The 144,179-nt window shown below is 41.3% G+C and overlaps 8 protein-coding genes across 14 annotated transcripts; 5 read left to right on the forward strand and 3 right to left on the reverse strand.

The window, feature by feature from the left end:
• Positions 1-2,903: 2,903 nt before the first annotated feature.
• epn3b (epsin 3b) lies at positions 2,904-19,160 on the reverse strand. 3 transcript variants are annotated; one of them, XM_035165364.2, is made up of 12 exons: positions 18,702-19,160; positions 12,935-12,990; positions 12,007-12,165; positions 11,667-11,750; positions 11,010-11,307; positions 10,663-10,781; positions 9,686-9,772; positions 7,020-7,143; positions 6,701-6,868; positions 6,460-6,555; positions 4,719-5,012; positions 2,904-4,623 (listed from the first exon to the last, which is right to left on the reverse strand). In XM_035165364.2, exons 1-12 carry the CDS (start codon positions 18,718-18,720, stop codon positions 4,325-4,327), a joined length of 1,803 nt encoding a protein of 600 aa, XP_035021255.1. In that variant the 5' UTR covers positions 18,721-19,160; the 3' UTR covers positions 2,904-4,324. The 3 variants fall into 3 exon arrangements, with proteins under 3 accessions (XP_035021255.1, XP_035021247.1, XP_035021264.1); XM_035165356.2 differs by having other exon boundaries at positions 6,701-6,871; positions 18,702-19,158; XM_035165373.2 differs by lacking the exon at positions 11,667-11,750 and having other exon boundaries at positions 6,701-6,871; positions 18,702-19,158.
• A 130-nt stretch (positions 19,161-19,290) lies between these two features.
• LOC118115680 (mycbp associated protein) lies at positions 19,291-36,191 on the reverse strand. 2 transcript variants are annotated; one of them, XM_035167019.2, is made up of 19 exons: positions 36,071-36,191; positions 33,380-33,471; positions 33,167-33,278; positions 32,927-33,033; positions 32,665-32,848; positions 32,380-32,495; positions 32,091-32,241; positions 31,417-31,535; positions 26,476-26,603; positions 26,178-26,286; positions 25,245-25,437; positions 24,917-25,104; positions 24,662-24,808; positions 23,635-23,733; positions 22,669-22,805; positions 22,442-22,569; positions 22,241-22,371; positions 20,255-20,428; positions 19,291-19,446 (listed from the first exon to the last, which is right to left on the reverse strand). In XM_035167019.2, the coding sequence occupies exons 2-19, from the start codon at positions 33,410-33,412 to the stop codon at positions 19,378-19,380; spliced, it is 2,325 nt and encodes a 774-aa protein (XP_035022910.2). In that variant the 5' UTR covers positions 33,413-33,471; positions 36,071-36,191; the 3' UTR covers positions 19,291-19,377. The 2 variants fall into 2 exon arrangements, with proteins under 2 accessions (XP_035022910.2, XP_035022900.2); XM_035167009.2 differs by lacking the exon at positions 36,071-36,191 and adding an exon at positions 34,635-34,875.
• Positions 35,339-36,994, forward strand: si:dkey-27j5.5 (dexamethasone-induced Ras-related protein 1). The gene is made up of 2 exons (XM_035167040.2): positions 35,339-36,140; positions 36,337-36,994. Exons 1-2 carry the CDS (start codon positions 35,522-35,524, stop codon positions 36,879-36,881), a joined length of 1,164 nt encoding a protein of 387 aa, XP_035022931.1. The 5' UTR covers positions 35,339-35,521; the 3' UTR covers positions 36,882-36,994.
• Positions 36,995-42,138: 5,144 nt separating this feature from the next.
• On the forward strand, positions 42,139-45,916 carry LOC118114897 (GTPase IMAP family member 7). 2 transcript variants are annotated; one of them, XM_035165648.2, is made up of 3 exons: positions 42,139-42,450; positions 42,644-42,715; positions 44,133-45,916. In XM_035165648.2, the coding sequence occupies exons 1-3, from the start codon at positions 42,441-42,443 to the stop codon at positions 45,062-45,064; spliced, it is 1,014 nt and encodes a 337-aa protein (XP_035021539.1). In that variant the 5' UTR covers positions 42,139-42,440; the 3' UTR covers positions 45,065-45,916. The 2 variants fall into 2 exon arrangements, with proteins under 2 accessions (XP_035021539.1, XP_035021547.1); XM_035165656.2 differs by lacking the exon at positions 42,644-42,715.
• Positions 45,917-47,629: 1,713 nt separating this feature from the next.
• LOC118121351 (GTPase IMAP family member 9) lies at positions 47,630-48,761 on the reverse strand. Its single transcript, XM_035177176.2, has 2 exons — positions 48,601-48,761; positions 47,630-48,501 (listed from the first exon to the last, which is right to left on the reverse strand). The coding sequence occupies exons 1-2, from the start codon at positions 48,623-48,625 to the stop codon at positions 47,684-47,686; spliced, it is 843 nt and encodes a 280-aa protein (XP_035033067.1). The 5' UTR covers positions 48,626-48,761; the 3' UTR covers positions 47,630-47,683.
• Positions 48,762-50,550: 1,789 nt separating this feature from the next.
• On the forward strand, positions 50,551-52,696 carry LOC118100476 (claudin-9). 2 transcript variants are annotated; one of them, XM_035145650.2, is made up of 2 exons: positions 50,551-50,678; positions 50,937-52,696. In XM_035145650.2, the coding sequence occupies exon 2, from the start codon at positions 51,116-51,118 to the stop codon at positions 51,782-51,784; it is 669 nt and encodes a 222-aa protein (XP_035001541.1). In that variant the 5' UTR covers positions 50,551-50,678; positions 50,937-51,115; the 3' UTR covers positions 51,785-52,696. The 2 variants fall into 2 exon arrangements, with proteins under 2 accessions (XP_035001541.1, XP_035001550.1); XM_035145659.2 differs by having other exon boundaries at positions 50,579-50,678; positions 51,047-52,696.
• A 5,901-nt stretch (positions 52,697-58,597) lies between these two features.
• slc25a10b (solute carrier family 25 member 10b) lies at positions 58,598-73,430 on the forward strand. The gene is made up of 11 exons (XM_035179978.2): positions 58,598-59,129; positions 64,677-64,796; positions 65,638-65,752; positions 68,023-68,071; positions 68,217-68,258; positions 68,346-68,389; positions 68,470-68,540; positions 69,896-69,988; positions 70,093-70,170; positions 70,292-70,348; positions 71,414-73,430. The coding sequence occupies exons 1-11, from the start codon at positions 59,040-59,042 to the stop codon at positions 71,513-71,515; spliced, it is 861 nt and encodes a 286-aa protein (XP_035035869.1). The 5' UTR covers positions 58,598-59,039; the 3' UTR covers positions 71,516-73,430.
• An 11,043-nt stretch (positions 73,431-84,473) lies between these two features.
• On the forward strand, positions 84,474-133,869 carry gcgrb (glucagon receptor b). Of its 2 annotated transcripts, none has more exons than XM_035178600.2 (14): positions 84,474-86,203; positions 119,985-120,115; positions 120,255-120,351; positions 120,475-120,582; positions 123,239-123,327; positions 123,585-123,691; positions 124,644-124,788; positions 126,099-126,258; positions 127,016-127,076; positions 127,231-127,300; positions 129,570-129,658; positions 130,155-130,299; positions 131,389-131,430; positions 131,798-133,869. In XM_035178600.2, exons 2-14 carry the CDS (start codon positions 120,062-120,064, stop codon positions 132,197-132,199), a joined length of 1,569 nt encoding a protein of 522 aa, XP_035034491.1. In that variant the 5' UTR covers positions 84,474-86,203; positions 119,985-120,061; the 3' UTR covers positions 132,200-133,869. The 2 variants fall into 2 exon arrangements, with proteins under 2 accessions (XP_035034491.1, XP_035034500.1); XM_035178609.2 differs by having other exon boundaries at positions 84,474-86,196.
• Positions 133,870-144,179: the final 10,310 nt, after the last annotated feature.

Below are 144,179 nucleotides of genomic sequence, written 5' to 3' on the forward strand. Positions count from 1 at the left end.
AGAGCCACACATGTAGACACATAGTCAGAAGACATCCATCTAGCAACATGTTCTCTGTGTAAGGACTGTGTTGACTGTGATGTCGTGTTCAGGGAAAACTTTTGTTCCTTTCCATGAACATCATGAAGACATTGGGTGGCTTCCTGATGTAAGCTCCGCACTCAACAGAGAATTATGCCCAAAACTGTGACTCTATGTATGTCAATTACATATTAAATGTCCATGTAACTTTTGTACACAAGTTGAATGTAAAGGGTCACATTTAATGAAGTGTTTTCTGTCATGTTGAGTTTGTGTGAATACATCAAATAAGAGAGTAATTTGATTCAATAAATGTTTAATGTTTATAGTTAGGCTTAACTTTATTTAATCAAATCACCCTCAACTTCTTTTTTGGATTCATTTACACTAACTCAACATATTAGAAAACACTTCATTAAATCTGACCCTTAACATTCAACTTATGTAAGTTACATAGAAATGTCAAATCCATTTTTTGGAGTATATGAGAGAACAGTTTAAAAAAAGGTCTTCCAGTTGTTCCCCACTGCCACAGATCACAAGTTCAGTCAGGTTCTACTTTGACATGGAGTTGTTCTGTAAACTGTGAAGGAGCAATCTGCTGGAAGCTCATAACACATCTCTCCATAATCAGACACATGCATCAGATAACAGAAAAAGAGCGTCTGGAAATACAAACACTCTTTTGTGTTTGTTTGCATTTATGTTCCTCACACTTCTCAAACAGGAGCCAGGTTCACCTCCAGGCCTCGAGGTGGCCTCACCACTGCCAATGAATATACTGGAGACACACAGACAACAGGTGATGAGACAAACTGGATCGTCTGTCCACCAGGTGTCAGGGTTTCCTCTCGCTTAAAGTTTCAAAGACTGTGTAAAGGAGCTGCAAAGGAGAACAAATCTGCATAGTCTGTGACACACAAGTAAATAACCATCACACAGCAGTGTGTAATAATAGTGTGTTAATGTTTGAGCACAGGGTCTAGTAGTCGGGAGATCAGACCAAATTAGAAAATTCTTGACAAACCTCATTGATTCCTTCATGCAGCGTTTAAATGTAATCTGCAATGTATTTTTTTTATAACATATTGTGTTTACTATCACTTCCAAAATACCAACAATAGTAGATAAGGTTAAATGGATAGATAGATAGATAGATAGATAGATAGATAGATAGATAGATAGATAGATAGATAGATAGATAGATAGATAGATAGATAGATAGATAGATAGATGCTCCAGGAAGGTGACTGGAGGTGTGACCCTGTTGCTGAAGTTAACCTTGGCCTGGCCACTGCTGAGGGTCTGAGACACATGTCTGTGGCTCCCCCTTCAGGACACACAGAGGAAAGACGTAAGGGTGAGACAGATAAGTTACTCTCTGTTAAAATAGAAGGATTTAATATCATGAAATGTAAAAACTGAGGTGAGGTTATGAAGAGTAGTGACAGGTTACATAAACATATGATGCAGCATGAGCCAGCAAAAGCTGAATAAATAACTGAATAAACATTTTCCTTTGAGCACAGATTGCATTTTATGAAGTGAAATGACAGGTTATTTAATTTAAGCAGGATTTTTCTATTCCTACAATAACACTGTTACTCAGAAGTCAAGCATTGACAGATTTGAAAAAGATTTCAAGCCTGCAGTTCAATAGCAGGTGCAAACAAAATAGTCAAGGTGAAGCAAAAAGAAAACATGACTACAGTCAGGGGAAACATGTAATGGATTCCTGAGGTCACTGTCTTACCATCCCAAACTAAATCCCCAGAAAAAAACGTAAACTCTTGTTTTAATGCTTTAGTTTTAACACACAGCAAAACAACTGACCAATGCTTTGCAATAACGCATGACACAAATGTCATGACTGTTAGAGATTACATTTTGTTTCCAGGGAGATTGTCTGATTGATTGGTGAAATGTTTCATTGACTGGCCGCATTTTTCAAAGAGAATATAATACTAAATCCAATGCATCTGTTTACAAGCGAGAGGCCCTTACTTTAAGATAATCTTAATATTCAGTGTATTGTAATATACTGGGGGTTGTGGATGCATGGGATAAATTGACTATTTATTTTGAAAGAATAAATTATCGCAGGATGTCACAGTAGCATGGGAGACGGGGCTCGGTGAAAAATGTCAGAGACTAATAAATTCTTTAGGACAGACTTTTTAATGTATTTGTTGTGGCCTGAAGTTACGTCAAAGAAGAAAAATAAAGCTATCCTGTGGATCAAATAACATAATCATGAGCCCTCAGGCATCCAGAGTTGAATCAGGTAAATAAACTAAGGTGAAGGTATATTTTCCAAAGTTTGTCTGAGGGGAGGCCAGTCTCTGGTGTACGGCCTTCATCATGACCTGATGCTCATTCAGCCTCAACTCAAACATCATTGTAGTTTCCACCCCCGCCATACTCAGTATAGAGACATTACTGCAGCATAAGCGATGCACAGTGATCCAGAGACACTGGCTGTTTGTTGTGTCGATCAGCACCTTGTCAGCATTCAGAGATACGCTCTAGAAACAGTGAACTGTTTCTAAGGAAACACTAGATAAGATTCAAGGTTGTGATGATGGTAGAAAATTCTACAGATGTAGAAATATTCTGAGCATGAGTGAAAAACATTTTGTGCACATGTGTAAAGTTTGTTGTAGCTGTAGAAATCTGTTCTGTAGATATACTTAAGTTTGTGAAGGAAAGTTTTCAACAGTAATATTTCTCCATGTCTGAGGGAGGGACACAAATTTCTCATGTGAAGTTATAAGGACCAAATTTGACCCTGTATTCATATTTTTTATTATTCTGTAGACTAAATCATCTATTTCAACAACCAGCAGTGATGAAATGAATGAATGATACATGGACTGCATGAAGAGAGGAAATTATAATGCAAACACCATTCATTTATTGGTATAATATTTCATAATACTTTATAGGTTTCATTCTATTAAATACATATGTACTAAGCCTGTGTGTATATAGGCAGGCATTTCACATTCAGGTCCAGTTTCAGTGCAGTGACGACCAAACAGATTCACTTGTTCCTAAAACAGAAGTGAACGAGGAGCCGCTGCTCAACACATCATTTTATCATCTGTAATCACTTCACATGTTTTTATATGCATCTTTCATTTACCCCTCCCTCCTCCTTTATACGCTCACATCTGAAATATCCATTCACCTCCCTGTGTGTTTTTTGTGTGTATATAAATGCCTCTCGATTCAGTGAGGTCGAATCTCTTTGGAGGAGGGACAGAGCGGTCTCCCTGAGGTCCTCCTCGACGGCGCCAATGTGAACCAGCCGGGAATGCATTGTGGGTCAGCTGTAGAGGCAGGCACGTGGGTCCAAGAGGCTACAATCAGTGATCAGTTTCGGTCCAGATTGAGATAGTGAGGTGTAGCTTAGGCTGGTTTAGTCCCGTTTTAAATCCACCTGAATCCTTTTGGATCCACTCGCCTTTAAAAGGACAAATAATTTACCTACAATAGGGATGTGGAATAGATGCAATAGATGCTGTTGAGTTGGCATGGTAACAAGGCAAAATGCAAAATAGGTATCGTCGTGTCGGAAGGACCACCTGAGTCAATTAGTCCTTGAACAGTGCTGCATGTTTTTCTAAATTCTTACAGAAACACACTTTGGGGTCATCTCCACTGATTCTCAATTGTGCCAAGAAATCTCAAGATGCTATTTGACTCATCAGGAAAAAAAACAAGGATTTATTTGAAGAACTCATCTCAGGTGCTCAGCAGGATAGAGTAGTTTGGACTCCCTTGGGGGGGTAGGTGGGGGTGGTGGGATGCATTCATGCTTTCGTCGGTGAAGCAGCAGCGGTGAGGATCCTGGGGAATCTCCGTGGACAATCAGTGCGTGTGGCTTCATCCGAGTCTCTGTGTTGTGTGGAGAGAAGGGTGCTCGGAGTTGCTGAAGGGGAAAAAGACATATCAGGGACTTTTGAGATGCACCCTGTTAAGTCTTAGGTGTGTATGTGTCTGTGCATAAAGTTGGTGTGTGTGCACCCTGATGTGCGCCTGAGTGCAAGTTTGAGTGTGTATGTGTGTGTGTGTGTGTGTGCGTGTGAGTTAGCTTTTCTTCAAGAGTTCAGGTTATATAGCAGCTGACGTGTCTCGAGACAGACACAAGTACATCCAGTTCGTGTTTCTATCCGCTTCAAGTTTGCACGATGACATCAGACCACGATCCAGTTCAGGCTCATTTGAATTGCAGTCATTGTAGTCAGCACAGACCGATCTAAAAAAGAGTCCATAGCGTCGCTAGAAGGGTGCAGCAGTCTCAGAGGAAGGGGTTGTGGCTGTGTGTCTGCGTCTGGGACTGACTGCGGGCTGCCGGTCGCGGAGACAGGGGGAGCAGGGGCTGGGGGAGGTTGGAGGGGAGGTCCAGGAGTCCGGCAGGAGGCTGTGTGAGAGAGGAGGGGAGGACGGGCTGCTGGTGGTGGAGAGGGAGAGGCAGCGATGGGCTGTAGGAGAGCATGTGAGGGGGCAGCGGGGAGGTGGAGGATGGTCTCATTTGGTTGAGGGTGAGGCGAGGCTGGTCGCAGTGGAAGGGGTTGGTGGGAGACGGAGCACTCAGACCTGAGGGGAAAAAACAGGTTTTATTAGTTGGAAAACATTTTAAATATTATATCAGTGAGACCTTTGTAAGCTGTACTTCTTGAATGATTTGTTACCTAAGAGGAAGGGGTTGTTGTGCATTTTGCTAAGAGGGTTGGTGGGTATCAGAGCATCTAAGTTGACCAGCGAGGCCCCCGTAGGTCCCAGAAAGGTCTCTGGGGTCCGACACACACGTGTAGGCGGTGCGCTGAGTGGAGCTGCGAGCCGGGACAGGTCGAACATCTCTGGGCTGTCGGACTCTCGTCCATTTACCAGAGGTTTCGCAGGAGGATCAGCCCCAAATGCATCGGTTTTGGAATCCGCCGCAGAAAACGGGTCAGAGTCGGGTTTTACCCCAAACAGCTCTTCATCTGCATCAGGACGAGAAAAGACAATGAAAATGATGGGGTACATTTTACATTTTTAAACATTGAACCATGCTACGATTTCTATTTCTGATATTTACTGTGTTAGAATAATATTGTGATAGTTTACGACAAGTGATAGTGTCGTAAAAGAGTTCAGTGGACATGAGCATAAGAACAAGAAAAACATGGGAGTCATAAGAAGTCAGCGGAGGTGTGGATTGACAAAAGTATGTAATGTGTAATAAAATGATGTAATGGATGCATGCGCCATAGAAGATAATTAAGAACATCATGTCAGTAATGGACGGAGCAAAGATGTAAGTTGGTTCACCTGCTGTGTGATGCTGTAATTAATATTTGATAAATCATAATTTAAGTTCCCCCGCATCGTCTAAGTGTGGATACATAGGTTTTCACAAGAAGGAATGAAACGCAAGTCAGAAGAAGACAAGATTCTCTGCAGACTAACTGGCCTAACTTGGATTATGGTATAATATAGTATATATATGGTATCGTCTCATTCGTGTTTAGAGTCATCTTCTCTATTACTACGAGATCACTGTGTCAATTTTGAAGTTTTTGGCCTTTGTGTTAAAAGTGCCTTTGAGGTATGCGCCCTAACCATTTGGTTCCTGGTTTGGGAAAAGCTCCTGCACTCACATGCTGATGAAGAGACTTGTTTCCATGGTTATCATAAGATTTCTACGAATATATACATTCCATATAAAGATTGATTATTAGATCAGTTTGTGAAAAGCTCAAATAAAATGAAATATCCACTGTCAAAATATCCTGTGGTTTACTTTCAGAAGGTGAATAAACCAAACCAGAGGCCACAGAACGGACTGAGAGCTGCTTCTTTAAACAGCCTCTGTCTGGTCCTTCCATTTTTTCCCCCTAATACCTCAAACTAATCCTACCAACCACGCAAATGCATCCGATTACTTGAACCAGCAGGTTTAGTTAAGTGATGTTATCTCTCATCTGCTGATTCAATGAGCACTATCACTCTAAAATCTCATCTTACTTTAGGTTGTTTGACTAATTTCTTTCTTCCTTCCTCACGTCTTTTAGGTAAAGGACAAAAACTGTTCCTTTGTCTATAAAATGCGCTAAATGAACTCTGCCTTGTCATTTTCTGTTTTATGATAATCATTTGTGGAGGTCTAAAAATTGAAAGATATGAAGTTATTCATTAAAAAAACATGAAGTGGTGTTTTTTTCCTTATTTTGTTCCACTATATTAATGTTATCAGCAAACAAAAACCTATGTTTATGTCGTGTTATAAGTCTAAAAGTTTTACCAACGCTATTCTATTTTTCGGTTAGAGTTAGGGGCTCATGCTAAGTATATTTTTCCAACTGCTGTCTGCAAGAGACTTAAAGCATCTGTAGAGTCCAAATGTGCTGTAAAAACCAGTACAGTACTGGCTGTCTTGTACTACAATACCTGTGGGACTAGAAGGTTGAGGTGAGGACACTTGAGGAGCCTCCTGTTTAGGCTTCTCCTCTTCCTGCGCAGCAAACGGATCTGTCCCATCGACATCTGCACAGGAAATTGAAAACTGATGCAAACAGTACAACCATAGGCTGAGACCAGTGCTTCACGTTTTTGGACAAACATTGTCAAGCACAATCAGTGTGTCTGTTCACTGTGAGGAGATCTGGTCTCGCGGATCAGTGTCCTGTACCTCCGTCTGTTGGGTTGTCCCATGCATGATTTACAGGACTGGAGGAGGTCGGCGCTTCTTCCCAGGGGTCTGTGCTTGGGTCGGCACACGGGGCCCAAGGATTGGATGCGTTGGAGGAGGAGGGAGGGGCTGTCCAAGGGCTACCAATCACAGGAGTGCTGCAGTGAACTGCTGTGAGGACAAATCGACAAAAGACACCAAACCCAGTAAATACACAACCTCACAGAATTTGAGAAGACATACTGGGATGGTAGGTCTTGTGTCATATTGACCTGACGTGCGAGTGGATGTGTTGGTGTGTCTGCGATTAGCCACGCACCTACAGAGTCCCAGGGGTCTGAGGTGACATCATGGGCGGGCTGAGCTGAGTTCCAAGGGTCACTGGGGGGGGGCGGGTGCTCAGATGATGCGCCAAATATGTCCACCAGGTCCAACATGGCTGACTGCAGAGGAAGCAACAAGTGTTACATTCAAACACTTTCTTATGTGCTTCCAGTTTCGTGTGAATGAACAGCAGGACTCTTGATGAAAGCCAGAGGAAATTCATCCAACCCTGATGAGAAGGGAACTGTAACTACATAGTATGACTGTGTAATAGATAAATTAAAAACACTATTAAACCGTATTTAGACATTGAGCCTGACACACTTTACTAAAGGGAAGTTGATTCAGAGTAAGTGATGTAAATGCAAATGAATAAAGCAGAATTGGAAACGATTATGGACTGTTATACTAACACTGTTTCCCTGAAAACTTTTTCTTTCAGATTACAATATTTTTTATTGGCTTTATTGTGTATTTATTTTATTAAGTTTTCATACTGCTTAAGATTTAAAAAAAATTATTAAATCCAAATGACAAAATAATCATTTTCACAAAGCAGTTGATGACAAGACAAGTTAAACAAAATAAGCTAAACTAAGCTACGCTAAGACAGGACGAGACCAGACAAGTTAACCTAAGTTAAGACAAGATAAGACAACACAAAACAAGAAAAGAATTTAATACTGAAAGCCAGCGATTGCAGATGTCTTGGTGCTGTATATAATGTGTGTGTTGATTTGTTATCGGTGCACATGTTGGCAGTGAGAACACATTACGTGACGCAGTGAGAGTGAAAAGTGCCTGAGGTAAGTCAGAAACAGGGTCATCATTTCATAAATTTGTCAGGCAGCATCTGGAGGAGCAGAGCTTCCACAGCAGCAGACTGCAGTGCAGCATGTGGAGAGCAGTTGGTTCTAAACTACAGTAACCTGCACAGTCGGTGTCTTTGTAACAACACGGATCCTTCCTTTGTGTGAATACAGTTTGCACAGCATAAAAAGTAATAAACAATTTCATACCGCAGCAGCTGTCATTGATGGATTATCATAGAGCCCGATCGATATAGAAATTTGGGGGCTGATACTGATATTAGCAAGTTAAATATCTGAGGCCGAGATATCAACTGTTACATATAAATAAATAAAAAATTGACAATTATTCCCAAAGATGTCCTTAGAGAAATGTAATTGAGGCTTGATATTTTCCACCCGTTCATCCATCCATTATCTACAACGCTTATCCCAGCTGATATTGGGCGAGAGCCTAAACAGGTCATCAGTGTATTTCAGGGCCAACATACAGAGACAAACAACCGTTCACACTCCCATTCACACCTACAGGCAATTTAAAGTCTCCTAGTAACCTAACCACAATCTGCATGTCTTTGGACTGCAGGGGGAGAGCCAGTGTACCCAGAGAAAACCCACACATTGTTTAATTCTGTAAAATAAAACCTTTCATATTGGCGCATATTGGCAAACAGAATATTTCAGCCAACCGTTAACTCATTCGGGCTCACATTGCAGAATACCATTATGTCTATATTTGCCAACCAAAAAATTGGTCGGACTCTATTTCAAATAAACAACATTGTCAATGTTATGATCATAACAAAGCAAGATAAATCTGCACAAATCGGTGCTGACATCAAAGGAAACAACGGTGCAGGATCAAACTTTTTAACACGATTTCCTGGGTCGGAAGTTCAATGTGGAAGTTTGAAGTTAACAACATGGGTAATCTCTCTTAGGTCTCAATCATTAAAACTAAACTTTTAGCTTATCCTGATCTTTGTATGCAGGATTTGACTTTAACAGACGCTCACTCATAGTCACATGAAGTCCAATCGTGGTCCAATATGCACACACTCATATACAAAGGTGTGATGTGGAAACTTGGACCAGCTGGTTCACTCAGAGCAGAAGTTCAGTGGTCAAACTTGAATATTTGCATATTTCCCATTTTTCAATGCAGGAGTTGATGTAAGTTAAATAACTGATTTATTTGTTAATTGATCAAACAAAAACTATTATTCAAATTACAGTGTTTTTATAGGTCTTAAAACATGCACCCACTGTAAATTGCACTAAATTCAATGAGCTATGTATCTGACCTTGTGAATATGTCAGGTATTACGTTGGTTAGAGGAGCATTTTGGAGCTCTCTTGTATTATTTTCCCCCCTGATCCTAATGTCCATTTTATTTTTCTGAGAATAAGGATAATGAGAATATGACCAATTACAAGCCATGGGAACATTAACGTCAGATGACCTGTGATCCTGAATGGCTTGTTGACAGGCCAATGAGGGAGGGAGCTGGTGTGCTACGAGATAAGGAGTGTGGGCTTTTAGGCAAATGTCATGCTGAGCTCAAGGTTAGACAAGACAAAGTCATTATCATTCAGCAGGCACCTTTCTCCTCCCCCCCGCTCACCCCTTTCCCTCTCAAACCCTCCCTCATTATGCTGATCCATGTTTTCCCTCCCTATCACGACACACCATAAACTCCACTTCATTCTCTAAATTCCTGCCAACAGCCACCTACAAATGCACCCACCCACCCACCTCACCATGCAAATACGAATACTGTACAGCGTGCACACGCACACACACTCACAAACACACAAACACACAAACACACAAACACATTTTTAAACTCACCTCCTGAGTCCCTGAATGGCTCTCTCTCCGGCTCTCATCCAGGGCCTTCTGTAACAGAGACTCGTCTCCTTGGCGACAGCGCTGCTCCTGCAGGGGCGGCATCGTGACATCATCAACATTAACGCGACGCCAATGAGCGTGGAAGTACACACACACACACACACACACACACACGCTGACGTTAGTGAAACAGTGTTTGGCTTAGTCCATCCGAATGAAGGCGGCACCAGTGCTGCTGAAATATTTAGTGGACAAAGAGCATAGGGCAGTTTAGTTAAGCAGAGAGAAAAAGTGCAGAGAAAATCTTCCAAAACCACTTAGACGTTTAAACACAAATTGTGTGTGAGAGGACACATAAAAACTGGATTATTAATGAGGCTGGTGGGAGATACAGCCGAGGTACTGGGAAGCAGAAGGAGGAGAGGCTGCCAATGAGGGATGTAGGGAAGGAAAAAGTTTAGTTTAGTTTCAGAGCCATATCATGAAATACAGAGACGCACAACTAGAGTTTTAAAAACGTTAACAAAGAGCTGTATGGAGTGAGGTGTGTGTGTGTGTGTGTGTGTGTGTGTGTGTGTGTGTGTGTGTGTGTGTGTGTGTGTGTGTGTGTGTGTGTGTGTGTGTGTGTGTGTGTGTGTGCATGTCTATCTATAGTTATGAGGGCCCATTTAGGTTCTATACCATCATTGTGAGGACATTTTAACATTGTGAGGGCACTTTGGCTGGTCCTCACACATTAAATTGGCTTTTTGAGGGTTAAGACTTGGTTTTAGGGATAGGGTTTGAATTAGGTTAGGGTAAGGGTTAGGGTTAGGCATTTAGTTGTGATGGTTGAGGTTAGGGTAAGAGGCTAGGGAATGCATTATGTCAATGAGTGTCCTCACAACTATAGCGACGCCAAGAGTGTGTGTGTGTAGCTAAGGGGAGGATGCTGGCAATCACACATTATCATAATATGTGTGTGTATGCTGTTTTACCTTCTGACTCTCCTCCCTGCTCATGGCTAAGGCGAGCTGGAGCTGCAGCTCCTCCTCCCCGCTGGTCTGAGGCCGGGCCTGCTCCAGGTCAGAGGCGGCGCGAGGAGACGACGACGAGGCTGCAGAGAGTTTGAGGAAGGAGTGAGAGTGAGAGTGTGTGTGTGCGGTGGTCTGTGTGGCTGATTTGAACATTCTCAGGCCTACGCTGCAGTATTGATAATCCATCGGGGGCTGGACTACGGTGCAAATTGCATTTCATTAGGGATGTGGTGTGAATACAAGTGTGTATTTTAAACTCTTAATCTATTTATTCACAAATTTCCAACACACTATCTTTAAAAACTCACAGTTGAAGGAGGACGGAGAGCCTCTGGAGCGGCTGAACTCATCGCCGTACAGCACAGCCATGCTGGGCTGGCTCGTTCGCCTACCCGGGTGATAAGACGGGGGGATGCCTCCGTACACACCCCCGCCTCCTCCGCTGCCCCCCCCAGCCATTCGCTCCTTGGTCTTCAGGGCTTGACTCCTCTCCTGGCGGAGCCGCTCCTCGTCCCGCAGGAGACACACCAGCTGGCGAGCTTTTTCCCTCACGTTAGCCCCCTGGTCTCTGCCGTCACGGTCCATGTACTGGAAGTCACGCAGTGTCTGAGCCCACACAAGCAATCAAAGCACATTTTGTAATCAACAGGAACTTTTCAAACAATGTACAGATCGAGTTGTGATAACGATGCAAGAGAATCTCAACAATCTGATCTGCAGGAGTGTAATGATATTGTTATTAGTTATTTGATATGAAATTAGTTTGTTAGTGATTTAGTTTGTTCTGAGTTCAAAGGTGGTTTCTGTCTTCTGTAGCGTAACGTTTGCTGATTATACTGTGTTCCTGTAAATATAGACCCAAGGAAGAGTAGTAGTTGCCAAGGTAACAACTACTGATGTTCCAAACGAACATTATTCCTGAGGCGTTCAGATTACCAAGGTTCTCCTCCAGTTACAGGCGGTACCTGAATCGTGAATGCGTTCTCACGACACTGCTGAGCCACTCTCTCTGATCCTGTCTTCAGCAGGTAATCCAACAGAGTCAGGGCCTGTGAGCAAATACTGATTACCACACTGATGCTCTGTGCTACACACTCACCGACAGCTTTGAGTAGAGCTTTAGTAACGAGGAGGAAGAAACATGAATGTTACTAAAGGAAACTACTGGTGGTGGTGGGAGGTCAGCTGGTCGGTCGAGCATTTAACAGTTGAAGCAGAACGAAAGAGAAACAGGCAGAGATTACTTACTGATTAGAAATCACAGTTAAATCTCACTAGTTAAATTGCTCTCTTCACTGAGGTCACCTTGTAGACATGTCTCCAGTTCTTGCCGCTGTCGTTGAGGCGTTTCCAAACCATGCCCATGACCTCTGCAAACGCCACCACATTGAAGGTCAAGTCCGCGATCTCGGACATGAGAGATGAGGATGGGCCCCATGGATCGTTCGAGGTGGCCTCGCGAACCTGCACGTCACCAGCAGAGGAAGCAAAACATCTATTTCATCCCATATTTACATTACATGCACCTCATTTTCTAACTCATCTTGAATAATATGGGTTTTTCTCCTATATTTATTCAAGAGCATGGTCTTTGAGTGTGAGAGTAGGTCTAATTGATTTCACATTCAGCTTTTGTAATACTCTCTCTAAAAACCCTGAACTAGATTTGTTCTGCTTGAGTCTTTTAAAATTCCCAAACCCATAGAATGCCAGGTGTAGTGTTGATAAAGTCATGCCTTCGTTGTGGGTGCGTTAGCTTAATTGCCAATGGGAAGCCTGTGAACAGCCGTGGCGGGAGGGAGAACATGAACCCATTTTTAAAAAAGGGTCGGACAGGACTCTCAAAGAAGTAAAGCTGACACAGATGAAAAACATCAACAATAGCAGAGGAGAAATCTAAGAACAGATGTTACAAGGAGAAAAGCTAAAGCTAGAACGCAGGAAGTATGTCCAAGTTCCAAAATATCTAAGTGCAAGTGCAAATTTTGAGCACAAGCTGGGGCTGTTTGAGTGCAAGCATGAATCTGAAAATGAAATCAATAAGTGCTGCTCTCAATACCACGCTTTCAAATAAAGATAGAAGAAAAAACCCATAGAGTAACAGCAACATCAGCAGTATCCAAGACAAGAAGTAAGAGGCAACAGACAACTTATCCTCAAAGTGTAACACATAAAAAACGAATGCACATCAATAGCATTTAAAGAGAACACTGCACAATAATATTTGTAATACCTTGATCTCTGCTTCTGAATAGTTGTGCACAATGTTCTTCACCTGCCGGCGCAGGGCTGAGGTTGTCATGGTGATAGGTGATGGAGGATGTGGAGGGAGAGAAAGTGAAGAGTAAATGCTCAACAGGTATACGTGGAACTGGAGAGGTAGCTAAAGCAAAGAAGACCCCTCCTCTCTGTCAGGAGTTAAAAGGAGCTCCTGTAGGAAACATAAAAAGCCAACACGTGAGGATAAATGAAATCTAATGATGCCTTTGTCTTTTAAGGTTGATCTGATTCACCATAAATTCCTAGTTTGACACCTTGGACCCTTCATCACACCAAAACAACCATGGATTTAATGAGTAATGCTGTTTTTCAGGGCCTAAGCACTGACTGGTGTGAGGACCCTATAATAATATTATTATTATTATTATAATTATAATTATTATTATTATTATTATTATTATTATTATTATTATTAATATTAATAATAATAATAATAAATATTACCAGACCTCAATTTTACTAGCTGCCAATGAAGAGAGAGGAACTGGAGAGATTTGGGCCCTATACACTTTGTGTTGGTTAAAATACGAACAACAGCATTCTGCAATGAAGCCGAGACACTGAAGATTAACTGGTACATGTAAATAGTGCATTGCAGTGGTCCAGCCACGAGAAGACAAAGGTGTGAGTAAGCTTTCCTGGGTCAGGAGAAGAAAGAGATTCTTTTATTTTGGCTTTATTTCCTTAGTGAAATAACAAAATTCAATAAGGTTATTGACATGAGCTTCTAAGTTGTGTGATAGCGAGGTTTCTGGCTGTGGATTTGATATTGCTTGCCAGTGGATAAACAAACGGTTGTAGTTTGTCTGCTCGGTGGTCAGGCCCAAAGATAATTACTACACTCTTTTCTGAGTTTGGTTGAAGGCTACAAGACATAGGCTCATGTAACAGGCCAATTTTTTATTTAATTAAGCTTATATTTGTTTACATTTTGCGAAACTGGCTCCATTAAAGGTTTGCTATACTCAGCTTTTCACAGTTAAAAATATTCAACCTGCCCAATATGAAGAAAACTTAATAACATCACGATTCTCTTGTAAGCATACCTTTTCTTTGTTTTTCTCATTATTCTTTGCTTTTTACATTAACATGAATTCAACGAGCCATACAAACAGTGACTGATGACAGCGACTGAGTGGTTCCTCACAATCTGTGCCCCCTCAGAAGGAAGTAGGTCAGATAAAAGCTCTGGCACTCAGGTGTCTCATGAAGCTTCTTGATGGCTTATTTTATTCAGGCCAACACAGACACAGACACACACACACATGCAACCATCTGTGCGCGCACACACTTGCAACCCATTTCTCGCTGCCAAATTCATATTTCAGAGAGGACACAAGGGAATCGATCATTAAGAGTTCATGTGATACTTCTCTCTCTGCCTGCGACTATAAGCGTTCACAGACATGGAGCATAATTAACCCACTAAACCAAAGCTGAACGAGGGTGACCTCACTAAACTAAACCTCTTCTCGTCAGTCATCGCCTCAGTTTAACCATCAGGCTGTCAAAGGCATTGATCAAACCAGCCATTCATCTGTGGGCTTGTTGATATTTGGTGGAAGATGAAATATGTTCCATTTCTTTAGATTTTCTTCACCTGTATGCTTCAAAGCAGCGACTACAGCTTGTAAAACCAGTAAATACCCACTCCTACATTGTAAAAAGTCATACCTGTTCTTACTTACATTACATAAGTGTTCTTTACTTATTTCTCACTGTCCAGTTGATTCTACTTATATGATTTTTTATATATATTTTAAGGAATTACTTTGCTTAAAACATGTATTAAACTACATTCACTTGAGTAAACTGGACTGGAGCTCAGCAGTACACATGTGCAGTAAACAGGAGCCATCTTGCATCATTAGTGGAGCATGTTGGAGGATGTTGGATTAAGTTGTGTTCTAACACCTCATAGATGTTTCTAGGCACGAGGACGTAGATTTCAGTTCTTTTATTTTATATTTGTTAGGGTCGCTGAAGTTGCTGCATTAAAGGATGTATTTTGATACCACGAGTGAAGCTTTGTGCACAGTTAGTAAAAAGCAGAATAGGTGTGTATAGCAAAACCATTTGTTTCTACCATGAGCAATTCTCATAGAACCACTAATCAGCAATCATTTCAGTTAGTTTGAATGAAATGATAAGCTGGCATACCTGTCTGTCACTAACCGACCTGCCTGCCTGCACTCTGCCTGTGCTCTCACTGCACATGACAACAGTCGTCAGCAGGAGCGACTTAAACACGGCTGAAGCAGAGACGATAGTCAGAGGTTAGTCGGCTTCTAGCAGTTGTCAGTCAGTGTACATTCATTTGTTTTGGAGGCGTAGCTTTGATGGGGTGGGATGTATCGGTTGCATTTTTTGAAGTGTAGCCTGCTCTAGCTAGTGTGTCCAGGATTACCAACCCTAGCTTTAAGACTAATAGCTATTTACTTACCTTTTTCAAGGCAGTCGGTTTACTAGATGTTTTTTAAGTATGATCAACTGACACGCCAACAAATTTTACAGTGTAAACAAGAATATTAATGGCAGTCACTGCATGCAGCTCCAGCTCATGAGCCCCAAGGTCAATCAGATCCTTGAGCTTGTGTCCAGCAGACCTGATCACAAACCCATCCACTGCATTTGGCTCAGAATGTAACAACCTTATTAATGGGCTATTACTGCTATGATCCTTCCTATAACTACACCTAATTAGTCTTTCTGTTCACTGCTGCTTCACAGCAGTTGAAAGAGGATGTCACAGTGGAACAAGTCACAGGATGCCCTGTCCTGCGGAAACGCTGACATCAGCAGAGGCACAGAAGACCTGAGACACTCCCAGCTGGGACACGGACAGAAACTCAGACAGGGACACAAGTCTCATAGTGTTTGTGTATATGCAAGAGAGACAGAGAGGGGGAGCCAGAGAGATAGTGAAGGACATAAAGAAGAAAGTGAAGCTCAGCAACCTGAAGCAGTATCACCTTTCTGCACAATCATCTTCAGCTCGGACACAGAAACACAAAGGTTATTGAAGGCTGGTGCTGTCTACTATGTGAGCTGTTTGAAACTATTGTCTCTGGAGCTGACCCCCACACCACAACTGATTATTCACACTGTGGGAGTAATATAAACTCTGTGCGTGTATGACAACTCTCATACAGACAGAGGGGAGTCAGGAATCCTGAGGTAATGGCAGCAGCTGAAAATGTGTATGGATGACAGATTGATGAGTGGCAACTTCAATGTAACAATGGAATTTCCCCGTTTCTGTATTATTGTGATGTCTGGACCAAGCATGTGCTGCACGCTCCACCAGTCTCATTCTGACTGGTACTGTCTGCTGCACAAACTCTCATCCTCCTCCATCCGTCCTGACAGGAATATAACCAGTGAAGGCCACATCCCATCAGGTAGAGACAACACAAAATTTAACCTTGATCACTATTTGAAGTGCCTACAGCCTACTAAGAATAGTCCAGATGTCTGAGACAACAACAAACACGTTTGAATCCAGAGACACTTACACGTGTTCTTGTGTTCCTGACGTTTAACATTTATCAAGATGTTTTATGTGTGTGCCCTTTCAAAACGAAAACTTGAAATTGCACGGCTTACTATGATTTAAAAATAAAGTGCGCAAAGAGTATTTTGAATGGCTTTGTAAACTTAGCAAAGTATTTAACTTTATTACGTTTTATATGTAAAGTTACCCTCAATACTAGGTGGCTATAAAACGTTTAAAAAGTTTTGATCAGAGTGAAAGCCGGGCCAGCTAAAAACGGGGCCTACAAATCAAATCTCCAGGTTTCTTTTTTATTAGGAAGAGTAGTGTTTAATTCGTGGCTTCTGATCCACAGACTGTTAATACAAATGGACGACATGTCAGTTCCCAAAAGTGAAGCCAAAACATCTCAATTGCCACCTGGTGGCTGGCTGCAGTAAAAATAAATAAAAAGTCCCTCCTCTGCTATGTTATTTGATGGACATGGACCAAACTTAAAAGTCTAAATACATGTCAAATATTTTTTTTTAGATGGTTTCAGTGATTTTAGGTAGTTCTTGTCACACGGATGGTCGCTCAAGTGTTCATTTCTTCCCGGTAAGTTTGTTTTTATTAGTTATTTGATGTTATAAAAACGGGGTGAAACGTCATAATTGACAGCTGAAATTGACGCACCATTGTTTGAGCATGTTTATCTGCGGGACCTTGTTAATGCAGCGCCGCCTTCATACACCGACTGCACAGAGTCTGGCTGCAAATGCGCAAGATGGCAGCGTTCGTTTACGTCCAGGATATTTTGGCTTCATTTCCAGATAGTGGGAGGAAGTGACTAAGTCTATGGACTCAGCGCTGTGCAAGTGTTCAAAAGGACTAGAAATTTGCTAAACAAATACAGCCCATTGCTATGGTGGATGAGACGTCTCACACAAATGCTTTATGGAAAAACACGAATGCAAAAGCCACAAAAAGGAAACACAACCATGACGGAAGTTGACAGTGAAATGTTTTCATGTTTGTGAAAACCTTGAAAAAATTTGTCAGCATCATGACACGCTTGTCTACTTTTCGGTTGCTCCAAGCGCCTGTACAGCAAAATGTATCTCTGATGCTAATTTCATTGTCAACATCCAATGTCACTCCCTTCCATTCCATTGTGGCTGTGTTTCTGCTGTGTGTAGTTGTGTTGTGGCTGTTGTAGTAGTGTTGTAACTTTCGATTTGGGTTGTGGCTCTTACATTCGGGTTGTTCTTTAATTTGTCTTCTATGCACTTGTGTGAGACGTCTCTGCCACCGTATATTTACCATTCACATTTAAAATTGAATTTGGTTTGTGGTGACTGACCAATCTTTATGTCGACATAAACGTTTTACCGGTAAGAATTGTTAGTATTCAGAACTCAAAATTAAAACAAAGGATAATTAGTTGATACCATGTTAATATTCTTTAAAAATCTAGTGCAGTAAGTTGCCTTGAAATGTAGAGTTTCTGAACCTTTTCATTGTTGCAGAGTTTGCATGTGAAGGTCTCAGAACAGCACAGATAGACAGAGACTGGTGGTGGTGGTGAAGTCATCTGGGGACAAACTGTGGGGCTGACGAACACAACAACGCCTCAAACACAATGACAGCCCCCACTGGGATTTTACTGGGACATGATGGGGTCATTTCTTCTGATAACCAGCTGTAAACTTTACCTTTACAAATGAAACCAATTCAAACTAATTCCCTCTGAGACCTGGAGTCAGACTCTAAATCTGTTTTCATTTGAGCATTTTAAGTTGAGATACTTGAACCTCTGTTGCGCTAATAGATTCAAGTTTCCTTACATAAACCGGCCTGATGCGTCAAAATTCCTCCAACGCGTACGTCATCCCGTCAGTCACGTTTGCAGATGCGCATGCGTGCTGCGGAAGCAGGTGTACCGTACATTCCAGGTGGTGATGGAGAGGAGAGATGTGCCCACGGTGGGTCTGCATAATGTATTACCCCCAGCCTCCATACCGCACATCCACACACACACACACTCACACCTCCTCCTGCTGCGGTGGATCCTCTGTGCGGGGGTCTCCTCCATGTGCGGCACATTCCTGCGCAAGGCCACCAACTGCTGGAGCCTCTTCCATGTAGGTCGGCAACATGTCTAAATACACCGCGGCTCACATGTGCAACAACGCAGAGGTGGTGTTGGCTGGAACAACTAAAAGTGCAGGAACATGCAGCTTCTCACCTTGTCCATTGCTCATCATCGCCTCTCCGCTGTCCTCCTCCTCCTCCTCTCCAAATCCTCAGCGTCGGTAATATCCCCTGCGCTGGGATCTGCTAAGCAGGGCAACCACGATGATCCAACCCGCACCTATGATCTGTAAACGTGGGAGCAGATCCGAGCACTAGGGGGGGTTAGAGATCCCTGGATGAGGGGGTGTCAGCGCCTAAATCCAGGCCTCTACCCGGGATGATGCGAGCGGCTCGGGCGACCAGTCGGCGGTGAAATCCGCATAGGACGAGGATCATCCACAGCGCGCGGCTCACTCGCTCCCTCTCTCACTCAGGCTGCCCGCTGTCACACACGCGTACAGCGGCACCGGCACACCGGGCGCGCACAACACAGCAGCGTAAAGAGCGAGGCGGGGACAGGGGGGCGCGTCATCTGCAGAGTCAGCGGCACTGACAACAACCTACTATCATCTCGCTGATGTGAGTGTGAAGCAGTGAATGAGACAGAGTGAGTGTTACACATCTCCACTGAGCCAGGATTATAAAAAAAAAACTTTATTGATTTCACAACAGATTAAAGTGTGGAGAGAGAGAGAGAGAGAGAGAGAGAGAGAGAGAGAGAGAGAGAGATTTGGGAATCACATATGACATATGTAATCACAACGGGTTGATTATATTCAGTAGAGCTCCTATGATTCATTGCCCTCATCCATCAGGTCGCACATGGTGTCCACCAGGTCTTCCATCAGGGCATAAACCTGCCAGGTAGATAGATTTATACATGAGATACGTTGGAGTATGGAAAACACTGGTCCTTCTGTGAATTAGAGTTTCACTGGCATAAAGATGGGGGACGACTCACTTGAGGCATTTAGAAAAAATGTCAGAAGTGAAAACATTCCAACTGCTAATCCTAGTATGGCTAAAGCTCCAAACACAGGCTCCTACATTTCCCATAATGCAACTGCGTTTGACTCACTGGACAATGAAAAATTGGTTCCACCTCCCAAAACAAAGAACCCTACTTTTCCCACAATGTCTTCCATTAAATAAACGAAGAAGGGTCAATATTACAGCAGATCCTGACTTTTAATTCATAGTGTTGGCTGAGCTGCTACCCAACCTCCTAAATACCCAGACAAGACAAAAATAGCAAGTGGTGAAAAGTATTAGCTTAGCTGGACACGTTGTCACTGGGGAACAGGCTCAGGAATACAGGTGCTGCTACAAGGAGGCCGTAACCAATTTGATGTGAGTGACTGTGTATGTAACATGTGTGTTTAATCCCGAGTGAGGGGTCTGCTTGTGGGACATATGTTAACGTTTCCAGATTTGGCTTTGAGATAATTGTGGGTTATGGGTCCGGTACGGAGCTTTGCAGATGCAGGCGAGTTTGGAAAAATGTACCTATATGTGGGACTCTCAGCCAGGGGATCTGTTTAAAACTTCAGAGCAGCAGTTGAGTCCTTATGATGATTAAACTGGATTTAACTGTGTAAATTGGTTGGAGTGCCCCTTTAGAATATTATTATTAGATAATGAATTCACAAATGATGAAGGACTGACCTTTTTGTGCAAGAGCCTTGTGTAAATCTTCATCATCTTCGGGTCCACTTCATCAGGAAGCTCCTGAATGTTGCTTTCTGGACTGGTTTCCGGCAGTGGGACAGACTCCTTCCCTTGCTTTTCCTTGCTGCGCTTTCCCCCTTCATCTCTTCTTTTCCCCTTCTTTTTGCTCTCCTTTGCACACAACATAGACAGACAGGGGACATGTAGTTTACTGGAGAATGATCATGACGTTTTGTATTGAGCGTGCAGGATGACCAAATGACCAAAGTGAGTGGGTTGCTGAGTGTTTGTGTGCATCTTGCGTGATGAAAAACTACCTCCCACATATTTGATGGCGTGTGATATACTGCATGTACTGTAGTGTATGAGTTAATATATAGCGAGGTGTGTGTGGGGGGAGGGACAGATGGCTGGGACCAGTCCAGGTCCTATTAATTCACACCCTGGGCGCACATTTGGAGAGCAGGTGCACATTTTCACACCGTGTTCTGTTATGATGGTGCTCTGTGAGTAATAGGCTGTACCTGACCTATGATTCAACGTTCAAGCGACACACGGAGGAGAAAATCCCTCAGCAAACTACACAGAAAGGATTGTGATATATTTTGAATTGCTCACAGTTCAGAAATGAACCATTATAAGAGAGATTTAGGGGCGGATCCTGGCCCCAGCTGAAATCTGATTGGCCCCTGCCCTGTCAGTATTCTTTCTTTTAATAAAATGGCCACTTCATCCTTTATTAGTCCCACAATAGGGAAAGTAGACAATATGCTTGAACAAGGAACAATTTACTAAATATATTCAATGATGTGCGGCTTTGTTCAAAGCTATAAAGCTAACAGTAAACAAGGAATGGCTTAAATGTGCACTTTACTGAATCAGTAATTGGATATGTACATGGGCCCTATGTGTAAAATGTAGATCCGCCACTGGGTCGTCCATGGCCAGATTCTCACCCAGACTATTATTTATGTGGGAACCAACTGGGCTACAGGACCCAATATCTCATCATCAATGTCTGAGCAACACAGGCAAGCATCCGTGTTGACGTTCTCAGTCTCTGTTCTGACAAAAGTTATTCAATTTCATATTTGTGAACAGAATGATGCAAACTAGCTGGGTATAATGAGGAAGGGTGCATGGTGACTGCGGGAAAACAATCATCTGGATTAAAATGAATTGGTTGCTAAGTGGCAGCTGGTTGCTTGTTGTCTCATCTGACCAGTCACATTGCAAAAAGACAAATATAGCAACTATAATGACTTCTCTGGGGGAAAAACACTGGATTAGAGAGCCTCTTGGATATTCTCGTACATTTAGTGGAATGACTGAATGACAAATGGCTGCTTTTAATACTGCAAATCAAATGGTGCGCATATAGCCTACAGAATACGTAATAATATTGCAGATCTTTGGGTGGACGAGTTGTGTGAAGGCAGCAGATAAATGAACGACGAACCAACAACATGTTTGAAGTGGTGCAGGTGAGTCGTGGTTGGATCAGATGAGAGGCAGCTCAAGTTGTCATGTCTTCATACTTCACGCATACTACTAATTAAAATGAATTAAAGTGAATCTGCTGCCACTCAGTGGAAAACATCTCTGTGTTGATGAAGATAAGATAAGATAAGATAAACTTTATTGATCCCATGCTGGGGAAATTCACAGCAGCAGATAGTCAGAGGAAGGTAGATATGCAAACATGTGAAAGTATAAAATATAATAAAATAGGCAATAAAATAAAACGTCAATAATAAAATTAAGTGGCACAGAAGGATTGTATGAGGATGTATGCTGCATTGATTCATTATGTATGCCTATGTAATTATGTCATAGGTATATAGGCAGGTATGTACAATCACAGTAGTAAACTATATATATATATATATATATATATATATATATGTTTTGATCATGTCTTATAACTATATAAAGATGAAGGCTAGGCAGCTGGACATACACACATAAATGTTTTCCCCTCACCTCCACTGATTTTTCAGATGTTGGTGACTTGGTGCCTTCATTTACTCTGGATCTCGGGTCTCTCCTCTTCTCCTTCGCAGCTGCTCCTCCCTTTTTCTCACTCTTCCCATCTTTGCTCATATCATCAGCATCTGTGATGGAGTAACAGTAATAAACTGCATGAATTCACTATATGTCTGAGTGAAAGTGTGCGAGTCTCACCAGCATCAGAGAGGAGCAATTCCTCCTGTTTATCCTCCAATGTTTGGGTCTTGATGAGGCCCAGCTGGTTTTTGAGCCACATGGCCTCATCTGCCATCGAGTCCAAGAGTCTCCTCCACAGCTGCTGTCTACAGGGGGCACCACACACCACCATAATACATGATACTGTACCAGTGTGGGATGCCATGAAAGAGATGCTTCATGACTCACATGTGTTTATTCCTCACCCTATTGCTGCTGCTGTTAGAAGGCGGTGATTCAGTTCAGTGGGTTCAGAAAGCTGCAGAAGCAGAGAGTTAAGCTGTGCCAAGTTTTTTTCTCTGGTGTCCTGAGATGACTCTTGTTCAGGCAGAGACAGCACCGCCTTAAGTATGGGATCAAATGAACGGATTTATGGTTATAGATGGAGTTCATATTTTTGTGGTGTTATAGTGGACAGAAAACTTACTTGGAAACCACATATAGAATAAATAAAGAGGAAAGTGAGCTAAGAAGTAAAGGATATTTCGTTTAATGCACTAAGGTGTGGGGCAACACATATAAAACGAATATGAGACACTAGTATGTATTACAGAAAAGAGCAATAAGACAACTAAACAGGGTCGATGTACGAGAACACACCAAACAGGCTTTTATCAAGACATACGTGTTGAAACTTAAAGAATTAGTTGGACTTAAAATATTATTGGTTGTGTGTAAAGCCAGAAATGGACTGCCCGGAAATCTACAGAAGCTGTTTGTATCAATATCAAATGACAAGGTTCATAGAAGGAAGTATAATTTTAAAAGTCCATATGCATGCACTACATTAGAGCAGCTGTGCATTTCTCTATATGGATCAAAACTGCAGAATTCTCTGGGCAATGATTTAAAATGTTGCTCAAATTATTCAATTAAAGAACATTTATAGAGAAAAGAATTATGTAACAGTATGAACTTATTGGGTAATATTTATGTTATGATGATGGCTATTGATGAATGTATAATTGATTAATGTGTTTTGTAAAAAGAGAGGAAATCAACAAAGGGATGGCCTTCAGTATTCATATTATTTATGTTATGTTATGTCTTGCTAAATTTTCTATTATAGAATGTGTACATATTGTTTTGATGTGTTAAATATTAATTTCAGCATATCGGTATGACATTGTATGACGTTATATCCTTGAATCAACTTGCTATTTTGTCTCTACCTGTCGAAGAGCATCAACAGAGAGATCCCAGCTGTGTCCTGGATTGACTTCTTCCCACAGTCTCTTTAGGTCCTCCACTGGCTGATGATGGTACTGCAACTAAAACCATGAATAGAGTGTACATGTGAATACAAGACTCCCATGAGCAGACAGTACTGTCATGCTACAAGAGTTGATGATGATGAGAAAGAGATTGTATTTAAATATCCTGTGTGGTTACACTTTCCAATGTTTCCAATCATTAGCTCCCATGTCTGCAGGAAATTAGCTTCAGGAAATAAAGATGTTGCTTTCACCCCTGTATGTTTGTTTGTTGGTTTGCATGTTTATTTGTTTGTGGTAAGCAACGATAGACAAAAACAACTGAACATAATTCCCACCAGTTAGTGCTGCTCAGTTCTCCTTGTTTGTTGTTGTGAGTTTAGTTCTGCTTGTTGGCTTCTGTTTAGCATTTTTTAATTTCCTTTGCTTTTTGTTCCTAAAAATTATAATTTTGTTTCAAGAAACCACTTATGTCTCTTTGCTCTGCTCGGTTTGTGACGTACTGCCATGTCAAAATAACCTAATTTAAGGTATTAGCAGTTAGACTCTATGATTAGTGAATGAACTACCAAGAATTACTCGGTTAAAAATATTATTGTGATGTGGTAAATGGATGGGGACAAAAAGATAATTCAGGTTATAAAGGGAAGAGAAAATGGGCTTATCATACTTTTCTACAGACAGTAAAATGTCAAAGAGAACAACGGGACAAAAGGCTCCATTAACTGATTATCTATAACCAACAAAAAAAAGCTGTACTGAGAAAAACGTTTGATGTATCACTGGCACATGAAATTGAGCTGACTAATGCATGATGAGCAATGTGTCTACAGCTATATATAAACTACAGGAACAGCCATTACAGAATCATTCTTATGAGCACTGCTGAGGCCCTCAAGAGGATGTGTATGGCAAAAAATACAACAGAACTCCACTGATCAAGACCAATTCTTGATGGATATTGTGTCTGTACTGTAGGATTTACCTTTGGGTTTCTGTGTAGGAACCTTTGCTCTTCAGTGATGTAGAGCTCTGCAGGAGAGCTGGGTCTCTCTGGGGTTCGGACCTCACTCACCATCTTGCACGCCATGGACCGACACATTTTCACCATGACGGTATTTTCCAACTTTGTCTGCACATGAACACACAACAGACCGACATTTGTTTCTGTTACAGAACACCTTTGTGCCATTTATCTTTCTTTTTAACTTTCAGAAACACAGTTTATTTGTAAAACTACCTCGATGAAATTCCTCTGGTCTGTCGTTTTGTCCTGGTAAAGAGCCACTCCCCTTAATGTGACCTGCATGGAGGCTCCTTGAAGCAGCACAGGGTGAGTGTTGAGCTGCCATACTTCCGTATCGATTCCTGGCTTTTCTGACTTGAATATAAACTCTACACGCTGGGTGTCACCTGGAAGAATCACACCTGGATAGGAGGGGAAGCAAATGGAAAGCAGAAAGACAGACTCAGCACTGGGTGGATGTCATGACAAGCTGATACATTGGCAAACAATGTATGACGTAAGGGTGGTGGCAGCAGGTGTCTGAATTTGTTTGTGTGTGTACCGGAGGAAGAATTGAAGTAGAAGTGCCGGCTCTTTGTTTGTGTTCGCAGGTTAGGAAAGCTGTTCTGCCTGGGAAGCTGCTGCCAGCTGTAGAAAATGGCCGTGGTGCCCTCATTGTGCATCTTCAGATGAGAAGAGGGTCTTTCTCCAGTCAGGGCCTCAAACATTATTGTGGTACTGATTCCTACTTCTCCCTGATCAATGAGTGTTGGAGAATACAAGTTGACTAAAGACAGACCTCAAAGAAAAAGCTCCACAGCAGAGTCAGAAACGATATTTTCAAAGTTCTTTAACTTGTACAGTGTCAGTTTTAGATCTGTTGTAGATACGTTGATGTTTCCCAGCCGCCGCTGCTACAGAGCTGGTCACCTGTTCAAAGTTTATTTATATTGAACATGTCATGTGTCCAAATCATACCAAATTCGACACTGCACTTTCCAAGTTTGAAGAAGATAAGGTGAAAGGTTCTCGAAATATGCGAGCAAAATATAGACAGACAGAGATTTCTGAAAATTATTAGACAGAAACAATAGATACGATCAATCTCAGTTGCGTCTTCCTTGACATGCTCCTGATCGATGTTAAGATCCTGTCAAGAAAACCTATAACATTCCCAATGTCTTCTTTGTTTCACAGTCAAAGCCTAAAGGGAAGGCTGCAGGGATTTGTAATCATTAGTGCTGAGTTGTAGACATGGTGGCTTTACATTGTTGCAGGAAACAGGAAAAGTAGATCTGGGGGAATTTATCAAGGAAAAAGATAAATATGGAGAAATTGTTAAGTTTGCAAATAAAAAAATGAAATAAAAGCCTGGTTCTCTCTGCCACCAAAGTAAATAAAGGCCCCAACCGCTACTGGAGGGATCACAGTAGTCGTGGTTTGGACTGAAATATATACACACAGACCCGCTCACTGTGCAAAGACCAGTCTGTACCTGGTTATTGGCAGAGTTTCCAGTCCAGATTGCAAGCTGGCCACAGAACCTCAAGGCAGGACCGAGCAGAACCTCGGACCGAGCCTCATCACTCTGTGCCAGTGGTTCACTGTTAAAGACATGGAGACAACAAGCAATTGATCGAGCAGTTAACTCAATTGATAAGTAGATTGCAACATCAAATAATTGACATCATTAATACTGATTGTGTTTCTTAGTGTCTTTGAAATAATGACGGCTTTGTAAGCTTGATCTGATCATATCATATCATCAGAAAAGGGTAGGTTCTTTTTCTTACAGGTTCTCCTTCTTCTCCTCCTTGTGCTCCTTGTCCTTCTCTCCTTCCCTCTCCAGTGAGGGACTTTGACACACCGTGACGGATCGGAATGGCTCGCCAAAGCCGATCACCTCCAGTCCGCTGAGGTCCTGTAATCAAAGTGACACAGAGGGGTTGGTTTTCCAGGTCAAGGTCAGCTGCATGCTTCCTTTCAACATTGTGGCTGCTATTATGGAAAGGTAATAGCCGACATCCTCTTCAGTCCGGTCTCAATAGATAAATGTTCTGTCCCCTCACACAGAAAGTACAGAGGGACACTGCAAAATTAGGCGGCTGATAAGAGGATGAGGAGTAGTGGAACACACTGTCCACTTACCAATGGCAAATTGAAAGCTTAGGTGTACATACAGTACACTCCCCTTCATCCTGAATCATTTACATTTGTTCTTTACTTGATTCTCACTGTATTTCCAGCAGAGCACTATCACTATTTTAGCGTGTGGAAAGGACAGAGAGAAGTTAACAATACGCCCTTTTAACAGAAGAGGGTTTGACATGTCACAGTAGGAAAAACATGGTGTAAATAAAACAAAATATTTACCCGGGCTCATGGATAGAACAGAGCTGTTGCTGATGTTTTCAGGAACTGTTAATGTGGCTCAGTCTACTTCTTGAAAATGCCCACTTGCTTTCAAGCTCTATCTTGTAATTGACGTGTATTTCATTTTGACTCCATCCATGTTATTTGTTTCAAACATTTGTTTACCGAAAACTCTCCTCTTTAAGTTCAGTATAAAAATAAAAAAAGGTGTTGTGAGCACAGCAAGCACAATGATAAACAGAAAATAAATATTAGTGTGCTCTCAATGCGGGCAGCATTAGCACTGTTGCCTCACGGCAAAAAGGTTCCCAGTTTGAATCCTGGTTCGGTCCATGTTTACTTGGGTCTTATCTCTCACTGGCTATTTAGATTTGAACCTTGGTTTTACTTTTTGTCACTCTTGTGTTGACATATGATGTATAGTGTATGGTGCCCATAGGTCTTAAACAGATTTTAGCCTTGGTTTTAATTCAATTATTTATGTGTTTATTTGTGATGCATTAGATGGTGTCCTTGGATGTTTAGAAAGACACTGTGAAATAAAATGTATTAAAGATGATTATTATTATTCAACCAATCAGAAGTCAGGGTTATTATTGGTCTAATTAAGCTTACTACAACTGCTAATTAGTTCTAGCAAAAATGCATGAAACTCCTTTTTTACGGCTCGAACAAAGGAAACCTGGACCTTACCGATGAAAAACTCGTTCTTTCTGACTGTGGCAAGTCGAAATGTCTGCTGTGAAAAAGGCCTTAACTAATCCAATTTCTTGTGTCGCTCAAACTTCTCTACATTTCTAATTTAAACTGGAAGAAAGGACTTTCTGTCTTTGCACGAATGGCACGAATGTCACAAAGCCACGGGCGAGTCAGCTGCTGACAGGACGATCTGTCTCTGTCTGTGTGTCAGAAGGTACTTCAAACCCCAAATCACCTCAGCATCACATTAACCACCAACACGACAGAACACACTGCAACCATTTTCTGTTATTTCACTGGGACAGGTGTGTGTGTGGGTGTGTTTGTGTGTTTGTGTGGTTTTGAAAGAGCAAAAGAGGGAGGGAAACCAAATGACAATATAAAAGACGTAATTTGAATAAACCTTCCCATAACCAACATCTATTACTTTGTGTGTAAACTGGATTAAACGGGAACTGGCTGTGCAAAGAAGTGCACATCTGTGTTTATTTGTGATAAAGTGTATATCCCAGAACCTCCTGCCCCTGCTAACGAAGTCATTGTAATTCAGAGACAGCAGTGAGGCAGGTTCTGTCCCTTTTCTTCTTGCTCTAGTACGCCACTGGTCCCAAACGCGCTACTCAATGACCGGACACGCTCCAGATTTCATAACTGTACCTTTTCTATGTCAGTATGTATGTGAACAGGCACGTGTGTTTATGGCAAAGCTGCAGGGCTTCATTAATCTCATTATGCATGTGTGTGTACTAAATGTAAATTTTTCAAGCAATGAAATATATCACAAGAGTATGTGAACGTTCTGCGTGTGTATACAGTGTGTGTATACGCCAACGCAACCCACACGCACGTGCCTGTGTGTGTGTTTGTGTGGGCGTAAATGTGCGTAAGCTTGTCTAACAATGTTCTGTAGTTTGTTCCCTGTAGAGAAAACCCAGAACAGTGTGCACAAAGCTGGATGATCACAGGCTGTCTGTGAGAATACAAACTGTTTATGAGCAGCTAGAAAAGACAAAGTGTCCTGAGGGCGTGAGCGGCCCCAGTGGGCTGTGTGGTTGGACAAGGAGTATGAAGCTGTTTGTTTTGATACAAAAAAATTTACAATCTCGACCTACATCAGTCAAATGTTATCGGTGTCAATCTTAAACAAGGGATAGGTAAAGCCGCTTCAAACTCACAGAAGAAAAGATGATCCTAATACTCACTATATTTTCACCAGAAACTGTTCAACATCTAACCTCACTGTAACCCCACTTCATGTCTCTGACCACTTCTTTATCTCTTACTCTCTCCCACTATCTCAAACTAACAACCCTACCACATCAACAGACTCTGTACCTGTCCGTCGCAACATTCGCTCCCTCTCTCCCTCCTCTCTGGCCTCCTGTTTTATCAGCCCTCCCTTCCACTGACTCTTTCTCACTCATGCATCCTAACTCTGCCACAGACATTCTCCTTTCTACTTTGTCCTCCTCTCTTGACTCTCTCTGTCCTCTTACGTCACGACAGGTCCGCAAGTCCTCCCCAGCTCCGTGGTTGTCTGACTCGGTGCGTGCCGACAGAGCCACTATGCGAGCATCAGAAAGGAAATGGCGGAAATCTAAACACCCGGACGACCTGCTCACTTATCAGTCTCTTCTCTCCTCTTTCTCTGCCTCTATTTCCACAGCCAAAAGCACTTTTTACCAAACTACAATTCAATCCTCATTTTCTAACCCCAAAAAACTCTTTTCCAACCTCCTTGACCCCCCCAGTCCCCCTCCTCCTTCCTCCCTTCTACCAAGCCACTTTGTCAACTACTTTACAAAAAAGATAGATGACATACGCTCCTCATTTTCTAATCCTCCTTCTATAACTACATTTCCATCAACTTCATCTTCATCCCCTTCGCTTTCCTCTTTCACCCCCCTGTCTCCCAATCAAGTTCTTACCTTGGTAACCTCCGCCCGCCCGACCACCTGCCCCCTTGACCCCATCCCATCTCACATTCTCCAGTCTATCGCTCCTGACCTTCTTCCTTTTCTCACCCATCTTATCAACACTTCCCTGTCAACTGGCTGTTTCCCTAACTCTCTGAAGGAGGCAAGAGTAAATCCTCTCCTGAAGAAACCCACCCTCGACCCGTCTGAAGTAAATAACTACAGACCTGTCTCTCTTCTTCCCTTTGTTTCCAAAACTCTCGAGCGCGCTATCTTTAATCAACTCTCCTCCTATCTTCACCACAATAACCTTCTTGACCCTCACCAGTCTGGTTTCAAGGCAGGCCACTCAACTGAGACTGCCCTCCTTGCTGTCTCTGAGCAACTTCACACTGCTAGAGCTGCCTCTCTCTCCTCTGTCCTTATCCTTCTAGACCTCTCTGCTGCATTTGACACAGTGAACCACCAGATCCTTATTTCCTCCCTTCAGGACCTGGGTGTCTCAGGCTCTGCTCTCTCCCTGCTCTCATCCTACCTCAATGGCCGCACTTATCGGGTAACTTGGAGAGGATCTGTGTCTGAACCTTGTCCTCTCACTACTGGGGTCCCTCAAGGTTCCGTCCTGGGTCCCCTCCTCTTCTCTCTGTACACCAACTCTCTCGGCTCTGTCATTCACTCACATGGCTTTTCCTACCATAGCAGCCAACTCTCCCTTACTGCCAACATTACTGTAACAACACGTTCCTGTAGATTCATGCTGTACAACATCAGGAGAATACGCCCCCTTCTCACTCAGAAGGCGGTGCAGGTTCTGGTCCAGGCCCTGGTCATCTCACGCCTAGTAACTCCCTCCTGGCTGGTCTACCTGCTAGTGCCATCCGACCTCTGCAGCTCATTCAGAATGCAGCAGCTCGACTGGTCTTTAACCTGAATTCACTCACACTACTCCGCTCCTCCGCTCCCTTCACTTGCGTACCGTGCTGCGAACGGATCGGGTCCAGTCTACATCCAGGACATGGTCAAACGTTACACCCCAACCCGTTCACTCCGCTCTGCTTCGGCCAATCGGCTTGTTGCTCCCTCACTGCGAGCTAAACACTCATCAAAATCCCGACTGTTTGCTGTCCTGGCTCCTAAATGGTGGAATGAGCTCCCCATGGACATCAGAAAGTTTACACATCTTCCGCCGCAAACTAAAAACACACCTCTTCCGACTATACCTTGAATAAAAATTTTAAACTAACAATTTAGTAGCACTTAAATATAGCACTTTGTAGTTTGGCTTTTTTGAAGAAATTGTACTTTCTTGATTCTTGTTGTTCTGGGTTTGTACCCTCATGGTTGAATGCACTTATTGTAAGTCGCTTTGGATAAAAGCGTCAGCTAAATGAAATGTAATGTAATAAATTCCTGGGAATCATTAAGTTTTCTTCAGTATTTCAGAAATCCAGTAATAAGTGTCTGAACATGAATGGGCACATTACAAACAGGAACCTCTCATAACGATTTTTGCATTCCCTTATGGTTCCAGTTTTCCAAAATGTTAACAACCACAGACCAAACAGTTCTTTCTAGAGTTCATACTTCCGCCAAGGCCCAACAGCCCCCTAATAAAACCACATTTAACTTCAATAGATCCAGATTTATTATCTGGATCTATTGAATAGTCCCATAGTTATTGGACTCTTGATGCTGTATTGATATAAATATTTGAATGTTAAGAAAAATTAATAACACTTGTGTTACAGGCTTCTTAAGGTCCATGTCCTGTAGAAGCTCCCCCAGCTCCTGGTACTGGTCCTGTAGGTATGCACTCTGCTCCCAAGGCTGAGAGGCTGGACGCAGATTCTTAGCACATCTGATTCCTAGAGGATGACAATGTTCCCACAGAAGGGATACAGTCAGTCTTAGAGTGGCTGAATGCAGGTGTGCATGTGAGTGTGTGTAAAGCGTCTGTATTTATGTGGGGGATCTCTAGTCTTCATGATGACTCAAAGTGGTTTGCAGTACAGTTTTTTCCAGTCACCCACTCAAAGACAAATCCATATGCTGCAATTGCTCAAGCCAGTGATCGAACCACCAACATTCTGGTTAGTGGATAACCTGCTCTAGCTCCTCATCTCTCCCTCTAAATTTAAAGTAACTTCCCAAAAAGAGGGCCACTGTGTCCTCTTCTTCTTTTGTTTGGATAAAACCCGTCATCACCCGTCGTTGAAATTCTTATTTGAATTTGTTTCAAAGTGGTCACATGTAGTTGGTGGAGACCTTTAGGGTAAATTTATGGAGCATTTTTTATCTGAGACACAAATATGTCCCATGGTGAATGCACAACTAATGAAACAGGGTTGATATTGAGACTGTAGGTAAAGACTGGGACACACGTGCAGGTGACTGTGTGTGTGTTCGTGTGTGTGGCCTACCCGTTTCCTGTTGTATGCCGCTTGGTTGTCCAATATGTGTGACAGGTTCCCGTCTGCCCTGCTCTGTCTGAGTCAGAGTGGCTGTGATGCCGCTCATTTCGTCCCCATAACGCTGGGGGAGAGTCCAAAACTCGCTACCCACGCGATAACCCTAAGACACACCAGTCAAATGGGTGAGGAAGAACATGGTAACTGAGTTTTAGTGAGTTTAGAAAGTAGAGAACTACAACGTGAGTGTGACAGATGGCTAAAGTCACAGTAAAAAAGAGGAGGCAAATGTGTTACATACATATCCAGAGTGGATGAGTGGCATGACTTGGGTTAGAAATTCCTTTTGCTCCTGAGTTTCTCTGAAATGGTTGTCTTGGTTCATCAGTAACGTCTTGACTGGTCTGTGGAGCAAGTCTTGACAGAGTGGAAAAGAGCAGCAGATGAATAGAGTGGTTGATAGACAAGCATAAGGCACCGATTCAAGAATATCCAGTTTGTTAATTTGCTACAAATGAGAAACCTGCAGTTGTACACTGGTTAAAGCTGCAATAATGATACGATTACTGCTCTCAAATCAACTCACCAGATAAATGGTGCTGCTGTCGTCTGCGCTGCGTCATATGTGTTTGCCAATTCTGCAGGGCATTACCCTGGATGTCCCTGTGGCCTGAAGAGAGCTCACGCCCTTTCTCCACAGCCTCACAGTGATGCCTCCCTGGGATCTCATATGAAGCATCGCTCTTGGAATTTGGTACTTGCTCCACCAACTGGAAAAAAGTAAATTAATTCATATTATTTTAGTTGGTTCACAGATTGAGAGCAAAGTAAATTGAATCGGAATTTACCTCCGTCTCCCCTTTAGTCTCCAGATAACTTCTGAAATCCTCTAAAGTACCCAGGATGCTGTGTGGAAGAACCATCCCTTGATCATCAAACTGAAGCCCCTCCAGTCCTTGAAAGCACAGGAAAAGATAAAAAGTAACTTTAGCTTCCAAGATGCATATTACGATCAGAACAACATTTCTTTTAGAAACGGGAAATTGTTCAGTGGGTACTACTCTGTATCCCAAAGAAATGCAAATTACCTGAGTAGCACAGAGACTGGGAGTCAGTGTCCAGCTTCACTGGATGAATCTTACCCACACATGATGTGAGCACTGTTTTTTGATGGCCCTTGGGTGGCTTTAGGACAAGAAGCTGCAGACATTATCATATACTCAATTACACAATACATATTTGGGGAACAGAGTGATTTTAAAACTAATGTTAAATGTAACAAATTGATGAAGTGGGTTAACCTGTGGGTGACTGGCCTCAGCCTGGATATCCATGAGAGAAGAAGAAGACTTCTTGGACCGGTCACCCCCAACACTGGAAAACGTCTTGTTCTCTAGAGGAGAGGAAAGAAAATGACACTAGTATGGGAATATCAGAGTAATAATATGTTTTGTTAAAGTGGGCACAACAATACTAGAACAACACTTGTAATCCCTCTTCATGTAATCTCTACACACAGATTATAATGAATGATGTTGCCTAACAGTGATCCCCTGATTTTGGCATTTTAAAAAGTGAAGTGAGCTTCTACTTGATTGTGCACAAAGTACATCAATGCGCACATACACACACATTCAGAGAAAAAGAGATTACCATGGAACAGTGACATGGTTACGCAATTCTGTTAATTTCTCTTTATCCAATTGTGCCTGATTATTGTTGCCGTAAGGGCAAACTCAAATCGTGGCAGCGGTAGCTCGTAGAGGCACTTCCGGTGTCAAGAGAAACTGCCAGTGATATGTAGAGGCAGCTGCCTTTGATGCTACACTGTTTTAAGGCAGCTACCTCTGATGTCAAGCTGTTGGAGGCAGCTGTCACAGTTGCCAAAAATAGTTTTGGGGCAGTTGTCACTGCGGTAGTTGTTCTCAGACAGTGTGGCAACAGGGAGTTGCCTCCAAACCGTGTGGAAACAGGGAGTTGCCTCCAAACCGTGTGGCAACAAAGGCAACTGTCTCTGTGGCAGGCAGAGGCAGATGCCTCCAAACAGTGTGACAACAGAGGCAGATGCCTCCGAACAGTGTGGCAACGTTCTCCAAACACAGGTGAGAGCTGCCGCGGCAGGTGCCCCAATGCAGCCTGGCAGCAATATTATTTCAAGTTTCAGTTCAATGACACAAAACATAGGCAAAGCATTAACAGCATTTAAGCAGAATCGGTGCTAATATGAATATAAGAAATCAGCCATATAAACGAACATGTTTCACAAAACAAGTGGAGAAATTCAGATCAATTATTGTTGGTGCTCAGAACAGTAACAGGCTGCAGAGGCAACTGCCCCAAAACAGCTGTGGCAACTGGCAGCTGCCTCAAATCGCGGCAGCTGCCTTCACAAATCAGTGGCAGTTTCTGCTGCCACCGGCAGTGCCTCTACAAGCTGCCGCTGCCATGATTAGAGCTCGTGTCTGTCGAAGCTACAGACACAAGCTAAAGCTTCGGTTAGACGCAGCAGGAACAGAGACGGACAGTGAGAGAGGGACACAGACGCTTGTAGCTGACCTGAGTGACTCGAAGGTCTGAACTCCGTCTTCTCACCGCGGTTCATTTGATCTGAGCCTTGAAACTAAACTCACAGCTAATGTAGCGCTAGCAATGGTGACCCGGGTAAGTTTGCTCTACTCGTAACCATGGCAACGGGGAAAACCATGGTGCAACGAGGGAGACCACTTTTATATATATATATATATATATTTTAAACAACGTCACAATCAACAAAACAAGAGCAACAATGAGACAAACATAATATATTAATAAAAAACAAGACGTGATGCACACACACCACTCACCTGTTTGATTTGTCACGCACGCACACACACACACACACACACACACACACACTATAAAGATAGATAGACAGACAGATATAGAAAGATTAAAAGATGGATAGATAGATAGATTAAAAGATGGATAGATTGATAGATGGATACATAGATAGATAGATATATAGATAGATAGATAGATAGATAGATAGATAGATAGATAGATAGATAGATTAAAAGATGGATAGATAGATAGATAGATAGATAGATAGATAGATAGATAGATAGATTATAGCACATGATAATAGGCTGTAACATTATCTGTGATGAAACATAATGGACAGTTGAAGTATCAAGGGGCCTCAGAAACATGACTGAGGTAAATCATGTTCTAAACAAGTGCTCAGTTGTATGTTAGAAACATAGTGTTCTGTAGAAGATCACCACAACCCCTTCTGTCAATCAGAATGATGGAGCTGATGGAGCTGATGGGGCTGATGGGGCTGATGATAGCTTATATAAAGACAGCTGAAATCCGCCTCCGCGCCAAACACAGGCAGGAGCAGGTCTATAAAACGTCAGACCATATTTCTGCCCACTTTGTTGTGCGTAAACCATCCTACAGTGATGGAAATGACCAGACTCTCCACCGGCGCACAGACCACCCCGATCCCTGCTGCGCACCAGCTCAGCTGCTCCACCTCAGGTGCTTCCCAGTTTCATATGGACGGACAGAGCGCTGGCTCCTCCAAAGTCATTGCTTACAAAAACGCATCGCAGCACCTGAGTGCATCGGGGATTAAAGCGGGTTTGGGGATACTTAAAGCGGCCACGTCTCAGTGGAAACAGGAGAAGAAGACGCGCTCGGGGACAGCCGTAAGGCAGCTGTCCACTGCCAACAGCAGCCATCCCCACAAGAGATCCCCACTGGATCAGCTGGCAGCTCTGGTTCTCCAAGGTCAAACCTGGCACCGCCAGATCGGCCAAGAGCACCGAAAGGACGCTCTTCACTCCACCAAGCCGCAGAACTGTAAGCGCATCGTGGTTCTCGGTGCGCCACGGGTCGGCAAGACTTCCATCCTGAGAAGATACCTTCGGGACGGATTTGTGGAAGAGTACAGTCCAACCTCAGAGGATTTCCTCAGGAAACTCTTTCGGATCCGCGGGGAGACCTACCAAATTGACGTCTTAGACGCGTCCAGGGAAAGAGACTTCCCGGCCAAGAGGCGGCTGTCAATCCTCACTGGTGCGTATTGGCTCAATCATAATCTCTGTCCTGCAAAACTCAATAATGATTCAGTTTTTATTTAGTTAAAAGAATGAGGGCAGAGGCATGCGTAAATGCGTAAACGCTTAGTTCCTTTTCTTGGAGAATGTATGGATGTAGGCTACATTTAAACCTGAGGAAAATAATTAATTTGCTGTTGTTTTCATTTTTGCAGGAGACATTTTTCTTCTAGTGTTCAGTGTAGATGACCGGAGCTCGTTTGAAGAGGTGTGCGTCCTGCGAAGGGAGATCCTCGCTGCTAAATCCAAACTCTCCAAGTCCTCTGTGCCAGAGCTGTGCGCACGGCCGCAGGTCCCCCTGCTGGTGTGCGCCAACAAGGTGGATCTCCAGGAGTCTGAGAGAGCGATACCAAAGTCAGAGGTGCTCCAAGCCCTCGGCGATGACTGCGTCTTTTTCGAAACGTCTGCGAAAGACAGCACTAATCTAGAGAAAGTCTTCGAGACTCTGGCAAAGCGTGGCGGACTTCCGACTGAAACCGGCCCGTCTCAGCACCGGAGAGTCTCCCTTCGTTCGTACCAGTCGATGCGGACAGGTCGTGCGGTGGGGAGGGGGGGCGAGGCGCCGGGGCGCGACGGCCCCTGCGGCGCCCTGTACCCGCTTGCTCGTCGGCCGAGTTTTAGCACTGATCTCCGGCAAGTGATTGGGCCGCATACGGCAAGAAAACCCGACAAAGCACTGGAGAGATGTCAGATTCAATGAGAGACTCATGAGACTAACACGTAAAGCACCGATATTCACTTAAATATGAATTGTGTTATCGTTGTGTAATGCCATGCACTTGAGATGATACAAAAATAAAACCTTTAAAAGTCTAATGTAGTGTTATATCCTTTTGCATATAATATTTAACATAGGCTACATATACATATATACATCTCTATCTGTGTGTGTGTGTGTGCGTGTGTGTGTGTGTGTGAGTGTGTGGGTGTGTGAGTGTGTGAGTGTGTGAGTGTGTGTGTATGTGTGCGTGTGTGAGTGTGTGTGTGTGTGTATGTGTGCGTGTGTGATGCTGGCGTCGTGATTACCAGGAGTCCAAAGCCTGAATCCCACACATTCTGAATAACCAGATCAAAGATGTGCTTTCCTGTTGGCATATACCTTCCCATCCTACACTATACTCTATAAATGTCTATACTCATGTGGGCCCGTCGCTCAGTGGGCTCCTCAACTCTGAATCCACATTAATATTTAGCTTTCACGTCCTTGATTATTATATGATCAGCTCATTCGGAGGACACCTCTTGCATAGTCTCTGTGAGGTCTGATCTCCCGAAGTGGAGCAGGGTCACAAAAGAAGACATGATTGGCATTCACCAAACAAGGTATAATAGCTAAATGTTCATAACAAAGTTCACATTGAGAATCATTTGTGCAGCAGATAACACAACACCCAGGCTTTACACGTGCAACACACTTCACATGACACAATAGCAGATGTCCCCGTGTGCCCATTCGTAACGAGAGAAAAACAAAATGACCCTGCTTTGTACGTGAAATGACAAATGGATAAATAACACCACTCCCACGCTGTCACGTAAAATAGTGACAAAAGCGTTAACTCTCAAACCTCTTTTTTATGCAACCAACTTGAGAATTACACCGTGTCACTACAGAGCTCCCGTGTGTATTTTCGTCAACAACAAAAAGAAACTGTGTTAGTTTCTCTATTCACAGGATTCTAATTGGGTACCATTCTAATGGTGTGTGGTTTGGTCATGTGAGTCATGATGCCTGGAAGCCTCAGAACAACGTCTGTGGCAAGGTCTCACAGAGGCTCAGAGGCATTTTAGTGAATACATAAAAAAACATTTCTTTGATTTAAATGAACTGCTCCAATGTTGAGAAAGGGAGACATTTTATTTCTTGAAGGCCACATATGCTCATCATGTCCTCTAGGGATCCATCCATCCATTATCTGTACCGTTTATTATTTGAGAGTTGCGGGGGGGAGCTGAACACAGTCTGCATGTCTTTGGACTGTGGGAGGAATCGGGAGTTCCTGAAGAAAACCCACACAAACATGTCAGGTCGGCAGTTCGATCTCAGTCTTCCCAAGCTGCATGCCGAAGTGTTGTTGGGTACCGAACCCCAAATTGCCCCCTCTCATAGAGAAAGTGCTGCACATGGATGCACTGTATGAATGTGTGTGTGAATGTAAAACTGTACTGTAAAGCGCTTTGAGTAGTCATCAGAACTTTACCATTTACCATTCAAGACAAACATATGTTTGGGGGATTTTGTCCTTTCAAAGACAAGGGTCTGTTGATTTCCCACGAAGACAAACAGCTTCTCCTAGTAGATGACCATCAAGAGAAATGCCGGCTGTCTCTGGCAGATTGCATCAGCTGTAGTTACTATATAATAAAGCTACACTAATAACTGGCTTCATGAATCCGTTGAAAATCCTCTCTTGGCTGCATTAAAGTGTGACTTGCCCCCTAGGTTTTGGCTGAAGTGCATCTCCCTGGCGATTCAAAAGCTTTCATTAGAGGGGTGTTAACCTTTTCATATTTACATACATTTCATGACGTAGAGACATCCCAAACAGTTGACTCTACATGTGAAAATGAAATTAAACAACTGACGGTGAAAGAAACCTATTTTGCAGGTAAAAAATATGCTTTTATGTTTACTGCCTCTGCAATGCGGCAGCCTGAACCTTCCCTCCCTGTGTGCTGTCGCAAGCAGGGAGGCGCACATTGCAGGAAACTGCAGCCACGTTCACCCATGTGGTCTTGTGACACGTGCAGTGATGTGACAGTTTTTATTTGTTAGAGCAAGCACTGCACACACACACACACACACACACACACACACACACACACACACACACACACACACACACACACACACACGAGCAGCCAAACACTTGGGTGAAAAGATAAGATACTCCTGCCCTGCTTGCACCTGAGGAGAATTTACATATCTTGTCGTATCTCTGACAAACACACACATCATAGCAGGGCCGCTCCCAACAATGGACTCAAATGTGACGCTGTACTTACCCTCAGCCTTCACTTACACTGAGAGAAACGTTCATCAGCTAAGTCACACAAAGCACACAAGTGCAGTTTCCCACAGCTCAACTAACTGGATGGATTGTTTTGCGTTTTCACACATTTCCGATGCTTTCTGGACCTATAACCCTAATACTGTATTTTTGTGACAATGTTCTGTTCAGTTTTTTAAATGAAACATAACCAACATGACTTTATTCTAATATATCTTTCCCGTCATGTTGTGTATGAACTTTTTAGGTGTTTTAAGGTTTGTCTTCTTGTAGGACCTTGAACTGGTCTAGGAGCCATGCAGCGCCCACTGAAACATTGATAATGGCACAGGCGGATACTCTTGGCTTGGCAGTCCGTTTCTATAGGCCTCATTAGGGATGAGGTTTACCTATGAGTGTGTAAACCTTGTGTCACCTCCTCTCGTATGACTCCAGATGTTCTGATGTTGAACGCACACAAGCAGGATCAGAACATCCACTGCTGTTGCCATCACATCGTCTCCTGACGTTCTATGGCCTCCGACGCAGGGCATCAATGTTAGCGTGTCTACACTTAGTGTACGGTGAGCTGTGTTTGTCACCAGTCCAATCAGTCACTATAGTTCACTGCAGCTGGGCCGAGATCATGACCATGGAAATAGGAGCGGAGGCAGGCAGCTTGTCACGCAACTAGATGACAGGGAAAACTAACAACAACATTGGAACATGTGTACACACACACACACACACACACACACACACACACACACACACACACACACACACACACGCACACACACCTGCCACTGGTGAATACCTTGTTAATTGTTGTTAATTATGTTTTCCACGTAAATGAAACCTACTTTAGAAATGCTAAGATGAAACCTATTAAAACAATTTGACCCTAAATTAAACAGTTAACCACAATTGTTTTAGACGGTTGGGTGTGTTCTGATTGTTGCGTTATATAAGGCTTTCATTACGTGCCAGAATATATGAGGAAACACCATCACAGGTAGGTTATTTATATACACACATACTGTAATATAACAAACATGCATTATTTTAATACAAAGCCAAACAATTTAAAAGTGTATTTCACAATTTGTTCAAACTGTAAATGGTCATATGAAATCTGAAGGGTTGATGAACCGACAATGTGTTTTTTTTTCAGAGATTACAGTTACAGAGAGGCAATCATCCTGCTTGTTCTGGTCACATTGTAAAGTCAAAGCCCAAATCAACACAAAGGTACAGTGCGTGATCCATGTCTATGATGTCTAAGTGAAAAAAGCAAACAAGGACACAATAGATATGAAGAGATGAGTGAATGCATGAGTCCTGGTTCAGTGTCATGAGTCCATGCTGCCATGTTTCTTAATGTCCACTAGAGGACAGACAGGGTCAACACAGTTATTGAATTCTCATCAGAGGTAATATCTCACATTGGCTATCTTATTTTATAGGCACCAGTGAGATGCACCACAGAGACCAGGAGATATTTGGAGAGAAGAGGACTAAAAGGGAATAAACCCACATTTTTGTAATTTCATTAAAGAAATGTGTAAAAGAGATGGGATCCCTGTGAACGAACATTTGTTAGGACTACACATTATTTGGGCTCAAGGAGTATCATCGTGCACTTGGGACTAAAGCAACAGTCTTGACATGTAAAGTTCAAGTTTCACATCCAGGCAGAGATCTTTGTTGCATTCTGTTCTCCATCTCCTGTCCTCTATTCTGTAGTAAGCTGGTAATAATATATTCTATGAGTTTAAATTGTACTTAAAAATACTGCACCAGCCAACCATTGGTTAACATGTAAAAAACTTTCATTGGTTTGGCAATTTAGAATGTATATATATATATATGCGGGAGACATGGGTTCGATTCCCCGATGAGAAGTATACATTTTGTTGTACTGCATTCCGTTGTACTTATACTATGTGCAATGACAATATAGTTGAATCCAATTTAATCTAATATAAAGTGACAATATACTGGATAAAGAGAGAGTTCTTCCAGAAACATAATCCTGGGCAGCATAATGTCTTTAACATCCTCCACCCATTAAAGAGTCGAAGTAGATCGAGCTTGACTTTTGAATAAGATAGAACAAATGGTGAGGTTCAATGTAAGAAGTTCACTTGTGAGACGTAACAGCGAGCCCTGAAGAAACTTGTCAAGTACAGGAAAAAGAGGTAGAGCAAAGAAAACAGGAAGAGGACGAGAGGAGAGAAGGCGGAAATGAATGGCATTGTTTTCTGTTGCACAGGAGTCTATTACTCCTCATATCTTCTAATGTCAATAAGTGGAGCACTTGGATGCTGGTTTTAATTGTGCTATGGATATGTTTACTTAATTGTGGGACATGTGATGAGGAAGATTTGGAAGAGGCAAAATGTGATGGCTAAACCTGAAACAAGTATTTTCTGACTCACGGTAACATCAAACCTGTTATTGGAATTTAGGGAAACATCACTTTCTCTATATATGATTGAATGGACCAATAACACTAAGTCTTAACTTCATTTGACTTCTCTTTCCATTCATTTCAAATTTAGTTTGTTTGCACAGAGACGGAAGAATAAACGTGTATCTGACCAATACAGACTGAACAGCCTCTTGTTACACATAGAACGTCAGACTGGGATTTCTCTGAACACCATATTAGAAAAATCTGTGTTGAAAAAATAAATATACATTTTTATTAAATACAACTGTATTATCCAGGGCAGAAAATCCACCTATTACAAGCTTATCCATTATATTTTCAGTGTTAGTTGGAACCTTACAGATTTATTTAATGTGGATTTTTAAAGACATTTAATTGGTGGAAGTGAATGGGTTATATTCAGGTCGGGCAAATGGAGTCAAAAACGCTTTGGTTTTCCTGGGAGGAGACATCAACAATGGGAGGATGTGATGCACTCGAGAGGTTTTATTGTTTCTGTCCCTTATGAACAACCTCATTATGTGGTTATAGTAAGATCACCTAATATTTATCAGTTACAGAGCTTGAAGGCTGTTCTCAAGTTGCACTTTTTAAAATATAACAGCCATTTAGAGAGCTGCCACCAGACCCTCTTGGGATGCACATTTTAGATGTAAACTAAAGACAATACAAGGAAATAGGAAGCCCCCTGAGTACCACCCAGGTTCCAGAAGTTTCCCAGAAATTGGAGCAGAGGAGCAGGTCTGAGTCCACAACAGCGGCCTGGAGAAGCACATTTGGCCACCTGGGAACTGGAAGGGATTAATCCAAAGTAATGGCTGAAGGTAAGACAACCTATCTGATCTAATGTTTGAAAATAACACTGCGTCCTTCCTCTGATTATTATGAGATGTAAAGTTTTTCTGTGTTACTGGAAAGAGACACAAGAGAGCAGCAGAAAAAATTAAAGTCATCGATAATAATGTCAGGGAATAATTGTTGTCGTCTGTGTCTCATCGGTGTAATTTCACATGGCAGAAATACCACTGCGAGAAAAGAGGCAGAAATCTCTACCTCGGTCTGACGGGTGTGGTCTCAATAACTTTGATGGTAAGCTCATTCATTGTCTCTCCTCATGAAATCTCAGTAAATGCACATACTGTCATACATATGTTGACCACTTTCTAGTATTGTTTTATGAAGGCTTCAGTGATGAAATGAATGGCTTTATTAAAGTTTCTGGTTTATTCTTGCTTTTAGATCAGTATAATCTCCATGGGGTTTATTCTTCTCTATAGTATTACGAGATGACTCTTTGAGGTGTTTAGATGGCTTGTTAGTGACTAATAAAAAAAAAATCAGCACAGTCATGTTATTATTTATTGATTTGTGCATTTTATAATGAGAGAAGTGCAGTTACCAGTGTCCCCAGGTTATTAATAAACTCAAAAAAAACAGTGCTTAGTATCAAAAACTGGTTTGGAAACAGATTCTGGTTCCAGTTGCCCATCTTCCTTAATTTCTGCTTTACATTTAGTGTTTCTCGTTAATGTTGGATACTGGACTGCAAGATGCGGCCTTATAATTTGAATGACATTTTTTATGTTTAGTGGTTTGCTTCCAGTGTGGTCCACTGCATGTGTTTCCTCCCGCTGGCCCCATTCACATGGCATCACTCTTAACACTGACTTCACATTGTGATGTCATCACAAACATTAAAATACCTTTTCTAGGATTTAGAAAAATATATCATATCATATGTTTTAAAAGTGCAACATACAAAGTGTATTAATTGATTGTTTACTATTTGAGGTGACTTGCAAATATTTATTTTTTTCACTTTTATAATGATTCCTGGTCTGCGGATGGTTATTTTTATGTTGCAGTCCCACAGTTGGCCACCGGGAGCATATTGGCAGTAATTGCGCATTCAAACCACACAGTCTGTAAAGTGGGAAGAGCAGTTGTTTGGACTTAGGTGCTTCCATGCATCATTCAAAAGTGGTTAGCCTTACAGTCAAATCAGATAAACAGCCTCAATAACATCTTTTTTTGGTGTGTGTGTATTTGTAGCTGTTTGTTATCGAGTGAAAGCAGATAGAAACATGGCATCGCGCTTATAAAATGAACTGAATCTATTCTACTTGTTTAATAACTACTGGGCTTTACTTTGAGTGCATTCACAGCCAATTGGCCAACAGTTTGTCAACGTGTCTGTAGTTCTTGTTCCACCAAATGGCAGCCCTTTGTGGGCTTTGTAGACCAAGTAGGCCGAATCGAATTGAGTCTGGTCTATGGAGGATTTTCGTGTTCTGCGTCACCAGCTTGACTGGTTAACAAAACATCTCTATGCTCTACGACACTACTAGTGGTGAGAATCTCGTAAGCATACCTTTAAAGAGAAAAAATAAACAAAAAAAACGTTATCTCGTCCACCAGCCAGAGGGTTTTTCAAATTCTATTGGCACAAGTGGTATATTAATGCAACAAAAAGACATTCCCATTAACTTTGCTTCTGCTGTTACAGCTCTGGATTTGTCTGGAGGCTTGAGGATCGTCCTGGTGGGCAAGACTGGATCAGGGAAGAGCGCATCAGGAAACACCATCCTCGGGAGAGCTGCCTTCAAAGAGGACCCGAGCCCTGTGTCTGTGACCAAACACTGCGAGACACAGAGCGTGGAAATGGATGGGACTGTGGTCCAGGTGATTGACACTCCCGGTCTGTTTGATACAGGCATCACAGAGGAAGAGTCGAAAACCAGAATAGAGGAATGCGTCGAGATGTCGGTGCCCGGCCCTCACGCCTTCCTGCTGGTGATCAGGCTTGGCGTGAGGTTCACCGAGGAGGAAAGAAATGCTGTGAAGTGGATCCAGAATAACTTTGGAGACGACGCCTCTATGTACACTATCATGCTGTTTACATGTAAAGACCAGGCTAAGGCCGACAATGCTCTGAAGGAGTGCAAGGAGCTACGGAGACTCTCGATTACATTTGGACGCAGATACCACGCCTTCAACAACAATGACGCAGACGACCGCCTACAGGTCACAGAGTTGATAACCATGATCAAGGAAATGATTCAGGATAACGGCGGTAAACACTACACTAATGAGATGTATGAAAAGGCCCAGAGGAAGCTGAGAGAGGAGGAGTTGCGGAAGATACAGGAAGAGGAGGAGAAGATAGAGGAGGAAAGGAAAATGTGGGATGAAGAGAGGGAGAAGAAAGAGAAATTGAGACAAAAGGAGAAAAGGGTCAAAAGGAAGAACATACGTGTGGCTTCGGCAGCTGCGGTCATGTTGGTGGTTGCCGGCATGGTGATAGCAGTGGGTGCTAACACCAACGTGGCACTGGCTCTGGGAACTCCTGTGCTTGTGCTGGGGGTGTTGTGTGGTTTAGCTGCCCTTAGCATATGGAAGGGCATAAGATGCAAATCCAAAACATGTTTTCCAGCATAACGTAGCGGAGGCAATGGCAACAAGGACTCATTCATCTGTCTGCAGTATGTGACACGGAATAATAGTTTTGGGCTACATCCACACTAATATGTTTTCTTTTGAAAAAACTCCACACTACTGCACAGTTTTAGAGCTGCTAGAGCTGAGAAGTTTGGAAACGATGACTTAGACACTCTCAAGCGCTTGTTGATTGGTTTTTTCATGCAAAGCATAGCATAGCCTTTGCTGATTTGTCTCCTATCATGTGACCCCCTTCCGGATAAAAGCAGCCGCTGTTAGCCTCGGCTACCAGTGTATAACGCAAGATGGAAAGTAAATTAAAAGTGTTGCTGACCCTGTTGTCTTTGCTAACAGCCGTTGTGCCGTGAAATTCAGTTATAATGCTACAACTGCCTACATGTGTAGAAGATGAGCTGTTACTCAAGCAATCTGTTTACAGCAGCATGTGCAAGCCAGTGTATGTGAGTGGTCACGTGATTTGCATTTTCAGACTTGTAACTATGGACAGGGATTAAAACTGATACGGAAACGAAAAACATTTTAGTATGGATGTAGCCTTGGTGTACACACACGACTATATACTGTTGAGAATGTCACTGAATGATGTTGTTTTGGCCTTTTATGAATTCTGCTGACAAGATATTTAAGTTTTGACAAATAAGAATAACAGAGCCATGTGAATTTTGTGCTGACAGTAAACAAACGGTATGAAACCCAGCACCTGTTTTCTTTTCACTCTTTTTACTGTTTGGAGTTTATAAATGAAACCTGCATCCTAAATTGTACTGCGACATATTTGTTGGGGGCTTGTGAGTAGCAGATTGAGTCATAAATAAATAATGTAAGAAAACACTGATATATACTCATGGATTTTGTAAACACATTTTTGTACAGTTAATACTTTCATAACTTATGTGATTATTTCTCAACTAAACTATGCACACATATTTAACTGATGATGTGCTGTTGTTTGCCTCACGTTTATTATTAGTAACAGTATGAGCTCACTTCCCTGAAGGAAATGAGACAATGGTGAACGTCCGCTGACCGATCACATTTAAGTGAGGAAGCATTCTCAACAGAGTGTGGCAGAATAAGTCTTACAACAAACACGATTGTAAAAAAAAAACTAAAAAACTAATAGATTGATTTGGGGCCCAACGCAATATTAAGGTAGGCCTGTCATGATAACAAATTCTGTTGGGAGATATGTTGTCCCAGAAATGATTGTGATAAATTATATTATGGTCAGAATTTTGAAACCATTTCATACCACTGATATAATGGTAATATTATAGCATAATAATATTAACCCTTACACAGAACAATGAAGTTTTAATTCTTAAGAATATACAGTGTGAGATTTGAATTAGAGTTAAAAATATTAAAATATCCTCAAGAAATAAAACATAAATAAAAAAACAACACACAACCAAAAAATAAATAAATAAAATGGACTCTCTGTCAACAAAAACTCCTCTTGAATAAATATGTAACATTTGGCTCAGTTAGGGTTGGACTGACTCACACAGACTAGGGCCACAGAACTTTTGTTACGCCTGCGCGGAAGCACACATGAAGGTGACGAGTTCCAGTCACATTCTATGTTTCCAGTAAGGAAGCTGTGAACGAACGATGCTGCAATTCAACGCTACACTGAAGATCAGTTTTAATGATTCAGGAGTAATAATGTAATAATTGTTTGAGAACTTAAAGCTAAACAGCCCGCTTTGCTTTAGTAAATGGACAAACTGTGAACATCTGGGTTTGGTTTTCGACAGCACCTAAAGGCAGCACCAAAAACGAAACTTATTTCCTGAGTGTGTGTGTGTGTGTGTGTGTGTGTGTGTGTGTGTGTGTGTGTGTGTGTGTGTGTGTGTGTGTGTGTGTGTGTGTGTGTGTGTGTGTGTGTTATTCTTATGTAAACGATGGGCTCACGCACGGGAAATGGTTTATATTAACAGATCGAACCTTTTTCGAGTCGATATCGGATCATTCAAATAAAGATCAATTTAAATCAGAGAATATTTTTTAAACCCAGCCCTGTGTCCAACCAGCAATTCAGAAATCAGGAGATTCTGATTCTCAGGCGAATGAGATAAACTTGATGGGCAGAGTAGACATGTGGGTTGGGCCAGATAGCCAGTTGTCAAAATGTAACGTATTAGTCATATAAAGTATTCAGTATTTGTGACGCTGATGCTTAATATTTATACATTTATATATAAATTATATGTTGGCGGCATGGTGGTGCAGTGGTTTGCATCGTCACCTCACAGAAGGAAGGAATAGGTTAAGTTAAGATTCTAAATTTACCATAGGTGTGAATGTGAATGGTTGTTTGTTTAAGGTTCAAGTTTCAAGATATCACAGTGAGTCATTTTAAAGGCTGATGGCAGCAGGGATAAATTACTTTTTAAATGTATGAGTTCTGCATCTTGGCAGAGTGTGTTTTTATACTTACATTGCTCCACATGCAGCACCTACTGCAGCGGGTTTGTTGAAGTCCCTCTGAAACTCATCTTCCTTTCATGATGTGATATTGACATGAACCAAACCAAACCACACGTTTTTAAGCTTTATTCGATTTTTACAAATCAAACAGAAAAGTTACAAGAGTTATTTAGGTTTAGGTTTGAGCCACCCCCCCATGAAATGAGCAGCTCCTGAACCTGCGATCATCAATAGTGACAATGTTGGAAGGGCAAGTTCCTCTGCTGCTAAAGCCCCACCAACTGCTGCCGTCAGCAGGTGACTGCTGACAGTCTTCACTCTATCTCCGCACTCCTTCCACCACTCCTCGTTTCTCCTCTTTTTCTGCACCTCTTCGTAGATGCTGCTGGTGTAATAGCTTCCATTCAACTGCACTGTCTTGTCTATGTTTTCAAAGAGATCAGCCACCTGAGTGCGATTTTGCATGCATGTGTTGTCGAACACCATGTAGCCAGCTCTGCAGTCACTGATGAGCTCCGTGAGTTCAGGACTTTCGGCTAAAACGCTCTCAACTGACCTTCCTTTGAGTTCATCACCCCTAGTGAAAAGCACCATTGTATACTTGTTGGCTTCCTCACCAAAGTGTTCCTTGATCCATTTCACAGCACTCTTCTCTTCCTTTGTGAACCGTGCATCCAATCTCATCACTAGCAGGAAGATATGGGGTCCTGGGAGAGACAGTGCGATACCATTCTCTATTTCACTTTTCAGCTCGGGCTCGGTCATCGATGTATCAAAGACCCCGGGGGTGTCAATAACACTCACGATTCTTTTATCAAAATGCCCTGTTTCTTTTTGGCACAGAGCTGTCACAGATGACAGAGAGAGGTCCTTTGTCCTAAACTTGTGTAGTCCCAGGATGGTGTTGCCTGTGGAGCTCTTTCCTGATCCAGTCTTCCCCAGCAGAACAATCCTCAGGTTGCTGACAACTGGAGAGCTGACATCTGTGGAAGAAAAGACAGAGAAACAGTTCGGAAACAGTGGATTTGGTGTCAGCTCACAGGACGAAAACTGCATATATCACTCAACAAAAGTAAACTCACCTTTGGTTGTGATTAAAGGCATCATGTGGTGGAGGAGAGACGGTCAAAGCTGACTTTGAAACACAAAAGCTGTAAGTGCTTTTCTCAGCCGTACAGATCACAGTGCATCTGTACTTGTGTGTGTTCCGTTATTCCTCCTCCCCCTTTTTTTCCTGCACCACAGCCTTTCCTCGGAAAACGAAACCAGAACTTATAAAAAAGCTTTTGATAAATGAATTGACCAATAGGCTTAGCTGCAGACGTGGCAAGTGTTCTGTTCTAATCTCTCTCTCTCACACACACACACACACACACACACACACACACACACACACACACACACACACACACACACACACACTCTGAAACACAACACTGACACTATCTTATAAAGTTAATAATAAATAAACAGGGGATCAGATGTCAAGCTTGTCAACTCAAAAAAGTGGTATATATTTTGGGGTATTTTCACAAAGGCAAAAGTGCAGGTTCATTGAATGTTCAAGAGAAAATGTGGTGGGAGAAGAATGATTGGCCCCAAACATGTAACTCAAATTATTACCTTCACCAAGCATGTTATGTTTTCACCCCTCTTCATTTGTTTGTTGGTTGGTTTGTGTGTTTGTAAGTGAGATTACACAAATTACATAAACAGAGAAATTCCTCAGAGAAATCCCTCAAGAACAATTCCTGGAGGGGACACCAAAGGGGAACATCGTCCCAAAAAATAACAGCCGGAAAAATAATGCACTTAGAACCTAATATTTTCGGTAAGTTAATACAGTATTATAGAACTATTACTCCATTGTCATCTATAAAAGATCACATATTTTTGTATGAAAACCTTCATTTATAATGTAACCAAGCATTCTGTGACATAAACAGACCTTCTGCCTCACATGTGCATTAGAAGATTCAGCTGCACGTGTCAAGGTGGCCCGGGTTAGATTCAAGACTCAACTGTGACGCTAAACAAACAATATCCAGTCTGATTAAATGTAAATGTGTTTTATTGTATTGAGTGATAGAACTAAAGCAAAGTGTCTGACACTCCCTTTGTTTTTTAACTGTTGTAACAATCAAAGACACATTTTTTTTTTACTTTCAAACTCTCTGCTGAGAGACACAGACTTGTCAGGGAGCGAATTCCCAGCATGCCTCCTTCTGCAATGAGTAAACTCCAAGTGCCTCAAACAATGTGGAAATGGTGGCAGTTACTCTACCACCATCTAGTGGTTGGTTAATGAACAGCTTAACAAACCTGCATGCTGTCAAAATCATAGACTGTAAATAAAGATGGACGGCATGACGGCTCCCCAAAAGTGAAGCCAACGTATCTTGATCGTCCCCTGGTGGCTGGCTGCAGCAGAGGTCATAAATCCCACCCCCATGTTAGTCGAGACATGGGACATAAAATAAATAATTATTTCTCAAAGATGGTTATTGTATGTAGTTCTTATCACAGTGATGTTTATTCATCTGTAAAATGTTCAAGTAGATTTGGTTTTAATTGATTGTTATAAAAATGAGGTGAAACATACTGATTGACGGAGAGTCCTGAGACGGAGATTGGTCACTACATCCCCTAATCACTACTGCACGAGATGGCAGCGTTCCTTTATCGGATATTTTGGCTTCATTTCTTCATGGTGGGATGAAGTGGATACGCATCGTCCATCTTTATATAAACTCTATGGTCAAAATAGTCACTATAGTCAATATCTATATGCCTCTAATCAACTTTCCCCTTCTGCTCTTCATTTTCCTCCTTTGCCTCAATCTGGCAAATCCAACACCAACAAATGACAACATGGTCACAATCAACAATGTCTGAAACAAAGTGTCCTTGTGCTGTCACTTTTTGCATAACTCTCTATGTGCGCGTGTGTGTGCGTGTGTGTGTGTGTGTGTATATGTATTTAGTATGCAGTATTACTGAGTGGTGGCCTCCCACACCCCTGCGTATGACATCCAGAGAGACAAGCTGCCCAGTCATAACAGAAGAAAGCCACCAACTAAGTCGCATCACACGACTGTACCACCAAGAAACGCACAAAGGATCAGCGACACTCCGACATCAGTGGACGTCTGCTTGAAAAGTAAGTTTCCTCGAGTTTTGCTAGAAATTTGGAATTTATTGCTAAATATCTTTTGTGAAAACCGTCACACCTGGACCAGGTTTAAGGCTGATCATATTCATATATCTTACTGTTGAATTGCACAATTATATGTTTAATACATTTTTTAATGATTTTAATTATTACCTATGCTGTCTTATTATTAAATTTCTTTAAAGTTTTGTATGAAATGAATAAGCTGAAAACAATGTCATCCTTCCATATTTATGTGTTTAACAGGGAAGGATACTGAGGAGAAGAAGAGAATCAATCTCAAAAACCAACATTCTCTGAACGTCTCACTGAATAATTGACCTGATGTTTATTTAATTTATTCACTAAACTCTCAGGAAATTCCTCAGACGAGACACAAGACAAGCCAAACATCTGGATTTTCTTCTGAAGTGTCTTCACTGATCATGGCATCAACAGGTCTCCAGCTGCTAGGCCTGATTTTGACCGTGTTGGGTTGGGTGTGCGGAGCGTTGGTGTGCGCCGCTCCGCTGTGGCGTGTGTCTGCCTTCGTGGGCGGAGAGCTGGTGATCGCCCAGGTGTTGTGGGAGGGACTGTGGATGAACTGCCTGTCGCAGACCACAGGCCAGATCCAGTGTAAGACCTATGACTCCACCCTGGCCCTGCCCTCATCCAGCCAAGCTGCCCGGAGCCTCACCGTCCTCTCCCTGCTCCTCTGCCTTCTGGCCCTCATGCTTGGGGTCGCAGGGGCCAAGGGCACTCACTGCATGGGCGATGCTAACCAGGCCTCCAAGGCTCGGCTGGCCAGGTTAGCAGGGGTGCTCTTCCTCGTGGCTGGCCTTGCCTACTTGATACCCATCTGTTGGACGGCCTACGCCATCATCAGGGACTTCTATGACCCACACGTTGCAGCTCCCCTAAAGAGAGAGCTGGGACCGGCGTTGTACCTCGGCTGGGGGGCCAGTCTGTTGCTCCTGGTGGGGGGCTCGCTGCTGCACGTTGGGTCTTCTCCACCAGGAGGAAGGGTGCTGCCTGTTTTTGGAGGAGCGACAAAGGACAACCCACATACTGGGGCAGCAGGAGAGGGGAAGCAACCGGAAAAATCGTTTGTATGAGATCATTTATTGGACATGCGAGTTATGATCAAACTCAGAGGTCTCAACCTCGTCAGGCAAACTTCTGGAAACTGCAACAACACAACATGTAAGGGGATTATGAGCCTGTATTGTGTTTTGTATGTGTTATCTGATCCAACTGAGTTTGTTTAAGTTATGTGTATTTCATTACACTTTTCACATGATTAACTTCATAGCAACAGGTTTGTAATAGAATACACATTCATTAAAGGCTTTGTGTCAGTGTGGGAGTAGAACTGAATTGTGGGAGGATTGTAGATATTTAGATAATTACTAATGTGTGCGACTTACATTTCTTAAATTCCACTCTGCCTCTGCTTGTGTTTGTGTGTGTGTGCGTGTGTGTGTGTGTGTGGGCGGTCTGTGTACAGAAGGCCAGTGTACATAGTACATCTGTGTGTGCTGGTGTTTTCTCTGAAAATGCTTGTTTATTTACTTGTTCTGCACTTTTTCGTATTTACAGGCAAATTTACTCTTATATTTCACCCCTTTCTTTTTCGTTTATTCTTTTATTCTTGTTTTTATTTTTTGTTATTTTGTGGTTTTCTGTGCCCTGTTTGATATGTGTTTAAACACTCCTACAGCCTAACTTTTACCACTTCTGTTTGACTGCCATATGAAAAATAAATGATTCATATATATGATATATACTGTATATAGATATGCTGTGTATTTTTAATCCATCACAATTTGCACTAGTAGTCATTGCGTTAATTTAGAAAGAAAGAGAGAGTTTTACTTTACTTTTTAATATTATTATAATATGATGTTTCATCCAGCTTTTTACAATTATTCCTTTAATAATATTCACTATGTGTGATTTTGCGTTTTCCATTTAGTTTTTTTGTTAGTGATGTTTCTACTCAATAAATATATGTTTGTTTTCTCGTACAACTGGTTTTCTTGAAAGTGAATCCCTTATGCTAAAATGTACAGTATGTACATTCAGAAATGATCATCCCTGCAGATGAACGTTACATCCCCAGTGATGTTTTGAAGGACTGTGAAACACTGGAGAATTCCTCTCTTTCTGAACATCTTAATTTTCAATATTTACAATAGATTTCAAACTAGTTCTGTAGCTGTTTATTTATTTGAAAATAGAAATGGATTGCTTGGTAAACTACATACATGAGTCTGTGTTTCTCAGACTAAAATCACACATGAGTAATGATGGTAGTCTACTACACTTACTCATCCATCATGGTCCAACTTGCCCTTGACACTTGTATTGACACTTTTCCCTTCATTTCATCACACAGACTCAATTGATCTTATTTGAGTCAAGGTCACTAGAGATATTCAAACCAAGTTCATGTTTCAGTGGTGGATCAAAGGTTTTTCTAAATCTGGGGGCATAATAAAAAAAGCTTTGAAAATAACAATTCTTAGCAAATTTACGTAGTTATTGTTAATGAGTAACTAGTTTATTTCGGGGCAAATCAGATTTAAGCTGGTGACAGTATCTGCCCCTAGATCTGCCCCTGGATCTGCACCTGTGTTCTGCACCTGTGTTCTGCACCTGTGTTCTGTCTTTTCTCTACCACTGTCTGTTTGTACCAAGGGGCAACATCCCGGGCTGAGCGATGAGGCCAATACGGAAGTGCAAAAAGCTGCAGTTCACTGGGTGGCCACTTGAGGCTGGCTCCAAGAAGGAGTCAATTCCCATTGACTCCCATGTTAAAAAGCCCGACTTTAGAGCAGAATTAAACCTGTTTACAGCCTGGTTCAAAAAACGGTTTTAGTCTCAATCACTAAGTTCTTCCTTCATGACAACTCTGAGGGGGGTGAATTCATTTATAACTCACTCGTTTAAATTATATAGAGGTTTGATATTATGAATAATTATCACTTGATGGACAGGTGACGTCACCGTTAGCTCCAGCTCCAGCTCCTAGCCTGCTCGGCTTCACCTGAGCTAACAGGCTAACAGGCTAACCCCCGTCACCGAACAGGACCTGAGTCTGTGGAGAGGTTTCACTCACATATCGGATGAATAATACGGTTTGATGTTCGGCTTGTTCTCCTGACGGAGAAGTTAAAGACGTCTGCGCTCCTGTTTCTGTGGTAAGTAAAGTATAGTATGTTATTTATGTGTTAGTAGTGATGAGCAGGTATCGGTGTCTCTGTACCTGGCTTGTTAGTTTAGCTCCGCTAGCCTGCAAGCAAGATACCAGCAGTAATGGCGATGCTAACGGGGCCGTACGGGAGTTATTACCGACATGAACCGACATGAACCGGTCCACACAGCATTTATTCAGAGTATTGGTGTTGATGTGTTGTAACGTGTTAGTGAAAACTAAACCTGTCGGCTACATTTAGTTTTTACATCGTTAATCTTAGGCAGACTTTACTGAATTATTGTGATAAATAAGTGGACATGCAGAATAATGTATTTTTTTGTCACATAAATCAATTATAGGAAGTGTAACTTTACTAGAATAGACAGTCACATAGAGAACCTGAGGCTGATGTCCACCACCTATTTCCTAAGCTGAAATGATTATGATCTGATGAACTTTGAAGTAATACACTTTTATTTTGACCATGTAAAAGTCTGTTAAGGAGTTAACCTGGCACATGTATGACTTTACATATCTGTGTATTTGTGTTGAATGTTCCTCTAGGTGACTCAGACAGCCTGCACCTGTGGATGTCCAACATGAGACACAACTGGAATCCAACCAGACTGAACACTGAGTCATCACTTCAACACTGACTCCAGGTACTGACCTGTTTTCATAACTTACAAACAATCAAAGCAAAGTATTGCACATAATACATAATGTATTAAATTATATATGCAATACTATTAATGTGGAAGAACTCCATACTGTACATTCATTGTCTTGGTAGTGCACTGTTTAATCCAAAACCATATTCAAATACATAGTTGAATATCCACAGAAAATAAGGATACAAACTTTGTTCATAAGTAACACTTCCTCTACAATAATGCCATACTTTTATGTTTCCTGTCATTTTATTAGGGATGGACGAGCCTGAAGGACACAGCTGTGCTGACCGTGTTCTGTCTCTTATGGCAAAGAAGAAAAATAAAACACTGGGTTTGTATCTAAAGTGTATCAAATCAGAAAGTAAAAGATAAACATTGTTCTGATAAGTGTTCATTTTTTTAACCAACCATAATGAATATAGAAATTAACTCTATTATCCATGACACTTAGCAATGACTCTAAACAGCTGCAGGCCATCTTTAGTTAAGGGAGGAAAACATGAAGTGTTGTGCAGATGAAGCTGGTGCAGGTCGTCCTCATGTTGACCAGCCTGAAGCTGCCGATCTCCACCATGTTGCTGCTGCCACAGTGGATGCTGAGGACATCAGGTGCTGCAGTGCTTCATCTAATGAAAAGAAGAAACTCACTATAAAAGGATGTTTTATGTTGTGTATGTTCCAGCAAAGACTGGTTCTTACAGTTTATTCTGTGTTCAGCAGGTGGAAGCACCACAGATTTCAGACAGAACCGATGTACTGGGCTCTGGGTTTGTACCCTCATGGTTAAATGCACATATTGTAAGTCGCTTTGGATAAAAGCATCAGCTAAATGAAATGTAATGTACTGAAAGAAATAAAACATTGTACAAATAGATAAAATGTCTTTCTACCTCATCTGTAATATTCAAGGTGATAATCTCCCACAGAGCTGTTGATAACAGTCCACATCAAGTCTCTCCACTTCTCTCAGTGTGAAAACATAATTATATAATAAATGAGAACTGTTTTTTATCTAAACTGTCTAATTCACTGTAAATTCCATAACAGGCTAAATAAACAAGGTGGCTATAGTAATGGTGGTTATACCAGCCTGTATCAGAACATTTGTGAAACATATTGTTACTATCACATGCAACTTACACATGTAGCATATTGATATTAACTTATTAACTTATTAAAATTAAAATCAAGTCACAACCCAACACACGACTCTGTAGTAGTGTAGTTAATTTGCTTCAATCTGTTCATTACACGTGTTAAATAAACGGTAACTTTTATAACAATTACATATTAAAAAACACTTGAGGCATGTAAGCATATGATTATGATAATAGATAAAGCAATAGGTTTTGTTGTTGTGTAGTTTCAAGGTTACTTACCTCTAGTGAGTTCGTTGTAAAGATCGCGACCGTCCTGAAGCAACAACACCGCAGCGCTAGCCGGTTAGCGGCCGCGGGTAGCATGTAGCCTAGCTCCTTAGCCTGAGCTAACCAGGTAACGTTGAGCTCTGCGGGGGCGTGGCTCAGCTGTCAGTCTTCACTCGCGCTCCTCCTCTTTGCCCATTTATTGGTTAGCCAGGAACTAGGAGGAGTCAGCACCGGCAAGATGGCGCCGGGTGAACGCCTACTACTAGCCTCATTTTCACTCTTCAGAAACCAACGGGTGACGTCACGGACCCTACGTCCATCTATATATACAGTCTATGGTGTGTACCTGTACCAGGACCTGACCTTTCTGTACCAGGATGATGTTTCACTTTGCTCCAATCTTATTTCTGTCACACTACAACTTTGGTTTTCAAAGAAAATGGGAACAACACGCACATTCAGTAAAGTATGTGTGCTGGATTAACACATAGCATAAGGCTCCTCCTCAGACTTCTGATAGATACAGAGTTGCCATCTTAAATACTCACAATACAACCTATCAAGTGATAATATCAGTTACCAGCATTACATGTCATAGTAAATATCATAACAAATATATACAAAAACAGTGTACAAGTGTAAATAAACCTATAGGCTACAAGTGTGGTTGCCACAAAATAACATGTTACTGTCTCAGAGGAATGAGAGAAAACAATCACATCATAAAAAGCCACTTGACAACTAGAAATGTATTTAAGTGGACAAATCCTATGGTCTGATTCCAAACCACTTTGTGTTGTGACAGCAGACAAATTACACTTGGGGGCAGTAGACACCACAGGACTACGTAATGTGCTCTCTCTAATGTAAAGATCTGTCACATGCAGAGCACGTACCTTCGCCAAGGCCCAACAGTCCACTTAAATTCAGCGAAGAAGCACCAAATTGCACAAACTCATGGATATCAATATTTAAAACTATTCCCTCCTGAATTGATGAAAACGTCAAAAAACACCATGCTGCAATGCTAACGAAAGTGAAAGTGAACTAAAAACAGGATCTTTCCTTTTGTTCAAAGCCACTTCAAAATTTAGTGGGTTCTTTTTTGGACCCATCCTTCTGCTAAGGAAATCCGTGCAGTAGTTTTTGTGTTATCCTCCTGACAAACACAACCCCTGTGGTTTGAGGTATTCATGTATGTAAATAAAAGGGTGGACAAGATCATGTAAATATTTTGCAATAAAGCTAACAGCTTTTGTCAACTCCTTTGCATTTAATGTTACGACTGTAGTTACATTTTTTTGCTTGAAGGTGTCAGTGAGATTTTTTAATTCAACATATGAAATAATTTGGCCTTTTTTCATCTGCACTTTGGACATGTCTGATCTGTCCCCCTCAGAGCCCTGTGTGTTGCCTCATCATACAGTTCATGTTGTTTTGTTGATTACCCAGCTCTATTGTAGCTGTTCCATCAAAGTAGCATGTTTGCACTGAATAAGACACATGTAAAACTGCCTCTACGTGCCATGAGTCTAGGTGAATAATTAATATTTTGCTCATGTGTTGGAAACGAAAAACTTGCATAACTGGTCTGACATTTCAATTTCTATAAGAGACAGACATTATTACAGAAACTGACAAAACAGGGTGCCCTGATATTGGTCTCTCCATGCAGTCTTGTCAGACAGATTCAGTCGTCCTTGAATTGAAATTGAAATTAGACTATTTGATGGGTAAACGATGAAATCAAGATACAGCAGGATAAAAGTGACTTCACTTGGCAGAATATGTGATTTAACTTTAAAAACACGCCATTCCTCCCACATTAGATAGTATGTGATGCAATATATTCAATATGTATAGTGAATCAAAAGAATCAAGTGAAAATCAACACTCGACACACTATTCTGTTCGGTTTACATGAAACTGAGTCTTAACAGTTCTGACTTATATGGGTTCTGTCAGCAAACACCTCTAATGAACTGTAACACCCACTCCTCCCAGTGAGTTAAGATGCTATCCATGTACTGGGCCACCTGTACTTACATGAAGTGTAACAGTAATAAGGTTGTCTGTTTTGCAGATCTCATTTATGTGCTGGGGTTTCAACTTCACCCACCCCCACTGATGACAACTCACAAATCAAATTTCCTTCAAATGATTTTGAGGTAGTTGTCAGCAAATAGTGGCCCAATCGTTTTTGGTGATTAGAGCCAATGCCTGTGTCAATGTGTTACTTCCTGCCTCTTCCTGTTGCACCACAGCTCACCTGAACGCTCGGGAAATGTCCGTGCTGTTGTGAGCACGTCTGAGCGGACAATCTCCTGGTGTGTTGTTCATGTGTGAAAGTCTGGGGATTCTCCAGAGTTCAGTGCATGTATGAAAGCAGCATTGGTTACCTTGAAACATCTCTACAGCTGCTTGTTGGCCATTTTAATGCTTCATATGATCTCACCTCCCTGTAACATCAAAACGGAACAAGTTTGTTACAGAACATTTTCCCTCAACATGTGTGTGTGAGTTTGTGTGTGTGTTTTCATGGTGACGTTTCTGCGCGCTTGGGAATGTGGCGCACTCTCCTCTTAAAGAGACAGGAGCCATGTCCGTCGGTCTGCAGCAGAGGGGAGGGTACGTGTGGCTTTAACAATCCGCCTGACAGTGGTGAGAGTGGGGTAGTGAGTTTGTGCAGCGTCCTCTCACCCACCGACAACCTTTGAATCGACGGGCCCCGGGGTCGAGTAGGCAGCTCCGACGTCCACGGTGGCAATTGGCTGCGCTCCTCCCTTGTGTCTTCGGCGGCTTCCTATTGCGCGTCGTGGCTCCACCACGGCAAACAGCGCGCACACACATTTCACGTGCAGACACGCGCGTCATGTGGCGTGTGCGCGCGCGATGCCACTGGAGCTCAAAGTCCTCCGGAGCGCGGTGCACTCTCCTGTCGGTCGTGTGTGAGGATTGAACCCCCGCGGGCCACTGACAGCTGCAGCACCATCACGGTCCTGCACAGGCCGGGCAGCGCACACACACACGCAGCCGGGCAGCGAGGCGAGTCGAGCCGGGTGCTGCGAGGAAGGAAGTCGCCGCTGTATAGAGCTCGCAGCGCATCGGAAGACAGCAGAGGACGAGCACGATGACGGAGAAGCGCATGTCGAGGTGGTACTTCGGGGGGCTGGCGTCGTGCGGGGCCGCCTGCTGCACGCACCCCCTGGATCTGATCAAGGTGAGGGGGGGGCACTCCGGGTCCTCTGGGGTGTGGAGGAGCGCAGGCCTGGACACCAGCCTGCAGCTGTTTGCAGCTGTGGTCACATAAGGACAGACTCGTGTAGCTTCTAATGTTACTGCATGGTTTTTAAATATCATTATGTGTCGCCTTTAGCTTCTCTAAGCCTTTTTCGGTCGTCATTAAAGTCTGCAGTTAACATTCAGGGCACAGGTTAACCAGTGACAAGCTGGTTAGTCCAGCTGACCCATTCTGTTAATAACTCTGGGAGATAAAAGAAAGTTACTGTTGAATGTAATGTTTGATCACAGGCACATGTCCCAGTGTAGATTACACTCAGTAGTAATGGTTTGATTCTTAGACCACAACAACTGGGGGATACTTAGCCCCCCCATTTGCAGCCTGTCATCGCCTGGCAGCAGGTGTGTGTGTGTGTGTGTGTGTGTGTGTGTGTGTGTGTGTGTGTGTGTGTGTGTGTGTGTGTGTGTGTGTGTGTGTGTGTGTGTGTGTGTGTGTGTGTGTGTGTGTGTGTGTGTGTGTGTGTGTGTCCTCTTAAGGTCCTTGTCCAGTACAAACACTGACCTTGCCAGGACCAGTTGACCTCACAGGGGTCAAACTCTGGTCTTAAGGAGGCAACACTTCATTTCTGGTTAAAGTTAGATGTGAAATGTGGTTAGGTTAAGGTTAGAGCTGGGTTATGAATTGGTCATGGTTAAGGTAATGAGGTTTTTGTTTGTTGTCCACAATGAATGGGAGTATATTTAATGTCTAAATAAGGATAGTTAATAGCTGCGTGTGTGTTTTCTTGTCTTATCCTGTTTATATTTTAATGTTATTATGTCAGTTGTAATGGAGTATTGTCAACTGCAAAGCCTTTGTGGACCTCAGGAAGAATAGGTGCATCAATGCCGTAGATAATCCTAATAAATGACACAGTTGTTTGATCAAATATAAACGTAGGGCTGTCCCTTAGTAGCTTGTTTAGAAGTTTGAAGGTTAAGCCTTGGTTTATGGTTTTGTTTTGAATAAGGTCGAGTTGAGGCCAAGGTTAGGGGTTAGGCATTGATTTGTGATGGTATAGGGTAAGCAGCTGGGGAATGCATCATGACAAGTGTCCTCACAAAGATATAAATACAAATGTGTGTGAAGGACTAAACTAGTACCTTTCTACTTAATGCCCAAATCCTCACTCACTTTTCTCTCTTATGGCTGCTCTGAAGGCAGCAGCAGCAGCACAAGACCCTGATAACACCGAACTGTTCCTCAGGAAGTCATGTGCTGTGTAATTACACAGACACAGTCAGTAATCAGCACTTTTCTGTAAGAATGTCTGCTGGACTGCTTCACATCTGCTGTAACTTTCTTGTTAGCTGCTGATGCCATTTAAAATCGTAGTAACAAAAGGCTGAAGCATCACAATTTGAGTGTGGTTGTGTAGTTGCTTCAGGGTTAATAAAGTCCTTAATTACTGAAGTATGAGCAGCTTTCTCTAAGACAGGCCCACCACAGGCTGATCAGACCTGGGTGTCATCTTGGGGCCCAGTTGGGGTCTTTCCTCCTGATCCAGAGCCACTGGCTGCAGCGTTCTGCAGTCCCTGATGTTTCTTTTATGGTCTGGTGCTTATATGTTGAGTCCTAGCTCAACTTGATGGTGGATGTTTCAATAAAACCCCTGCAGCTAACCTCGTCAGGTGTCAACTGTCTTTTGACTGCCTTTTTTTATTTTTATGCGTTAAAATAAAAAAATTGTAGTAACATGTCCTTCAGGATGGTCAGGATGAATGAAACGTAGTTGTTCATGCGTCATTGCTGAAAAGATTTGTTCTGTAAGAAAAGAAATGTAGCTGCAGAATGTTGCACTTTCCTAATTACAATTAAATTTTATGAAATATAAAATGCAATGATTAATAATAAGAATAATCCTTACAAATTCAATAGGGCCTCCCACCGTAGGTGTTCGGGCCCTAAAAAGGCCAATCTCAAACATTAGTACAGCTGGAAGCATGCAGCTGAACGTGATGAGTTCAAGGAAAAACGCACTTAGATCAAATTTGATGGAGTTGGTGAACCCAACAAGCTGCTTCTTCACATTCAGGCAAGCTGTGTGCCGAGCGAGCTGAGAACCTGAAACCTATTTCAGAATCAGGCCATTGCCTCAGAGAGGTCACATTGTTGTATACTATGTATGATAGGCCTGTGGCCCTCGAACAATGTTATAACATTGAAATGGCCTTGATAAGAAACAGTTTCCCCACCCCTGGTGCAGATGATAAACAGTTGGACTGTAACACATTCTCTCTTTTGTTGACTCTACTCCAGTTGATTCGATTTTAATTTAACTAGAAAGACAATGACAAGGCTACAAATTCCAACTCAACGCCACCACAGCTCAGAGTCATTGTTTCTCTTTACATTTACTATGTAAGCGATTTGATCATTTTTGCCAGGTCCTCTACAATCAATGAAGCCTGCCTGCCGAAGACAGTCAAATCTTTATGGATGTTTTAATGGCCACCGACATGGTTAGGATTTATCGTGGTGCGGCTCATGGTCACAGAGAGAGGGAGTGTGAGGGAGAGAGGTAGAGTGAGACAAAGAGCAGTGTCTTTATTGGCTTTTCTGCCTCTATTTATTTTGACAGCTGCATGAGGGGAGAGAGGGGATAACGTGCCGCAAACATGCCTGGGGCTGATTTGAACCCAGGTCGCAGCAGTATGGCTTCAGCTTTGATAAATTATAAGCTCCGTTGTGCTGGAGTACAGAGCCAGCTGAACAAAAGAATGTGTTACTTTCCAAAATACTTACATATTGCTTTGTGTCTGCTCATGTTGTTCAACACCATTCAAACTTAAGTAGCTAAAGTAACAGTCAAGTGAGAAGTGTTACTGGTGTTTGATGTAGGCCACATCATATTTGGTCCAAAATCATTATTACTGCATAGGGGTACCTTTTAGCTGGAGAGGTTGTTAATTAAAAGAAATATATAAAACACAAAAAGATTGGCTTTAAAACTCACTGGGAATTTGAGAGTTGAGTTTTTCAGTAAGGGGTAGGCTCCCTTTTAACTGTCAGGAGCCATTTCAATTTTATGACCTCCCTCATGGGCCATACTGAATTATTACACATATCAGACTAATCCCTCAAATGCTATGGCTGGAAATGCGGCCGGGTGATCCAGCACGGAACATGGTGGAAACCCGACAGTTGCTGAATGGACGCACTGGGGAAAGTATTAACTGAATTAACTGACATGAGCAAAATGTCCTCATTCATTATCACAGTAAACTATAGCGCAGTGACTGTGTTAACTGTTGACACTTGAGTGTCATTTATATGTTCCTCTGCAAGTTTTGTGAGCAAACTAATAACTAAAAAGCTGAAATGTAATTCAGAAGGAGAATTGGTTGCTGCTGCTGTGAAGCTACTACTCTACTTTGTGCAAAACTCCTACAGGGATTTAGTGAGAGATTTCAGGACATGAAAAGTAAACAAAAGGAACTGAACATCTTTGTTAAGCCGTTGAATGTGGAATTAGCTGATGTGCCTGAAAACCTAAAACAATTATCATGGAGTTGCCAGGCAAAGATGAGCTCATATCTAAGTAAACCTGTGAAGTACTGTTTATCATTGTCATCTACATTGGCAGAGCGAACTTGCTTTCACATATAAAAAAAAAATTCAGATTTGCAACTTCTCCCCTTAATGCTTGAATCCTGAAATGTCCTGAATGAACCAGTGTGGATGTATGTGCACTTGTGCTCGGTAAGTTGGCTAAAGTCATTATCAGAATATTAATAATTAACAAATATAAAAGATAAGGCAAATGCATGCAACAAAATGGTCAAAGTGATGTTCAAGGCAGCAAGCGTCTGTCCACTTTTTAAATCATTTCTTATTCAGAATGTTTCTTTTGGGTCATTTGAAATGTGTAGAACAACAACCCCATGTAAAGATGTCATCATCGCGTGATTATTCTACTGATGTAAACAATAAAATTCATCAGTCCTATGGTGCAGTCCCTTTTTTTCCAATCACTGCAACTGTTTAACTGTGGCTTCCCTGCAGAGCTACCATAGAATGAAATTCACATATGAGCAGACACCTCCAAGCCGAGCTACTCCTGATAATGATCAAATGTTCATGAAGCATTGTTGAAAAGATTTAACCCACATGATGTATTGCACACTCCGACGGGAACGTTTGCTTTGTCCCTGTTGCCGGACGATGAGAAGGATGGTGACTTTGCTCAAACAGCATACAAAGCTTAATGGCTTCATAGTGCTCTAGACTTACTGCATTACCGTACCTGCTAAATTTAGAAAGCCAGACTGAGGTGTAATTTAGAGAAGAATATACTTACTGTATGTGAAGGTGGTTTTCAGCAGAGACGAAGGGCTGGGCTAAGCACACATTACTCAGCAAAAAGTGCCCAGTCACATTTTACTGAGTTTCTCCTTGTTGCCAACGAAGAAATCTATTCTTGTTGTCCTACACTGATGCAGCAGAGTTGCTAAACAAGATTTTGTAGACCTCATGTAAAAGCCCAGTTTTTAGGCCAGACACTTATCAATACATCTAGGTGTAATATTTCCTGTGTGTGTGTGTGTGTGTGTGTGTGTGTGTGTGTGTGTGTGTGTGTGTGTGTGTGTGTGTCTTGCTCGTGGCTCAATAGGACTTTGTCTTACAACATTCCTTTGGTTCCCTTTATGGAATATCACAGTGCATATGAACATCCACTTTCTATTCCTTAAAGAAATTGTATTTATTTTTCAGTGTGAAACCTGGCTCAAAAATAGATTATGTCCAGATATCAAGTCTTATTATTATTGAGGGTTTGAGGTGTTATTATCAATTCATGCAGCCATTTGTTTTTGTACCGCCCAGTAGTTCTCAAAGATCTCAATCTCTAAATGATGACGGCTTTAGGTTGATTTATCAAAACCAATGACTACATGGTGAAACCAGGGTGTAGGTGTGGGTCAATCTTGGTGATAAAACCAATTGTGTTGTGAAATAGAGGAAATGACTAAAAGAATGATGAATTGAATCAAGCAGCCATTAACAGTGGAAGAGGGAGAGGAGGAACACTGTGTTGACAAGTGCTGAGTGGCCTTCAGATTCAGATACAGATCAGAATAGAGGACAAAGGCCAGCTGACCTCCCCGTACAAGGACAATGCACACATGCACACACAAATTGTGCTTGTATTGTAACTTACCTACCCGTGATGACTCAGCTTTCTCACTACAGATCCCTCTGTGGCTGAGCTGTGTCACGTCTGTAAAAATGTTGATTTAGTGATTAAGTAATGCAGTTCTGCAGCAGTATTGCAGATATTTAGTCTTGTGATGCACTTAGGAGCTTGTTAATATTTTAACAAGGGCCTCTCAGATTCTCCACAAGCAGAACCAAGTTGTAAAAAAGTTGCTGTGTCAACCCCAGCAGGGTCACGTGTCTGTCTTTGTTTGCAGACTGGGGTCAGTGTTCTGTCAACTACAGTGCCTCACTTGCATGACATTAATTCCTTGCATGTGACTTTCTTTCCAGGTACACCTGCAGACACAGCAGGAGGTGAAGAAGAGGATGTTGGGGATGGCCCTTCACGTGGTGAAGAATGACGGGGTGCTGGCTCTCTACAATGGCCTCTCTGCCTCCCTCTGTAGACAGGTGTGTATGTGTGTGGATTATCACTCTGTCCTTATGTGTGCCCACAACATAAACCCCTTCTCTTCTTCTGACTCCTGCAACACAATACCAATACCAATACAACCTCTACTACTACTATCACTACAACTACTTACTACTAATACTACTGTTAATACTATTAATACTACTACTTATATAATAATAATAATAATAATAATGATAATAAATAATAATTATAACAAAGCTACACGAACTTTACATAGTTGAAACAGGAATCTGATTAAATCAAAATTAGACAACATTAAAGTGTTATAAACCACTCTGCAATTATTTAAAAACAACAATTAACAAACATAAGACAGCTGGAACCAGTGTCCTAGGCAAGGCAGGGTAATTCAAATGTTATACCTTATTTCATACAGGGAGGCAGTTCAAAGTGCTTTACATAAAAGAATGAGTCAGTGAGAGCACATTTAAATTCTGCTGTTGCATTCTCATGAGATTCAACAAGATTCACATGTTGTGTCGCCCAATTAAAAAAAGTACACACACAGAGATTACAGATACTGTAGGATACTGAATACATAGATTAGACAGGTAGTTTTAGTGACTGCAGTGTGTTTAGCTATTCTGTACATTTTGCAGGTTGTTTACATTATGACTGGAAGGAATCAGACAAGTTGAGTCATAGCCAGTGGATGATGAAGAGAAGGAGAAGTTTCAACCTGTAAATGGTGCATCCTGATCATGTTTCAGTATGTTGCCAGAGGCTCTTCCAAGGGGCTGAAAAAACTGTTGAATCATCTGTCTGGCTCATTCCCTCTCTTCTCTTCTCCTCTCTTCTCCTCTCCTCTCTCCTCAGATGTCCTATTCCCTCACCAGGTTTGCCATCTATGAGACAGTGAGGGACATGATGGGCAGCACAAGCCAGGGCCCAATGCCCTTCTACCAGAAGGTCCTGCTGGGAGCCTTTGGAGGTGCGAGCACTCTTGTACTTCTATCTTAAGCCGTTTTCACACATGAACTCCGGAGAATGTCCACAGAATTGGGTTTTTATTACCCTTCACCCATGAACAACGCAGCAGGTGATTCTCTGCTCAGACGCGTTCACAGCAACACAGAAATCTCTGGAGTTTTTCAGGTGAGGGGTGGTGCAGCAGACAGAGGCAGGATGTAACGTATTAATTCTCCTGCCAAGATCACGTTTTTTTTACCCCAACCTCGGCCCTTATCACCGAAAGTTATTGTATCTTGTTATTTTAAGTTTACATCTCCGGCGGTGTCTTCTTCATTTATGGCACATCTTTTTCATCCTTGTTTTCCGTTTGTTTTTTTCCCGTCCGTCACGTGTTAGAAACGTCATCAACATACACTCGCTTGTGGTGAATCCTCCAGAGAATCTCTTGCTTTGTTCTCACATGGGCTCATTTGGACATTATCCAGAGTTTTTACTAGAGGGCTTGAGAAAAGTCTTGAGCCTCGTACTTGCCCAGTTTGGATCTCACATACAGCCCCTCTGGACAATGTCAGACTGTCGGTGCAGTTCAGTGCATGTGAAAGTCGCTTTTGTGAGGATGCTCATTGGCATAATGCTTTTCCTAGCCTCTTACCCCAACTGTAACAATCACAACTTGCACAACCGGACAAAATGTCCTCACTTTACCAAAATGTCCTGACTCTGTAAAGTCTATGCTCAAAATGTTCTTCGTAAAGATACAGCAGGTAAAATAAGTAGTGAACATGTCACCATTTTTCTCAGTAAATATATTTCTAAAGGTGCTATTGACATGAAATTTTCACCGGATGTCGGTAACAACCCAAGTAATCCACACATACAAAGAAAACCAAACAATTAAGTTCAGAAATTAAGTTATGTGTAATAACATGGAATGACACAGGGAAAAAGTATTGAACACGCTGACTGAAATTTAGTTAATACTTCGTACAAAAGCCTTTGTTGGTGATGACAGCTTCAAGACGCCTCCTGTATGGAGAAACTAGTCGCATGCATTGCTCAGGTGTGATTTTGGCCCATTCTTCCACACAAACAGTCTTCAAATCTTGAAGGTTCCGTGGGCCTCTTCTATGAACTCTGATCTTTAGTTCTTTCCAAAGATTTTTTATTGGATTCAAGTCAGGTGATTGGCTGGGCCATTCTAGCAGCTTTATTTTCTTTCTCTGAAACCAATTGAGAGTTTCCTTGGCTGTGTGTTTGGGATCATTGTCTTGCTGAAATGTCCACCCTCGTTTCATCTTCATCATCCTGGTAGATGGCAGCAGATTTTTATCAAGAATGTCTCGGTACATTCCTTCCTTCAATTATATGAAGTTTGCCAGTGCCGTATGCTGAAGAACAGCCCCACACCATGATGTTCCCACCTCCAAACTTCACTGTTGGGGTGATGTGCAGTGCCATTCGACCTCCAAACAGGGTGTGTATTATGGCATCCAAAGAGTTCAATTTTGGTCTCATCTGACCAGACTATATTCTCCCAGTATTTCACAGGCTTGTTGAGCAGCAAACTTTAAATGAGCTTCACATGCTTTTTCTTCAGCAATGGAGTCTTGCGTGGTGAACGTGCATACAGGCCACGGCGGTTGAGTGCATTACTTATTGTTTTCTTTGAAACAATTGTACCTGCTAATTCCAGGTCTTTCCGAAGCTCTCCACAAGTGGCCCTCGGCTCTTGGACAACTCTTCTGATAATTCTTTTCACTCCTCTGTCAGAAGTCTTGCGAGGAGCACCTGCTGGTCGTGGCCGGTTTATGGTGAAATGATGTTCTTTCCACTTCCGGATTATGGCCCCAACAGTTCTCACTGGAACATTCAGACGTTTCAAAAATCCTTCTGTAACCAATGCCATCAGAATGTTTTGCAACAATAAGGTTGCGAAGGTCTTGAGAGAGCTCTTTGCTTTGACCCATCATGAGATGTTTCTTGTGTGACACCTTGGGAACGAGACACCTTGACAAGGGGCAGGATTGCTTTCTAAGTACTGATAGATATCAGCTGGTGTCTTGGCTTTCCATGCCTTTTTGCACCTCCCTTTCTTCATGTGTTCAATACTTTTTCCCTGTGTCATTCCATTTTATTACACATAACTTAATTTCTGAACTTTATTGTTTGTCAATAGCACCTTTTAGAAATATATTTACTGAGAAAAATGGGGACGTGTTCAATACTTATTTTACCCGCTGTATATGTGCACACATGCAGTATCACCCATGCAGGCTTGTGTTTCAACAGGTTTTACTGGTGGGTTTGTTGGAACGCCAGCAGACTTGGTGAATGTCAGGTAAGACTCCATGACAGTATTCAAACTGGCATTAATATATATGCAAAATTCCTGCAATTAAGTGCTTTATAATTTATTATTATTGGTCTATGGTCAAAAACAACAAATATTGATATAAAATATCTGAACTCTTTTTGTCTTCTAGGATGCAGAATGATATGAAACTACCTGCTGAGCTGAGGAGGAAGTGAGTGTTGTAACTTTATTCTGTCACGTTAGATATCCTCAGTCTTTCACCGTGATATAACGCTGGTGTTTTTCTTATTTCCTGTAGCTACAAACATGCCGTCGATGGGCTCTACAGAGTCCTCAGAGAAGGTAAATCCTATTGTGTGTAACTTCACACATGCCACACTGATCAGTCATGTCTGATCTGTGACCTCTGTCCTGTCCCACAGAGGGTGTGAGGAGACTGTTCTCAGGGGCCACCATGGCCTCCAGCAGAGGAGCCATGGTCACTGTTGGACAGGTCAGTCACATCAATCACAGTCTGCTGAGAGGTGGACATTTATAGGCTGGGACCTTTTGTTGGTTTTATGTGAAACCGTGTGAGTTAAAAAGTTAATAAAGAGCTTGTGAGCTTGAGAGAAACCAGGAGGATTCTTCAACCAGTGAAGAGCAATGTCTGTTTCTTCATTTGAATAATCTACTGTTTGTTCTACCTGATGTAATCACAGCTTCAATACATTTTTTTTTAAACACTTTAATACTTTTATTAGTCATGTTTAGGTGTGTATCAAATTTAGAATCCATGTTTAAGTTAATAAATGAGATAATTGAATTCAACAGAATTAAATTAAAGTTACAATTATCAATACTGAGTCAGTTTCCTATATGAATAGGCTACTTTTTGAAATGGTTCCATTTAAACTAAACAAAAAAAATGTGGGGGTTGGTCTCTATGTATAATCGAAACACACAAACTTCCTCTGACTGAACCATTTGTCATACTGTTTTTTTTTTTGGAGTGTAACTTTACAACTAAGTTTTGGATGAAGTTTGCCGATGTCACGGTCGCGGTCGTCCTAAGAAGTTTGAACGGCCGGCATAGGTGGCCGGTGTCAAAATTTGGAACAAATATTCACTTAGACTGAACTGATCACATTTTGGTGGTCAAAGGTCAAAAGGTCAAGTTCACATGACGTTGCGTTGTTTTGAACTCAATATATCAGGAATTTCCAAAGGTAATATTATAACATGTGGCACAAACATTCAATTTAGACTCAAGTATAACCTGAACAGAATTTGGTGGTCAAAGGTCAAAGTCACTGTGACCTCACAAAGCATGTTTTTTGCCTTGTGAATGCAATATCTTCAAAATGCCTCGAGGTAATTCTCTCACAGTTGGTAGAAACATTCACTGAACATTCATCGTTTTCATTTCGGTAGTCAAGCGTCAAAGGTCTTCAGAACGTTTCTGAACACCATATTTCCCTGGTTCCCATCCCAGGTCTCAAAACTTGTTTGTCATTATCATTTTTCAATAGTTATGTCAGTTAAATAATCTTGTTGATGGCACTGTCTTTTTTGTGCTACCACTGAGGTGAGCCATGTACTGAAAATTTAGAATTGGACACTGACATTTGTGCAGTGTTTTTGACAGATATTTTCTTTTACATACAGAATGTAAATGCATAATACATGTAGGCCAACTCTTGAAAAGTGTAAATCCAGGATCATATGACCACAGTGTCCCTGGACACCAAACCAGAACACAGATAGACACCTGAGCCATGTTTACATCTGGACAATGCTTATTTGAATGAAAGACCTTTGAAATGACACAAATTTTCTCTGTCTCGTGTTTCTTTTTCCCACCATCAGTTGGCGTGTTATGACCAGGCCAAGCAGCTTGTGTTGGGAACGGGGATGATGGGAGATAACATGCTCACACACTTTCTTTCCAGCTTCATTGCTGTAAGTATCAGGTTTTATACATTTGTGTGCAGTGGAATCCTGCAAGTGTTTACAAGGCCCCTTCTGTCGGCTGACTTCTGCTTGTGTGAACCCTTCCTCTGCAGGGAGGCTGTGCTACGTTCCTGTGTCAACCTCTGGATGTGATGAAGACGAGACTGATGAACTCAAAGGGAGAGTACACGGTGAGAAGATCCCTCTTCATTTTCTCCTCTAATCGTTTCATTCCTCTCTATTTCTGCGTATATCCATCCTCTTCATGTGTCATAATGTCGTCATTCTCACCCAGCCTGTCTCTCTCTTCAGGGGGTGGCACATTGCATACGTGAAACTGCCAAGCTAGGACCGCTTGCATTTTACAAGGTAAAAAAAAACAACGAAAACAGTCCTTCATACTATACATGATTGTCGTTTTTTAGTACTAATTAATCAGGATTTCTTTAGAGTAGGATGCTTTGATTCATACTGGTCCCTGTCTGTGCCACAGCAGTGAAAGAAAAGACCTCAGGTCAAGGTAGTTATAGCTGCTGCAACACTATGATGTATTTATTTATTTACATCAAGATAAATAATTTTAGAAAATTACTGTAGATTCATCTTAACTCAGTCAAATCAAAAGAAGTGGTGTGAAGAGAATGCTCTGCCCTCTGCAGGACAGTGCATGTATTTGACTCTGCAAATAAACAATCAATCCTGCAGGATCTTGTTAATGACCCTATGAGAGCTGCTGTTGCTGACTGCAGTGGCAGATCTCTGACTTTTTTAAATCGGGGGCCATTAGGGGGCCACAGTTAACACATAGGGGCCGATTATATGTCCAACATCCATGCACAAGTCCTGCTTCAGTAAAGTAATTAAGCAATACTTTTCTCTGTCAGCTCTAAAGCTTTGAGTAAAGCCACACATCACTGAATATATTTAGAAAATTGCTCCTTGTTCCAGCACATTGTGTTCTTCAAAAAAGCTTAGAAAATAAAAATTGTCGTATTTGTTGTTTGTATTCATAAGTGACTAGTTAATTTTTTTTTAAAAAGGATCTGGACCAAAATACAAACACTATCAGTCCCCTAAATGTAACTGATTTATTTTTTTCATCAAGATCCATGAATTTTTCCCTAAAAAATGAACAAAAATGTTGAAAAAGATCCTATCTCACAATGTTAAAGAAATTGGAAAAAAAATGAATTGGGATCCTCCCCCTGATCCAGTTCTGCACCAAATGTTATGGTTTCTTCCCTGACCCACACCACATCCTCCCACTGGGCTTCATGGTCATATGTCCCGAAGCTTCTGTGTGATCTGAACAAACCCCTAACCTCGTTGGTGGAGGCAGTGATTTAAAGTCAGTTTCTAGCGATACATACATTTGTTGTAGAAGCTTTAGGTTGAGAATTCCATGTAACAATGCAATGTTGTATATTCCTACAGGGTCTCGCCCCAGCAGGGATCCGCTTGATCCCCCACACAGTGCTCACCTTCCTCTTCCTGGAGCAGCTCAAGAAGAACTTTGGCATTCGCATCATCTCCTGAGCACGCTCCGCAGGGTGTGGGGGGGGTCACACTGTGCGTGTGCTTAGGCTCCGCCTTTTGCTCTACCTCTATCTCACAGCAAGACACTAAGGGATTTTGATGACGGTGAGCACCAGCGGCTGGAAGGGATGAATACTGGAAAAACAGATGAGTCCTTCTGCTCGGAAGGTGCCGTCCTGTTGATTTTTAGGTTGACATTCAAAATTTAGAAAGGAGATTAAAATGAGCTCTAGATGTTAATGTAGTCGTCCATTATAATTTCTAGTAGAGTTAAATACGTGTCTGGATGAGATGATTTGAGTTGGGGGACCACAGTTATTCCTCAACCTTGATGATGACAGACTAACTGCTGATCAGATAATGTGATTTATGTTCTAATCTCTGCACTCGGTACATTAATCCAAAGTGGTGAACAGCGCCTTCAGAGCCCACACCAGGTGATTAGCACTTGTAGACTGCGGCTTAAATTGTCTTTTCAGTTTCGTATTTGTCGAGTGTTAGAAGCTTCATCAACAGGCTCACTCGCTCGCTGTGAATTTTCCAAACATTTTCCAGTTGTATTTTCACATTGGCTCACCCAGACATTTTCCGTTCTGTAAAATGTCTGGAGCAACTGACTTGGGCATTTGCGTTCCCACATACAGCCTTCAGTGCATGTCTGAAAACAGCTTTATCGTCCTCTACAACACTTTATTGTTTTCAGATGAGGCCAGGACATTGTGTGTGATTTACTTGTGAAGTTGTCAACAAAGTGTAGCCTTGACATCAGTGCCGTTATTACCAAACTATAATAATTCCCGAAAGCCATTGGTGAAACATGACTGATCCAGCTGTTATGGAACTACATAGTTATCATTCCCAACAGTGGTGACCAAATGTGATGCACACTGGATTTTACAGATTTATTTTTTTGCCTTCTCCTCACCTAACTATTATTTTTAAAATTTCTGATTCTCCTTTACTTCATTCCTTTATTCCACCGCTGCTATGATTTCACTCTTAAATCTTTCAGGGGAGAGGACCAAGCTTGTTTGTGTCGAGTTTTTAAGTGAGGAGGGACTTAGTGGGGAAACTGTGAAGCAGAGTGTTGAGGGTACATTTGTCAGTGGCCCTTTTTAAGTTTTCCAATTCTGCAGTGAAATTGCAAATGACCACTTGATATCTTTTAAAGTTCTTATACTGTTTGAATGGAGATGCCTGTAGAGAACTGCAGTACACTACACGTGTACGTGTAGCATTTTCATCTATCATGTTACTGTTTCATCTAGATGAACGCATGTCAGACTTTATGACTCAGGATGCTACTCTCTTTTTAAAGGCACTTTAATGAAAATCTCTGTAATCCTACTGACTAACCTGCTGCGTAGAAACACCCGCTATAGACTTCTGAGTAGAAATAGAAATGCATTTTAATTTGTTTTTGGATTGAACATGTTAGTGGTTCCAGTTGAGGACGTTTTGTGGCCCTTGACTTTATTTTCCATGATGACTTTGACTTTGGTTCAGTGATATTGTGCATTCTCTGTGCTGTGCCTGCTCTGTATACAGAGACCATGTCAAGTAACGTTGCCTTACAGTATATGTCCTGCAGGGGGCAGTGTAACAATGTGTAAAGTATCCTTTCTTGTGCAGTCTAACAAGTCCTGCACCTTCATCCTAGGATACATAAAAAAAAAAGGGCCACAACGCCACTAGATGACTGTGTGTGCCTGCATGTTGCTGTGTTGAATGATGAGTTCCTTTATAGTGCGAGGTACTCAACTGTAGATCCGCCATAATACTGCTAATGTTAACCCCAGCTTTATTCATATGCATAGAAATGGAACTGGAGGGAGCCACAGTTCCGGGTGTTGGATTTAATATTTTCTAGATCAGTTACCAAGAATTTGGGAATTAAAATACTAATGGGAAATAATGTGTGTTTTATTGTTTTTCTTTTGTGCTGTGTGTCCTGTTTTACATTACATAATCAGGCTATAAAGTTTTTTATGGTAGTGAGTGAGATTGTTGTAAATCACATCACCACACTCTTTTAATAGAGGTCATGTTTTCACCCATGCTGGCTTAGTGTCAGCAGGACTATGACAAAAAGCACTGGACTGATAAAAGATAAGATAAAATGAAATAAGATTATCCTTCATCCGTCCCACTATGGAGAAATGTACCATGTTACAGCAGCTATAAAGGGAATCGTGAAATACACATTCAAAATACAACTTAAACACGTGGGCTTAAAAAGTAGAAATGTGTACAATACAAACAAATTAACAGTGAAGCATATTACACATGTAGGATATTGAAATTGCGTGAATAGAAATTGACTCTTGAACAGTTAAATTAGCTGTAACCCTGGGTGAAATATTTCAGGTGAATGTGGTTGTTGGAGAGATAGTGGTCCAGAGAGGGAAATCCATTACGTGTTGATGTGGATCCAGTCAAAATAGAATGTTTTCATCACTTTTCTATTTCATCATTCCTATAAAAGGCATTTTTCAACATTTTTCTTTACCTTTCTCAGGAAACAGTGCATGGATCTTGATCTTGATGGATATTGTTCGCCATCCTAATTATTATTATTTTTGTCATTTCATGAATCAGCTGCAGGCCTTCTGGGTTTTGTCAAATCCATGTTACAAAACAAACCCAGTGATCTTTGTGTTTCGGGTCTCCGCTGCCACAGGCTTATCATCACTGATGCTTGCATTGCCCTCATCAGAACAAGGACACGCTGTAGTTTAGTTTTTTTGCTCGGTGGGTCCTTCACATCAGCCCACGGACTTAGGATCAGGACTTATTTTTGCAGAATTACTGCCTCCATAGCCTGCAGCACGTACCAGGACTGTCCACAGTTAAAGGGGGTGATAATCAGCTGTCATGATAAATGGCAGCAATGCGACTAGGATCCTCTGCCTAGATGAATATGGCTGCACATTACTTCATTGATAGCATCAATCACATGCAAAGCAGTGATGACTCTGACTGTTTTCACCTCTACCTTCATCGTGTATGTGTGGGAATTCATGGGCCTAATGCCTCTGCTCATTTTTCTCATCGGTGTCAGGAGGGCTATTTTTGCACAGTCTTGGAACGCTGCCTGTACGTACAGGGATATGGAAAATCCGGCTGTTGGCCTATTTACTGCGATGTTCATTCAGATATATTTTAACAGAAACCATATCTGCCACACTCATTAAATATCAAACCACTCAGTCTGCTGTCTATAAATGAAATATCTGGTGTCTCAATCATAACAAACACACTGATGCAACATAATTCAAAGATTTCATTATCTTACCAAATGTTTTTAAAGCAGTCGGGTTAAGTTAAGTTTCATATTGTTTTTTGTAAAGCAATTTGATACTTGTTTTGAAAAGTGCTATAATTATTATTGTTTTACTAACTGAAGTTAAAAAAAATTATAAGAAAAATTATAGAAACTGGAGCAAATCAAAGCTGTTTTCAGACATCAACTCTGGAAAAGTGTTAGTTCACATCAGACATGTTCACAACAGGAAAAAGTTCTGGAAGATTCATGCAAGAGGTGGCCCCTGAGTAGAACATTCAGGAGGTAGGACATGACGTATCAAATTCTTCTGGGGACAGTAGGCTACAGTGTTTTTGTTAACAGCACATCAACGCCGGTGTTGGCCTTCACCGCCAAAGGCTCTCGAATCTCTTTGTCTGTCCAAGGTTACATCATCTTCAGGGTCTTCTTGGTGATATTTATTTTCTTCCAGTTTCTTCCAGTCGCGTGTAAAAAAAAGTCATCAACACGCCCCCACTCCATCACTGTGAACTATTCAGACATTTTCCTGCTGTATTCTCACATGAGCTCACTTTTTTCCTGACATTTCCTGGCAGGATGAATTCCAGAAAATATCCAGAGCAAATGACTGGGGCATTTGTGTTCTCCCATACAGGCCCCTCTGGAAGATTTCAGGAAAATGTCCTGACTTAAGTGAGTGAGCCGGAAAGCAGCTCAACAGTTAAAACTGGTGAAAATGAGTAAAAGGTGCTGCTAAACTCTTTCTTCTATACTGGTAATTTAACTGTTGATTAGATATAGCACCTTTAGTTGTAACCACTTCATGAAGTGGGTCTGCATTGTTATTCGCTCAAATGTCGATGTATGCAAACCAAATGCACCTTTAGATGTCACCGTTTAAGAAATGAATATAGTATTTCATGGCGGACTTGTTTTCACTCAGCAATGCATCTACTTGAGTTGGGAAGACTGAAATGGAATAAAAAAACGTAACTCCCATCTCCACTGGCCAGTGTGCTTCTAAAGGCCAGCTGCAGTTCAGTTTAATCTGAACATGGTCAATGCTCAGAGAGAAGTGATTGTGGTCTTTGAGCTGAGACACAGCAGGAACTCATCGTACCTCAAAGGTCACCATGAAACCCTGGAAACAGGATGAAGGTGGGTGGTGAGAATTAAAGCTAACTTTCTGCCTGCTGCTCAACACATGGTAACTAGTCTCCTCAAATACACACTGAGAATTAGAATTATTACTTACACATAGGTTTCAGTAATAACAAAACACGCGGACAGCTACATGTGACAGGACTCACTCCTCATGACAAACAGAGAAGAGAATTATCACCAAGCGCTGCACATCCCCTCAGCTTCACAGCTCTTTATAGCAAATCAGTCCGATCATTGCAACACTGCTGGGGGTGTTATGGTCACCTCAGTATTAGTCCGCTTGTCCTTTCTGTTCAGTAGTAGATTAAATTTATCTTTAAAAAAAAAGATGAGTCGTCCATTATTGTGTGCACACAAGCACAAACACACACGCCTGTTTGCAATTTGTCACACAGGCATGTCACTGACACACACACTGAACCCACACAGTCAGAATCTTTTCTACTTTAGTTTTTACCTTCTTATTTTTCCTTTTAAAAAAAAGTATTTTTTGTGTTTTTCTCTTGCCTTCATAATTTAATTAATGTGTAATGTGAAGCACCTTTAAATGCCTTTAGGAATAAAAGGTGCAACCTTCCATACACTCCTACACTTTCACATTTCAATGGTGGCCTTGCTATGGCAAGAGTTGTCATTGAACACAAATGTAACCTGTTGTTTTGTGTTGATAATGTTTAGTGCGTCACAGCCAAAGTGTTTATGGGTGTAGACGTTTTCGCTTTATCAGATGTGTTGTGAAAGTGCTGCTTTTTCTCTCCTTTTCAATCAGCCAACACCCACAAACACACTCATGTATCTCAGAAACACAGAGTTGAGTACCTGCCGTCATCGTGTTACGTCGCCAACGCAAAGACATGGCAGAGAGTTGAAGATCAATTGACGAGAACTAATCGACGCAGGAGTTACAGCTCTTCTTCTCTTCAGAGTTCCTTTCCCTCCAGTGAAGTGGTTGATGGAGCGCTTTGCAAATGCAGGCGAGCAGATTCAGGGAATTCTTAAGCAGGAACTGCAAACAGCCAGGTCCTTGCAATATCACGGCAGTTCAGCATCGAGCTTGAGACAGAACACAAAGCACCTTTAAGAACAGAGCTGCAGCTTCTTGAACACAAAACTGATGGCAACATGTAACAGGGCTTTTACACCATTCAAAATATTAGGGAAATAAACATCATCAGCAAAATAACATCGACAGTTTTATCTCAATTCAGGGAGGTGGGAGATGGGAGTTGTGCATTTCCATGATTTTGCACAAGAATTAAAGTCAACATTGCATCTGTTGCAGGTTTATTGATTTTAGATCCACAACAGCTCCCAAGTTAACGCTCTGGTGGGACTGTTTTGTCAAATGTAAACAGTGTTACTATAATAACACAAGCATTTCTAGGATAGTTTGTAGGTCATATATTATGTATTGGTAGAATTATTTATTCACATTTACTCGTTCAGCAGGTGCTCCTATCCGAAGGGACTTACAACAGATTGATAACAATAAAGCATCAGTACAGCAGGAGACCTCGATGAATCTGAAAAAATATGTTCAAGATTCTTTATTATCATATGCACAGTAAAAAAAGGCGCTAGTCCTCCATTGGCACAGGAATATTTAACACGACAGTCGAAAAAGAACGCGAAAGACAAAAGTCAAGCAAAAGGATACAGAATATAGCTAACTAATGAAATAAAATACTTGTAGGAGATCACGTAAAGAGGTGCACAATACGTGCGAGTAATGGATGACTAGAGACTGGAGATCTTCAAGAAGTTCTTGGTGAAGAGAAGGAAGCACCTGCTCTGATAGCATTCAGATTCACGTTCCACCCCTGTACTTGTTTACCTGCTTGTTTAAAAATTCATCAGCTCTTTATTTGGCTGCAAGCAGTGATTTTGGAAGATAATCTTCAGAGATAGAGTTAGTAGAATATGATCTTAGGGGTAAATATGTCCTGTACACATGGGATTAGTAAAGACGCGTGCTCTGAAAACATGTGTTAAATGTAAACAAAGCTAATCTTAATACCATGTTGGCTTTCATGTAAAACTCTGCCAAGAGATGATATTATGTGAAGAATTGAAATATCAAAGAATGAGAAAGTCCTCACCAGATAACTTTGGAACAATAAATGTAAAAAAAAAAAAATAACCTAGAGAATGATGTGCCACTGTTGCCAAATGAATATAACAAATGCATTCAGATTTTAAGATCGATAGAGTTCTGACTTATACCATTCAATCCTTGTGAATGATGAATGATTCATGTTTTCACCCCCTTTCCATTTGTTTATTTGTTTGTAAGCACAAACATTTTCACTAATTCATATCTATGAGTGTTTATAGTTGAGTGGAGATTGATTGACTTTAGGGGACTGTTGGGGGACTGAGTGACGTTCTATAGTTGTAATTTGTGATACAGACATATAGAGGAACAAAACAAACTAACAGACACAAACAGAACTGGAACTGGGGTGTATCAGAGGTATTAAGTGTTAGAGCCTCGTGTAGGAGGAGTAAATGTTAGACAGCAGAGTTGTTTCTATTTCTTTCTCTCACATCCTTCATGTTTTCATTTAAAAAAGCCATAAATGTGGTCAAAAACAAGGAAGAAAGCTCTCAGACATTACAGTTTTCGCCTTGAGGAAGGTTTGAATGATCATAACTTGTGTTCTCACTGACTGTGAAACAAACAGAGGGGGTGCAGACTGTGTGTGTGTGTGTGTGTGTGTGTGTGTGTGTGTGTGTGTGTGTGTGTGAAGGTAGGGTGTGTGCGGATCAGAACGAGTTCTTCTCTGATCAGCAACGGAGACATAAATATCAGATTTGGAGCAAATGCACAAATCTTCAAAAGGCCTTTGTCCGACCAAACATGGTGGATTTCAAAAATATGTATTCATCTATTGCCTGGAGGCTTTTAAATATATCAAAGGCAGAGATAAATGTACTTTGACTCTAAAGTAATATGTAATGAATGTAGGATGTTATTGCTTTAGTCTATAATTTATAAGTCTCACCTACTCTCCATTTTCTATATGCAGTCGGGGGTTCAATACTGCTTTCTAAAAAGGGGACATATATCCCACCCCCCCACCCCCTGGTAAATTACACCCCCGCCCTGAAGATATTCCCTCTTGAGGTGGCCTCACACTGTGATTGCCCTCCTGTCACCAAATTAAAAACAGTCGTCAAGGCAGAAGAGACACATTTTCCCCGTGTGTTGTAATTACCTGTCTTCTCAGGCGTGACACATTTAAGTCAGAGCATGTGTGCGGGCGTGTGTGGTGTATTAATGTGGTGTAGGTGTGGGTGAGTGAAAGCATCAGGAAGGATAAGAGGGATTGGGAGAAAAGCAGGAAAAGATTTCTTCACGGCTCTTATATGTGTGCAGACACTCTGTATAGTTTAATGAAAGGACACAGAGTCCTGATCTATGAACACAGGCTGACTTCAATATGGTTTAAGTGTAAAGTAAGGGATGTGTGTGTGTGTGTGTGTGTGTGTGTGTGTGTGTGTGTACCAAAACTGGTGGGGGGTGGCACAGGGACCAGGAAAGAACACATGATATTTTGCTGCAGATCTGGGTTAAAGGTGGTAGATCCAGGATTATTCTAATTATTTTACTTTTAATGCAACAGGAGGCACTTTTCTGCAGTTTCAAAAAAAAAATTGGAAATAATGCACGAATCTTGATGTGAAAAATCAGACACTTTTATAGTGTTAGTAACTGGAATGCTATTAATGAAAGAGCTGTGACAAGAGGATTACTGGGCCTTGGCAGAGGCATCCGCTGAAGTGCCATTCTTAATGATGTCTGTTTTGTTTCAAGTTCAGTTGGTTTACATTCACCTGGATTTGAATACATAGACACAGACAAACAGACACAGAACCAATAGTGTTTGACTTCCCTGGAGGACACAGCTTCAGTGTGCAATGGTATAGACTCTTGAGTCTCTGGAACACAACTCCTCCAAAAGATACAGTAATGGAGAATTATTTGCATTAAGTAGTACTCAGGTTTCAGGTCACCTTGTGAGTGAAAGTTCTTAATTCTCAGATTTTGGTCTCCATCTCCGGCTGTGAGAGCTGTGACAGTGAACAGAAACAGTTAAGTTGCAGCCAAACACTGAGCTTAAAGTAGATATGAAGCTAAAGCAGATGGGAGCTGAACCTCAAACACATTCTTCCATGGTTAAATGTGATATATACAGTTAAGTGGATTGAAATGCTGTCACAAGAATGACAGTAGGAGCTGTAAACATTTTCATTACCTTCCAGGTCAGTCCGTCCATCCATCCATGGGGGAGCTTCTTCTTCTTCTTTCTTTGGTTTATTGGCTAAGATTGTCTGATATTGGGGGAGAAGGGGTTGGGGTCAGACAGATCATCAGTCCATCACAGGGCTAATGTACAGGGACTAACAACCATTCACTCTCACATTCACACCTTCAGAATTAACTTGACCTGCATGTGTTTTATCTGTGGGAGGAAGCCTGGAGAAAACCTACAAGGAGAACTTGTTAACTCCAGACAGAATAAAGACCCTGGACGACCGTCAGGTTTGAACCCAGAAGCAAGTTGAACTACTAGAGATCATTCTGAAGGAGGTGAGATCTATTTGATTCTGGGGGAAACAGGAGTGTAAACTAATCATCTTTGTCTGAGAACTTTAATTCCAGCTGTGGATTTACACAGAGGGAGAGTTTATACACGGTTAACAGAATCTAGGAATTTGTAGGAAGCAAAGAAATGGTCTCATAGAAATTGATAGTGTGTGTGTGTGTGTGTGTGTGTGTGTGTGTGTGTGTGTGTGTGTGTGTGTGTGTGTGTGTGCGTGCGTGCGTGTGTGTGTGTACCAGTCACAAGACCCTCACCCACCCTGACCGCAAGATACTGAGCGTGATATTTTCATTTTTTTATTAAGTATTTTGGGGCATTTCTGCTTTATTGACATTGGCCATCCAGGCCGCTGCGGCAACAACCTGACCATGTCACACGCGCTTCTCCAGGTGAGCCACCAGGGCACCATATTTTATTCATAAAATTCACCCCTTGACTTCACCACAACGTTCAGCTTGTCTGGCAGTTTTGTGTTTACCGTCAAGTTATTGTGTTGTGATAGTGTTTCAGTTATTTTGTCCACGGTTTCATATCAACTTGTCATAAGATGCAACAATTGAATGAACAATTCAAAAGACTATATATTTGGAGGAATTTGAGTATATAGTACGTAGTCTATATATAAAAACGGACGACATTAATGCACCCCAAAAGTCAAGCGTCTAGATTGCCTACCGGTAGATGGCTTCAGTAGTGGTTATACCTCCTCCATATTCATGAACAGGACATTGAGCAAGTAATTTTGGTTTTAAATAGCCTACTTATTTGATACAATAAAAACGGGGTGAAATATCATGATGGACGGCTGAGACTGACTCACCATTGGTTGAGCATGCTACAATGGCTCCTTGCCCCCTTCGCTACTACGCAGCTCCAGTGCGCAGGATGTTGTTTCCGTGATATTTTATCCTCATTTCACCATAGTGGGAGGAAATGGAGACATGCACTGTAAACATCAAATGGGATGGCTTTTGATATTTAAGTGTAAGATAGTTGAATTGTGGTTTTGATAAACTTGGTTATATCCTCAGACTGTGACTCTAGAAATGTGATACTATCACTAACATTTGTTTATCTCTCTCTCTCTCTTCTCTCTCTCTCTCTCTCTCTCTCTCTCTCTCTCTCTCGCACACTACACACCACACACACACACACACACACACACACACACACACACACACACAGCCACACACACACACACACACACCTACACCTGCCATTTCAAGCTGATCAATAAGTCAAAATCTCATGTGATTAGATTATTCACAGGAGGATAAAGATTTACTGTCAATAGGCATTTTCTTCTCAATTATGCTGAGAATTTAATATTTGTTACATAATGATGTTACACAACATTTTTAACCTTTAATAAATTATTTAAACTGCATATGTTTGTGTGTGTGTGTGCAGAGAAAGAGAGCGAGAGCCGGAAATGTGCCACAGTAAATTGAATCTTTGTCCATTCAATAAAATACTCTCAGCTGAAAGAGGAACATTTTTCACATGTTGTTCATCCAACTTTCAATCCCTCAAAGGTTTATCATTCATATGATTCCACAGTATCAATCATGGCTTGGTGAGTTATTGCAGAGAATTGAATTTAACGCCTCCACAAAGGATCATTATCATGTTTATTTGTACATTTGTATACATTACAATGACGGGGCACATCCGAATGTTTCCATCAAACACTGTATATGCCTAAGGATTATTCTACAAAGGATCTGTTAAACACAGATTAGGCTTCAGAGAAGATTCAGAGGTGTGTGACAGAATACTGAGGCTGATTGTCATTCAAAGGCTGTGGCAGACATGGTGTCCCCATCCGATCCTGGTATATGCAAGAAAAGTCTTATCACTCAAGACCTTGTCATAGAGTTTTGTCCTGGGACTGAGTATAACAACCCTCTTCACCTCCTGATAAGGCTGCCGAACACTAATCCATAATCAGGCAGATTTTAGACCCGATTTGCCCCTTCCGAGAAATGTGTGTGTGTGTGTGTGGGGGGGTTCCAGACCGGAGGTTAGTCAGTGCTGATTATCTGCCCAAATAATCCTGAAGTGTGAGGGGTTTACAAAATAATCGTAATGCTACTGATTCAGTTGGAGCCTCCTCAATCTTGAATCGTAAATATCAAACGTGTTTTTCAACAGCAAATGAAAGCGAGGAGTGGTAAGGGTCACAAACCGGATGTTGCGTGCTTGTACAGCTGGGACTAAAAACAATACATTTTCAACGCACCTCCAGCTCGCACTACAAAATGTATAAGCCAATTCTGCCTTCTCAGCCATGACTACATCCGTAGCTTTTTTTACCTTTTTTTTTTCACTGCAAAACAGAACACACAGAACACTACGTCTAGCATCTGCTAGCATCCTTACTTTCGGTAGTGGACTTTTAGGCTTAAAACACAGTGTAAATGACGCCAATCTGAGTTAAATACGAATGTCAGGGCTTCGGTAACCACACGAGCAGTATGGAGGCATGTTATGTTTTTTCTGTTTTATTACGTCTGCAGAAGAGATCACTTTGGCTGCAGCACTGTTTACCCCTGACACTCCTGAAGAGTGAATTTTTCATTTTTCGGTGAACTATCCCTTTATCTTCCTGTGTTATTCTATCAGGTCAACATTCACAGGGTATTTTCACAAATATTAGGTTTTTGTTGTGCTTTTATAAAACAAATTCCCTTTTTATTGGTTTTATTCTTGTGTTATGTGTTACTGTTGTAATGTCTCTTGTGTTAGTTTTTTGCACTGTCCATATAAAACTATTAAATAGATTTTAAAAATAAATTACTCACATCAGATTGAACATGTATTTGGATTATTGTGCTCATGTCTGACAAAAAGGCTAACAACTAAAAAAACAACAGTTTCATATTTCATGCAAGTTGAGTTTTAATATTACTAATGGTTTAAATTTACCTGTAACATTTCCAAATGTGATAATAACGTAGAACCTCAATGGTTTTCCCACACAAAAATGTGAGTCAGTGTTAATATGGACATTCCCAAACGTCCGTAACCTTCTTTTCTATTGGCCGAGCCTCCTACGACTCTGAGGCTGACAGTCAGTTTAGAGAGCTGAAAGTCATGGGATTGTACTTAAAGAGCAGATAACAAACAAGGTCTCCAGTATCGGCCCCCTCATCAGTCTCTGGGCTTTATCAGCATGTGGGCTTATTGTGACACAGCCCTCATTTCTTCCTTCATGCTTCAGAGGCCTCTTCAGCTGCACATGCAGGATTCAACCTAAAAACCCACCATCCATAAATAAGTGTAGTGCAGAGATACATTTACATATATTAAAATATCATTAGCAAGGGCTTCGTTAAGAGGGCTAATTAGCGTAAGGTGCTTGCTACTATAGAACCCTGATGTAAAGCAGCCATAGCTACTGATATTAATCACACTTAATTAAAGATCAGAGATGTTCTCTGATGGGTGCATCGCCGTCTTTATTCAAATGACGAATCACACTGCCACACCACTCAGCATAATTCATTATAATAATTATAGTGTGATTTGTTTGGTCTCTATATGTTGATCCTGTGATTCGCTGCATCTCGAACCAATCTCACCTGGGATTGGCTCAAGCTCCCCCTGCGACCCTGAAAGGATATAAGCGCTATAGATAATGAATGGATAATCCTTATAGCATAATTCAAATCCAATAATGTCTACTTTGCTTTTAATCTTTTTTTCCATACTAAGCTTTTACCTTATCTGCTTATTTGAAAATGAATGTAAAGTCATTTTGACACTTTCTTTATAAGCATGGTAAATTGTTTGTGTGTGTGTGTGTGTGTGTGTGTGTGTGTGTGTGTGTGTGTGTGTGTGTGTGTGTGTGTGTGTGTGTGTGTGTGTGTGTGTGTGTGTGTTGCAGCCCACACCTGTCAGAGAGTAGAACCTTTCAATGACCCCCTGCTCCCCCTCCTCTCATACCTTTCCCACAGAGCCTCAAAGGGAAAATATTCAATGACTGATGCACTTTCAGTCAGGACCACCGACCTACAGACCTGGGTAAAGCTAAACATATGAAGAAATAGTCCAACAGGAAGTAGGAAGAATTGCTTTTCAAAATAAAGACATGGACTATCGAAAGACTGCATATAAATAAGATAAAAAATAGTATTATCGTAAATTATAATCGTTTATTTCCATCTTTTTAAAACAGTTAAAAAGTGCTTCACAAATAAAAATGCAAGTGAAAATACATCAAAACATCAAAAGCATAAAAACAGTTATAACAGAATAAATAAAACAATAAAAACACTAAACGAGTGACAGAAATTTAAGCATGACCTCAAACTACATTAAGAAAAACTAGAATTGCCTAAAACCAGGGATACATCAGGTACGATAATTGTATGTTTAAGCTTTTTAAAAGGAAACTGCTGACTCAGCTAATCTCATTGATGAGCAGCGGAGCCTCTGCCTCCAGATGCTCTGACTTTGTTTGACTTGTAACACAATCTGCTGTGACATTTGCAGAGAAGGATGAAAACCTGACACTGCTAGAGAGAATTTACAGAGCCCTGAATCAGCCCACTTTGTGTTTGCTCATTGCTTACGGTCAGGATTAACATATATTGTCTGTTGGTTTCTTCATGGTTTCCTATAAACATGTGCTCCAACAATCATGGAAATAATATGAAAACACTCTGTTAAGTGCTGGTTCATATGGACTCTCTTATTTAGGGTTTCAGTTGACAACTATACAGTTCAAACATGTTATCAAGCCTTTAAATGTGGTGAACATAAACATAGTAAACCCATATACAGGCACTTATAGATGGGAACGTATCTTCAGTGGTTTTCTATGATTCATTTCCATTTTTCCCATTTGCAACTCTGGGATTTGTTTACATCTAGAATGGTTCTGATCTTCCTTGTCTTTGTTTGCGTTTTTGCAGCGATTCTCAATCAGCAGATGAGCTTAAAACCAGTGGCAAGACGCATTTCACACACCCTCATGTATTTCTGCATTTGCACAAAGACAGTGGGACCCATTTATAAAAATATATTGAAATGCAGGACAATCTATACTACATACTATACATACATTCAATACTGTTTTTCATCTCATAGCAAAATGGGCCTATCAAGGGGGGGTAAGGGGTTGAAATGTGGTTGCAATGACAGGCACTGCTTCAATCCAACCACGGACGAAACATCAAGTTTAGGTTTCGGTTTGGAGCTTTATTTTGAAAGTCGACACAGGAATCCGCGTGTAGAGTCAGGAGCTTGACCAGAGTGAGCGGAGCATCAACAGCGGAGCTCTGAGCCTCTGTCAGTCCGACACCCATAGTCTGCAGCCTCAGAGAGTGATACAGAAAAGTGATTTATATTATACACAGGGAAGAGGAGAAAAAAGAAAAGTTAGCATGGACTGTAGTCTGAAAGGACAAATTTAAGAAGTCCCAAGTTCTTTCTTTCTTCTTTCTTTCATTCTTTCTCTCTCACTCTCTTTCTTTCTTTCTTTCTTTCTTTCTCTGTTTCTCATCACTGTGGACACGGTGGTGATGTGATGCGCGCCTCTCTCGGGACTGGGCCTGCGGTGGTGATGATGGGTCGGGTGAGGAGATGAGCATCGGGCGGTGTGGGGTACCAGGGGCGTGAGAGGAGGTCTGGACCCTGAGGTAAGAGGTGTGTTTGTCTTCTTCTTGATATTGGCTCTGTTCATCTGTTCTCTGACTCTCTGACTCTAGAGTCATGTTATTTGTGAGGAGTTTTCCTTTGAGTGGTCTATAAACACTTTCATTCTAGGGGAGAGAGAAACTCACGTTTCAGGTTTTTAAAGGTTGACGTAAAAAAACATTACAACGTTTTGTTTCATCATTCCTGAGCATGAACGTGTCCCGCCATTCACAAAACACAGCTGTCACTTTCCAAGCTTTCTAGCCGTGTGTGAGTGTGTGTGTGTATAGCAGACTCGTTTTTGTAGTCTCTTCAGGACCTATTCCAGTATAAAAACACATTGTCAGGACCAGCACACCTCATGGGGACAAAGCCTGGACCTAATGAGCTAGTACTAATATAGTGGTCAGGTTCAGATTAGGGATGAATTAATCATGGTTCAAGTTAGGGACAAGGTTTTAGTTTGGCTGGAAGTCAATGTAATGTCCTAACAAGGATAGCTACACAAACTTATACTTGTCACTGTGTGAGAGTATGTGGTGTAGGTATTATTCAAACTGTGGGGACCTACATCTCACTTTGTATATGTCAATTGTCTTCTTTATGGGGCAAGTCCCCATCAAAATATTTTAGGATGAAGACATGTTTTAGGCAAGTAGGAGGACCAAAGCCCGGTCTTAATGAGGCAAAAAATACATTTCTAAGGTTAGTGGTAAGATGTGAATTGTCAATGTAAAGACCTAACAAGAATAGCTGCAAAAGCCTGTGTGTGTGTGTGTGTGTGTGTGTGTGTGTGTGTGTGTGTGTGTGTGTGTGTGTGTGTGTGTGTGTGTGTGTGTGTGTGTGTGTGTGTGTGTGTGTGTGTGTGTGTGCGTGCGTGTGTGTGTCTCAGCCAAAAGGTGTGTGTTCAGGGTTGAATGGTGAATGAACTGGAGAACTGAGTTACGACGGAGACTACCTCTTCTTCGCTCAACTATGAAAGTGCGTCCATCTGCTACAAACTAAAGTCAACAAGTGATGTTATCTGAAGTCATGATTATAAAGTTGTTTTTTATGGTTGATGCAAGATGATGCCACACTAGAGGGAATAATAAATTCAGCTATAAATCCAGCTGTTACACTGCTGGTGAATGACTCTATCTTTATTATAAGTTTGAGTTTTTTTGCAAAGCCATGAAAGAACAAATGCAGGCTCTTTATTGCACCACTTTGGAATATTTTCTGGCCTCAAATGAAGCGAGGTGTGGCTGTAGTGATATGAAGTGCCACAGAAGGGCTGGATATTGCATAGCGATATGTGACTGCTGAATGATTATTTCCTGCATCACGTCATAAAAAGCGCCGTTTGTCCCGGACTGTGGAACAAATATCTTGTCCGCTCATCAAACAGGACCATGTTGCGCTGCTGTCATCTTGCTGTCTGCCAGTGACATCTGCAGAGAAGACTTGTTATTGTGTAATGCAGCTGCAAACCCTGTCCCTGTAGTCTGCCTTCAGGCGCTGAGAGTGCAGCTGTGTTCATTAACAGTGAGTTTGCAGGAGCCTGTAGTGGCCACATCAGACATAAATTACCGTTGTATCCATATAAGGGATTATATAGGATTACTGTGTGCATGTGTTGATCATCTCATAGATAATGACCACGACTGCTAATAAGGGATTATTAACAAATAATATATACCACACAGGATACCAGTTTGGATCCTGTTTGAGAGAATACTTATTGCGTAAAAATAAGCGAATAAGGATTTTTTTTAAATCGGGGGCCATGAAGTGGCCCCCGATTTACACAGAGGGGCCAATTATACATCCGTGCACAATTCTTGATTTAGTAAAGTGCACATTTAAGTCATCCCTTGTTTACTGTTATGTCTGTAGCTTTGAGCAAAGCCACACATCATTGAATATATTTGGAAAATTGTAACTTGTTCAAACACATTGTGGTCTCAAATTCATATATAATGTTAGTATTGTTAATAAGTGGCTAGCAAAAAAAAAAGAAAAAAAGAAGACATGCTGGCTGGACAGGGGCACTTCAGGGGCCAATCAGATTTCCGCTGGGGCCAGTGCCCCCTGGCACCTCCTCTGAATCCTTCTCTGGTCAGATGCAGAAATCTGTTGTCTTCACAAATGTTGACCTGTCGGCAAATTGTCTTCTCCTTCAAAAGTGGATGAGAGGATCTGATGTGATCCAGCTCATCTGCTTTTGCAGTCGTGTCTCAGGTCACAAAAATGTTTGCTTGAATTCAATTTCTGAAAACCATTTCTCTGTTTCTCTCCTCCGTGTCCTTTTGCCCCCTCTGCATTTTCTTTCTCTCGAAGAAGTAATATCCTAAGTTGTCCCGCCTGAGACGTCAGACCACTCTTTTTGTAATGGTATGATTGCTGAGATTTGATTTTCCTGCTCCGGCTGGTCCGGCCTCACATATAGGAAACATTTACAATGGGACAGATATTGATTCACAACATGAAAGCAGACAAAGTAAGCTAATGTCTTTTTTCCATTAACTTCTTCCTCCTGACACGATCACTGCTGTCAAAAGCTCAAGGTTTTTTTCTTTCTAATCAATAAACAGACAAAGACGGAGGGTTGTTGTGAAACCACACCGGACAAGTCTCATTCAGCAGGATGCAGGGAGCCTGTCAGAGCCATTGTGGGAAGTGACGGATTCCCCCATGACTTTGGTTCCATTAAAGTATTGGAATCTCTTTTACTTCTGGAAGATTCTTCCTGCTCAGTGAGAATCAGATACATCATTAGGCTGAGGTATTAACGTGAGGCTGAACATTATACACATTAGAGCAGATCTACACTCAAATTCACAGTTACCTACATGTGCTAATGCTGGAGCATAACATCCTGCTCTGTCCTGTCTCTATGTTAACATGACGTGTTGAGTAACACAGTCGCTTGTCAGGATCAGTGTCAAAGCCTGAAAACTGTTGAGAGAAGCAGCTGTTCTTCTGTGTGCGTAATCGTAAGAGTGTGTCGGCATCAGTGATGACGCTCAAAAGATTTGATGCTTGGCGATGCACCGTGTGTGTTTCACTGATTTACAAGTATTGCTAGAGGGAGGGTAAGAGAGGCTCGACTTTCAGTGAACATCTCGACTAAAAATTACATCAACATAGATCTCGGAGCCCATCGTCTATCGACTCATACAGAATTAGCCTCTCGGGGAAACGGCCAATAATTTGGGTCTTTTGGTGTCGACAGCGGATATCAGGGCCATGACTCTGTCGCTCGTTCACCAAACACAGTCCGACGAGTCCACAAAGTTTCTCTAATTATCTAATGAACGCGTAGCATTCCATTGTGGGACTGTTAGCGGAAAGCAGCATACAAACTCTGGACACTTCTTTTATTATTGTGGATTTTTTAAGTGAATATACAGCGGACACATTGACACAGATAGAATCTGGACTTAAATCAAATAATGTAGTGCACATATGACGTTATAGGGAGTACTTTTGTTTGCTTACACAAAAACACCACTGGGTCCATGTAACATTTAAATGCCCTCTTGTAGAATGTGCTAACATCAGCAGATGGTGGGAGGCGAACCTGCAGCCATGCTCTGTCCTAGCAACACGATTCTGATAAAACATGTTTGTAATATTTAGACTATAATTCGCTGCTGGAGTACTGACCACAGACAGTGGAGTTTATTACGAGCATAGAGCATCATTTAGTCTCACGGATGAGGAGACAACACTTTAACTAATGAATGCATTAACTCCAGTGTCAGCCAGGAAATTGTTTATAACAAAGATGTTGTTGTCGTTGAACTGGAAAGTTCAATTAAAACTTAAATTGCTTTACCTCGAGTCACAACTTTTTGTTTAAATTAATCAATAAACAATTGACATGTAACGCAGCACCATCAGAAGCAGCGAGTGGTTTTCTGCCCTTTGTGTCCCGCTCCTTAAAGCCTGGATGAACTCCAGTCGCAAAACTATAAACTCCAGGAGATCGTACACACACACACACACACACACACACACACACACACACAAACACACACACACACCTAAGTGAGGACAGTCATTGGCAAAATTAATTTCCTCTTCCCAGATGATAGACACTCACAACCGCTTGCTGATTGGATCTTGTCAGGCTCCAATCACATGACCCCCTCCCAGAAGAAAATTAATTACAAGTGTCGCTGACCCTGTTGTCTTTGCTAACAGCTGTTGTGTGGTTAAAATCTGCATTTTACAATGATGCAACTGCTTACATGTGAAGGAGACGAGCTATTATTTCAGCGATATGTGACCATAAGTGGTCACGTGATATACATTTTGTGATGTGTTAGTATTGGCAGGGATTAGAGCTCATAAGGAGCCCAAAGCTTGTATGGACAGAGATTGTTTTCATTTTAAAATAAAATGTTTTAAGGATTTACCCTAGATGCCAAACCCTAACCCTAACCCTAACCTTAACCTAATTCTAACCCTTAAAGCAAGTCCTAACTTTCGCACTATGTAGGGTCTATGCTCAAAATGGTCCTCACAAAGTTATTAAGACACACACACACACACACACACACACACACACACACACACAAAAAGACAAAAGAAGGCTCGGTGTGTGACTAAACTACTACTAGTTCTATAATTAGTACTATAATACACCCAGTCCAACCTGTGATACTGGAGCAGGCTCACACTCCTCTCACAACAGCACCAGAAAACACGAAAAAGCCAAAAACGGCACGTGAGAATTAATCTGCAGGGATTAATTCAGATTAGTGGATTAAATGTGTAACACAGCCATTTAGTCAGAAGGAAACATCCGGACAATGTGTTGCACTTTCTAGTCAAATCCGCTGTGCACTTCACCTGTTCCTGTGTGGAACCACTCACAGGTCCATCGAGCCAAAGTGAATTACATTACATGGACAAATAAAGGTCACATACAACGCTGACAGGACGCTTTGTTTCTCTATCGATGGGGACTTCAAAGTTTCAGACCCTTGTACACGCGTGTGCCCTGGGAGAGAGGAGGTTTATGTAAAACCTGTCTTGCATATTTCATGTATATTTTCTTTTGTAGACTCCTCTATTTGATCTTTGTGTTATTTATTCATCAGGGGGAGTTGAGGGTGAGTCATTACACAAGGAGCGTCTCATCAGTCACCCTCTCCTGCAGAGACCGTCACACATCGCGCACACCCTCTTTCAAACTGTATTGAAAGTTACTCTTCCTGATTTTGTTGTTGCATGAAAAGTGCGGCTCCATGTCAGGTACAAATCTTTACATTTTCCACCTGTTCTCTGTTTGAGGCTGTAAAACTCAACGTAAACACTGACTATGTTCGGACACAGATATTCAGACATCGAACTTATTTGGATTATGGAACATGAGTTGCTTTAAGAATGTTCCATTGGTATTCTCTTTAGATGTTACAGAGCGTAGTCTGATTATAAATCCCATCATTACGTCCACTACACCATTGGGTCCCAAGTTGTTCCGCCAGTTTTAAAACCCCAACCTGCTCCTCTTATATTTTTCCATCTTGTTTACGACCAGGAAATGTGACGTCAAGCAGCTGGTATCTACCGGATGTCGATTAAGATTTTCTAATGAGATTAAGATGTAAATATTTCTTCATAATGCAACTAAGGTCAGAATATTTAACATGTCTTGATTTGATTATTGTTTATTGTTTGATCTTATTTGGGTTAAGGTAATCAGAAAATGCTGTTTACATGTCAGTGTCACATTCAGACTCTTGCCTTCATCGGGTTAATATTAGAATATTGGTGTCCATGTTAACTTAGTTAATGTAAACTTCATCAGTGAGCAGGGTAGGAATTTGTTGATTTTTCTGATGTGGCTTTACACGACAGTTGCATCCTCACGTATATTGTATTGTATTCTGTCTTGAGCTCTATTGATTGTTTAAATTTACTTTATTTAAAATCTATTCTCTTACTTTGTATTCGTAATGCATATTGCTCTGAATGCATTACCGAGCTGACCTGTCCTTCTCGTCCAACACTTTCCATTTTGATCCTGTGTTAACTTATATTGGTTCAATCAAACTTAAAACTTGAAACTTGAACTTAAAACTATTTGCTCCCCTTTCTTTAAAACAGTATTGTGTTTTGTGTGGGCTTGTTGGTGTGAAACTCAAATGAGCCTCAGTAACTGATCCATTAACGTCAATAACAAGCCACGCGGTTCAGTTGTCTGTCAGGAGCGACAAGAACAAAATGGCACGTCAGTGTAGCATGTTGAAGGGTGCACCACGTCTGCATGTGTGTGTGTGTGTGTGTGTGTTCTTTATGCATGTGTGTTAAGAGAGGATCTGCTCTATAAACACAATTGTTTATTTAATCAACATTGGCCCAGACTGGTTTCTGACGTATGTTGACGTACACACACACTCTCGAACATACGTGTTCACACACACATGTTTCGAGCACATTAAGAGCAGAGTGGCGCAGGATGATTAAACGCAGACATTTGATCCTTCAGCGATAAATAAATCACATTAATTAATCTCCCCATCTCTGATGCTGATGTCATGAACGTAAGACCCCCCCTGTGGCTAATTAAAACAGGAACTGAACGCAGGGCTGCAGGACGTGACGCTGTACGCTGTACTATACATGCTTGAAATTCAATTTAAAACCATTTTGATTTAAATTGGTTAAATTGCTTTCGCTATGGAAACACTGGTTACAGGTTGGACGAGCACTGTCCTTGTGCTGTCTTATGGGTAACATGGAAAGTCAAACCTTGTCACTGGTATCTAGCAGATCATTAGGGATCAGACACGCGCTACAGGGATTATGACCGTGTTTGCATGTTTCTAAGAAGAAGCAATAAGCAACACAAGTCTAACCTGATGCTAAACCTGTTCTACTAACAACCAGAAGAAACAAAATAAACCTGCAGCATAACCATTCAGTATACTTAAATTCTTATTGAATGCAATCTCGCAAAAGCACTTTTATGTTTTCCATTTTCACACTGCACAATGAGAAACTAGCATTCATACACACCACATTCAAAAAAATCAAGGGAATTGCAAAGGTAAATGGACTGGATTCATATGGTGCTTTTCTAATCGGCCACTCAAGGCATATGACGCTATGAGTCACATTCACCCATTTGCACACACTTTCATGCAATGCTTCTATATACTTCTATATACATCTATATACAGCGCGTCTTTATCACTCATGCACTCTTTAAATGATTGTATATTTAGGGAAATTTAAGGTTCTCCACTTCAAGAGCCCTATGACGTATGCACACTGACGTCAAGTTTACTGATTTTGGTCACTTGGGTGATTTGGAGTGATGCCACATTAATTACAATTTCAGTTCTCACTTTTTACAATAACATACGCTTTATTGATCATAGGCCAGGTAAACTTTGTTGTGTAGACAAGGGAACACATAAAAGTGTTAAAATAGAATAAAATAGGCAATGAAATAGAAAATAAAAAGTTAAATAAAAATACAGAGAATATGTACATAATATACACCTATCATTACAGATGTAAATACTGTTTGGAGAGAAATGTACTCACAGTACTTGCAGTGGCACAGCATGATTGCACAATAATGTATGCTGCATTTGTGCATTATGTATAAGGAGTGATTGAAATAGACGTGTACGTGTATATGCATATATTGACTGTTATAAGTACATAGACAGGTATGGGATACAAAAATGGTACTTTATCTATCTACTATATCTCTGCAGCTACATATGTAAAAGTGTGTGGTTATGGCAAATAAACTATGGTTAAGGTCTGGTTAGCGTTAGGTGTTGTAATACGCTACTCGTGTTCGAGAAATGAATTGTTCAGGGAATCAATGACCATGAAGCCTCATGGCTGCACTAGCTGCTAATGGGCCAGTGAAGAAGGAAGGATATAGCACGACATGGATTTATGGGGCCAATACCAGTATAAGGGAGTAAAAATGACCTCCCCCAAGTAGGTTGTGTTTTCATCAGTGTAACTTTATTTGTATTCACAACATTTAACAAAAACTACGGGGGGGATTATGATGAAACTTGGTGGAAGGATGCAGTATCAGTTAGGGAAGAATCCACTTTCTTTAACGGTGTGAAATAGGGCAATTCTATCAAATTCTGAAAGATTTTGTGTGAATCTTGATGAAGAAAAATATTTATATTCTTGGTATCGATGCATGTGTGTAATTTTGTGCAGATCCAATTCAAAGTCTGAATTTGAATGTGGATTTAAATGTGGTTTCATAAGGTTGTTGGCGTATTTCAGCTGCTGTATGTTAACAAACAGGGCTAGAAACTCTGATGTGTAGCTGAGAAACATAATGGGGCGTTAACTATACGGCTTGTTTTAATTTAAACGGACGGTTGAGCCTAACAGGCGACACCTGAGTCCCAGGAGAGTCAACTGACCTTCCCCATTGACTTCGCATGTCGGTCAATCCTCTCCAGCCCTTTAAGCGTGTTACCTACCATGCACTGACCTCCTGTCCCGTCTGTCCTGAGACAAGACGACTGGCAGCGAATCAATAAAGTAACGACAACCTGTGACATTGGCATCTATAACAGTGGGAAAGATCTCGGTTAGGGTTATTAAGTAGGACTGCAGTAAGTGGAGGTCTGCCCTACACTACCTCCACTGCCCTGATCTGTTTCTGTGGTATTACCGTGTGTGTTGTCACATTGTCTGATGCCTGGGCTGTTAAAACTAGCATCGAGTTAAGGGAGTTTGCACAATTGAACACTATGCGGCGTCTGACTTGTTATTTTGGAACTGAAAGATCTAAATGTCTGAACCAAAGAAAGTGGGTAGGAAAGCCCCCTGTTTCCTGCCTGTTACCTGAACCAACTCGCAGCCGTTCACAGCTTTTAAACAGACAGCGATTTGAAATGTGATCTCAGCTATTAGCTCATCACATCCATACTGTCCTGCTTACATAGTGTTTGCCTGCAGTGCCCGTGTGACTGAGTTCACTATAATCTCCATGCTGCTCTGTGACTCTTTCTGTATGACAGGGAAATTGAAAACCATGAATTGGTCCATCACATTTAATTGTGTCCCTGCGTCATCCCTCACTCCAGCACTCCCCCCTTTCGCCACTCTGACTTTTAGTGTCCCCTGGCCTGCATTTGAATCTCTTATCTCACCCTCCTCACCCATCACCGGCAATAGCATAACCCATTGTTTTTTACACCTTGTCTGATAAGAGAGTAATTTAAAGACACCCTTTATTGTCCCGCTCTTTCTGCCTCCCCTTCTCTTTATTTCATTATCTCTTCATACTCTACATTAACCATCTCTATATCCTCCCCGACATCTCTTTCCCCATACACTCACCCATTCCTCTCAAATTACCATGGTCCTAATCTCCCTGCATATTCTCACTCTCTACCTTCAAGCATAAAATTGAACCTCTCATGCCTCTGCCCATCCCACTCACTGCATTGTGTGTGTGTGTGTGTGTGTGTGTGTGTAGGATCTGCTCATCCATTCTTCCCAAGTTCCCGTCCTTTTACCTTTTACGTTCATTTGACCCCCTCACTTGGGAGTGTCACAGTGGCAGAATGTAGCACTCATGTATGTTTTGTTAAATTTGTATTCTCACAGCAATTAAAGACAAACGATGTCTGATGAGCTTGTGGAGAGAGAGCAGAATGATAAAACTGAGGAGGAGAAGAGGAGAGATGGATGGAGAGTGCTGGAAAGAGGGAGATCTAGCCATCAGAAAGAAAGTAGATTAACACATCAACAAAGATCTTCAAGTAACCGGGTAATATCCTCTTAACATAGTTTTATTAACCCAACTAATAATAATAATACATTTTATTTATATAACACCTTTAAAAAACAAGTTTAAGTGCTTCACTCACAAACATAATAACGGAATAAATTACACACAGACAGGAAAAAGGCAAAGGACTGGCAAGTAGGATCAACTTGATATATTATATATTGTCCACGTTGTTATTGTGGCACACGGTGGAACGGTGTTGTCTGTATGTCTGTAAAGCTGCTTTCAAACATGCACTGCTGAAAAACTGAAAATAACTAAAATACCTCAGGATTAAATAGAGGTGGCAAACAAATATAGATGCAGAAGATTCAACGAGATTCAAGAACTTTTAGTGATACAGGCCGACGCCAGTGTCAATGTGCTGTGAACATAAACATGTGATCTCCACAGCAGAATTCATGTCATGTCATGTCCTGCTCCTGCTCCTGCTCCTGCTCCTGCTCCTGCTCCTGCTCCTGCTCCTGCACACTGCGCCTGAATGCTCCAGAGATTTCTCTGTTGTTGTAAACACGTCTAACCAGAGAATATCCTGCTGCGTGAAAGAGACAAACTGTGAATAAATTTAGTTAAAATCAGAATGTTATCATTCTGTTGTTAGTATTTATTTCAGCACAGCCCCACAGAGCTCTAACTGTGGCTGGAGACAAAGCTGTAAAGATTTTTTCTTTTTCTTCTCTGAAAAAATATATTTCCATCTGTTAAAAATGGCTGAAAGTGTGGATTTAACAGTTTCCTGCTCCGAATATGTGAACGAGGGAAAAGCCTAGAATATCACCATGTAGGTTTTTACTAAGTGCAGCAAATGGGCCTTAGACATGCTGGGAGCAGAGCTGTGCTGATGCATTATACATGAAGCGCTAATATATATTGTATTGTACTCAGTAGAATCAACTGAGAAAGAGGAGGAGGGAGGGGACAAAAGGGCGAGAGAGATAGAGTCTGATGTGTGTCTGATGAGTCAAACGAGACATTTTGACACCATCCCCACAGATCAGCTGTCCCTGCTGTCTTCAGACAACTGACAGACTCACTTCATTTGTACATAAATGGACAGAAAACACTGTGTGGTGTATGACCTCACCTCGGGATGCTTCCTCAAACCCATGTGGGCGTATTTCTGATCTCTGAGATACAAAGAAATTTAAGGAATGAACCAGATCACTGAGGATATGTGCAGGCTTGACAGCGCTGAGATCATAGTATCAGACTGGTGATGTCCCCCTGAGCTTTATGAAATGACGATTGGACGTCTGGCTGTGGACACACTGCATTCTTGTCACTGCTCACGTGTTTGTGTGTGTTGCTATGTAAAAGACAGTACTCTTCGTGGACACAGTGTTTATAATTAGACAGGTGAACATTTACCCTCTGGGATATCACTTACCCCTCCACGTCGTTCACCCACTTCCAACTAATGATTTAGTCATGCCGCTCGTCTGTCGTCATGACGCCTGTTGTTGGGACAACCAATATCCCAGCTCTCTGCAGGGACATCTGAAGTAGGTCCACACACTTCCCATCCATCTTGTTTGCATAGAACCGAACAGCGACAGTGACAAATGAAAAAGTTTAGAATTAGCAGCTTTCATCACATCAGCAATGAGGAATTCAGAAGAACAAACAAGGTTGTCAGAATTCAAAGCTTTCATTAGTTTTAATTGGATGGATTCTGCTGAGGAGCCGACGATGATGAGACGGGAAAACTTTCTTTATTGTAATACATAAAACTTGCGACAACACTAAACATCACACAATCTACAACAATTAGTGCAGCAGTAACAAACTATGTAGTGAAAACAGCACGACTGTAGTGATGATAGTGTCGGTGTGTCGGTTCATCACTTTAGTTGAGACTGAAATGTCTCTGGAACGGATTGTGGAATGAAATTGGTCTCCACAGGATGATCCCCTTCTAGTATTTACATGTGTGTTCATTTGTTAGTTAGTTGGATTATGGAATAACTACTGGACGGATTTTCACAAAGTTTGGAAAGCGGAAGGATGTGGATGTTGTTAATGTTTTTAGGAATTTCTGTGAATCTCTAAAGTAATAACACAGAGATCTCGATGGAAAAGAAATTGACATGTTTCAAGGACTGATATCAATGTGTTATTTGGTGTGTCTGGATTGAATTTAAGTGGACTGTGGGACGTTGGTTGAGTTAGGCGCTTGGTGGGCATTTTTGTTTCTATAAAAATGTTTTGACAAACATTGAAAGGATTATTATTAGATTTTGTCTTGACATTCTTGTCCTGCTGCCGATGACTCATAATAACCTTTATTTCTCTTTTAGTGTCAGTATTAAGTCAAACTTTGACTTTGTTTATGAGCAAATACCAACAAAAAGTTATGATTAGCAACGAAGCGCCACTGTGCCACAATGCCATGACTTTTCTTGTCTTTCAGAGTGGCATGAATCAGAAAACATAGATCACAAGCAAACAGCCCAAGGGTCTGGTTTACTGGACCTTCAAATGAAACAACAAAACATGTGATGTGTATCTGTCCTCCAGAATGAAACTCTAGTCATTTCTGATCTGACGCTTACATCAGCAGGATGACGTCAGTATTCCGTGTCTCTCAAAGTGTTTACAATTCACAAACACAGAGACTTTGTCTGCCCGGACACAATGAAGGAATTTCCAGGTTATGTTTCTTAATCATCATATTGATGGTTATGCTACAATATACAGTATGACGTACTGTAGAGCCACGACACGGAAACAGAGACATGCCGCATCTGTGTGACAGACACGGGAAGTCGCACGCAGAGATGTCACTTTTTCCTCAAACTAAAGGAGATTTTAATATAAACACACTTTTGGTATCTTTCTCAAATTTTACATTCAAAAACAGAAGAAATCTGTTGATGAATTAATTGGCGTTGGTGGCTGCAGCGTCTGTGAGCGAGAGACGCGACAGGATGTGAGCAATACATGAACCTGATCAGGCACAATCACACTGACACAGGCCCAAAACAGTTTCAGCACACTTCTGTGGGAATCCTGTGATTGAAGAGCTGCGGGGGTTATTTCACACAGCCTGTCGTAAGAGCGGCGACACTGTGATTGAGTGCGACAGATAGGAAGGTGGGTGAGCGCAGTCAGGTCTGTGGCACTGCAGAGAAATTTATGAATGATTCCTCAGTAACGGACTGACTGACTGAACATGAGCAGCCCTGCGGGACTCATCCAGAAATATCTCATCCACTTGTGTCCCAGCTCGAGCTCCAGCTGTATTTAGACTTTTATCCCCATTTTTCAACTTGAAGTGTAAACAAATCTCAAATCAGCTGAAGTTGTTCTGGTACTGTGAGACACGTTTTGTTTTACATTGGGAACAAGTGAGCAGGAGGAGAGGTTTGTGGTGCACAACGTTTACAGAATGGCTTGAAAAGATTTGTATATGCCAGGTTCGGCTGGGCAATAAAACAATATCATTAATTATCGTAATATAATTTTCATCAATAGCCATATCACAAAATGTCAATGTATATCTGTATGTTTTTCCTGCACTGTGTAGGCACAGTGAGGAGGTTTAAAACATAATTGATCTCTGTCAGATGTGTAAAATGTTTTGTCATTCTCTGAGCATAGAGAAGAGTTTAAAACCACAACCTTCACTCAAAGCAAATTCTGTCTTTAAACTTAAAAGAAATAATACACTGATAATTAACATTATAATTCTCTTTTATGAATCTTGATAGTTTCCAGGATGAATAAACTGTAGCCAAACAGGGAAGTGGAAAAAGGAAGAGGAAGTTGATTAAATCTGGTATCTACTGTATTTAGGGATCAGGCAGAAGAGAATGAGGGCATGACTGATACCATGTGATATGAGTTGAAAACTTGAATATTTCTGCGTTAAGCGTTCCAGAGGCTCTCACTTATTTAATACACCTCTGCAGGCGTCTGGTGAAAACCTTAACTGCAATTATTTATGTCCTTGCTGCCAAAGGGGCGCCAGAACGGAGCAGATTAAACTCTTATCTCCGCTGTAGCTGCTCCTCTGCTCTCAGGTGTAGTTTCAGTATGAGCGAACAAAAGAGTTCTCAAGGGCAGCAACACGCAGAGCAGTGAGGATATTGATTTTTGAATAACAACACTTGAGGTCAGTCGTGATTTGTTCTTGTTGGTTTTAGCCTCTTGATCACGTCCTAATAAAAAAAACAATCAGCCTCTGCAGCACAGGCGACCATCGTCATGATCTTCAGTGTGTGGAGCAACTGCTCATCCGGATCAAGATGCTGTGGATGGTAAGCAGAGCAGATTGAGAGGCTGATTAAGATCTCCAAGGTCCTGCTGCAGGTTCCATCCCTCCTCTACTGTCCCTACAACTCAAACAACGCAAACATGCAGACACACAGAGTTTAACATCCTACTTAAAATCACCTCATTAAAACGGATATCGACAACATGAGACAGGGTTTAAAGACTTAAGAATGTTTAAATCTGAATTGTAGGCCTCAAAAGGTCCGGTCAGGATAAATGGCTTTCTTGGCCATGGTCGTCTACCAAGGTTATTCTCTATGAGACTTATCTCCAATTAGGAGAAAGAAGAAAGTAATTTTGGGACTGCGTAGTTCTCGAACTTGAGTTAGGTCTTACATTTCATTCATTATGTTCTCAAAATGTCTTTAAAAGTGTTAAATTGTACTTGTTGAAACTGGTAGAAACAGTTTGGCCAGCTTGTGGCTTTAAGGTGATTGAGCAACTCATTCGATTTGTCGCCTTGATATTTCAATTAATGCACAAGTTTGAACATTCTGGATAACATCTTGGAAAATCAGTCTTAATGCTGTAAAATATGGTTTAGTGATGTGAACGACAACAGAACTCTGTGCCTAACAGCCAAAACCAAAGTACATTTACATATCTCAGTCTAATCAAAATACAAATGTATTAAATTAAAGCTGTCTGCAGTGAGTGTGGAGGGTGCACACAGGACAAGCCTATCTGATAGTATTATATAGTATCACACTAATTCATAACAGAATTGTGCAGTATTTATTATTATTACTTCCTATACCAGCTCAGACTGGTGTAACAAATGCCTTTGGTGCTCTCACTAAATGAAAAACTGCACCATATGAGCACATGCTCAGCATCAAGCTGTGAAAATAAACAATCATCCAGCTCCAAAATACACATGGGTGGCTGTGGCTCAGGAGGAAGAGCAGATTGTCTAAAATTCAGAAGGGCAGTGGTTCAAGCCCCATTGCTGAAATGCCCTTGGGCAAGACACTCAAGTTTCCCCTGACGGCTAGAAAATACAGAGATGGATGGATAGAGAAAAGCGCTGAGTATAAAAGAGCTATCTGAATGTGTGTGTGAGTGGGTAAATGAGTCTAAATAGCCTTGTGTGGTCATAAGACAAGAAACACGCTTTATAATTACAGTCTATTTACCATTTACACACACGCATAAGTCAGAACAGTGGCTGGTGTCATGGGTGAAGAAGGTTTGAAAGGTTACTGAGATTATGTTTGTTGTGACTTGTCAAATGCCCTGTGTTCAGGTGGAAAACAGCTGAGTTGCTGGGGGGGTGCTGCTTCAGGCGAGACCAGTTTGACTACATCCACGACTTCACAGCTTTATCAGATGCAAAAACACTGCACTGTGTCTTATGTTGCTATGAAGAGAATAATCAATGTTATCAATATCACTGATTATTAATAGACACAGAATTGATCAATATTTCCTGTTCCTATTCCCTACTACATCATTAACTATGCCTGTTGTTTATATCACTATATCGACATTGTATATTTAGTTTAACACAAGAATAACAGACCCAGTCATATTAAAGAACTTACACTTACATTCATACTAATGAATAGTCTCGGCCCTGCCCACTCTGACTGGATCAGTGGATCAATTCTCCTCTGGTTATTGATTAACATACATTTTTACATAACAATAACTATGTGATCATGTGACATAATGCTATGTAAAAATGTAGTGCAGTAGAAAGTACTGATATGTGCTCATGTATAGTGCCTTGAGGAGTACACGTGAAAAGTACAAGTAAAGTACAGATACATGAAGTAAATGTACTTTGTTTAATCCCCCTACTGCCTCTTCAAAAGATTGGACAGTCCTAGTTCTGCTTGTATAAAGTAAATGTTGTACCAGGTTTAACATTAACGTTAGTTTTTTTCTCAGGCAGCTCTGTTGTCTGTCCGACCATGACTTGTTGTGGAGATCTCAAAAAAGAGGTAAGTCACAGCTAGAAGCTACTTCACTGACAATACGCTTTCGTTCTCACAAGGTCTGTAGGAGAGAGTCACGAAGCCATTAAACTCTCCTCAAGGTTCATCTGACGCACAACCACACACTTTCTTTCTCTCTTAGAAGGAGACTGTAGAAAAGGACATTTGTATTTCTGAGTGTGGCAGTGTCATAGTAAAAGAATCACGTTAAAGTCGCATTCTTTTTTTGTTTGCTCTTCAGCTTCATCAAAGGATATGTATGATATTGCGATAACCAGCCAATCAGAAAAGCCTTCTATGTCCATTGTCCACTGTTTAAATCCACAAACACATGCATTCTTACAACATGTTTACACAGCGGTGTAGGTCTCCAGGTGCAGACAATCTCTGTTTATTTGGGACGAAAGGGTTGTGGCTTTAATCTTTCCTTAGGCCCATCACTCCTTGCTACTCTCCAAGATTTTCCAGATCATAGACTGTTTATACAGACGAAAAGCATGACTGCTCACTAAAAGTGAAGCCAAAGCCTCTCAAACGTCCCCTGGTGGATGGCTGCGGTATAGGTCATAAACCCCACATCTTCCATGACAGCCGATGAGACATGGAACAAACTAAAAAGTCAACGTACAGTACACGTACAATAAATTGTGCTCAAAGTTTGCATCTGTCATTCTTATCACACGTAGAATTTCTTCTGGTAAGTTAATTCGTTATTTGATGCTATAAAAACAGAGTGAAACATCATGATTGACAGCTGAGATTGGCTCAGGATTGGTTCAGCTCATATTGGCGGCACCTTGCACAGACTTTCGCACCGAATGGGCAAGATGGCAGAATTTGTATATGGGATATTTTGGCTTGGCTTCTCGCTAGTGGGAGGAAGTGGAGATGTTATATACAGCCCACGATCCACATGATATAATTATACCACAGCATGAGTGATATAAGATTTGTTTAGAGGCTGACGGGAAAAGACAATTTAAAATCTCTTTGTGTATTAAAAGTGCTTCAGTATCTCCCAGTGACCTCTCTGTGAATGGAAAACCTCCTCAGCTGACATTCGGCTTAATTTCACTTGTGCATGCTTGTGTATTCACCTGTAAGATGGCGCTCACACACACAACACAGCCAGTGTCACGTGTGTATACCCTCTATCCTCCTCACTATAATTGATTTCCGTTCATATTTTTGTGACAGAACAATTGAGAGGCTGGTTGGACAGATGGCCAACATGTTGATATCTAAATGACACAGCCCTTCTCAGCTCTGACGCTCTGATGCTGACACTGACGTTTTCATGTCTGACTGTCATCCACTTCAGTTCCTACAGGTTCCTGCAAGAACTCTCCATTTAGTTTAGTTTTTTTCAATCAGTCACACAGACAGAAAGACAGACACACACATACACACACACACACACTCCCTCCAGTATGTGTTGTGAGTTTGTGATCCATCCATCAGTTTTGTTGACGATGCAATACTGCTGATTTCACGGATCAATGCTCTGTTCTGTATGCACACACACACACACACACACACACACACACACACACACACACACACACACACACACACACTTATATTTGGTTCCCACAGGGTTGACAAGTCCCCCAAATATGACTGTGTAAACTGATTTCGGTCCCCACAACATGAGATATGTCTGGACCAAACACACTCACACTCACACACACAGCTGTTCTCCCTTCAGGTGTGGAAGCCGCAGTTCTGTAATGGCAGTTTACACAACTATTACTCTGATCCGCAGCACTCACACTCATGCAGACACGCTCGCTAATCCTGTTGAGTGTAAATATTTGTGTGTAGCTGCAGGTTCGTCATGGCTACTGACTCTGTGCAGCGCAGGCCTGGCTCCATTAATAATGGACAGTGGGAAATAGCATGGACAGGACAGAGCCAGCGGTGGAGGGGCATTATAGAGGGACTGAACATACCAGCTCTGACACTCAGGTTACATGATGTTACTGTATAGGCAACTGGGAATGCTGATTACATGGGTGAACACACAGACAGTCGAGAATAAATTCATTTGGGGCGAACACTAAGGTGATCGCTGTGGGGTGAATGGTCAAATTGTTTTTCCAGTTGTTTAGATGAGCTTGCAGCGTGAATTTGAATCACACCATGATCCCCGTGCCGGGTCGTCCCTTTGAGTTCACGTTGAATGGCGAGCTGTGCGGCGCGGCTCTCTTTCACATGAACAATATGGTCCTCTCCTCCTGTTTCCTCTGGGGGCTTCTCTACATCGTTATACCAACATCTCTCCAACCACAGCCCTGTCTCAGCATGTACTGCTCACTGTGTTACAATACTACTGATATATATCGGTGCGCTGATACGATATGCTTGACAAGTGGTTTTTATATTTGTGTGTATGCAGGGTTGTTTTTTATAGACGATGTATGGTATGGTTACATCTACAGAGCATGTCCAAAGGGTCTTGCAGGACATTAAGTGACACAGTGGCACAATTGTCTGTGTTTTTGTGCATGTGTGCATGTGTGGGTGCATGGCCTTATGCATAATTAGTGTTGATTAAGACTAAAATTAGATACTCCATGAACAAACGTGAACAGTTGGCTTCACCAGATGAACACTCTGACACCATATCATCAAACACCTCGTGTTAGCTGCCTCCAGAGATTGCACATACGTCACCTCATCTGGCCAGTGGGTGGGAAAAAGGCTGCTTTCAATTTCTAACTGAAGTTTTTAGAATATTTGAACAACTCAGGACAGACACAAAGAAGCAGTTTGGAGAAGGAGGTGCATGTGAAACAGTTATATGTCTGAAATGGACCTGAGATGAGTTATGCTAGAAACTGGATCACATGCACTTAAAAGCCTAAATTTGTCACTCACCCCTTTTTTAACCCTTGTGTGAGGTTCATGTTTTTGTTCCTCAGCCAATGTTCAAGGGTCTGGTGGACCCACTGCATTATTTGGTTTTTTAAATCAATATAGCTATAACAATTAATTTTAAAATACTCAACAGATGTTTACTTTATCCCAGTTACAAACATTATAGACAGCATACATTAATATTTAGATTCATATTTGCCAACATATCCCTGTTACATCACATTTATGAATATAAGTGCTCTTCGTTTTTTGTGATAAAATGCAATAAAAAAGAAATATCAATTGCAATCAAGATATGAAAAAAACAATATGAAACAAGGTATTTCATCCCTACTGATGTTTATTACTTTGAACTTAATTAGAAATTGAACACAGTCATGTCAGTCTACACAACACGAGCCCCAATGGACAGATACATTATCCATGTCAGTCCACACAACAACATCAGTCCCATTGAACACAAGCTATACATGCTGACCTATGCAACACATGAGGGGCAGAGTTTGTTGTGTGTTGCGTATGTATTTCTTGTACTTGATGCATGTATACTGTGTCGTCCATCTTGGGTCCACACACATTGCAGCGTTTCTTTTTGCTGCTACTGGCTGCAACCTAGAATGATGATGATTCTGCTAGCTCCTCTTTCTGCTACCACAGTTACTGTTGCACAGAAAAGTTCTCTGCAAGTTTCTGTATCCCACAGGGCATCTGTGGATTCCCCTTAGGATCTGAAAACTCCAGCAAGGATAAGAACCCCAAAAACATGTTGCCCCTCCAAATTAGCATCCGGGATGAAAAGTTCAAAAGGAGACTTGGTGGCAAATGAGTAACCACCATCCGTGTTTGTCCTGGTTGCATCCTTAACACATCATCCTTCGGCAAAAAGACCATTCAATTTCACCATTATTTGACATCCATATTTTTCCACTTGCTGGCTGCTGATGGCCTGGTCCTGTGGCTGGCTGCTGACGGGCTCTTTTTGGAGCTGACTCATGGTCATTCTCCTCCTCTTCTCTGTCAGACTCTGAATTGACAGAAATGTGATCCTCATATTCTGAAAACCCTTCCTCTTCATCATCTTCCAAAGCTTCTCTCTTTTCACAAATCATTTCTAACACCCTCTAAGCAGAGAATCTGTTTTCCATCTTGATCGATTGTGATAAGGTGCCACACAGTCAAGGCTGTACATTTGTTGTTTGTTGTATCCCAATTCGCAGCTGAGAATATAGAGTATGAGAAAACATAAAATGGGTCCCGCAAGACAGAGGGTAAAATGTGTGGGTATGTGGGAGCAGAGAGGTGTAGGTGTTTGAAATGTAACCATGTTGCAGCACTAACAGCAGGCCCAGGTAGGAGGAGGTAAGAGTGACGGTACATAGTACAATTTCCACACTTTTATTACTTTTGGGTCCAGAGAACCCGAACGCCACATATGTAAAATAAATGTGAAGGGAGGTGTACAGGGTGCAGTCGTTAACAATATGTTCTGGTTCATGTTCTTCACAGAAAAAGACACAAGGCCAATGAGTCTGAGGTTGAAAAAATAATTGCATCATTTTTCTTTTAGCAAACATTGAAAATGGGTCCCACAGACCCAAACACCAAGGGTATACATACTCCCTCATATGGAAAGGATCTAAAACTGCTGAACATAGAGTTGGCAGTGTGTCTGAGATTATTTTTGCACTGTGTGTGTGTGTGTGTGTGTGTGTGTGTGTGTGTGTGTGTGTGTGTGTGTGTGTGTGTGTGTGTGTGTGTAATCATACACCAGTAGTGTGTGGTACATCCTGCATCCTCTGGACCACATTCTCCCCAGGCACATTATCAGTTTCCATTGAGCCTCTCCAACGATCTAATCTACAGCAACAGTTACATATCTGTTTCTCTACAGTAGAATCATAGTGTAAGACGTCTCCTTAACCTTTAACCCACTGACAAAACTTCACAGTAAATAAGAAAACAGTGAGTGAGCACAGCACTACATGTGATATAAGTCAACCAAAGGTTTTACTTAAAGGAGTATGTTCGAAAATTCACAAGAGACCTGCACATTCGTTTTTATGATTAGAGCGCCTTCGTCTGTTTGTACAAGCATAGTCATCTTTTAGTGTGACAAAGTGATGACAAAGTGCATCACTGTTTCATCTGTAACTTTGCAGGTCAAAGTTTAACAAAAGTGGCAAAGTTTAATCGCAGTGAGAGCAAACAGACAGGGTGCATGCGGCTTGCTTAGTGACAGACAGGTACACCGACCAATCATATAATTTGGCCCAAATGAAATGATTGGTTGTGTTTATTACAGGCCTGTGAGAGACACAGACAACGGCTTTATTTCCTTTTTCCTTTTTTTCAGACGACTTTATGTATTGATGTGTATCAGGACGTGAAGAGGATTTCAACAAATAAGATAAAAAAATAAAACTAATTGCCAACAATACCTTTAACCGGAACTACAAATTTGAATTCCAATTCGGTGCAAGCTTCAGTCAAAGTAAATGGGAGATGGAGGTATAATGTGACAGTGATAATAATCAACTTTATTTGTATAGCACAATATAACAGTTACAAAGTGCTTCACAATAAGTAATAGATCAAGTCAATTAAAGTAACTGTATTGTAACTGCACAGCTCACAGACATTTATTTCCCAGCAGACATGTTGACATGTTGAAGGTGTAACTGATAACATTACATTGGTCCCTGCACAGCTCAATCTGAGCTGTATTCAGCCACAGTAACTGAAAACACCTGCGTGTGTGAGCTGTCTTTAATTTTTTTAAATATTTGATTACAAAAATAAGAATTGCAAAATACATCAAATATAAAGGAAAATAAATATGATTCCCTGTCACCCTGGAAGACCAATTTCTACACTGTAATCTCAGTGTGTATGGAGTCACCTGGCTTTATGAGCGTACGTCCGCTCTATGATTCAGTTTAATTCAATTTATATAGCAACAAATCACAACATACGATATCTCGAGGCACTTTACACAATAAAGTAGCAACCTTACAATGTTATAGAGAGAAAGACGTTTAGAGAAAATAAACTCTTTTAGCAGGAAGAAAAAGGGGAAGAAGTGGATAAAGACAGCTGTATATACTGTTATATTCACTGTCACACTGTGTGTTATAATAGTGTAACACAGGGGTTCTCAAACGTTTCAGCCCCCCGGGCCCCAAAGCAACTGTGCCAGAGACACACAACCCTCATTATACCAAGAGACATTTATTTATACACAAGAAAATCACCTACTTTCACATGTTGCAGTGTTTCCTGTGATGCTGTAAATGTACCTGTTGCAGCTGATGCTGCCGCTCATCTGTCGTGATCACCTCAAGAGTCACATGGAGACATGGAGATTTTATTTTCAATCCTCCTTGTATTTTTTAGCTTTTGGAAGAATTGTGGCTAAAATATGATATTAAGAATTGCTTTTAGGTTGTATTTCAGTCAGACAACTCACATTTTAAATGTTTATTGCAGCAGAAGATATTGTGTTTATAGTCTCCCCCATTCATCATCCCCCCAGATATGATTACATAGATATAATGGGAGTGATTAGCAAATATTTATAACGCCCCTGTTGGAGCCTACAGGTGGATGCTGGGGTTGTGGAGGGGCTCAATCAATTGGCAGCAATACTGACACAGCAGTGGCGGAGGGCAAGCGAGGGGAGTGATAGGAAGTTCTTGCAGATTAAATAGATCGCCAAATTGGGAGGGTGTGTGGAGAATGAGGCATATCACATGATTGGAGCAGCGACAACATGAGGCTTCACTTTTTGGGAGCCGTCATGTCGTCCATCTTACAGTCTATGAAAAATACACAGAGAAAAAAATGAAGGAGTGAAAACGACCCTCATTTGTTCTTACACTAACTCTCCTGTCACCCAGCTTCTAAAACCATTCATTTCATCCCAGTTTTGGAAAAGTAATTTTTAAAAATGTCTTCTTAGTCCAGCTCCACATTCCCATGTCTAAATGTAACCCTCCAACCTGAGAACAAATTATGGTCATTTATCAGTACCCACTGACACAGCCCATACACGCTGTGGCATTCCAGACCCTCATCGTCATGGTCTAACAAATGGTAAAGTAGTTTGGGTTATAGGACAGTTATAGTTTTAGTAAAGTTTGACGTAAGCGTTTATTTTGAAGTTGGTGACTAGAATTTAAGAGGATGTTGTATTTGAGTTTTAGGGGAAAGCTTCTCTGAAGACAACGTAATAAATTGGATTATGTGTAATATGATTTAAAGGGAAAAACAAACTCCGCTGAGTTATGAGCTAGGCTATTCAGGACGTAAATTCATGCACACACACACACACACACACACACACACACACACACACACACACACACACACACACACACACACACACACACGCACGTGTACATTAATCTTGTGCGTCTCTAGATGCCTCAGGCCCACATGGGTCTATTTAGCTTTAACACAATCATCTAATTAGGTTTCCACACTAAATCTTGAATATATTTTATCTGACAGAGACAAAATTGACTGGCCTGTGTTTACTTGGCTCATTTTTCATACCACTGAGATTCCCTGTTACAAATCGAGCCCATCATAGCGAAATCCAAAAAATAGAGAAATAATAATCTTTTTAATGGGTTTAGAATGAATAACAGTGGTACCCCCAACATGCTCGGTGAATTTATACAAGATAAAGTTGTTTTGATTACAGCAGGGGGGTTTTTAAACAATGAAAGGAAAACATGATGTACTGTGAATAGAAATCAGGCAGCAACCCTGCTGGATGAAATCTTTCAAATGTGCAACATTTGTTAACGGCAAGTAAATCAGTTATTCTATTCACAACAGGTGATGAAAACATTAATCACAGTCAACTGTGTATAAATCATTGAAGCAGCCATGAAGCAATATACGATGCCATGAAATCACTAAACCTATGGACGTCCATCACTAATTAGACTCAGGAGGCAGGAAAGACATTTTAAAATCTTCTCTCTGGGACTGTGAACCAGGATCAGTCAGTACCAAAGTTCAGCAGAGATTTGTACTGAAATAGAAATGAGTATACCGAGAAGTGAGGCTTTACAGATAAAAGACGGTCGACCTTGTGTCAGTTCTGAAAGACATGCAGCGTGAACACTCCTGACAACTACAGTGTGAAGTAGTTCTGTATCATTCAATGTTTTTGACTAAAGAATCTAAAGTCTAAGTTTTAAAGCATGGGAAAAAAAACACATGATTTATTCATGAATTAGTTATCCGCTTCATCAGGACTTTGTGGGTGTGTTTTTTTTATCAAATGTGATTGACAGCGGCAAATAACCCTCCACCTGCTCTTGACGATTCAGATATTATGAAATCCTGTTTGGTGGCAAGATGTGAAAGACATCAGCTTTCTCTCGCTATATCCCAGTGTGATCATGCTGGGCCCTGTTGTTCATATCAAGAACCACATTGATATAAATAATTTAAACTGATATTTCATGTCTTTGTGGTTTGTTTTGTTCATCAGTTGTGCTGCAGTAATCATCTGTCAAGTAGGGTGACGTTATTTTAGAGGGACAAACAAACTGTTATTTAAAATGAATTTGTTGGTTTCCTGTTTCATACCGACAGTCAGTGTTGGTTTCTTTTAACCATAACCACAAATCGTGCTGTGATCTTATCCATGTGGATATTATGGTAACCATGATAACAAACAAATTGATTGAACGATAAAAAAATGTTTTTTAAATGAAAATGTATTAAAAGTAAACAAGTTTTTAAAGAATTAACTCATCCAACACAGGAAAATAATGATGGTGTGAGAGGGGAAACAAGATATGACATCGACAATTAAAAATACTGAATTTGAATATGTCAGATGATTTCAAACTATTAACACGCTCACAAAATCATCCCTTCGAGGTTTTAATCCCAGAAAGAGTTGCCCGGTTTTGTGAGGGGATCTAATTCTCTGTTGTCATGGTAACGAAGGCGAAGGTATTCTCATCAACCTCAGACAAAACCATTACATTTCAAGGTTAAGTTTGTGTTGTGAGTGCACGTTATCAATGCTTTCTTTATTTCTGCCACAATTGCTGAAGATTTGATGCAGAATCTGCCCGGTAACAACAGCCATGGTAACCGGCGCTGGGAGGGTTGTGGAGCTTTGACTTGGCCCAATGTGCTTTCCCCCTGAAGCCATAGCAGTGTCATTTCATGTACAAAATTATGCTTATTTAACCAACCTCTGGGCTTTGTAAATAGCCTTTGGTTTTCAGTCAATATAGATAATGACCTTTATTTCATCAAATTACGTCCATATAAAGCATCGGCTATTTTAGACTGTCCATGGTGTGCTGTGTGCCAGTTCATTTTCAGGAGGTTGCCTGGAAATAGCAGTTTACATTTTGAGCTGATTTTCTACCAATTTTTCGAACAAGTTAGTTCAAATCTCATCTTTTCACCTCAAAGTTCACCGCTCCCAGAGGCTGCACAGAATCGAGATGACAACGTCAATCACAGTAACTTCCAAATCACAGACTTCCCCCAATGCAAATCTGGCATTTACATGACACAGAATAATTTAAATCTTGTGGTATGGAATCTTTTAATCTAAAATGTATGTGCCAACGCCACTTGAACAATGTGTGTCCTTCTGCAAAGACAATGCCAAAGTCTCCATCAGTCAGAGGTAATTGCACCATTTAATGAATGAACACTGCATTTGCACTGTCAGCACTCTCGTTCAGAGCAGTGGAAAATAGAGCTTATCTATATCAAAGTATGCAGAAGCTTAAAACAATACTCAACTTGGCTCAAGACAAATTAGTCATGTGATCATTGACCTTTGGAACCATTTTTTTTAACATGGAGTCTCTAGCTGTGTCCCAATTTAGCTGGAGCCTTCCTGGGCTGTGTAGACTGTGAAGGGTGCGACTGCTCTAACCTGATAATACGGGCGCCTAAATGAAAGGCAAGACGTTCCGCGACGCACGTCCACCGCTCACGCAGACAGTGTGGCCTGGGTGTTCGTTTTTCAACATGTAGCTGAATCCAGGGATATCAAAAGCAGCCCCTTGAATTGGGACACATGCGATGCAATGTTTGTAAATTTGATCAGTTGTTTTGCTGTCAATTCTTGTATGGACTTTTAAATGCAAATCAGCTATACAGCAACATCTGGCCCAGCAGTTGTGTTGTGCATGGCCCCTGCTGAATAAACGAATAAATTAAGACTAATCAAATATTATGAAGTTACACTTTTCCAAATGTTGTGTCAGTATTCCTCTCTGTTGGTCAGAAAAAACATCTGTATCAGTTTCTTCTAACATGAATGTATGTATGCAGGCAAACGCAGGAGTTCTGGAAATTGAGCAGCTCAAAAACAATTTCTGAAGTTACAAGATTGTTTCTCACGTCTTTAAATGTAACAGCTGGCTCTTTTGTATTAGCTTTAATTCATCATCCAGCTCACAGGAAGAGCCGCTGATGTTTAGGCTTTGTGCACCGTTCATGTGTGTTTTCTCCCCCGCTGGTCGCTCCTGTGTATCAGGCAGCCAGAGACCTGTGTGTCCCTCATGTTTGTGGCTGTCACAGGTGTGACAGCGTGTGTCCTGGAGTGTTTAGCAGATGCACCAGCAGCAAACGCATGACAGGCAGGTTGGGAGGTGAGTTTGGATATGATACACACTTATGCACTCAGCTGTGACCTGGTTATGGACCTGGTCCATCTGTCCTTTTGTCCTTTACACTCGTCCCTTGATTCTGTGTCAATTACCAGTGAAGAAGAGGTAATACATTACCTTGTAAAGTGTTACAATGTGGTGATTTATTGAGGAAAGTGCCACAAGGGATTACAATTTCAAATTCTGTAATTACATTACATTACAGCTGCTAAACCTGGAAACAGTTCTTTACTTTGACCTTGAGTTGTTTTAAATGTTTTACTTGTTTTCTTTGGCTTATATGTCACTTATATTGTTTTCGGGCATGAACGTGACAAATGTCCGCCCAATGGGGTCCGGACTTTCTCTAATGTTTGCCTTTGACAAAAAAACAAAGCAGCAGGAGATTCACGAGTTCTCAACAACAGAAAAATCTCTACAGCATTCAAGCGAGGGGGGGTGCAGCCTGCAGGAGACAGTACGTAACGTATAAATTGTGCTGCAGAGATCACATAAACATTGTTTACAGCAGCTGCCCATATCACCAAAAGCCTTTCCATGTTGACATCTTCGACTGCGTCTTCCACGTGTATTGCCCCTTTTTTCTGCATCTGTCGCGTGTTAGGAACATGATCAATTGGCCCACACGCTCGCTGTGATTTTTCGTAATAATCTCCTGCTGTGTTCTCACATGGGTTCATACGGACAAGAATAATGTCTACAGCAACTGACACAGACAGGAGATTATCCAGAGTTCAGTGCATGTGTGAAAGCACCTTTACTGCGGCTCGCTATTGTTAGCCACTGTTAACTTTGAGCAAAACGTCTCCTGTGTTAACTCTGTTCACCTTTTCTCTGTGTCCAAAGTAACAATATCCACCTTCATGCACTTCTAGAACCTCTAGCATGAAGTTCACTAAGTTACATCTTGCGTGTGGAAGTTAAATCACCCAGGAAAGAAACAGTCCAACACAAAACCATCAGTAAAACCTAAATTTAGCATTTTTACACCTTGGCTTTTTGAGCTTTAGAAGGGACTGGTTGTTGGGTTAAAAGCCAGGCTAGTTTCCACTTTATATATTAAGCTAAGCTAACCGACTGCTGGCTGCAGCTACTCATTTACAGTCCGAACATGAGAGTGCTATCGACCTGCTCACCTAACCCCCCAGAAAGTGAATAAGCATTTTTCCCAAACCACCAAACTATAGCTTAAATCTAGGGTTGGTAAGACTGTAAAGGTTCACAAGAGCAGTTACCCATACTTCCAACCCCCTGGCCCTCATGACAAAGCTACGCCCCAAAACACATGAACACACACTCCCTGACAATTGCTTGAAGCCGACTATTCCGTGACTCACTGGTTAACTTCGTCCCTGCTTCAGCGGTGTCTCTCCTGTTGAAAAGTCATGCGCAGGGACCGAATGGGCCGGCAGGTCATAGACAGACAGGTATGCTAGCAAATCATTTCATTCAGTCCGGCTGAAATGATTGGTTGTTTATTACAGTTCTATGAGGGCCACAGACACCTGCTTTTTATTGTTGGTTATTGGGACATGAGAAAAAGCAGGTCAAACATCAGAAACAAATTACCAACCCTACCTTTAACCTCTCGATATTCTCCTCATGGTTTTCTTCTGTCTTTTTAATACTGGGCAACAGTATGTTTGCCATATGTTGCTGCTTTCCTAAGACACATAAACCTGCAGCAAGTTGCATGAGGTGATACATTTTGTACTAATTCATTTAGTTGTGTAAGTCGTGTGTGTGTGCATAAGAGTTGGCAAAGGAATGAGTTGTTGTGTGTTTCCATAGGAGAGAGAGGGTGTGTATGGGAGCTATGCGAGGCTGAAGGACAACATACTGTATAGTGAGCAGCATATCTGTGGTACAAGAAAAGCATTTTTATGGAGGAGTCCGGGGAGCACACGGCTGAAGATTTAGGGTCTGGCTCTTGGCATTCTCCACGGGACACTGGGAATGGTATGTTCTGCACTGGCCAGGCTGTCTTCCCATGTGTTCCCCTCTGTATCTGTCTCTTCCTCTCTATCCAGTGTTCACACGCGCAACTTTGTTCCAGGCGCTCATCTGGGCACCGCTGGGTTCATCCACACCTTCCCGCTGGACACTTGCCTTCACACGCAGCCTTGCCATGATTGTATCTTATTACACAAAAAATAGCGACTTGTTGTGAATGTGGTCATCAGCTCAACGCCGCCGCTCGTACAATCTGCCAGTTGCTCAGCGGCACCCAGACTCTCTTCTAAGCCAGATGTCATCTAAGAGGAAGTGGTATTTTCTGGAAGCCAAATTGTGCTGGAAGCCAAACTCGCTGCAAATTTGAAATCCATGGAGCAAAGAGCTTTTTTTTTTCTTGTTGTGAAGGGTGCAAACACTTTGTCTTCCTAATGCACAGATGCTTTAGTACTTTACATACAAAACACCACAGGTCACTGAGTTCTTTAGCACGGTGATGAAGTAAGGCTGTCTAATGCGCATTAGACATGTGCCTCCTCACCTCGGACAAGCCCGAGTTACTTCAGTCTGATCGGGGAGTTATAAAGTAGAAGAGCGGGGAGAGGACAAGGAGAACTTCTGATGAGAGGAAGAAAGACAAAGAGAGAGAGAGATGAAAAGGAAGGGGGGGAAAAAGATGACTCTCGCTCAGTTTGTGAAGCGAAACGTCTGCTGAAGGTGCAGATTCTGGGTCACCTCCACCACCCACCTCAGTTAATCATAACACACAGCCTCGCACGCTTGCATGCACACACACACAAACACACCCGCACACACACACCCTTGTGGTCGTCGCCACCTGATTTGCCTTGACTACTGTCACCGAAGAGGAAAGCAAGCTGAAAATGTACACGTGCTTCAGAGTTGAAGGTCATTTGACTGAAACAACAAAACATGTACTCATTCTTGTAACTGCAAATGCAGATGTACATTTTTTTACATTTCCGCTGTTACTCCGATTAAAGTTGAGATTAGTTCAAGTTTCCTTGTGGCGTGTGAAATATTGAAAAGCAGCAACATGTCTTTCCAACGTTAATCAGATAAACTAGAGTTTTCATGGGGATTTTGTTTGGTAGAAAAAAAAAGAATAAATGAAGACTTGTATGCCATGTAATGTTTCAGTACTTTGAGTGGCACATACTTCCCCTGATCAAGTGTAATTAAAAACATGACCATCTACTATTAGGCCACAATCTCTAAAATCGAATTATCCGATGTAAATATATGAATTAATAATAAACAGTGGAGATCCTTCGGCCATCTTTATTTACAGTCTATGGCTTATGCATGCTCACTTTTAAGATAAATGAAAGTATGGTTAAATGTTGTAGTGTTACTCCATATCAAACATAAAAGGAAATAGTCCTACATCATCCTCTTGACATCTGCACATAAAATAAGAGCCGTGGAAAAAACTAAAGGTCATTTGCATCTATACCGCAAGACGTTAGTGGGGAAAAGAAGGTCTTTTTTTTCATTTGGGTGAACTGACCTTTTAAAATTGGAATCATTTCCTGACAGTAGTTTTAAATGGGCCAAAAGAAGGAAAGAAAAAGAAATAATGTGGATGAAAAGTCATGCAGAGAGAGGATATTGGAGCTTATGAGCAGTAATCTGTCAGGCAGAAGCAACATAATTACAGCTGTGTTCAGCTCCATTACAGTCAGTGCACTTCTGCCTCTGTTACCACCTACATTCTCTCCATACTCTGCCTAATTGCCTGCGCCTCATCACATAGAGAAGGCTAATCGCGTTAAACAACATAATTGGGGGTGGTAGCTCCCGATGGGTAATGCAATTATTCAATAACACTACGCCACAAATACAAACGCACATCGATGCCGACAGTATGGCCTTAATGAAGATGGGCAACACTCTGTCTTCCTGTTAGACTTCATTACTGGTCATTTGAGCCTTAAGGATCAATAAAGTTTATATGTGACAAGTAGTTTTTCTTAGATTTTGAAATGTGCGGGCGGAGAGAGAGCGGCACGTTCTCACTTCTGACACAGGATAAGGACAGAGAAAGAAAAGAGCTGTCGTCTCAAAGATGAAAATTTAAAGAGACAGACTTTCATTTCTCCTGCGTTGTAGGGTTGAAACAACAAATGATAATAGATTATTGTTATCAGGGATGTTGTTGAATTCATCAACAGAAGAGCAGGAGGCCGCTGGGGCTTCATCTGCTGATGATTTGTGTTAATAGCTGAAAGTGCAAAGTCCAGTCGGTAATTATCTTTTTCACTTCCACCTCATTTTTCACTGGTGAAAGAAGGGATGTATGTGTGCGACTGTGTGTGTGTATATATTTATATGTGTGTGTGTGTGTGTGTGTGTGTGTGTGTGTGTGTGTGTGTGTGTTTGGGAGCGCTGTTCATGAGTTTTGATTTGCATGCGGCTTAAGCACATTATTCAGGAATATTGCAAAGCAGAAGCAGTGACTCACATAGGCTGATTGTGACTATACAAATCTGCGAGCATCGTTGTGGCGATATGTTCTCGCTTTCTGTCTCTCGCTCTGTCTCAATTCTCAATAACTCTCTTACACACACACACACACACACACACACACACACACGTATTCATCGGACGAAAAATATTTTTCCCCTGAACTCTCATGTAAGAAAGATCCAACTCAGTTATTCAGAAGACTGATCCGCGCTGCGGGTCAGCGACCGCAGCAGCTCACAAAAAGGTTTCTCTCAGTTAATGTTCAAGTAAAATTAGATAACATTAAGTATAATTAAATGGTGGGCGGCAAGGTGGAACAGTCTTTCTTTGTGTAGTTTGCATGTTCTTCCCTGTATTTTGCATGGGTTTTCTCCAGGTACTCCAACTTACTCTCACAGTTCAAAGACCTGTGGATTGGGGGTAGGTTCATTGAAGACTCTCAATTGACCATTGGTGTAAATGTGTGAATAGATGTTTGTCTCCGTATGTTGGCCCTGTGATACACTGGCCTCTCGCCTGATGTCTGCTAGGATTGGCTGTAGCTGCCCCGTGACTCTTTAAGAATAAATGGTATAGAAAATGTCTGGATTTGCAATAGTCTGAGTGTCAAAAGATCATATGACTATAGACTTTTATGATTTGACAGAAAGATGATTTCTGTTCTGTACAATCTTTACTTCTTTATTTTAAAAAAGGGAAAAAATGAATAACTGCCACAAAAGGCTTTCTAAAAAACTCAATTCAGATTTTGTGAATGCAAACACAACATCAAACCACAGCGGTAAATTTATCTCTAAGGCAGCGAGAAAAGCCATACTGCAGAACGTCTGGAGGATTTAATTACTGGCCTTCAACCTGAGGTGCTACGACACTGGAAGCACCAGAGATTTACACAGACTGCAAAACCCATTTCGAGGCAGTCGAGTGATTATGTGCTGTCCTCTGCGCAGTGTTGTGGGTAAATTAAAAAAAATAGAAACATGCTGCTGAAAAAAAACCAACCTCTGATACACCCCTGAAACACACGTTGGGTCAAAATACATTTGATGGGATATCAGAGTAAAAAGAATATGAGTTTGTATGTGGATTAGTACACATTTGGTGCTACAATGATTAATTACAGCAGCAGGAGAGTGTGTGTGTGGCGGTGATTCATGCCCATGGTAAAAGAACATGTCTTCCTTGCAACAGGGCGTCTCACTGATGTGTGTTTTTATAATGGTGCTGCACGGCACATATAGAGAAATAAGATATACCCAGATATAGGGGCACAGACAATACTTAGTCGGAGGATTACATTGCTGCTTTATGTCTTTTCATGGGATTTGCTGGCAGTGAGAAAAACATAGAGGAATAATCTAAAATATAGAGACTCATTAAACTGTGAATCAATGGGATGAGAACAGCAAAAACCATCAGGGGACAGGGAAGCAGAGTTAAACCATTTTATTAATTATATGAGTCCATAGTTGCCTTGATAAGGAGCGATACTGTATTACATACACTGGTGAAATCATCTATGTATTTCATCATAAACAGTGGTACAGTAATCTCTCAAAATAAAAACTGTTCTCTTTCTGAGTGAACACTCAGCTGATGAGAGCTACATGTGGCCGTAAAGAGGAAAGTTATTACTGTGACACCTCCAGATAGAAAAAAGGTCTGTTACAGGAAGAAAACTCTGCACCAGCTCATTTTATTGTTGTCATGTCAGGGTATGGTTGTTGGGCTTAGATGTATGATGGTGACAGCAATTCACTATAATGGACACAAATACACACACGAACAGAAACACATGTGAAAGCTCTTCAGCAGAAGCACAGAGACTGGAACAGAATGGAATTTGAAACGTTTTAGCCAAAAATGTTTCCACGGTCAAGGTGTTTTTTGCAGAAACGTTTCAGATTTCGTTTTGTTCTCCATCTGCGTGGGTGAAGATGACACCGCAGGAAAAGCCCCGGCTGCAAAAAACACTTACACACATGCCAATATGCCAGCAGGAGTCTGTTCCTATGGGGAAATCTCTATTTCTCCTTGAAGGCACCACGCCATTCTCTGACCCACTTCTCTCCACTTTCCAATCTCATCGTTTGTGTGGCAACCATACAATGAATGTATACACTGTGAAAACAACAGTAAAAAGCTTGGCAGCAAAGGTTGCCAAACACTGTCAGATCACAAAATTCTAATATGGTCTAATAATGTTTTTATTCAACACAGATACAAATGCATACAATCAGCAATAGGATGTGTATTTAATTGAATGTAATTTAACATCCAAGACCAGTTAGCGATTGAATATTTTTAATACAAGTAATATTTATGGCATTTACTCTTAATTTAAAACTGTGGAAGCTGTGTAGAGAAATGTGCAGAAAAAGAAACATTATTGTAGACATTGTTTATCTCAGTGTTGTGTGTGAAACTCTGTAAACTGGTGATTTTCACTTATATTAGGTTTTCTATATAATGAGGAATACATGTGATTTTTGGTTAATGAGACCAATCAACTGACAAATGAACAGCGGTTAAGCTTAAAACAAGAGTGTTAGTTCCTGTTTGATTGGGTTTGTGCATAACTGACAATGTGGAGGTTCATGGTTTTTATCCGACAGCAGTGAAAAAAAAAAATCCTGTTCATTGACATCTTCATTATTTCACTCCATCTCTCTTTCAGTTGAAGGTGAAACAGACACCCAACAGACACACACACACACACACACACACACACACACACACACACACACACACATGCTGTCTCCTGCTAACAAGCTTCCCCATATTGTGTGTGTGCGAGATAGGGCCGAGGCTGCCTCATGTGTTGGGCCTCCTCTAAATTCTGGTCCCCCCCGACCGCCATCCTCCCAGCATCAGTGGGATGTCCCAGGTGTGTCTCCCCTTGGCCTTGCTGATGCTCTGCAGCTGCACTAAGGTACGGCCTGTCTCTCTGTCACACATCCACACACAGCCTGGGATGTGCTCTCGATTCATTACACGCACCGACAGTCTATGAATCCAAAGCAGGAGCTGAAATCAGACACGAAGCTTCAGACAGTTTTGACTTCCTGCAGGTTTCCTCTACTAACTCCTTGGAGCTTGTGAAAGAGAAGTGGAGCAGCTACAGGAACCAGTGCCTGGACTACCTCAACACCACGCCCCCCGCCACAGGTGAGCCCCTCTCCCCCCAGCGTGAGCTCATGTCTGCATGACATCTGCACGCAGGAGAGTGAAGTGAGTGTGACCTACAGCGAGCCTTCAGCACGTATTTCACGGATGTGCTCTCCACTGCAGGGCTGGTGTGTAACAGGACATTCGACCTGTACGCCTGCTGGCCTGATGGACTCCCAGGAACCACTGTCAATGTCTCCTGCCCATGGTTCCTGCCATGGCACCGTAAAGGTCTGTTTGTGAGTGTGTGCAGTCACAACGGGGGGGTTGTTTATTTATCTGCCTACATGCAAAACAGAAGAGAGGAATACTGTGATTACACAATCATGCAACATATACACATCATATTTTGCTGTATTAATAATATTAAGAAATGGTTCAAATGGTTATATGTAATGTACATGGTGTTACTTGTAGTGACACAGGGAATAATCACCTGACTCTGCTGTTAACATTTTTGTAGCATTTAGCTTCTAAATATAATATTGTTATAACCCTCTCACAGCAACATCTTCGAGCAGCTAATACTAGGTTAAAATCTTTAGCTGTGTCCCAATTCAGGGGCCACCTTCTTTGAGGACACAAAGGCTGAACCAAAATGAGACGGTCTAGTCAACCGAGGATTTGCTTTTTTCTGTCACTAGCCTGTCTTACTTACATACTACTTGCCCGTCCCAATTCATCCATTTTGCAAACGTCCCTGCTCATGTTGGAACGTTTTCAGTGCGAAGCAGAAGTTTCTATGGACAGGACCAACGTTACATTGAAATAACCGATGTCAACACGCGGACTGACGTGTGTAATGATCAATAGATCTGTCCCGTCTGTCCTGCAGTTGTCAGATGTGTCACTGTTATAATGTTGGTTGATAGCTGTTGTTAATGTAATAGAGTTAGTTGATATTGTTTGCCACTGTAATAACGTTGGTTGACCGCTGATAACGTAGCGAGTGCTGTCCCAATTCCTAGGGGAAGATTTTCTAGCCCCACCCCTGGCTCCATTTGGAGGGGGACACTTCCCAGCAAGGGGCACAAGCATCAGACGGTTTGGTCTTGTCGCTTGTCACCGCCATTATCGGTTTGAAAAACAGTTCACAAAAGTGCAATGACTACAGGAAGACCTAAAAAGATCTTTCAGGTTGGTCTGAAAATAATCCACACATTGGAGCATTCATTGCTCAGGGATAAAAAGGACACAGTCGATTTTGTGAATTGAGACACAGCTGAGACCAGGAGCACGTCCATATGTTGACTGGCAGCTTTAGCTTTAAAGTGTTTTCACAGTGAGGAAATCCAATAAACAAACAGTCTCTTTAATATGACCTCCAAGAGAATCAGCAAAATCAACTGTTTGGTGATTTCCTGACCTTTCAGCTGAGTGACAGCTCTGGTTAAAGGTTACACCACGGTCTTTTGCACTTTTCCTTTTCAGTCCTGTAGTATTAACTTTCAGTCCACTGTGTGACCATAGAAAGATTTTCTTTGACTGCAATTTTTTCGCCTTGTCTTTGTGGCCTTGTCATCTTCTGACAAACACACAATGATGTCTGTATTTTTTGACACATGACTTGATATAGTTTTTTTTATTGAGGGTATGATGTTGGTCGATTCTTTCCACTTGTTGCTCCGAAACATATAAAATATTTCCCTTTTCATGCTAGAGTTCGTGCAGCTGAACGAGACGTTTTTCTGACTTGTTAGACCTGGTCCTACTCATTGAATGAAAACTGCAAGGATACAGTGATGTGATTACGTGCTCCTTTAGAGCGAATGGAGAATGCTTTGCAAAGGAAACGCTGATCATTACATGTCCTTGTCATTCAGAGGGATGAAAGAAGCCAGGAATGTGTTGGGTGAACCGTGGATTCAGAAAGTTTGCAGTGGGTTTAGTCATAGAGTGGATGGAGTATTAATTGGATAGGAAGGCCACATGTTAGGTTTGCTGGCTTCACGCTGTGTCTCAGGCGGCAGCGTGAACATGTGTCCTGTGGAGCCATTTGTCATTTGCCCTTGGCGTGAAGTCTTATGTTGTTCACAGCATGAAGAGTCCAGATCTGATTATATGTTGCTCTTTTGTGTTGATTGATCATTTTCATGTTCAGGTTTGATCCGGGAGGCTGTCAATAGGTGGTAAGTGGAGCTTGTCTCTGTTACGTCCTGTGTGAGCTGGCAGGAGTCTCTCCATCTCCATCGATTGGAAAGAGATGATGTCCAACACAGTTTCTCAGTGTTTGCCTCTGTTCCACCAAATTTCATTTCTATTAGTATTTTTGAACAGAGGGAGTTTCGTCCGTTTGTGAAAATTTCAGGTCGGATTTCAGCATTTATGATTTCATCTTTGTGTCATCTTCGTGCCGTGAACGGTTTCGACCACAGAACAATTTATATGGGGAAATAGATTTCAACAGGTACGTTTTATCTGCAACTCATATCTTTTTTTTTTGTTGTTTCAGATGCAGCAAAGCTAGTCATATATGTTTTGTTTTTTTAAGGGGCCATTTTAAAGGGGAAAACATTTTGGGAGATTTTGAGAATAGGTTGATAATATTATGATCATTTTACAAGGATTAATTCATAATATTACCAGGATAAAGTCATAATATTATGAGAGTTAACATGTGATACTATTTTAGGAGGATAAACAAATTTAAATTAAACTCTACTCTTGAAATGTTATGACATGTTTTCTAATTTAATTATTACTTTATTCTGGAAATGTTCTACCAGTTTTTATAATTAAATTACTACTTAATTCTTGAAATAACTTTATTGTCATAAAATAATGACTCTAATGCAACCCCCCAAATTTGACGTCAATAATGCCCTTAAACTCAGTCATGGGAAAGTGTACTTTCTAACGATGTGTGTGTGTGTCTGTGTGTGAACAGTTCAGCAGGGTCTGGTGTACAGAGTCTGCAGAGAAGACGGTCAGTGGGCAAAGAAGAATACCAGCGAATGTGAGGACGACCCCGGTGAGGTGTGTGTGTACACAGTACAGTGTGTGTGTGTGTGTATGAAGATGTAAATCACTGTTACCATGAATGAAGCTGCTAGCAGTGGCAGAAGGCTCAACAATAATGTGACTCTCACTGACTTGACAGTTTAACATGACAAGATGTGAAATGACTCAGTGTGTGAACGTCCTCCCATCTGTTCAAATAGGACCTCGTTTTTTCACCTTTTTTTTTGCCAAATATAATCTACTGTGTGTGTGTGTGTGTGTTGGTTTTGCAGCAGCAGTATGGACGCATCCTTAGTCAGTTACGGATCATGTACACAGTGGGCTATTCTCTCTCCCTGGGAGCTCTGCTACTGGCACTGGGAATCCTCATCACCTTCAGGTAGAACATGTACGAAGAGGAAAGAAGGGAAGGATTAATGAAAAGAAAAAGGAAAGGATTGAATAGGGAGGGCAAGTATGAGAGAAAGAAAAGAGGGAACCAAGGAAAGACAGGTAAGGGTCAGGATGGAAGGAGATGACAGTCGGAAGTAGGTCACAGAAAGAAAAAAAATGAAGCAATGAATGAAAGGAGAGAACGATAACTTAAGTAAGGAAGGATGAAAGGAACAAGAGAGGGAAAGACAGAAGTAGGACAATGATGAGGGAAAGAACAAAAGAGGGACAAATTTAACAATGAATGAGCTGTGTCCCAATTCAGGGGCCACGTAGGCCTCAAAGGCCGAACCGAACAAGTCTGGTCTACGAAGGATTTCTGTGATCTGCGTCTCCAGCTTGTTCCGCCCTCACCGCTGTCGCCTAGCAACAGAGTTGTAGTTGAACAGGACCAGAAAGTTTGAAAGCCCCTTGGTTTTTTAACTTATGTACCGTTTGCTGTTCAGTTGAGTTGAAGCCTGATACATATATTCAAGCGTAAGAATCAGATGTTATGGTCCCATTACTTGCCACTGCCTTTATCTCTTTGAAACACAGTTTGTCACCTGAGCTAAATGAGTCCTTGGATAGGCTGGCCTGAGAAGGATCCACCAGTTGGATCCTTTGCAGCATTTGAAGGAGAATTCGAAATGGGACAGCCTAGTCCCACCAGTGGGACTCATTCAGTATTCACATGCAATCTCTTTCCCCTGAATTGGGACACAGCTATTGATTGAAGGAAGGAAGGAAGGAAGGAAGGAAGGAAGGAAGGAAGGAAGGAAGGAAGGAAGGAAGGAAGGAAGGAAGGAAGGAAGGAAGGAAGGACACATGTGGTAAGAGGGAGGGAAAGAACAAATCAGTGAACACAACATGTAAAATTCAAATCAAAGCCATCACACACTGTGACTCCTCTGCTGCAGGAAGCTCCACTGTATGAGGAACAACATCCACATGAACCTGTTTGCCTCCTTCATCCTGAGAGCCATGTCCATCCTGGTGAAAGACGCCCTGCTCACCCTCACTCTGGACCCCAGGAGCCACAGCGACACGCGGACACATGCTTGGGTCAGCATACCAGTCAGAGCAAACGCCGATATGAGTCGCGCTCATCCTGTTTGCAAGACATTTTATAGGTTCAAATGTTAAACTGAGTTACATGTACGGCCCTAATTCTTTAATTTCACTTCCTTGCTCTCGAACAAACTGAATGTCCCTTGAACAAAAATCCAAATGTAGCATATAGCGACAGAGAGAGGGGGTGGCACCACATATAGCCTACATACAGAAACCATTTCACATACTCTGATATTAATGCATATATTACTCTCCCGTTGGGGATTTATTGTGTCTAACTTTTCTACCAGACGCTATTTTTTGAGAAAGAATGGGAAAATGTTATTTCATTCCCAATAAGGTGTGATGTGCTGGAAATGAATCCTTTGAATGGCTTGAAATGACACAAACTGTATCATTAACAAGAGCTAAAGTTACTGAAAACACGTGAGATTGAAAGTTTTGATGCCAAGGATGAAGGAAAAATCTCAAACACACAATTTTTTTTGCATTTGCATTAAATAGACATACATGTCATATAAATTGAAACAAAACAACAATGTGTCTGCACCAGTCCACATGTATGCGAATAAGGAACTACCATTGGACTCAGTAGAGCACTTACTTCCACCAAGGCCCAACAGTCCCATTATTTTACAACAAGCCTTACAGCTAAGGCCACATTACATTTTGCAGCTACATACTGGTAGAAGTTACAGGTTTTCCAGCCCTAATGTGTCCATACAACAGCTGAAAAAAGCTTATGAAACCACATTTAAATCCATATGTTCCAGATTGTTATTTGGAAAGAAATAGCAAATACTCATAGATGTCAACCCCCTAAATATGTCTGTATATTTTTCATCACCATTCAAAAATGATTCTATGAGAAATGATCAATAACACAATGTTAAAGATGTGATCTTGAGTCGCAACAAAATGTTTCGGCTTCTTCCCTGACCTCCTTCCACCAAGTTCAGAATTAACTGTCCAGTGGCTTTTGTTTTATCCTGTTAACAAACCGATGTAAAAATAACCTCCTTCGAGGAGACAATAAATAATGTACTGATTACTGATGTTTTTTTGTGCTGAGGCGTAAAAAATATTGATTCTGTGTTTACATTTATGTTGCAACTCATGTTGGGAAGGATAGCAGACAGGCAGATTTGAGTAGTTTGTGTTGAGGACAGCTGACCTTGACCTCTGAACTGTTCTAGTGTTTGTCAGTCCTGTGTGAAGCTCTGACTGAAAGTGACCTCTTCTGCTTTTGCACCTTATCTTAATTTCTATTTCACACCGTCCCTGTCCTGTGTGCACGTCAGGCTGTGATGTGGTGCCGTGGTGCCATGGTGATGATGCAGTACAGCGTGATGGCCAACAACTATTGGCTGCTGGTGGAGGGCATATACCTGCACAGCCTGCTGGTCATCACAGTGTTCAGCGAGAGGAAGTATTTCTTCATTTATCTGGCCATCGGCTGGGGTAAGAGCCAACACTCCTCCACTCACAGTGACAGGAAATCATCATGTAGCTCTCCTGAAATACACAACACAGATTCTGAGAGACAGGTCAACGAACAGTGCCCTGACAGATCAGGTGTTAACAATGACACAGTCATCAACAACAGAAAGTATCAAGTAAGATGTGTAAGATTCTTTATTGTTGTTGTACTGCTACAGACAACAACACAACAAAGATGTAGTTGCAGTCTCTAAAATTTTGAAAATGGTTTCAAATTATTAGAAAAAGTAGTTTGTCCAGCCTACGGTTGTTGTTTCTTCCGACCAGTGCAGCTTCAGTCTACATCAAATCTAATCACTTAATCTGTCTAAGTGAACATTTGAGCTGAATTTGAAAAAAATTATCTCGAGGTGATCTTAAGATGACGCATCCACGAGGTAGAAGAGCTTTTGAGGTCACAGTGACCTTTGGCCCTCGACCACCAAAATAAAATCAGTTCATCAATGACTCCAAGTAAACGTTTGTACCCAAAACCTGTTTTGTGGTCACAGTTCATTTGACCTTCCACCACCGTAATCTCATCAGTTCTTCCGTTAGTCCAACTGAATATTTGACCAAAGTATGTTTTAGATATTTTGATCATAAGAATGGGACTGATGAACAGATGAATGGACGGACAACACAAAAACATTATGCCCTCTGCCACTGGCCTTTGACATCACCTCCAGTCTACATATCCATGCTCTCTGTTAACTCGGGTTTCCTCCCTCGTTCTCAGGTGCACCGCTCATCTTCGTGTGTCCTTGGATCACAGTGAAATATCTGTATGAGAACGAGGAGTAAGTTTAATCCACTTCCTAGTAACGTCTAATGGTCTTTCCTTTTGAGTTCCTTTCTTCTAATACTCCTGTGTATGAATATGTGAAGACTCTTTGGATACAGCCAGAATATCTTAATTGTAATAATAACTAAAAATCGTGTGTGTGTGTGTAGGTGCTGGGAGAGGAATATTAACATGGGATATTGGTGGATCATCCGCTCTCCTATACTGTTTGCTTATCTGGTAAGTCTCATGTCCCCTTATTCTCTGTCTGGCATTTTTGTAATTGAACAAAATGATGTAAGAAATTCAGACAAAGATGTCCAGGGACACACACACACAACACACACACGCGCGCACACAGCCGCTGACATTCACCACTTGTGTCTTGGCAGATGATGTGAATATGTGAGTACATAGAGCAGGCAGCTTGGGCTAGAGGGTCAAATAAACACATAAGAACACTATTTTTCTTTCTCTTTAAGTAATGTGACAAATTCCTGACATTTATTCTTTGATATCAGTACCATTATGATCTCACCACACTAAAACCATTGACAGAACATTGCTCTCTGCTGTCAAGTGCAGCCTCTAATGGGTCTAATGTTGTGTAGTAACAATTCATTCATTCTTCAGCAAAGCGTTGAGGAAGAAGGAATGTGACATGAGATTCACTGCAGCCTCTGTGCATATAATATAATGTCCAATTACTCTGTCACAGTATCATCAATGAATGAATTGATTGATGATCAATCAAACAATTTATTAATATAACACATTTAATGAAAATGCATGTTAAAAAACAGCAAGTGCCGACCAAAGTAAACTGAAGTCCAGATATTTTGTGAAAATGTTGTTCCTGCCTGTGACATTGCGACAAATTCATCATAAGTTTAAGACAACAGCTGTGCCGTGATTTCAGATTTACTTTTAAAATTGAGAGATGTGCTTGAACAGGGAAATCCCAACCTGATGCTGGTGACACAGGAAGTAGCTAATGTTTGACAGTTGTATTTGTAGTGCTGGCCTCGTCGTTGCAGCCGAGCTGTAAAGTGTTGAAATATTCCAACATGTTGCAGATGAAAACGCCGCAGACACTGGAGACGAAATATAGAATGAGCTGAGAGCTGAAGGTGTTTGTGGACTCACAAGAAGTAATAAATGGCAGACTCTTAGAAATCTGCACAAAAACGATACAGACTGATCCTTAACATCTGAGTTTGAAATGAATCAAACATTTTTTCACACGCTCATCCAGAGAGAAGATTTTCAAATCTGTTTCATGTTTCATGCAAACATGTTCAGGTCTAAATGGAAAAAAGATGATTTTCGTTTGTAAACTATTATTTTCACTTTGTTCTTTTTCACTTTACAAGGAGTAACCACAAGTTTTACAAATTGTTTCATTAGCACATTTGCTCAAAAAAATTAATAAAAATATAATAACAATCTCATTTAACAAAAAAACTATTAAAACTATTGTTCAGTCTAATTTAACCATCTCACAACCCTGTATCTCTCCAAAAAACGTTGGTAAAAGTTGCACACTTTATTACAGTGAGAATCTAATTGTGGCTCATTATAACATTAATTCACAAAATTAATATTAATTCATAATAATACATATTCATTCTTTTTATTTCAACATTCCCCATTCTAAATTGGAAGCTTGACATGTGAAAATTGATATTAGTTTATATAGATTTGCCCCCCACTTTCACACACACACACACACACACACACACACACACACACACACACACACACACGTACACACAGGGGATCAAGTTGTAGACTTCCTCTTGTGTTTCCTGCCTCTTGTTCCCATAGAGACACACTTATAAGCATACAAGTGCATATTAAGAGTAACAGTCAGGACCATTGTAACCTCACTAAAAATATAGTAAGGAGCCTGCACAGTTCCTACACTAAGTCGTGCAGTGGTGTACACACTGTGTGGAAAATCTCTCTTTATTGTAACAGTTGAAACAGTTGTCGCATGGTTGTGTAACAGATGTGATGTCCTATGTCATCCTACAACAATCCCTAACACAACCCTGCAGTTCAACTAGTCTTCACACACACACACACACCTCAATAAGCTGTGTTTGCTTGCAGTCTCACACACATTGTGATCAAGTGCAGAACCCCCTATGATGACAGAGAACATTAATTATTACAGCACTCATGTTTAAAGCGCTCCAAGTTTGGTAAAATGTGCATTTTGTCCCGATGGATGTGTGTGTGTGTGTGTGTGTGTGTGTGTGTGTGTGTGTGTGTGTGTGTGTGTGTGTGTGTGTGTAGGGCCAGGTCAAATCCCACAGACCACAAAAAGACTTGGGATTTACTAAATGACAGTCCAGTTATGGGCATTTTAGGCAGTCTCTCTCTCTCTCTCTCTCTCGCTCCCTCACACACACACTCACACACATTATATCATCTAAACATCGCTTAAACATATTTTGCTCACATGACTGCCTCCACTTAAAATTCTCTTCTCTTCTTATTATAGATCAACTTCTTCATTTTCATCCGCATCATAAAGATCCTGATGTCTAAACTCAGAGCTCATCAGATGAGATACACTGACTACAAGTTCAGGTGAGAGAACTCCGTCCGATTTCTAAAAACAGGCGGGGGGGAAGGGGAATGGAGATTTTTGCCAGGCAGGTGGTGTACAGTGCAAATGGTGCTCGATGAGAACGGTGAGTCTGAACCACGACAAAGCCAGAACATCAACAGAAAAAATGCAATATTCTGCAGCCCTGAAGAGAAGGTGGTAGTTAATCACTATTTATGGATTTTTTATTGAATCTTTTATTGGAACACTGATTACAGCTGCTTTAAAATCTTGGAAATTAACATTTTACCACTTTTCATTTCAGAATTATTGTACTGAAGAACATAATCTTCATATATATGTTAATACCACTTAAAGTTTTGTAATCATTAAATACTGTAAATTCTCAAATCACCTCGATGACAATGAGTCAATAGGATGAAGGTCGTACGTTGGTAAAATGAGTAGCAGCTGACCGTTGTAGTTTCTTGTAATATAATCTTTGCAACTGTTCCTCATTTTCTTTCTCGGTTCCAGACTTGCAAAGTCCACTCTGACTCTCATCCCCCTGCTTGGGATTCACGCCATCCTCTTCACCTTCGTCATCGACGAGTCGGTTCCCAAAGGCTCCATGCTGCGTCTCATTCGTCTGTTCTGTGACCTCCTGTTCAACTCCTTCCAGGTGAGAGTCGACTTTACAGGAAACCTAACACACTTCCATTTCATAAAATATTGAACATAAATATGTTTCCATGTGTCTTTTTTTAAAATCTTTTTGGGATGTAGAAGATGAATCTTAGGGGACTTGTTTCTTTAATGTGTGTGTACTTTCAGAAAACTTTGATTATAATAAAACTGGGTGTTTGGCTATTTTTTCATTTATGTGTTCAGTCAATTTACTGGAGTTTGACTGCAAAATGTTTCACCACTTTCAAATTAAACCACAGTTCTGTTTACATCCAGAATGTATTGTGTACCATAGAAGACCGGCAATCATTTTAATTAATTTCCATCTTTGCAAAGCTGATTTCTTGAAAAGTGTGACACTGGCCAGACATCGTCTTCCATCCCTGGCTTAGTTATGCATTGTTTTCCTCAGTGTATCACACACACACACACACACACACACACACACACACACACACACACACACACACACACACACACACACACACACACACACACACACACACACACTTTAGTTTATTATGTATCTGTGGCAAAATGTGGTAACGTTCACTTGGTATCAACAATGAACAAAATTCAAGTTCGCTGTGACCTCACTAAGCATTTGTTGTCTTGCGAACACAATACTTCAAAAACTCCTTGAAGAAATGTCTTCAAATTTGCTACAAATGTTCACTCCTGGATGAACTGATTAGCATTAGGTGGTCTTAGGTCAAAGATCAAGGTCATCTCGAGTTCTTGTGAACACGATATATCAGGAATAGAAAATGTCATTACATCTGGCACAAACATTCACTTGGACTCAAGGATGACCTGATTGGAAGTTGGGGGGGTTAAAGGTCAAGGCTAGCATGCCTCACAGTACATGTTTTTGGCCTCTTGAATAGTATCTCAAGTCCGCCTTTAGGGAATTTCTTCAAATTTTGAAGGTGTCTTGGAACTCATTACATTTCAGTGTTCACATATATATATATATATATATATATATATATATATATATAATATCAAAAAGATCAAAAAACAGCTGGTTTGTTGTTTAGTATCTAATATAGATAAAATACTAAAAGTCCACTTTCCATTGCAGGGCCTGCTGGTCGCCATTCTCTACTGCTTCGTCAACAAGGAGGTGGGAAAGATGTGCTTGCATGTCAAGCACCGTCTTAATTTAATCTCCGCTATAGCTGCACTTCCTTCCTTTCCTTTTGTAATGAAGGCAAATTATAAATTTGTCATCCTCAGTGTTCCTGTTGCTGGCTTTTATCCGTCTTGTATAACTTAAAAGCTCCATCTTTGCTCAAGCCCCACTTTATTCTTTTGTCTACAAAGTGGGATGGACAGAACATCGTCCATTTGCTAATCTCAATATTATTAAATGTATTCTTTGGCAGGAGACGTCCATCTAATAAAGTGCTCTGTGCTCTTATTAATCTTCATCATATACCTGCATGTGTCTGTCCGCCCTCTACTCTCTTTGCCGTCCCATAATCCCTCAGGTGCAGTCTGAGATGCTAAAAAAGTGGAAGAGGTGGAAGCTGGGTAAGGACATTGACGAGGAGTACCGCCACACCCACAGCCACACGCCCCACGTCAAGAGTGGCAGCATCGCTGCTGGCAATCTGCCTGATGACCCCAGCGGCGACTCACTCCGCCTTAACAATACCATCAGACGCCCATCGTGCGCCATCGCACAGGAGGAAAACCGCCGGCTGGTCGTTTCCTACAGTAACGGGACAGGGAAGGGCCGGTCCGCCAAGGGCAAACACTCCCTGCAGTTCTCTTTCCCGCCACGCCGAGGCCTCTGCAGCCATGGTAGCACCACCACAGAGGACGTGTGCCTGGAAGAGAGGGCGCACTGCCACCTGTACCCTCTGAAAGGAGAGGAGACCAATGTCTGAGAACAAGCAGACGTCAGAGAAATCACACTGATTGTGCTGAGGAGGAGAATTAGGAAGTGACCCACGGGGATCAGGAGGTTAATATCTGCATAATGCTACAGGAAATATGTTTTCACCTGCCCGGCTGCCAATTCATATTTATTGGTTTTAGGACCATGAGCAAAAAAACAATCGATGACTTCAAACATCAGGAATAATTTTGCTCTGTGATGTTACAGTGTGTGTGTGTGTGTATGTGTGTGTTTGTATGATTTCATTTCGGCCCTTTGACTCCGACCTTGTCCAAATCTTTCCATCTGTGCTGTTGTTGCCATTGTGAATCATGCTTGTGTTGTCTAACTGTTTGCAGCAACACACGCTTGTGGTACTTTCCCAAAAAAAATATTTTTTGTTTTGTCTTATTTTTTCTTTTCTGGTTTTATGAGCCCAAATGTGGACGACAGTTTAAATCCTGATGCCTCGACACCGTAATAAAGACAGGAGTGAGCTAATCACTGGGGACCACTGACTACTATTACACAGTGTTTGCCATCAGCGTCATAGGGGACGGACGCTGTCATCCTCAAGACTGTGCTCTGATATTTAGCTTAAAGCCTACAAGAAAATAATTATTGTACAATACTGTGCATTTCACGTGAATTGAGCGAAGCGTTAAATCCATTCTTTATTATTTTGTTTCAGAGCTATTCTTCTTTTTTAAACAGGTTTAAACTCCTGTCTGAATGTATACGACCAATGGAGAAATATGTAACACTTAAACAATGTGTTTAACTGTATGTATACTGGAGTCGCCCAGTGATGAGACTTGATTTAAAAATGTTATTCGCACAGACTCGGAAAGTTGGATCATCATCATCATCATCATCATCATCATCATCATCATCATCATCATCATCATCATCATCATCATCATCTGGCTCCAGTCACCATCCCTGCAGGTGCCCATTTAGCCAGGTATTCAGTATTGTTTAGAAATGGAGGCAAAGGTAGAAAATTACTTTTTCTTTTGCACAGAATACAATATGCACGGATGAGAGGAGTCCTTTTTAAAGTGAACATGTTACATTTCACAACATAATGTGAATATTCTGTGTTGAAAAGAGCACCACATTGCCAATGGAGGAACAGTTGCTGTTTTGTATTTCATGACTAAAAATGTGCCTCACGGCGCCACTTTCATTAGTTTCATTTCAGGAAACAAGATAAATTAGGTTTAGGAAATTCATATTCAGTGAAGAAATGGACTTGATTGAATTGTCAATCGATTTGAAATCACAATGGAGCCGAACAAGGATTTTCACGAATTCCTGATAAAGTTCTAGATCAAGCACGGAAAACAAATGTTGTTTGAAGCGTAGCAGAGTGCACTGTATAATGTAAATATGAATCAAAAGTGAATACTATAAAGACAGAGAGGGGGATGGGTGGAGGGATTCATTGTTCTGTGTTTTTGCTCGCAGTCCAGGTGACTCAACGTTGAAATTGAACATGACTAATTACCTTGAGAAAAGACGAGAGGTTTTTTTGCAGAACCTGATTGTGCCTCTCTCCTTTTATTTAAACTGTTATTAAAGCGTGAACGCGAAAGGTTTTATATAAAAAGCCACATTGTTGTGTCTCATGTGTCTCTGTGGATCCAATTAAAGTGAATTCTGTCAGCAAATAAAAAAGTGTCAGTATGTACTGTGTCAATAAGAGAACCAGACACGAGTGGTGGAGATACATTCACTCTTTTGCTTGTATGGAGTGAGTCTTCTGATCAGGAGCTGACATGCATCTACCTACTAATTGCACAAATAGTCTGTCTGTCTGTGGAACGCATGTCTAGCATATTGTTAATGGCCCAAGGAAGTGCAGTGTCAAATTTGGTGCAATTTGGACACACAATTAAATAAAAACTTAAATAAACAGGTGACCAGCTCTCTGTAGCTGTCCGTGGTGGCCGGGCAGTGTGCCTTCAGTATGTGGACCGAGCTCAACATGTTTTCTTCTACCTCCTCGCACAAACTACAGCAGTGGTGAAAATCGCCGCCAGATCATTTTGATAATCTGATTCATTTAATTTGACACAGACACAAATCGAGAATTACGGAGCTTTTATTTTGAAAAGTTGTGAACTTAGGTCTGAAGATTGTATCTAAAATATCCGGAATGCAATGTATGAAAAATTACAACAATTCAAACCAAAGTGAATCATTCAAATTTACATGTAAGCCACACAGTGCTCATTGACTATAAATCTTCATTGCAGAAAAACCAGACAGGACGAACACACAGTTTTCTAAATTCCCTTTCCTCGATTGACTGTTTCTAAAAAGCTCTGCACACAATGTCCAGCAGCACACAAACAGTAAACAGTGACAGTATATTGTAGAGCTGTTCGAGGAGGACTCCCTAATGACAAGGAATAATTCTGAAGTAGACACAGGTCAAACAAACAATCCATTCCAAACAAGCAGATTTCGAACGGGCTCTGCACTTCAAATTTGTGATATAAAAGTGAAAAAAGTAACTGATATAATGTGGAGGGTTTCACTGCAGAAACTCGTACTGCATGTTCCTGCATGATCTGAAAAATAAGACGAATAAATCAAACAAATTCCTCCTGTGTGTGTGCACATGTGTGCATATCATTGCACAGTCATTCCACACCATGCTCGACTGCAAAGCCGATCACTGGACCTGTTATCAATCAACGCGTGTTTCCATTGGAGATCTCGCAGCATTAAATTATAAACTCATGTCAGTCTTGATGTGCAGAAGGTAATAAGTTGTCAGTGGATGAATTATAGATTGGCCAAGCACACGTGTACAATAATGTGTGTGTGTGTGTGTGTGTGTGTGTGTGTGTGTGTGTGTGTGTGTGTGTGTGTGTGTGTGTGTGTGTGTGTGTGTGTGTGTGTGTGCGTGTGTGTGTGTGTGTGATTGATTGATCTGGGAACCTCTGTGAAAACACCTCCCTCATCATGCTTGTATATAAACCACTGGAACTGGAGGCGGCTCTGTCTGAGAGGCAGGATGAAGCCACCAGAGAATATTCACTAGATTATAATGTCTCACAGGGGGAATAACCTGAATGACACGACAGAAAATATGGTTATGACTACACAACAACACAACAATATATGAAAGATATTCGAGGTTTTGAGACCATAAAAAAAGCCCCCGCAAATCAAATTATCTGTCTCTCGTTAGTGCGAGATGTGGGTGTTTTGCACATTTTCAGAATAATCTGAGTTATTTGTAATATTTATAATAGTAGTTTCATAATGGAGTGTACCCATGCTCAAAAAATGCACTAAAATAGCATTTTAGCCTTAGAATTTTTAAGGTGTTAGATATAACTGATCATTACAGGACGGTAAAAAAGCAGCAAATGTGGTCTCAACAACCTTATAACCAACAATAAAAAAAATGTTTTTGTTATTTTAGACAAAGACATGAGAAATTGTTTGCTAGGATTTAATCATGGAGTTGCAAGTTAAAATGAAATAAAAACGAAATTGATCACAAAATAAAAAAATATGTAAATAAATAAAAAAAGGCACAAAAAAACAATAATGGCAGAAAGTGTAACAACAAACCTTTTACTCTGGTTTGACACACGTCAAACCATGTTCCACTATTTTCTTCTTTCCTAGTTCAAGGGATCACTGCTATAATCTTAATGCTATAATTAGGTTTTCTCCCCCAGGAGTTAGATCCAGGTGTTGTAGCAACACTTCATTAAAAAAAAAGATTAATCTGAAATTCATAGTATTCATAAAACCAATGACATTTATACAACATCAATTCAAGCCAAGTAGTGGTCTCTTGTTATGTCCAAGTTCACTGTAGACAGGGCTCACAGTGCAGTTAGTCTGAATGGCACTGATTTGATTTTTCATTTTTTCCAGTGAAGGTTGGTCCAGTTGTTGTGTTTCCTCTTGGGAGCAAACATCAGATACTTTAAGGATATTGAAGGTCTAGATAATTAAATTCATCATAAAAACTATCAATACTTGTGCAGAAAGTATTTTGTTCCACTGACGTCAACATTGTTAGAGACACTTAGGGCTCACTTTTTAATTCATTTTTTAAAGCTTGGCTTGCATCTAGTTCATTTAATTTAGATTAGTTTTCTTTATAAATTTCCCAAAACTTTGCAGCAAAGGGAATTCTTGAGGACAGACAGACTGTGCAGGGATTCTTGCACAAGCAAGTACCAGCATAAATAACATCACAACAGTAACATCATCTGAAAGTGAAAATACAGATTAGGCATTTTGTTAACTCTTCTGAAAACCTGTTTCACATTTGTATATCATTACTTGTAACTCTGACAGCACAGAATAATAGTGTTGTCTTATGTTCAGCTAAAGACTCATTAGTGAATAGACAGTATCACTGCATAATTATACTTATCTTCTAAAGTCTGCTTTTGCAAAAACTTGCAAAAACCTTTCATTCACAGTTTCCTGAAGAAGTTTTGTCAAGAGCGAAAGCTTGTATTTAATTACTAAGGGCGTTTTCACACCGGAAACTCTGAAACAAGGTTCACGTCTTTGTTACAAATGATCTGGTTAGTTTTGAGTCTGAAAAAGGGTTTTCACAAGGCAAACAATGTGGAACATGGTTCAGTTGGATCAAGACAGGAATCTTGAGGGCACCTTTCACACCTGGTATTTTGACTCGTACTAAAATCTAAAGGTTCGGACCAAACAAGGTGTGAAAGTGCTCTGACTTACTGTTGACAAGCAAAAGCCTAAGCTTTTTTCTTGCTCATGCAAAAAATTGTAAAACCCAAGCTAAGACATCACTAATGCGGTTCAAACTGTTGATTTTGTACTTACCCACACAGGCAGCATCCATTCAAGGACTGTAATATTATTCTCACTACCAGGAGCAGCTAATGCTCCCGATGGGCATTAGTGAAGTCTGCAGGGAGGATTGTGGAATATACATTATGTACATGAAGGTTCAGTGAAAACATATTGCAGTGGTCAGAAATCCACACATCCTCCCCAAAACTCTCAGGATGATTCGGTGTGTGATGGATTTATTTTATTCAGGCAAAGTTAATCTGAACTTCAGCCAAATGGACATGTCTATTCCAGGTATTTATGAAATTAATTCTGGTCTATTTTAGTTCTATGTTAGGGTCATCATGAGTCCAGCAAATACCCAGTTTCATAAATATCTCCAGCCTGGTTTCAGGTTTGAAAGCAGAGAGTGGGTCTGTGATTGGAAGGAGATGGAGCAGAGCATCATTACTGAGCATCATCTTCAAGTCCACTGTGATTTCAGAATAAACGATTAAACATATTAAATTTGGTATTGAATGAATAAATAGGCTATTTGAAGGCTAAATCCAATTTTCTTCAACATTCCCCTGACCTTTAGTGGCAAGAATTGGGTTTGAAATCATCCGCTTCATCATGGTCGTGTGTGTGTGTGTGTGTGTGTGTGTGTCTGTGTGTGTGTGTGTGTGTGTGTGTGTGTGTGTGTGTGTGTGTGTGTGTGTGTGTGTGTGTGTGTGTGTGTGTGTGTGTGTGTGTGTGTGTGTGTGTGTGTGTGTGTGTGTGTGTGTGTCGCCTGAGTCTATGACTTCCTGTGGGTTAAAACTGGAGAGGAAGTTGTATCCACGCGCCACACAAAATCAGGAGGTGTTATTTTCGTAACAGGACAAAAACAGCTCCCAACAAAGACATGGCAATGACAAAGGAGCAGAAATCAATCAGCCGTGACGGCTCTATTGTGGAAAGTACTTGAGTCCAAGAACAAGTGAAGACTGGGTGAGGTTTAGCAGAAGAGGAAAAAACACTGCTCACCGCTGTGTGTTACTCTGAGTGTCTGTATTCAATAAAAATCTGAGCACGCCTCGTGAACACAATGCAATTAGAGTTTGTGATATGAATCAAATGTTGTTCCCACAGTAAAGCTTCAATTACAGTGGTCCTTCCCCTTAATGGTCACGAAGAGAAGAAAATCTGACTTTCTGAAATGTTTGTAGGAAACGATTTCACAGTGGTCGATTCCAGAGACTTGGGATCTCACAGAAACTCTGCGTTATCAAACGTGATTTCAGACGACAAACAGACATGGAGGAGGATCTATGTCATCAGCTAGCTGCATGTGTAGCGAAAAAAAACAAAAACAGAGAAAAGACTATGGATGAAGTCATGGCTGAGAAGGGGGAATAAGAACATCCGCTCGGCAACACTTCCCAGTCGACTTGTTCTTATTGGCTATTGTGAGTTTATGCTCAGTATTCAGTCGGAGCTGACTACCCAGATCGGTTGCACTATGATTATTTTGTAAATCCCTCACACTTCAGGATTATTTGGGCAGATAATCAGCTCAGACTGGCCTCCAATCGGAATTGAACGCCTCCACGAATGTCAAAAGGGGCGAATCTGGTCAAAAATCCACCCGGTGGTCATCCTATAGTATAGAGCAGCCCTAAACTCAAACAGATAATGCTTTGATGGTGCCAGATGAAGTAAGAAGACCACAAATGTCATGAATCATTAATAATAATGTTTATTGTCTGTACAGAATTCAATAGCATTCCATTCACTTCTCATAATGGTCTATTGGCACAAGTTCACTATGTACATGCCAGAAATTTATATTTTCCAAGTCTGTAATCCTTTATAATAGCAGAATATGCAAAGATTGTGAAATTTTTACAATATGTCTCAATAGATGTGGAACAACACTAAAGCTTTGAGAGATGAAAACGTACACATTTGCTTTTATCAGCCTCCTGTTTGAGCTGTGGACCTAAAATGGCTGTGTGTGGTGTGTATAACATTGTGCAGGTGGTGTGACTGCTCTGAGTCTAGAGATCCAGACTGTGCCTCCTCAACATCAGCCCTGCCGGCCCTGTGACTGCTACAGGAAGCACTGACTGAAGGCTCATTAAGTTATAATAGTTGTAACAGCAATAAACAAGCAGACAGAGATAGATGCTGATTTCTTTTTGCACTTGGCTCTGACTTCCATAACCACTAATGACGTGTCGGCTCATCTGCCAGAAAAGTGCCACTGCTGCACCTCATGCCACTAAAAGGATTTCTCCTCGACCCTTGCAACGTATCCTCGCATCAGACCTACACTCTCCATGTCTCCAACAACCTGGTGTGATGAGATGAGCTGCATTTCTCTTTTTCACATATGACTCCAGTGAGTTTAATGAAGAAGTGAGGAAAGGGATGAGTGTAGAAGCCCAGAATAACACATTACGGTATAAGACACATGATTGATGTGACCACTGATTACTCAAATGACAGCGTGTGGTGAGTGGACGAGCCTGCTTCAGAAAGCACATGAATCACACAGAATCGAGTCACGTCTGGCTTTGCATCAGCTTGAATGATATCCACTCGTTATTATAGCTACTGTCTCGGACACTTGAGACTCTCTCCAACAAACACTCTCTGCCAATACTTCACTGTCACTTTGTAAATAGGAGCCAGTCTCAAGTCAAACAGCTGAATGAATATTCCCTATGGCATCAAACCATCAATACCTCACTGAGAACATCAATGTTTTTAGACGGGAGAGTCTGACTATGTGGAAAATGGAGTGATGTGATGAAAATGTGGCGGTAGTTCAGGTAAAGCTGTGGCAGGTCACCTGAGAGCGTGAAAACACTGAAAGTATAATTACACTGCAAAGGCATTAAATTGTGATTACACCCGATTGCTAATGACCTTTTATGTGACATCAGTAAACTGATGTATGCAAGTCAGTCGACTTGAGTCAGCCGCCATGGCACATGCTTGTACACATTCACACACAGAAAGGTTTTCAGTCTACGTGGAGAGGATGTCGGCCTCCTGGACTAAGATAGAGAGCTGGTTCCTCAGGAGTGTGGTAGCTGAAGGCTCTGCCCGCCATTCTACTTATGGAAGTCTTGCAAAGAAGATGATGAAAAAATGATTGAGGCCACAGGGGTGTAATTTCCCTACCTTCCACACAGTTCCTGCTCCTTGCACAGATTGGAATTTCATTCCAGTGAATCAATCACAGTTTCCACATACATTTTATCATAGTCAATGTTGGGTTTTTTCCTGCTAATGCTCTTCTACCCATCAAAATTAGTTATTTAGACATGAGGAGCACTATGGAGCCAGATACATTTATTTACCAAGCAGGGAAGCTCTACAAAAAATGAACCAAAAATTTTGAGTTAAATTAAACGTTTTATGGAAGGATAATACTGAATTGCTTTCAAGTGCTTTCAAGTGATTGTGTGGTGGGTATAGGACAAATACATTGATTCAGTTAAAGGCTTTAGTTTATTAAAAGCTAGTTTGTTGGCTTATGATTCACGCGGCTGTATCTGAGTTAAACAGCCTGAGCCTCTGAGAACCAACCGTGTATGATCATGTATACATTTAAATAGATGTAGTGTATTGGCAGAGACTGGGTCCTCTGCTCTTATCTCCTCTCTCATGCTGTGGTCTGTATAAACAGTAGCGCATTTTGGGAGAAATGTGTCCACAGAGACTCTGCTGCTGTGTTTGTTCAAAGTTTTTTAATGACAAATAATTTAATCATCCCATAAGTGTGTGTATGTGTGTGTTGTCAGAGTTAAGAACAGATATATAGTGGTTAGAGTTCAATTCAGGGGAGTGAATGTAAACAGTGGAAACTCCTCATAAGTCTAGTGAACTTCATACGTGTCTGTGTGTGTGTGTGTGTGTGTGTGTGTGTGTGTGTGTGTGTGTGTGTGTGTGTGTGTGTGTGTGTGTGTGTGTGTGTTTGTGTGTGTGTGTTCATGCATGTGTGTGCTTTAAACTCTCAGAGCTTATCACCACAACATGTTCCTCTATATGTGGATACAAGACAGTTCACACTTTGAAATGCAAAGCCGCATTTGGCACAGGCGCCTTCTGAATTTCAAAGAGCGCGAGGCGGTGTTCAGATTCCCACAGGGACCGTTCCAGGGCATCAAAGCTGCCGGGCCTTGTGACCTCACCCAGTTTTATTACAGAGAGTGAAGAAACCAGAGCAGAGACCAATAATGTGATAAGGATTGTCTCAGAGGAGAAACATGTGAATCAGCAATGGTACGATGGGAGAGTTATTGGATCTGCAGGCAAATATTTGCTTTCCTCCTTCTGTCACTTTGCAGCTCTCTAGGAGTTTTATTCACCTGCCAGAACCTCTCAAGCAAACAAACACAACTGTAACGACAACATTGTGTAGTTGTTGGGTGTTATACTCATTTTTAGTGCAGTCGTTCTGGAGTCTCTGCTCGTTGCCTGGTTTGACTACAACTTTTTTTTTATTTCTAAGGAGATATAACATGTTAAAAATGCTTAGCTTTAGAGGTGCTCTAGATTTTGTTATCAGCAATAACTAGAAGAGCACTACAGAGCTCAAACCTAATCCACGACAGTCTCCACATTTAAATCCACTAGATCAAGATTTTTATTTGGATCTGCAGCAAATTGCACACACCTAAATATGTCTGATTTTTTCATCAAAATCCACAAATTACTCTCTGAGAAATCAACAAAAATGTCGAAAATGGCCTATCTTACAATGTTTTACAAAGTGAAACAAAAATTCTTCCTTTAAACTCTCAGAGCTTATCACCACAACATGTTCCTCTATATGTGGATACAAGTCAGTTAGTTGTTCTGTTTTTGTGTACTGTTGCTAACTCACAGACTAATGAACAAAAGCATGTGAATCATAACGGCCTTGATGAAGGTAATAATAAATGAACAGATCTGCACTTGAGCACAATAATTGTGGATTTCATTAAAATTATCACAGTTATGATGCATTTGAGATTGGACGAATTTGCTCAAGGCCGAACATTGTTGCTGTGGACGCTGTGTTTGGAGGAGAAGGAATAATTAGGCTCATCATCATGTGTAGACATTTAATCAATCAGGGGTCGCTGTTATAAACTCTTGACGTGCATGTGAGTGCAGCGTATATGTAAGTGCGGTGTGCATGTGAGTGCAGCATACATTTGGCGTGCATGCATGTGAATGCGGCGTACATGTAAGTGCAGTGTACATTTAAGTGTGGTGTGCTTGCCTCTAGAATAATCTGCCAGCCTCTCCTCTCTGTCCCCAAGGCTCTTCACCACTTTGCTGCCAGCACAGCTGCATTGTGTCTGTCAACTGTTTGTTATCACGTCTGATTAATTCATACGACATGTCATACATTCTTGATGTATGTGTGTATTGTGTGTGTCATGTGTGTTGCTGTAGAATTATACAGAGGATCGGTTTGGAGAGGAACAGGGGCTTTTGATTATTATTCAATTTTCAGTAAGTAGTGTGTGAGCCTTCGAGGTCAGTGACCACGCTCAAAGATTCATACAAAGAGAACAGAAAGTCCGTGGAGAATTGAAACCGCCAATGAGCCGAATCAACATGAATTAATTGAGCCGATAAACAAGAGTGCATCTATTAGTTTTATAACCCCCAGCTGCTGCAGCACTGACACCATCCCTCCTCCTCCTCCTCCTTCTCGTCTAAATCCCTTCTTTGTTTCATGCTTGCATCTGTTGCTGTTCTTCTTATTCTTTACTTCTTGGTTTATCACAGACCCGGTTCCAGAACAAAATCATTTAGTATGCATGGTGGTGGCTGATTGTGAACACCTAAAAGTGATCAATGTGCACCAAAAGGTGATTAGCATCGAGTCTGTATATATTTTAAATGGCTTTTATCTGCAACGTGCGAATACATGCAACTTCATCTCCTGCCGTGGTGATACCAAAGGCTTGACTTACTTATACGTCTTGTGTGTTTAATACCCATGTTTTGCTCTACATTTGGAGACTAGACTGTAATTAACATGATTTACCGATTGGTTATGAAGGGTCATAAAACTGGAAACAACAATGAAAACAAGGTGTTCCCTGATGGACAGATTATGCTGGAACACGTCTCTGAGAAGTTGTAAACAGTAGAAAGTGGGTAGGAGGTGAGTTTATTGACAAACCTACACAGGCGCCTCTTTACCAAGGTCAGCTGGCACATGCAACTTCAACAAATCAACTGGTGGTAGTGGGAGTGAGCTGCTGGTAGACGGTGCTAAATTTGAGACAAACTAACTTTGACTGGCATCTTCATAATGACTGTGTTGTCTACGTGATCTGATGTCAGCAGCTGTGTTGCAGCAGTGTTCAACTTCAAGATATAATATGTAAGAATCCTTCATTAAAATTTCTAAAAACAAGTCAACCTATGCATTTTGTTGACTCGTGTATTTACATTATCCAAATGTTTCCAACAGTGTTTAAACCCAAAGACGTCACCGCCTATATTCAATCTAATGGCACATTTCATATCGGTCACCTTTTAATTCAATTTAATCATATCTACTTTAGCTAGTTGGCCACACGGCAGTTTTTTTCTTCCCACTGTTTGTATTGGTCATTGGAACTGGATCGTGATTGTTCATTGCCGTTTGTGTAACGTGAATAACAATTTCATAAATTACCGTATCTGTAAACATGACTTGCACGTGAGTCACGTCAGGTATATTTTCTTCAAAAGTGGTGGTGAAGACAACAACTCTCATGATCCCATGTTGCTACACGATGTTGTCAAACTATTTTTTTTGTTTTAATTGGGAGATCCCGAGCTATGATGGCTAATTGCAATACAACACGTGCAAATAGACAAAACCCATGTTGAAAAAGGTGAAAACATCTTTATCAATTCGACAACACACGCTAGGTAAATAGAAAATATACTCACAACGCAGAGGAAGTGTGTCTAGGGCAAACTACAAAGTTATGAACATGCCTGTGACACTTTAGCCTGCAAACGATGCTGATTCATTGAAGAGGCCCCACTAGCAATTTAATGATGAAACATTTACGATTCATTGCTCAACCAAGGGTGCAAAATATTCAACTGAGCGTGCAATGCAGTAGCAGATCCAGCCATTTCTGTCTCTATAAACTCTTAACTTTGTCAGTGTCCGAGGAGGAAGCACTGACACATAAGGAGTAAGG

The sequence above is a fragment of the Hippoglossus stenolepis genome, chromosome 2 (assembly GCF_022539355.2).
Source record: "Hippoglossus stenolepis isolate QCI-W04-F060 chromosome 2, HSTE1.2, whole genome shotgun sequence".
Lineage (NCBI taxonomy): Eukaryota > Metazoa > Chordata > Actinopteri > Pleuronectiformes > Pleuronectidae > Hippoglossus > Hippoglossus stenolepis.

What these genes read in the sequence shown, in the direction of transcription:
- LOC118100476 (XM_035145650.2), top strand. Translation starts at nt 51,116, where the DNA reads ATGGCATCAACAGGTCTCCAGCTGCTAGGCCTGATTTTGACCGTGTTG.
- si:dkey-27j5.5 (XM_035167040.2), top strand. Translation starts at nt 35,522, where the DNA reads ATGGAAATGACCAGACTCTCCACCGGCGCACAGACCACCCCGATCCCT. An exon ending in GCGGCTGTCAATCCTCACTG is followed by an intron (nt 36,141 to 36,336) that starts GTGCGTATTGGC and finishes TCATTTTTGCAG; the next exon opens with GAGACATTTTTCTTCTAGTG.
- slc25a10b (XM_035179978.2), top strand. Translation starts at nt 59,040, where the DNA reads ATGACGGAGAAGCGCATGTCGAGGTGGTACTTCGGGGGGCTGGCGTCG. An exon ending in ACCCCCTGGATCTGATCAAG is followed by an intron (nt 59,130 to 64,676) that starts GTGAGGGGGGGG and finishes CTTTCTTTCCAG; the next exon opens with GTACACCTGCAGACACAGCA. An exon ending in ACTCAAAGGGAGAGTACACG is followed by an intron (nt 70,171 to 70,291) that starts GTGAGAAGATCC and finishes CTCTCTCTTCAG; the next exon opens with GGGGTGGCACATTGCATACG.
- LOC118121351 (XM_035177176.2), bottom strand. Translation starts at nt 48,625, where the DNA reads ATGATGCCTTTAATCACAACCAAAG. An exon ending in GCCTTTAATCACAACCAAAG is followed by an intron (nt 48,502 to 48,600) that starts GTGAGTTTACTT and finishes TTTCTTCCACAG; the next exon opens with ATGTCAGCTCTCCAGTTGTC.
- LOC118114897 (XM_035165648.2), top strand. An exon ending in TGGTCTCAATAACTTTGATG is followed by an intron (nt 42,716 to 44,132) that starts GTAAGCTCATTC and finishes CTGCTGTTACAG; the next exon opens with CTCTGGATTTGTCTGGAGGC.
- gcgrb (XM_035178600.2), top strand. Translation starts at nt 120,062, where the DNA reads ATGTCCCAGGTGTGTCTCCCCTTGGCCTTGCTGATGCTCTGCAGCTGC. An exon ending in TGCTCTGCAGCTGCACTAAG is followed by an intron (nt 120,116 to 120,254) that starts GTACGGCCTGTC and finishes GACTTCCTGCAG; the next exon opens with GTTTCCTCTACTAACTCCTT. An exon ending in GGAATCCTCATCACCTTCAG is followed by an intron (nt 123,692 to 124,643) that starts GTAGAACATGTA and finishes CCTCTGCTGCAG; the next exon opens with GAAGCTCCACTGTATGAGGA.
- LOC118115680 (XM_035167009.2), bottom strand. Translation starts at nt 34,680, where the DNA reads ATGAACCGCGGTGAGAAGACGGAGTTCAGACCTTCGAGTCACTCAG. An exon ending in ACATGGACCTTAAGAAGCCT is followed by an intron (nt 26,604 to 31,416) that starts GTAACACAAGTG and finishes CTTTGATTACAG; the next exon opens with GACCTCAGCGGACTGGAGGT. An exon ending in TCCTACACAGAAACCCAAAG is followed by an intron (nt 23,734 to 24,661) that starts GTAAATCCTACA and finishes TCATGGTTTTAG; the next exon opens with TTGCAGTACCATCATCAGCC.
- epn3b (XM_035165356.2), bottom strand. An exon ending in ACTGGAGACATGTCTACAAG is followed by an intron (nt 11,751 to 12,006) that starts GTGACCTCAGTG and finishes ATTTGCTCACAG; the next exon opens with GCCCTGACTCTGTTGGATTA. An exon ending in GCCATTCAGGGACTCAGGAG is followed by an intron (nt 7,144 to 9,685) that starts GTGAGTTTAAAA and finishes CTTCCTCTGCAG; the next exon opens with TCAGCCATGTTGGACCTGGT.